At 43.1% G+C, this 144,179-nt stretch overlaps 5 protein-coding genes across 6 annotated transcripts in view; 3 read left to right on the top strand and 2 right to left on the bottom strand.

The window, feature by feature from the left end:
* The window catches only part of LOC306706340 (uncharacterized protein), a 6,707-nt gene extending 6,534 nt beyond the window's left edge, over positions 1-173 (top strand). For both annotated transcript variants that reach the window (XM_079173374.1, XM_079173373.1), the window contains exon 12: positions 1-173. This exon is cut by the window's left edge. The gene's annotated coding sequence lies outside the window, so the exon portion shown is untranslated.
* A 322-nt stretch (positions 174-495) lies between these two features.
* LOC306706338 (ankyrin repeat domain-containing protein 13C-like) lies at positions 496-9,248 on the bottom strand. The gene is made up of 13 exons (XM_079173371.1): positions 8,455-9,248; positions 8,302-8,343; positions 7,443-7,547; positions 5,525-5,610; positions 5,251-5,296; positions 5,034-5,100; positions 4,749-4,893; positions 4,534-4,665; positions 4,063-4,224; positions 3,877-3,956; positions 3,667-3,765; positions 1,929-2,029; positions 496-1,849 (listed from the first exon to the last, which is right to left on the bottom strand). The coding sequence occupies exons 1-13, from the start codon at positions 8,822-8,824 to the stop codon at positions 1,719-1,721; spliced, it is 1,566 nt and encodes a 521-aa protein (XP_079029497.1). The 5' UTR covers positions 8,825-9,248; the 3' UTR covers positions 496-1,718.
* Positions 9,249-9,386: 138 nt separating this feature from the next.
* On the top strand, positions 9,387-10,603 carry znf830 (zinc finger protein 830). The gene has a single exon (XM_079173376.1). It carries the CDS (start codon positions 9,429-9,431, stop codon positions 10,473-10,475), a length of 1,047 nt encoding a protein of 348 aa, XP_079029502.1. The 5' UTR covers positions 9,387-9,428; the 3' UTR covers positions 10,476-10,603.
* A 1,283-nt stretch (positions 10,604-11,886) lies between these two features.
* efcab14 (EF-hand calcium binding domain 14) lies at positions 11,887-15,864 on the bottom strand. The gene is made up of 9 exons (XM_079173375.1): positions 15,190-15,864; positions 14,647-14,795; positions 14,353-14,498; positions 14,041-14,139; positions 13,845-13,952; positions 12,696-12,848; positions 12,509-12,608; positions 12,284-12,415; positions 11,887-12,134 (listed from the first exon to the last, which is right to left on the bottom strand). Exons 1-9 carry the CDS (start codon positions 15,363-15,365, stop codon positions 11,956-11,958), a joined length of 1,242 nt encoding a protein of 413 aa, XP_079029501.1. The 5' UTR covers positions 15,366-15,864; the 3' UTR covers positions 11,887-11,955.
* Positions 15,865-56,708: 40,844 nt separating this feature from the next.
* adgrl2b.1 (adhesion G protein-coupled receptor L2b, tandem duplicate 1) lies at positions 56,709-138,043 on the top strand. Its single transcript, XM_079173369.1, has 22 exons — positions 56,709-56,775; positions 76,166-76,381; positions 91,810-92,023; positions 95,874-95,983; positions 99,519-100,319; positions 109,408-109,704; positions 111,135-111,235; positions 112,913-113,098; positions 114,431-114,469; positions 117,814-117,997; positions 119,553-119,675; positions 120,675-120,880; positions 121,328-121,501; positions 122,769-122,978; positions 123,729-123,949; positions 124,715-124,781; positions 127,524-127,615; positions 128,990-129,158; positions 129,925-130,053; positions 131,269-131,365; positions 132,435-132,560; positions 136,008-138,043. Exons 2-22 carry the CDS (start codon positions 76,306-76,308, stop codon positions 136,901-136,903), a joined length of 4,518 nt encoding a protein of 1,505 aa, XP_079029495.1. The 5' UTR covers positions 56,709-56,775; positions 76,166-76,305; the 3' UTR covers positions 136,904-138,043.
* Positions 138,044-144,179: the final 6,136 nt, after the last annotated feature.

Below are 144,179 nucleotides of genomic sequence, written 5' to 3'. Positions count from 1 at the left end.
ATATTGTATCTTTTACATTTTTGTTTAGTGTCGTGGTGTGTTGTTCAGGCCTCTTCCCCCCTCCCCCCCAACCCTCCTCCTCCTCGAAACAGTTAAATACATTTGTTTCTTGTTATTTGAAAGTGTTGATTGTTTTATCAAGGATTTCTTTTATAATAAAGCCTATTTGGAAGAAACAAGATGTCGAGAAATTGTTAATAAGCACACTAAACAGACCACGAATCTGCAACTATCGTAACGATTCATCATTAAATGTCTTATCATTTCCTCGTCAACAATTAGTTTACTGAATATCTGAGTGTTCACTATTTTTTCTTATAGATTAAACAATCAAATTATTGGCATCTACTTGAGTGGAAAAGTACCTCATCTCATTGATTCAAAAACCATTTTAAAATATTGCCATAAAGCAGAAACGCAGCCCTGTGTAGTAAAATGCGGACGGTTGACAAATTCATATCTCCCAGTACAATAAGGAATACTGTCTTTATTATACTTTCACAAAGTCAGTTGAAACATGATGCTGGTGCTTTATTTAAAGGGAAGTGAAGTAGGTATGGTTGCAGTACATGTAAACTGAAGCTAGAGTCAACTCGATGCATCAGATTATTTCCAGCAATTTTCAACTTCACAGTTTAGTTTACTCGCCTCGGATTGAAAAAGAAACTGGAGAAATATGCGCAGACTACCATCAAGGAGAGACTTTATAAGCACAAGGTGTTCCAAAGTGTTAGTGTTACAGTTTATCCCTTAATCTTAATAAGTCTGCAGGTAAAATGACAAACGCTCAGAGAATACAGCTGACAGATGCATGTGAACCAGTAGGCCGACGCAGCCATAGCATGCCTTAAATATACTTAATATCAGTGCAGTATGAAACTAAGAACAGTTTACCTGATATCCCATCTGGGTTCTCCCCCCCCCCACACACACACGACGATCCACTCACACAGAGCACAGACTTCATACGATCACGACAGACACGGTGACAGCCGAGAGGTAACGTGAGCAGACCTGAAAACGCAGCAGGTCGCGTCCCGCACGGGGAAAAAAGGCGGAGATATCGAACTGTAGATGTGTTTCTATGCTGAACCTTCTCCCACATGGTTTAAAACATTCTTGGAAATGTATTGCTACACAGTGTTTCACTCCTTCACTCCATATAATACATCATTTATGAATGAATATTAAGCTCAGTTTGAGGATTATAGCTATATTTTCTTCTTACGAATTACAGATGAGACGTACATTTACAGATGACGGTGTCAGTGTAGTTTAGGATGAGAATTGAGTAATCAGTCCTTGGAGAAGATAATAATAGATATTAAAATAGAGATGATGAAGAAGAGTCCAGGCCATGTCTTCTGACAGCGTTCACAGGAAACAGCAGCAGCACGGAGCAGCATGTGGTACGGCTCAGGTGAACAGTGAGTACAATGAAAGCTTATCACTCATTTCACTAAGAACTGCCGATATGCATCTATATGTCAGATAGCGCTCTGTAACATCTGTTTGCATCGATTCGCTTTGGATCCATCAGCAAAAGTGAACAATAACTGATCAATAAAACCAGTTCCCCTTTTTAAAAACAGATAATATATATATATATGTAGCAATAAAACAATACAGGATTCCTCTTTTTTTTTTTTGTTTCCCCACCTCTGAAATACAGATAAGCTCGCCGGTCACTTCCTGTTTGTGTCAGATGTGTTTACAGGTCAGAGGTCGGGGAAGCGACTGGGATCTTCTTTGTATTCGGCCGGGATGACGAAAGTAGACTCTTCAAATACGTCGTAGCGGAATTCCTGAAAAGTGACGGTAGCTGTGATCGTGGGGAAGACGGGGATGTCTGCGAGAGAGAGAGATGAAAACGTGTTACTCTGAGATCGCCCACTCACAGGAACGCAGCGGGAGGACGACGCACGTACCCAGTTTGACGGGAAACCCCGGTGGAAGCTTCATCTGAACGAACTCCCGGAGTTTGTTGAAGTGCTTGAACGGGGCTATGACCTCCAGCACGTTTAGTAACCTGCAGGCAGAAGAACAGTGAGTCAGCAGTTTTATTTCACCGTCTTTTCTTTGCCAACGTTTCCCAAAAATCGGAACAAAAAAAATGGGATTAAGTCACAACTGCAATTTGATGTCTTGAGGAGAGATGCAACAACAGCTTCTTAAATGTGAAAAAAAGACATTTGATGATGTCATCTCAGGTTTTGGGAAAAACTGACATTTTATGACACGTTATAGACTAAACTACTAATATATTAATGGAGAAAATAATCGACAAGATAATTGTTAGTTGCAGTCTGAATCATGAATAAATAAAGAATCTTTATGTAAAAAGTGTGGAATAAAACACCAACATCCAATCCCTCGTCACAGGTCGCGTATGTCCAGTTATGTCTACAGCCCTGCTAGCAGCTCTGTGTGCCTGTTATGAGCTAAATGCTAACGTCGGCATGCTAACATGCTCACAATGAAAACGCCAACATGCTGACGTTACGATGGTGTAACCTGAATAATCCTGCCAACTTTCAAATGTATCTATTGGTCCCCCACCCCCCAGGCTGGAAACCACTGGATTAAATGAACCATTTGTTTCCTGGTTCTCATTCCTCGCCCTCAGAGTCCAGACAAACACTTGTCTGCTATCACACTACATCCCAGTTTAAAAATTCTACATAAATGGTTAGAATGAGAACTAGTGGGGCTGAGACTCAAAGCTCGTCTCTCTGTCTCGCTTTGGTGATTAATTACATTAAAGTGAACATTTGAACAGAAGTACGTACAACATATTTCTAACATTACAAAGCACAGAAGGGGAGAAAATGACATTAAAGAAACATTAGCCATCATAAAGGCTGGGGTTTTATTCCAGCTCCATTAAGGTTCATTCAGTAGAGGAGATAACGCAATTTACTACATAATGTCCCGGTAACCCATTACAGTCAAAACCCAACCCACATCCTGTGTGCATCCTACATCCTGCATCCTGCATCCTCGTCTACTCAGTGCAACACGCCTTATCCTTTAAAATCCCCTTGTTTCCCCTCTATGAACCCATCTTTTACATAAATATGGGTTCTTGCAGAAACAACTTTTTCCTCTCAAGGCAATCATTGGTCATTAAAAGTAGTGTTGTGATTGACACTTCCATCACCAGACTAAGAGAAAGCTTGTGCAGATGGATAACCAGCAGCAGGGAGAGATTACAGTTTAAAAGTAAAAGAATTAGGTCATTTAGAAACGGCATTACAGAGTTTGTCCACCAGAGAGCGGCGACCGGTTTTTATCTGTGAAATGTCCTGCACAGTCCTTATCTTGGTCATCTTTAATAACGTTGTTGTTCAAAAATGTCAGGCGATATATTGTTATTGGCTTTTTAAACTAGATGTGTTTATCAGCCTTATAACCCTGTAAAGGCTCCCATATCTACATTTACCATCAGCTTGCACATTCAAAACACTGACATGTTGTCACATGGTGAGGCGGTTTATTCTGCAATCATCTCATCAGTGTCTCCCCCCCCCAAACAATCTGCATCTACCCAATCTGCATTATTCCATCTCTACATTACCCGTTTCCTAAAATCCAAGCGTATTCGTCGGGGATCAGACTGTGCAGCGAGCTTTGTACCGACGTCTGAGGAGGGAGGGATGTACTTACGACTCGATGCCTAGAGGGAAGTCCTGGCTCATGGCTACAGAAGCTTTGAAGTTCTTCTTGCTTTCTTTACACACAAGCTCTCTACCAAGATGAGGTGGCCTGAAGACAAAACGCACAAAAGACATTGACTTCTATTCTTGGTGTTTGACGTGGATTTAATAATCAGCATCTCTACTGAATTCTATTTGTGCTGGAGACAAAGATACTCACTTCCCCTGCTCTGCAGCGATGTACTCCTCCCAAGAAATAGTATTGGGGTCTGGAGCTGTGAGGGACGTCCGTCTCACCGGCTGGGGACACGAGAGTATCGGTGAGTGGGCGTATTCAGTCATCAGGCTACCATTACTATCAACCATTGGTGGATAGAGTCAGAACTGTGATTTGTTCCTCTCTTACCTCAAAGTTCTGTTCACTGATGCTGCCTCCTTTACTCAAGCTCTCCATGATGGCTTTGTTCCTCAGGATGTCCTCCTCGCTCAGGTGCTCCCGCCGCTTCCGTGACTCCAGCACCAGACCGTTCACCGTGTAGAAGTCAGCCAGGAAGTTTCCGATCTTCTCCTGCACAGAAAACCAGAAGGTGTTGGTGTTTCATCACGAGTTATCCTGTGAATTAACCCAACACTACGGAGGGGCAGCCTGAGGGTAGGACTGTTCTAATTTCTCAGAAGATATTTTATTTGCCTTCCATACCCGATCAGGCTATCTGAGTCAGTATCGGACCGATATCGGTGCAGCTAACGTAGCTTCATTTCATCGATATATTTCAGCTAGGCCTCATTTCATATTTTCGCAAAATGACTTTGTAAAAGACCTACTGTGAATATTTAGTCGTTCTCTGCTGTTGAATGTGTTTTTAGTACTGGTTACCGTTTTATCCTCTCTGAACAGCCAGCCGATCTGACTGCGTGAGAAGCTGATGGACTTGGTGGACAGAGTCGCCGAGTAGACGTCGCTGCTCATCAGAATATCCACCTCCTCTTCGGTCTCCATCTCGGACTCCTTGAGGGCGAGACAAAGACGGTGAGGCGGTTCGTACTAAACAGCGGACGTGAAGCAGAGGTGAGGTCGTACCGCTCGCTCACCTCGTGGTGTATTCTTTGGTACACTTTTGCTTCATTGTCCAGAACCACGAAAGTCTGGGAGGACGCGGCCTCGCCGTTGAAAATGAAGCTCAGATCTCCGCGCTGACACTTCATATCAGTGAAGTCTATGAGAGTGGTGTCGAGCCTAAATCGAGAGAGAGGAGAGGGGGGGTGAGACGATTGTTTCGTCCTACTTTTTAGATCTAAAAGAAGTCCTCGACCTGGATGTCGACTATTTGCTGCTTCAGAAACGCAGTTAGATTCTCTCCTGTGGGACACGGTTACCTGATGTTAAGCCCCTGCTTGTAGATTTTACAGGCATCAGACGGCAGCATCCGGGACAGCAAAGGCACTGAAATACAGAAGAGAGAGTGAATAACTCATTTATCTTTAATACAATCGTTTAGCTGGTCTCATTAATTATCAACGTTGTAATAATTGTTGAGAGTTTGGTATGTAAACAACTTCTTGTGTGTGTGAAATATTTAAAAAAAAAACTCACCCCAGCTCTGAAAGTCCCAATGCAGCTCCAGATAAAAGTCACCAAGCTACAAATAAAACACAAACACGTGTGACTGAGTGATTCAACCGATGTACAGAGAAGATTTCACATTATGCAGTTAATATGCACACTCTAGGACGGACAGAAGTCATTCATGCAAATCGAATCCTGCAGAGATTTTTCAAAATACAAATGAGTGAAACTTCAGCGATGCAAAAAGAACGCGGCCGCAAACTTGGGTTTGTTGTGGCAGCGAGATAATGTGGCTCCTCACCTCCTTGAGAGCGTTCAGTAACTTTGGCCTCTTGTCCTCCACGCTCTCTCTGGATTGCTGCTTTAACTTCCGCAGAATTGCTGTGACTGAGGAAACGAGGAGGAGAAAGAAAAAAACACTTTCAATGTCTTTACATCACCTTTGAATGACGCTAAACAAGGTGCACAACTTGTACCTCCCACTGCTCTGACTGGAATATTGAAATAATGAGTCGACCGCTCTTATCACAGACATATTGATATCATGAAGTGCAGCTCCTTCTCTCACAGACTGACACGACAACTCGACATATGATGCATCCTGGTCATCTTCACGCAGAGGAAACATCGGACGTGACTGAGCGGAGAAGTGCCGACGAGGCGCTCGCTGCAGCTCGGCAGCAACGTGCACATGTGTAATCGCGGGGGGAAAAAGTGATGACCGATGACAGGACTGCAGTGTTTCGTGAAAAAGCTGTGTTTGATATCGAGCATGACTTGTCCTCGGCACTAAGCGATAGCCAGCTGTGAGATGCGTTTTATTTACCCAGAGATCTAAACACCTCGTCTTTCTTTACATGTCTTTGCTTGGCGTTGTGAGTGTACCCATCCCCCCCTCTCTGCCTCCCCCCCCTTCACCCTTGTGAGTGGGGGTGACCTTCTCAGAGCAGAGCTCCTGGTCCCAGTCCCAAGCCAGGCGGCCACAGCAGGAGCGGAGACTCACGACGCATACTAACCAGGCTGAGGGTCATTCCTCAAAGTGCTGGGGCCTCACAACCTCCAGCACAGGAGGCTGATAACTCACAGTTAGCTTATCTCTACAGCCAAACAGTAATAACAGAAGTATGTCAGCGCAGCTTTGTCACAAAAACAGATTTAGTCCTTCTTTCTTAGACACTCGCCTGGCCTTTATATTTTCTTTTATCTTTAGTTAAGTATACAAAATGAACATCACATGTAAAAAAGGAGGGAGCAGTGGATTCATCCCAGAGGCATTAGCTGGTGCCTTTCACATGTCATTTGACTCTCCGATCTAAAAGCAGTGGCATCATTAAGCAGAGGAGCGACCGGGCTGTAAGCTCAGCGCTTCCCAACACTAAGCCGTCATCCCGGCGGCGTTCCAGCACATCTGGATGACGAGTACTCAGAGAAAATCCACACTTTTAGCTTTTTAGCCGGACCGACCGACCGACCGTCTTTAAACATTTCTAAATGACTCGTAAAAAGGTCCTTTAAATGTTCAGACCTCCAACAGTCTTCGGACCCCTTTGCCTTTTCACACCATTAACGTGTCAAAAAACGAAGAGGAATGAATGAAATTACACTTTGTCAATGATGTACACATTGTTAAGCATAATATGGAAGTAGTACTGTTTATGGTTTATCAGTTAAAACTGAAAATGTTGTCATTCTTTCTTATGCCATCTTCAGATGCTCTCTGCATCCTGACTGGATTTCAACTGTGGGCAACAACACTGATTCCATCCCCCACATGAGTGCACAGAGGTAACCGAACAGACTCTAAACTACACCGCCGCAAAATCTCTCTGCAAAATTAAAATTAGTATTTGATCAACTATGAGAAATAATAAAATCACTGTTTCCTTCTTTATTAGGACAATATATTCTATCATTCAGTTGGCAACACACAAGAAAGAGCAGAACAATTCAGCCAAATCCAATTCTTCCTGAACACACCACCTCTGCTACAATATTATCATTCATACAGAGAGCTGTACCAGAAGTCACAATGACTATATGACAAATAGAGACTAAAGCTGACAGCAGCATGAAGCAGTCATAATCCCATCAGACCGGCCTGAAGCTAACCGTTAGAACAGTGAATGTTTGACGCTGAGATTACCACAAACTCATCCAAATATGACCCCCCCCCCCCGGAACAGCAGACGGCTATTCAGAGCAGTGTTGACTGAACTTACTCATTTGCCTGTCGCCGTAGCTGATGGCCTCTGCTAGAGGGCTCCATCCCTGGGCATTCTTTATCTTTACGGGAGCGTTGTGGGCCAGTAGGAGGAGGGCACACTCTGAAAGAAAAAACTGTTATCAGAGACAAATGGGATTTCGTCTGTTTGTTGTCACCAATTTTCTTTCCATGTTGTTTTGAGCAGCCATGCCAAATGTTAAGATTTGAATATTAAAGGTCAGCATCAACAGTAGTACCACCACCTTCCACTACTTCTGTACTGGAGGTGAGACACTTCCTCTGTTCCACTATTATTGCTCACGTTTTTTGCTTTGTCAGTATCCAAATTGCTTATTGTCTTATTAGGATAGAGGGTGTCGTATATTGTACAGATTGTAAAACCCTGATTTGTGATTATGGCCTATATAATTAACTGCATGCATTCTGCACTGGAAAAAAAAAAAGTATCCATTTCCTTATATATTGGCTGCATTGCATGTAATCAGTCATCTATGTAGATTTCTCTAAATTAAATCCTTTGTTATACGAACAGTATTGTAGAATATTAACCAATCAGGACGGCGAGTGGTCAGTTAAGACGTGATGAGTGCAGCATGAGTATGAAGGCTACTCCAAAAAAAGGGAGGAGGAGCTGAAGTGATTTTAAAAAGGGCCTTTAATGAGGGTGTCAAGTGCTCTCTCAGTAAAGCCTCATTATCACAGATCAAAGGCCATGCACAGCAGATTTAGTGTCATTTTCTGGGTAGACGGGTAGATTACCATACAAGAAGCTTTTTTTGGTTTATTTTGGTAAATCCTCTGTATGACAATAGGGTGTTTAGATTAATACAAAATAAATGTCTCATCAGTTTTACCTTTGTGGCCCATCATCACAGCCAGGTGAAGAGGTGTGTTACCTGAAAGAGAAACATGTTGAGATGATCTCCTCCATTACATATAAATATTAACACAAATAATAGTCCACGTGTGATAAGAGAGGCCTGCTATGTAATGCATAAACAGCTCACCATGTACATCTTTCTGAGAGATGCTGTGGGTCCTGATGAGAGAGGAGAGCCGACGCACATCTCCTTTAAACACGCACTCGTGAACAGGGAACTCCAGGTCCTCACTCGTCAGGATTATTGGGTTCTTGTTGTCGTCGGTGTTGTTGACAATGGTGTCAATGGGTGAGGGATTGCCGTTGATGTTGTTTTCATTGTGCTGCTGTGCTGAGGTTTTGACAGCTTTCTGATAAACCTTGTTGGATTTGAAGTGGTTCCCGGTCCCGTTAGGGATGGTCCCGTTAGAGGTCTCCTCGCACGTGTCCCTTATCTCCTCATTCTTGTTTGGTTTGTTGTGGTCCTTTCGAAGGGTGCGTATCTTCTCACCCGTCATGGTGGCGACCGTAACGTTATCTAAATAACGTTATTGCGTAAACTTACACTCTGGTGCAAGATGTTGCATTAATCGGAACCAAATTAGATTTTTAAAATAAGCTTCTTAAGCAATTTTAAGACAGCAGTGATGCGTTTACAGTAGCTAGCTGGTTGCTCTCCGTTATTCAAATAACGTTACACCTGCTGCTCCACAGTTAGCTTAGCTCAAAGCTAGCTAGCCCACAATAAAAATAATGAATATGGAGGGTGCGGCGATGAAATCAGAAAATAATGCTAAACATCACAGAACATACACACGCTAAATCAACACACAGATAAGAATGAAAACGAATGACAGACTACATCGTTGTCGCTCCTTTGATTTACGTTGTTATGGGATCGATTCCGTTTGCTTTGCGGCAAAATTCAGGCGGACGACTGGACGGTACAATAAACCCTCTGAGCTAACGGCTCTGCTAGCGGAAAATCTCGCGATAGTTCTTCCTCGACGCAACAGTTTGAACGCGAGTTCGTAGCCCGTCTACGTCATCTTCTTGAGACGCGTTTTGTACTTCATCGCAATAAAGTAGCTAAGCTAGCGAGCTGCGTTGTTGTTGTCAAGAATGGCATCCTCAAAGAAGGGGAAGAAAATAGTGAATCAAGAGGAACTCCGACGCTTGATGAGGGCAAAACAAAGACAAACAACGGACAAGAAGCGCGTGGAGTCTCCTTTTGCTAAATACAACAGTCTCGAGCACCTCAGCTGTGTGCTGTGCAATGTGCACGTTAAGTCCGAGCTACTGTGGCCGGCGCATGTTCTCGGAAAACAGCATAAAGAGAAAGTTGCCGAGCTGAAGGGAGGAAAGATTCAACCAGTGACACCACAGATCCAACCTGTGAAGAGGAAAGCAAAGGACAACGAGGACGCCAACGGGAAAAGAGTGAAGCCCTCGTCGGGTGCGGGTCAGTCTGCGTCGTCTTCGGGGCTTCCGGGAGATTTCTTTGAGAAACCCAACAAAAAGGGAACCGTTTCTACTGAAACGTCCGCCGGTCTGAGTCTATTGGCTGGAGTTTATGATGATGGCGACGATGAGGAGAAAGATGCGGAGATGGAAGGTCCTGCAGGAGCCGCAGACCCCGCTCCTCAAGAGACTGAAGCTGGAGGACTACCCGATGACTTCTTTGACAGCTCCATCCCGTCCACGCCCGCGATCTCCCACTCGGGATCCATCCTGAAAGCGGCTGAAAACGTGCAGGAGAAGAGCGCGGAGAAGAAGGACAACACCGCCGAGGCGCTGCCGGAGGGCTTCTTCGACGACCCCGTGAGAGACGCCAAAGTGCGCAACGTCGACGCGCCCAAAGATCACATGGACAAGGAGTGGGACGAGTTTCAGAAGGAGATACGACAGGTGAACACCAAGTCAGACGCCATCGTGGCGGAAGACGACGAGGAGGGCCGCCTCGAGCGACAGATTGACGAGATAGATGAACAAATCGAGTGTTACAGGCGCGTCGAGGTGCTGAGAGACAAGCGGGACGTGGTGAAGAGCAAGGTGCTGCCCAGCGAGGAGGAACAAATGGAGGTAGATGGCAGCGATGAGGAAGAGGATGAAGACCAGCTGCTGGGGCTTCTGGCCCACGACTGGAGGGCTAAAGGGGCTCTGGCCTGAGTCTCTCTGAAGCTCACATAGAAGCCACGTGTGCGTGTGTTTTCTTTGGGTCTGTCAGCTGTTGTAAATATGTTTGTTAACGCCTCTTCACATATTTTGTTATATGGATTAAATGTGATGCCACTGTTTGGACAAAGGTTTCTCACTTCATGACTTAAAGGAACCACAAATCAAACCTTTTTAACTTTGTTTATTCATTGGTGCTCAAACAAAAAAAAACCCACATTCATAGAATTCCCCCCAAAGTACAGCAGCAGCAGCATGGACCCTATTCCATCTACATCATGATGGCCAAAGCTGTTACATTGTCCTGCAAAAACTGTTGACTTTATATAAATAATGTGTTCATGTTACGTTATAAGCAACATGCAAATTACAACGCAATTATTTAAAAAATGTACAATGTTAAGATTAAGACCGTAAAGAAACTTTTTACCGGCCCCCTTTCACTAGATAGTTTCTGAGAATACATTTAAACCATTTTTACAGAGTACAACAATGTTTGAGTATGACAAATGTGTGTAAATACACCATTATTAAGCCCATAAAAATGGAATAAAATGAATCAAGTCGAGATTGATGGTCAGTGCTTCTTGTACTACCTGTTACACATCGTGAGCTCCGTCTACGGCCATTCTAAACCAGCAATATCTACGTCATTTTGTTATTGCTACATATGCCTCATTTGTTATATCTTCAAAACCCTCAAAATGATTCAAAGTGTTCATAGCCCTTCAAAACGTGTAGAACGGAAAGCTGCAGAAAACAAATGTACAGAAACCAAACAATCAGAATGTAGCAACTAACTGAAAATAAAAGAGAGAAACACTGAGCAGATAGAAATCCTCACTCTTTAGCTCAAATATGTATTTCAGTTAAGTTAGGAGTCTGACTAAAAACAAAACAAACCACTCACAAAAAACTGTTTCTAGTAATAATTTGTAAACATTCCTAAAATTCTATCTCAGGTTCTATAAATACGGTTCGTGGAGTTGTTCCAGATGTTGATGTTGATGTTGATGGCTGAGGAAGTAGAACGACACGTTTAGCCTCCAGAGAAGCTAAATACACAAACACGTGACGTCAAGATGTGATGGACTGGAAACGAAATAGAACAAAAGGTGCAGAAACTGAGTGGGAGCTGAGGGCGGAAAACGGGATTCATGTAAACCACGGAATGAGCTAAAATGAGAGCGGACTATTCTGCACACAGGTTGATTTGGATGAATTTAAAAATTTGAAGCGCATGTTTTGTGGATGATGTGTTGAAATAGACCGAGGAGGAGGAGGAGGAGGGGGGGGGGGGGGGGGGGGGGGGGGGGTGAGTATGGGGCATGCCAGCGCCACTGTTCCACAATCGGTATGATAAATACTCGGTTCACAAAAGTGCAGCAATTACAGAAAACAGGTCAGGTACTTCAAACTCCCAGAACCCCGCTGGCTGTTCGAAGACTGTTCACTGCCGTCAGTGACGATGTGCTCACAAACCCACAGCAGCGCTCAGCTCCATCAGGGAGAACCGCTGGTCTCCGTCTTTGTCGAAGCACTCCATGGTACGAGCGTTGGGATGCGGCTTTTTAAACACTCTCCTCAGGCCGCGGTAGTCCAATCCAAGGGAGTCGCGTCCAACGCCTTCCTGCTGGAAGATGTCCTCCAAGTCTGAAAAAGAAAGTTTTATGCCTTACATTTACTGGAAGACGACAGCTGTTGGCGATGTCGCCAAGGAAGCAAATAAATGTATTTTCCCCAAACGTTACACTATTCCTTTAATGAATGCTGACACATAAAACGGGATCGGTAATGTGCACCTTTCAGAGAACTGACTCCAGGCAGGAACACCCTCTTCGGGCACGCCGTCTCAGCGTCTCTCTTAGAGCGGTTTGGAGTTACGAAGCGTGGGCGTCTGCTTGTCTGAGGCTCTGTCAGTGGTGTGGATACCTCTGTGAGAATAAAGCAGAGAAAAAAATTCATATTTAAATGGAACACGGGGCAAAGAAACACGCCGTCATAAAGTGCTTTGTCGTAAACTCTACCTTGCACATCCCCCGGTGTTGCTTTGGTTGTAGTCGCTTCTTTCGCCGCATCGATTGCTGGACGTTCACTGGTGATTTCTGCTGCCTCATCGTTCTTTGACTGTGAAGCCGATGAAGAGATGAAACGTAAAATGCGTTAAGTGATTCCCAGCCGTGGCTACCTGTAATACAGATTCACATTACTCACGCTTCTCTTTGAGCCGTTCTCTAATGACGACACTCTCTGCTGGAGTTCTGCCACCGTAGCGAGCAGGACGTGGACGTGCTCGTCGGTCTGTGTGTGACGCAGCTCCTCTGTCTTGTTCGCCTCACTCACTGCTTTCCTCAGCTCTGTGATGTCCTGCGACAACAAAACAAACAATCCATGTAAAGCAACCTGCAGTTTACTGTTCAATGGGATTTGACTTGTAGGCATCCGATCAGTCCAAAGTTAGAAGACTACGGAGATCTCAGCCAACGAGTAATTCATCACTGACCCCATGACAAAGTCACGGTGTGAAGATGATATGAGTGTAGGATTATTTGCCGGTCCTCTCTTTGACATCCTATTTTGCTTATGAAAAACATTCTGCAGATGTCTCAGATATTTGACCTAGTTTCACGCAGCGAACTAAAGCATTCAAGCTCCCAAAATAGATTGGCACTTGTTTCATGAATTATGAATGAAAAGCCGACGCATGGATCCAAGAAGTGACGGGACCTTCTTAACCCGACGGCTCCGTCAACGTGAGCCTGACGAGAAGTGCAGAAACATTCAGCAACGTGAGGGTAAACAATAAACTAAGGAATCAGGTTTACGTTCGTGGTGCAGTTGAGCGGCTCAGCCAACATTTATTTCACCAACACAATTATTTTGGCCATATTTAAGTAAATCTGTCTTAATTCTGAGTGTAACAAATATGCAGAAGCGACACTACAGCTGGGAACTGAGGAGTGGGACGTTAGCACGCCATGTTATTCAACCTTTTCACTTCAGCAAAATGTACTGTTAGCTCATGTTATAAACACCGCTCAGCATACATTCACGCATTAATAATAAATGAGAAAAGCAGCCTCCAGCCATATGTGCAGGGAGCGTAGAGATGTAAATAAATAAAGACAAGCCGTCAAACTAAATAAGTGAAATCTAATTTTGACTCGTGAAACATCTTTGAAGAAAACCGCTTGCAGCCCTGTACTCTATTTACAAAGAACACAGCTTCAGGTTCCTGTGATGATCGCTATCTGCCCAAAACACTGCACTGACATCTTAATTCTTTAACATAGTTTGAAAAGTGAAGTGATTCTCTTCGACTATTCTGCTTCTCAATGCTGTAAAAACAAGTGTTGAGTTTACCATTGTCTTCTTCAACTCTTCCTCTTTCTTCTGGTTTTCAAGCGCAGCCTGCATAGTCTTCACATCGTGCTGCACACTTGTTAGCGTGCTGCCAATAGTAGCAACACTCTGGAAGAGAAAAACACGTTTTGAATGCACAACAACAAAAGATTCTCCACCACACTTCTCCCTTTATTCCATTCGGCTGCGTCTCTACCTTTTGAAGCTCTTCCACAGTCGTGGGGAGGCTGACTAAGTCAGCAGCCGACTTCAAGTTGGCCTTTAAATGGTTCACTGCAGAGTCCAGCAAACTGATCTGCAGGAGGGAAACGACACGGAATATTCAGTTACACCTCTTACAACAGAATCAGCATTCTACATAGCTACTTCCAAAGACAGCTTGTGCAGCATGAACGTTAATTAAAGTACGGCCAACTGCCGCGAGTGTAGATGTTCTCCACCACTTTGTCATGAGCTCTGGTGTGTGTGTGACAATATGAATGTTATGGTAGCTTCAAAACCAACTGACCTTCCTGTTCATTTCTGTGAGGTTCGACCAGAGCTTGCTCAACCCCTTGTCCCCGTTTTCGATGTCCTCGAGCTTCCTGTCCTTGTTTTTCAGGTCCTCGCTTAGTTTTGGTATTTCACTCGATGACACCTTCTGGCTGGATTCCACTGTTACGAAAAGCATTACAGTAAGTTAGAAAGCAGCGATAAAGACCAAGGAATGCACGAGCAACGGGGATATAAAATGTTTAAGTGTTGGTGCAGTCAGCTTTTTATGACCCGTCACAAGGTAACTGTGTGTGACGGCGAGTCTTACTGCTGTGCAGCTTTTCTTTCAGTGAGTCCAGATCTTCTTTCAGCGCAATCTGCATCCATATGAGTCCAGCACAGGCCATGACGCAGGCGGCCAGTACAATGAACAGAAACAAGGGGTAGCACACGGTGCAGCACTGCGTGTAGCTTCTTCTGTGAAGAGAAGCAACGTGGTAATGTCAGATTACATCTGCAGCCGCCTTCATTATTAATGAAGGAAGGTATTTTAAGAAGACTGCGTTCTGTGACGTGGGAATTATGAGGATTACTAGTAAATAAATTGTGTCTTATTATGTATATACTGGTGGAATATATCATATCAACAATCATGCTGAACATAGTGTTGATTATTTCTGGATTTGGCTGATATCAGCTTCAGAAATAAAAAGGCTGAACAAGTTCTTAGTTTGTTATTCGACTAAAAACTAAATTCAAGATGAAAGACTTTATTGTAATTTTTCAGCACATTAATGACGCCAATGAGTAAAAACACACCCCGTGTATCTCTTAGAGCACAACAAACGTCTTTAAACTGATCACCACTCACTTCCCAGCGCTCGCGCCGCTGCTCATGTTGTTGAACTCGTCGTCGTCCGAGCTGGACTCGGACTCGGAGTCCGGCGGCTCGGTGCGGAGGAGCCGGTGACCTGTCCCCTTCTTGGTCTTCTTCCTCTTGCTGTCTCCGAGTCCGATCAAGGCGTTCAGCTCCTTCCGCTTCTTCATCTTCTTCTGAGGGGTCAGCGAACCCGTCGAGCCCGATTTAAACCCCACAAATTCCAAAGTTTTGTCCAGTTTGGTGGATGTTGTCGTTTATTGTAGCAGCTAAGCTAACTCAGTGTTCTCTGGCTAGCTTGAATTTTAAACCACGCAACGTTGCTAACAAACACATCGGACTTTGTCAGTTGGTTGTTCAACAGCTGATTGGCATTACGGTACCCTCCCAAAAAGCTTATGAAAAACAACTTTTTCTACCAGTTGACGGGATGTCACACAGGTTAGGTAACTCGGTTAGCATCTGATTGCTAACGGTAGCTAACACGGACTGACTATCGTTACTGTGCTGTCCGGAAGTATCATATCGTCTCAGTGAGGTTTGAAAATACCTTGACGTCACTCGATTTGAAAAACACTACTTAAAGTATTAAAGTAGATAAATAAAATCCGTCTATCGTAAAATCATAATATGCGGCAGTGTGTTTTCAGAAATCTGTCCTGCTGCCTGTATTGTTTGGGCGGAGCGTCCGAGTAACCTCTCAGCTGATTGGTGCAACGGGAAGCTACAAATTCCGGTTTATGTGCTGTTAAGGTAGCGACTCAGAGCGCGACACCACCAGCTACAACTTCCTGTTCTCTGGGCTGTCAGGTAGCGACACAGAGCGCGTCAACACCAGCCCCCGACAGACCGTGCACATCGATGCTGAAAGTCAAGAACAATTTAAGTAAGTCAAATGAGCAAAAAGCTGAAAATTAGAGAATTGGGTGAAGTTTTCTTAACTAGCTAAAGACAATGAGAAGGGCTCCTGGTGTGCAACTTGATAAAATAATTACTAACGTTATGTAAAACAATGCGATAAAAGCAGGATATATTACTGGTAGCCTAGTTAAATTTGCCCATGCTTGTTAGAAACAAAGTCTGGTGCCCAATAGCTAGTTCCAAGCTATAGTCGGTACCCATGTCAATTTATCGTATGTCCCCTTTCAAAGGTAATTTAATTTACTTTAATTTCCCCTTTTTTTGGGGGGTCTCACACTTCTTTATAGTGTGTATTATATTTTTGCACTAAGCTTTTATTCTGCTTATTAGAATAGCAAGGTGAATCACGAGGCTAATTTCAAAAGTCGAGTTAAATGGTCTCAGAGAAAAGTAGGATAAGTCATCTTTACCTTTAAATCAGCAAGTGATACTTTTTGAAAATGTTTGGCATTCTTCCCTGATAAACAAAACAAACGACGAATCAAAAATCAAAATCGCTGTAATGTTTTGTGCATTGACAAAGTGATGATTTGACAGATTGTTGCAGCCATAGTTTGCACATTTGTAGCTTGCCTTTTGTTCTGTCTACATGTTATCCCTTCAGGTCATTTTTGTGTCAGTGTGTTTACATAATATTTTCATGAAAGCAGCACATTCTACGAAACAGGATTTAATTGTTTGTTTCAATTCTGCTCCTCCAGCGGGGGCCCGGCTGACCCGGAGCGCTATTGGGCCGACCCAGCAAGACAGACGGACGGAGTGGAGGCAAGGCTCTCTGCAGACTGGCCTTTAGCTCTTTCTCTTTGAAAACGGACTCCCACTGGCCCGCTGTTGGCTTTGAAAATATGTTCCTTTATGTACCCGGCCGCCCCATACTACTGCAGCACAATACTATTAATAATCACACTGAATGGGAATCTCCACACTGGACCAGTCTACTAGCTCACAAAGGAACCGGGATGCTCCTCAGCATCTCAGTATGAATTTGGTTATTGAGTTGCAAGAGACGAAGACCTACTGCTGATGCTTTATTATCTTCAGAAAAGACTTTCCCAAGGCAATGCTTGTCATTTCACAATAATAGCATGATGCCACCCACATAACTACAAAGCTGATATTGTAATAGTCAGGCGGAGGGGCCTTCAGTGCATTAAACTGGGAGGCAGCTGCACCGTATTGTTTTGAATGCATTTACGACGTGTAGGTAGCAGAGCGAAATCCAATGAGAGGCTGGTCTTCACTGAGAACACCTGGTGAGGTGGACAAGCATCACGCTGAGGGCCCGTGAAGACCCCCGCCAGCACGAGAGCACGAATCAAAGCATCAGATGTGTTTCATCTCTCCGCTGGAGCCTCCGCTCTTCATCCCGGGTTAAGACTGAAAGGACGACACTTCAACTCCTGGCTCCTCACATCTTCAGCCACGAGGTAGGGAGCGTTAGAAGCCAGCCGCTGATTCCCACAAAACACTTGTTTTCACACTTTGTTCACAGCGGGGCTCCTCACATCCTCCCCAGGAGTGATTTCTGTAACTGTCGGACGGGGAGCCGTCTTGGGTGCTTTTAGAGAATGTAAATAGTGGCGGCACGACAGGAAGTGCTGAATAGAATTGACTGCTAATTGAAGGCTTTCATCTGACACGGCAGGCTGTGTGAATACAGATCATCATTAGTTGGAGGTGGGGACGCTGTTAGAATACCAATTTCTCTCACCGGGCGTTTTTTTTTTTTACCGTTTATTTAAAATATTTAAACCATTATGTTGGATGACTCTGCTAGTACAAGAACGTTTCATCATGAAATGCTAGCTGGCAGATGACATGGAACGGTATGGTTTTTTTAGAACGGTGACACGTGCTTGAACTTATGAACTTCATCTCTTCATCGCTTTTTTTTATTTGCTTAGCTTTCAATGCTTATTGTCATCACTTTCTGGCTCTGAGGAATGGGGTCGCACACCAACACACAGATTCATCCCAAAGTTAGAACCGTTATAAAGAGCCGAGGTCATGACGTCACATGTGGGCAAACCCGCGTTCCTCCAGCTTCTGTGACTCAATGCAAGGTCTAATTGTCCACATTCTACGACAAAATGCCATCAACTAAAGCAGTTGCTGTAATAAATTGAAACCTTTTGTGATTTTAAGTTAAACATTTACTTTGTGATCACAGAAGGAACTACAGCTCCCATGACAAAAAACTACAAGCGCGGCAGTGCAGGTATTCTTGCTTCATCGGTTTCGTCTGTGTCCATAAAAGTCATCCTCTTCTACGCTCATCTTTCTCGTTTACCCAGTCTGAGCAGCTACGGCCCGTGAACTGTTTACTGTCGAGCCGTGACAAACCTCTCGGGCTTTTGGGTAATGGTGTTTGTTAAATGACGCTGAAAAGCATATCTACACCGTTAAAGACATTCAGGTATCTATCAAATAAAACAAGATTCAGCAAGGTAACATTTGGCATTTTTGTTTCACGTTCTTGACAAACTCAAAAAACAGTTGACCAATTTTCCAGGTATTGAAAACACATTAAAATGAGAGGAAAAGTAAAATGTCTTGTGTTGTCCTGGAAGAATTATTTCGACATTCTCTTATTCTGGCTTTAGCTGAGAATGAACTATAGTCTGTCAGCAGATACTTTCTTTTGAGGAAAATCAACTTCCTAGTACAAACACTTAAACAGCACTTATTTAAATCATTGAGTCCTAAAAGTAGTAAAATGCACTTATAGCCGAATCCAGAGTTATTTTCCTTCCTTCATGTGAATGAGCTCGAGAACGAGGGCTGCTGGGAGTTTAGTGATGCCAAAGACTGCCGGGAGTTCTGGGTATTTTCATATTTCTCAAGATAATGAGATGATTGATCACGAAGAGATGACTCGTTTTCTTGTGATAATTAAGGAGAACTCTAAAATGAGTGTCTGGTTCATCAACGCTGTATCCGGTTCTCTTTACACGTTGATACATTTCCCCAAAAATGTAGTCATGAATATTAAAAGAATCATTGTGTAGCATTGAAATCGATATGATAATAATAAGCGTGTTTTCATGACCGTAGAGTGAGTTGTTTGTATCCACATGCGGAGCCGGTTGTCTTCATGGAGCCGGTTGTCTTCATGGAGCCGGTTGTCTTCATGGAGCCGGCCGCCATGTTTCTAAAGAATCCCAGAACGGACAAACCGAACACTGACTCAATCGTGTCCCATTTGCGTCTGTAGTTGTCCTCCACGCTCGACACACGGGACACATTTCAATTTGTTGCAATCTGCACCCTCACTGCTAGATATTGCCAAATAGCACACACTGCACCTTTAACGCTACAGAGACATATCTCAGATGTCCGGAGCCTTTAATGCTGCAGTGAGAATAAGGATGCACTAAATCAATTAGTACGTTTTTTTTTCTTCTTTTTTTTTATTTTTTTATTATGTCATGAATATTTATTTAGGATATGAGTGAATATTTCCTCTCAGACTTCATATTCTGTTTGATTTCTTTGGTGTTCAGAGCCCAGTCCCATGTCAGCAGCATATCCACAACACGATGAAACCCACATGACAAACGACTACAGACTGTGACACGAGAGTAGAGTGAACCGGAAAAAAAAAAAAAAGAAGAAGCAAGTTGTCAGCGACTGAAGAATGATCGCTCTGCAGCATCTCAGTGACCCCATCCCACATGTGTCCTGTCAGTCACTGGCTGGTGGAGGCCTCTGATCGAGTACAAAAGGGAATCAGCAGGGGGCAATGTTCTCTCATCAAACAATCCAACACTTGAGTCGAGTGCAGATGAGCTCAGAGTCACCGGCTCGGCTCAGGCTAATGGCTGCAATGCAAGCGTCTTTCACATGCAGCACGGCGGTCATCATTGATAATTCCTGTGGTATCGACTGCAGCATCCTGTGCAGAGCTCTTGAGATTGTAAAGGGCTTGTACACCTAAATATTTTACACACTGCCCGACTCAACATCAGCCACACACACACACACACACACACACACACACACACACACACACACACACACACACACACACACACACACACACGGTCAGCTGTGTTTCTAGAGCAAAAAATGCATTTGAGATCATGTAACCATTAATAATTAACCAAATTGTTACATCCTGGTTGCCTGTGGAAACATTTTCAGTGTAAAAAGCAAAGAGGGAGCAGGGAGACGACGGTTTGACTCTCTGTGTCTGGAAGTGTCGCTCAAATGCCTTAAAAAAGCTAAAGAACAGCAGACGGGGACATCATGATGTAGCGATTCATCCTCTGTCTTCTGCCAGAAATCACACTTAACTGTAGAGGCCGCCACCGCAGTGATACAGCAAAGGTCTGATATCGTCTAAAATAGATAAAAGGGAATAGATTAATATATTAAGCAAGTTAAAGGGAGAGAGGGAGAGAGAGAGCTCTTTGATTGAATTCTGTTGAAAGTTCAAACCGTATGCGCAATAAATTAGTTTGTTGTTTATCGTGAATCCTTTTTTTTTCTCCCCCAAAATCACTCTGAGCTGTTCCTGCAGCTCCACATGGAGACTTGTATGACCCATCTCTGTGCTGTTAATAAAGCCCTCGTGCTGATCGCTCTCCCATATTGTGTTAGGCAGTACAAGACAGAAATATCAGACATTTTAAATTCAATGAGATTTAAGGATTGGTTTCACAGACTGACAGTCAAAGTTCTCTTTTTCAGTGTATTAGACCAGGATTAGTTTAATCCTTGTCTGTGAAATAGGCCCTTCATTTTCCTGGTAATGTCTTCAGTGCACCAGGTATCTTCTTCTTCTTCTTCTTCTTCTTTGGTTTCTCACTTATTTGCAGAGGAGAAGAGGGGAAAAAAAGAGACAATTCAAATCCATATAATCACATTCTTTTCAGTTTTTGAAATGGTTTCAAGCAAGTTCACTGATTTGCAGCGTAGTCAAGAGAGGGCAGTGGAAGAGTGAAACGCAACAGGAGGAGGAGGAGAAGGAGAAGGAGGAGAAGGAGGAGGAGGAGGAGGAGGACATGTTGACATGTAAAGGGAAACAGACAACAGGCGAGAGGAGGCGTGGAGCGTCTGAAGGGGGGAAATTCATTAGAGTTTTACAGATTTGATTAAAAACTGTTTATGTGAGTGATTTAAAGCATGACAGAGAGGGAATGGATTTTATCGACATCTGCAGATCGAATCTCATAGACGACGATACCGATGCTTATTTTTCCACGAGTGTTTCAATAAGGTGCAGCGGGATTTTTGCTGATATTGCACCTGTTTTTCCAAGAAGACCCCCAGAGTGCACGGCGGGGGGTAAATTGTGGCAAACAGACATACGGCTCTGGCCTAGATTCCTCTCACACGGCGGCTATTTCATTAAGTACATCCAGCTCGCAGCAGAGCAGGCTACTGACGCTCCTCTGAGGAGAGCTGATGGGTTCTGTGCTTCACAACAGTTTCTGTTATCAGAGATGGAGTCTGTTCTTCCTGTAGCGTTTCACTCCTCATATCTTCTTGCTTATTTAAATCCTATTTCTAGAGTTTTCCTCAAAATCTACTATTAACGGCTTACATCTTTCCGTTACACACCGAGTGCTTTAAAAATACAAAAAAAACTACATCTCCGAGGCAAATACAGAGTTGTTTTTTCCCTCAAAGTCAGGGAGTGAAAAGTGACATCCTATCCCACACACTGTAATTTGTAAGCTGTATTGGCAGTTGCATGCACTGGAGTGTGTGTGTTTGTGTGTGTGTGTGTGTGTGTGTTTGTGTGTGTTTGTGTGTGTGTGTGTGTGTGGCAGCGGTCTTTCTGAGTTGTTTAAGCGAGTTTAACATTTCAGTGGTGGCAGACGTACTGCGATCTTTTATTTAGGTAAAAATAACTCAACCATGTAGAAATACTCTGTTAAGTAAAAGTCCTGCATTCAAACTGCTACTTAAGTAAAAGTACAGAAGTATTAACGTAGAAAAAGAAGTCGTTACGCAGAATGACTCCTGTCTGAATCATATAATCATATATATTATATAATTGCAATACAATTATTGGTTCTTTTAAAGTGTAAGCATCACAGGTGGGCTTTTTTTAACTTTACATAGTGCTGCATAACTTATTCTATAATAATATATCATAATTCATTGGATTATATTTTGCATTAGTAATCTGAATCTAAAAATAAATGTAATGCAGTAAAAGTTCAATATCTCTCTCTGAAATGTAGTGGAGTAGAAGTATAAAGTTGCATTAAATAGAAATACTCAAATGAAGTACCAGTACCTCACACGACTAGAGTACATGTACGTCGTTCCACCACTGCATTTTCAAACGTTAACTTTAAAGAATACAGAAGAGTAATATATAATAAATACATTACCTCTGTTCCTCCCACATGTTAACAGAACTGTGAGTGTTAAACTCTCACGAGCAAATGAAAACACGACCTGTGTATTTATTCACTGCATTGTGGCGTCAGCATCACCAAGTCCCATTATTTTCCCCTTTTAAAGTCTAAATATCCAAATCTAAGTAATAATTCCACTAACTCTGCGTGGGAGAAGTTACAAATGTTACACTCATTATTCATAATGTCTGTTTCATTTACAAAGACTCTACACATGTGTGGTTTGAACTAACGGGAACATCTGCTCAGTGTTAAAGCAGCGCGCACCTGATCGCAGGAACTCTGAGTGTTGCGACGACAGCAGGCTGAGTCGTGGAACGGTGCCAGTTTATTACAGCATCTACTTTTCATTTACTCAAGATTAACCTCGAGTTAATCCAGAAAACATCTTAATATCTGCTGTAAACCCAATTATGTTCTCATTTTAATGATATTTATAAAGATAACAGGCTATTTAATAACATTAAAGCTTCGATTGTAGTTCTTTTCCAGGATGTTTTTGAAGAGAGAGAAAGCAGGCCAGTCCCCGTTTCAATCCGAGTAAACAAACATGAAGTGGCAAAAATAGATTTCTTTTTTTATTCTGCTCCTGAACGTCATTTTAGTCGCAGAAACTGACACAGCTGTGTTTGGGGGAGAAAACGGCATCACACAGACATTTTGAGCTTGTCTCCAGCATCCTGCTGAATGGCGTACTGTGCTGTTGTTTGCTTGTTTGTGCTCGACCCCCTTTTTTTCACTTGCTCGATTCCTGCAAAAGCCTCCCTCGATCCCGGTCCATTAATGAGCGGGCTTTTTTTTTTTTTTTTGCCCTCCGAGCTATCGCTGACTGGAGGGTTTGTGGGATGTCCAATGCACGAAAAGCGCAGGAGGGTTGTCTGTTTCTGAGATACTGGAACCATCACGCCTGGCGAGGACAATCACAGCAGCAGCACCCTCAGTGACGCTTAATTGAGCAAAGCCTGCTTTGTTCTGCAAACCACAGCCATGTGCCTCTGATTCACATTCATTTCCATGAATGCATAATAATATTCTCCGAACTGTTCCGGATCAGTGCGAGTAACAAAGATGTGCCCCAGTTATAAAGCAGCAAAGTGTTATTATTCTAGCGATAATGTGATGAAAACAAAAAGGGAAATTTGCAAATGTTGTTGTACACGAGCATAATTTGTCCTCGGCACATTGCGTGCTAAATGAAATGTGCTTCTAACTTATGTTGAGGTGCAGGCAACGCTGTTTAGGCTCTTTGTGCTCGGCTGCATTCATCTACTGTCGAGCCGAAGTTGATCTGCAATTCTCTTTGTAGAGGATCCTCTCCCAGCATCTCCGATCCAGACGCACGAGGGAGAAACCTTGACGAGGCGCACGAGAGGAAAAGCAGCACATTTGGGTATGACTAAAACCTTCAAAGCATTCTCTGTCAGCCTGATCTTTTTTAGTGATGCAGCCCTATAGTGCAGACGAGCGGCACATGGAGAAAAGATACCGTATATATTTCTCGGCAGCATGTGTTATATGTGTTTCTCTGGACCTTGAGGTTCATGGAGCTCCCGCAAAATGAAGTGAGAGCTTGCAGCAGCTGCCAGACTGTATAGAAATACTACCTCCTCTGATGAGGTCGAGAGGAAAGGAAATAAGAGGATTAGGGCCGGTAATGTGTGTGTAACCTCCCACTAAGACAAGTGTGCCTCGTTGCAGAATACCTGTGGCTCTTGTAAGGGCTGTTTACGATGGATTCATAGACCGTCACAAGACAAAGGAGGAGCGTTCTGATTGGCTGGTGGAGGTTGTGTGAGTGGCAGACGTGATTCTTACACAAAGAGCTGAAGGTCATCAACAGCACCTTATTTTAGTGGTAAAATGCACGTTCTGAATCTCATCTGCATGCCTTCTGAAACTCTCTATTACTACCTAATTTGAGGTTATATATTGTAAATTGCAATTAAATGTGGGTTAACACCTTTGCGGCGGATGGGCTCCCAAAGCGCCCTGAACATATTTAAAAGTGAATTTAATGACGTTAATGAATAGCCTTTGAGTTTGTGAAATGATCTAAGAAATGTTGTTAGCAAAGAAGAATCTGCGGCGTTGTAAATCACTGGCCTGTGTGATCACCGTATGCAAAGGATTTATTACAGTCTGGTGTTTGGAGTACTTTAAAGCGACAACAACAACAAAAATGTGTGTTGTGCTCAAGGTCTACTCGGTCTAAACTGGATGGAACACGTTTGTTTGCTCAAAAACACCGGACAGAGTAGCCAAATGTAGCGGAAAAATGCCAAAAAAACTAAACTATTCCCACATTTGCCCCATTATCACATCCCGGTAATAAAAGGTTTGATTGATGAAGGCGTTGGCAGAGCAGCGGAAGTCGCTCTCTTGCCATATTTACATGCGGTAAATCACTGCCTGCAGAGTCATTTAGCATTTGTGCCATCTGCAAACATTAATAAGACATAAATAAATAAAGTGAGGGAAAGGTGATTGCGTACGTCTGTGGGGATTTTGGGGGCAAAAAGAGTTCCAACACTTTGTAGGAGCGTCCTTGCCAAAGCCTCTATCAGCTTCCTAAATCACATCAGATGTTTGGGCTTTATAGGGATTGCAATTGTTATTAGCCTGAGCACCCACTCGGCTGGGTTTTTTTTTTCTCTCCTGCGAAACAAAGACACGCACAATAATGACTTCTGCTCAGTGTGCTGTTCCTTCTACAGTACTTTACAACTACGCCTTGAAGAATTCCAACAGGCAGGTGAATGGTAGTTAATATAAGAGCTAATATATCTCTCGAAAAGACTCGTACACTTGAAATTCACTTGAGATGAAGGAAGAAAGTTCACAGAGCCAGCTTTATTACAACTGGACTGCAAAAAATGTCTTTGATGGATCAGAGAAGAACCCTCCGTGAAACAATGAACAGCACAGCGGCTCTCGGTAGACATGTTGTTGCTGAGCGTGCAGACGTTTTGCTCAGCTTCTGCTGAAAACCTTCAGCAGGAGGGATTACGGGAGAAGGTGGAGTGTTTGTGCCGTCCACTGCATGTTTCCTAAATTACACTGTGCGGGTCATTTCCATGGGAGGGAGGGGAGGGGGGGGGGCGGGGGAGTAGTAGCCCTGCAGCATATCTAATTTGTCTATAATACCAGCAGAAATGGAGAATCTCCTGCCAAGCAGCATCTCAACCTTTGTCCGACATCCTGTTGCCCGGATTGCGAAACTCTGCCAATCTTCTGCCGATATTCCACGAAATCAGACGTAAAACCCCAAAACAAGTCATGCACCGGAAAGATTGTTTTATGGATATTCAATGTGTGCAAAGCATTCAATTAGTAGTTTAGTTTTTATAGGAGATGCAGATCAAAAACACATTAAACGTGAATCTTTTTATTTTGTGCTGCTACTCTGATTGACAATTTACCAAAAACATTTTTATATACTAAATGGGTAAATGTAATTTTTTTTTGTAGGTTTTTAAATTAAATTCTATAATATAAATTATTAATTCTACTAACCCTGATCAGCAGTACAGTGTAGATGGCTGTGGTTGTACAGGTTTGAATGGTCGTAGATTAATTTATTTTATAAGATCACTCCCATATATGAGCCAAAATATGCTCAGTATATCTCTTATTATTTAAGATATTTTTCTTCTTTAATTATGAAGTGCAGTAACGAAAGAGAATTCCTGTTAAAATCATAATCTAGCCGTCTTCACTAAAGGCAGTAGTGCCGTATTAATGTGAAGCGAGATGTATGGTTTCCCTTTGCAGCAGCAGTGTGTTTCTATTGTCGGGCTGTATGTGTGAAAACACCTTCCCTCCTTTGTTGCGTGAACTAAAGGCTCTGACATGTATGCGTTCCTGTTATTTATTCTCCTCCTCCTCTAATACAAGAAACCTTGGACTCCATGGAAATCCCATTCATTGGTAACAATACAGAGAAACTAAGTACAGAGAGAGAACGCGCTTTTTCTTCTCAGGAGGGGAAATAATAAAAAAGAATCATTCATTCCTCTGTACAGAAAAGTACAGTCATGCTGGCTCAATTTAACTCCAAGGAGTGTAATGATGTTACTCGATAAGCAGCGGGTGCAGTGGTAAGCATTAATTTGTGTGTTTAATAAATACGACTACTGCTGCTACTAATGCTGGGGCTGCTTATGTCACGTGGGTGCAAAAAAAAACAACGAAAGTTGTCAAAGGAGATGAAATCTTTTTTTGCCTTAAATTGCATTCGAGGCAAACTGAGCCAAGCAAGCGTTTGACATTCAGGTGTTGGTCAGAGGGTCGGATGTGCTTGACTATTTCAAATTGATTACAGGAGTGAAGGATGGCCGCTAGACCTAAATTTAGGATCGCTTTCACAAGTGAGATCTGCAATTTATCTCCGTATAGGCTCCAGTCAGAGTGCTCCCTGTCGCTCAGGGTTGCCAGCTGCTTCTAAACTTGTGTTCAAAGTTTGGCACAGAGCACAGATCACACCTAACGCAAACTGACAGGGACGACAAAATCATGTCCCTTTTTTGTTTCTCAATGTCACATTTTTTAAGTTTTGTAATTTTCTAGTAAAATCTAATCGTCTCTTCTTCAATAACCAGTGAGCGTATTTCTCCTCTAACCTCCTTGTAGCCACAGATGAAAGTTAACCTCTGCTTAATTATCTTTTACTGCTGTGCCTGCCTCCTTTTGTGTCCTTGTTAACATTTCTATTATAAATAAAACCTTCCAGAAATAGACACAATAACCTTTTGTTCTCTCTCGGGTAAAAGAGTTAAAACACTTGAAGCCCTTTTGACGGCTCAGAGTTCAACATCTGTTGTAGTTGCGCGACGCAATCCATGAAAAATATAGCTGCAGTATTAATAGCAGTTGAACTTAAATTAGATGAAAATTAAGATGGTCATCTGCTCGTCTGCTAATTAGAACTGTGACATACCGTCTATCTACACTCAAACTAAAAATAAGTAAAAAAAGACGTCATAACAGAACATACAAATCAAGTTTTCTGATAATAAAAAATGTAAAACTTCAATATTACTCATTTACAGCTGCAGTGTTACGAATGCAGTCTACTACCATCATGACTGTTAGAGAAATGTTAATTTAATGGCCGTCTTGGGGGCTGTAGTTTGTGGTGCTGTTGAATTGCATTGCATTAATACTGAGAGGAAGAATTTTATTGATATTATGATATGAGAGATGGATGTATTTGTCCTATAAAGCCTGTAATGTAATCAATTGGAGTGCCTTTTAATCCACATCTAAATATGTACTTTACATTACCATTTTTTTTATTTTATTTACTATATTTATTAAAATGTAGCCGTACCCAAATGATGACATTACTATATTGCAATATTTACGCCATCACATTGCATTTAATCTGCAAACATCATATCTGTCTTTTGTCAATCATCTGTCTACAAAAGTGAAGGATTTTGTCAAAACCTTCTTCCCGATAAGCCAGAGAATTAATGTAAACTTGGGAGTTTTTAACGGCAGTAACAAAAAATGCAATAATTGTGATTGAAATATCTTTTGACACAGATGATTTCTGGCGACCCAGGACTCGGCGCCGTCATCCCTCCGCCCTGCCTACGTTCCTCAATGTCTCGCTGCACCGTGCCACACTGCTGCGCTACGTGTCATGTTGATAACGACAAAACGCATTCACGTCAATTCACACCCTCTAGTTTGTCCCTCTCATCGACGGCAACAAGGAGCACACTTGGGCCGCAAAAGAGGAGCTGTAACATGATCACTGCAACACAACAACACCGACCAATTGACTTATATTAGTGTCAGGTCTCCTGCTAACACAACTGTGGTGGTCTATTTAACCGCTGCGGAGTGCAGACCCTATGTAAAAATCCATATCGCTGCATGTTGTCACCGCATGTCTCTTTCACAGTAACATAATTCCTGTAATAGGTGTCTGGTAACTCTCGGTGTTGACTGTATAATCAGTGCAGAAAAAGCCCTCGGTGCTCAGTTTATTGTATACAATGGAATTCATCTTGATAGGTCAGTCTCCAAAAAACAGTGAAACTGGGAAGTGCTGTTGTAAAACTGTAGAGCTGCTGCTGCTGTTCCTACTTACTTTCCACGGATCACTTGCTGTGGCTTTGTAGAGCTGGAGAGTGAATTTTGTCACACTGTATGGTGCTTAAAAACAAGAGGTTAGCAAAACATAACCTGCCTGTCGGAGGCAATATGGTGTGGAAGGGCCTGCTGTTTCCGTTAATTCCCAGAGCAAGAATATCCACACAAGTAGAAATTATCAGCACAAGAAATCTGTGCCAGCAGCACAAAATAACACATGTTGGTGGGTCATAAGAAAACATAATGGCTCATCGGATAATTGGGTCCAGGCTAAATGAACTACCCGACTGTTACTGTTTGTGTCACAGCTTGGGATAACCATCAGCTTTTGATTTTTCAAAAATATTATGATGAGGGTCTGTAAGGCTAACAGATGGGGGCCAGCTAGCCCTCTTTACATAATAATACTTAACATAATAGATAACCCAGGGAGAAGTCGTTCGGTGCAAGCGGACACTCTGCTTCAATTATGCAACGCATGTATTTGTGAATTTAGATTTAATTAATAAAATGTTGTTTTCATTCAAGTCGTAAACATAACTGAATACAGATAATATTGTTGGTATACATAGCACAATGATAATTATGATGGAGAGCAAAAAATAAAGCTTTATATTTTTTCTTTAACTCACACATACAATTGTTCAAATATTTAATCATTTACATATTCTTTATTTTCCCAATTTCCTCACCACATTCCCAATTTTCTAAAGCATTTAATGAGATGGGCGTCCAGAGAAGCGTGTGTGTGTGTGTGTGTGTGTGTGTGTGTGTGTGTGTGTGTGTGTGTGTGTGTGTGTGTGTGTGTGTGTGTGTGTGTGTGTGTGTGTGTGTGTGTGTGTGTGTGTGTGTGTGTGTGTGTGTGTGTCATCCGTGGAGCCATTCAAAGTACTGTGGCTAGCTAGCTTAACTGGAAACACAGCGTCAGCCTTTTCCGCTCTCCAGATAGCTGAAGCTAACTAGCATGAAGTGTTTGTACTGCATTGCTGCTGTGTAAACACTAGCCGGCACCCACATGCTAACACAGTTGGCCAGCTTATGCTACTTGTACGTTTTTGTTTACTTATTTTGACATTGTGAGAGACAAGAGACATTATATCATAGACATACAAAATGTCTCAGATGCCTGGACTAACACTTGGATGAAGATAAAGTGATGAAGTTAGAAGCATGGTGTCTGTGAACTTGTGTTATGTTCTTACATGGGGAATTTTTGACTTTTCTGATGAGCTTTTACTTAATTTTACTGCATTGTGCTGCAGTTTCAGGGCTCCATCGCTTCCAGAACTGAACGCTATGTTTGAAATTGTGTTTAACAGAATATTCTTTTCCATTAAGCTTTTTACTCGTCCACTTTCCCACTTTCAATTGCAAACATACATTCTTTTATCTTAATGTGAAATGACACTTTCATTTCAAATTACTCTCACATAATTTCCGAATCATTTACTTACGCTTCAAAGCCATGTTGAAAATAAAAAGAAAGGTTGCATCCTCTTGTTGTGTTAGTAATGTTTGAATGCTCTGTGGGAATCTAATTTTGGAATGCAACTCTTCACTTGATACAGATTTATCCAATTATAATATATATATATATATATATTTTTTTTTAAGTTCTGCTCCATGTTGAACAGAGAGAATGTAAACCGGGGCTTGATCTGCTCGTGTCATTAGATCTGGCAGTGAGGATTGGGCGCTACCACGGGGCGAGATTAACCCTGTCCTCTGCCGTTTGATGTGGTCGGCTGATGCAAAGCGTCACAGTCCGCTGTGTGCAGACACAAACCGTTCTGGGAAGCTTGAGAGTCGTGTGTGAGGCATGCGAAGACGGTACATGAAGCATGCTTCCCCGCTCGCCCTCTTCCTAACAGCTTCCAGTCAGGGATGATGTCACTCCTTGCCCTGCAGAGGAGTAATCAGTCTCCTGCATGCCTGAAGGGCCCCGTAGGAGTTATCAGTCTTTGATAGTTGTCTCCATTGCACCTGATTCAATCCGAAACACTTTAAGGCTCCCTGCGTGAGCGCGTAACAAACATACTTAATCATTTCTGCCCGTTTAGAAGTTGGAGGAAGTCCTCCGCCAAGCCTTCCCTAGTTATGTTCTAGTTGCGGAGTATTAATATCAGAGCAAACGCGGCGCTACGCCTTGCAAGAGGTATGATTACATACATACACATGACAGTGGGAGACGCAGGGCGACAGATTCACACGCACACACCCTCGGGCTGATGCAAGCACACACGCTCAGCTCAGTGTGCCACTTCCTCATCTCCTGCTGCTCTGTCCTTAAACCTCTTCACCCTCCATGCAGGGAGCAGACACTGTGCTCTTTTCTCTTTGTCATGGTAATAACACTAAGCCTAACTGTCCCCCATTTTGCCTGTCAACTTGCATTTATTTTGTTTTCCTTTTTTCTTTTCTTTCTCCGGCATGTACTGTCAGGTTTCTCGGGGTACGTTTTTAAGTCCCTCCCTGCGTCATTCACCGCTGCTGGAACCAATTATATTATCCGGCCGCCCCTTTTCAATTCCTTTAGAGGGAAGGACAGAAAGAAATGGAGATCTATTCTCTGTGCCGGCAGCATCACACCTTCACTAACCTATTCTTAAGATCCCACTCATGAGATTTCTGCTCCTCGCTCTGCTTTTCTCCGTGCCTCTCTAACTCTTCCCGCCGTAGTTTTCCATTCTTTCCATGAAGCTTCCCCCTGACGGAGTGAATAAGGGTCTTGTTGTTTGCGACACCAACATGCTGCTGTGTGACACATTATCTGGTGTAGTCTGCCATTGCAGCAGGATGCTTGCCTCAGAGCCTAACCGTATTGTCTGAGCTCTCACCTCACCCCTGGCTATCTGCTGTGCTCTGGCTTAAGGCTTATCCTCAGGCCTCTGCAGAGCTGCCGGGCCAATGAACACTAACAACTTTCCCTTTGTATGCTGTGAGAACCTCTCTACACCAGCACTGGCACATTTACTACTACCGTCTACCTCTACTACTGATATTATTCTGTCTGTCATTTAGTGGCACTACAATAAGTTTTTCACCACGCATTTTGTTAAAAATCTCTTGAACAATGCAGAGCGAGTTGTTTAGATGAGATCACTTCTCTATTTCTTGACACAACATCTGGTGTTTTTGTTAAACAGCGAAGCACTGCTTTGTCTTTTCTCTCTCACTCTCTCTCTCTCTCTATATATATATATATATATATATATATATATATATATATATATATATAAAATACTGAGAAACCAGTTGCAATGGGCCAAAAAATTATGTTCTTTTTTTAAAGAAGCAATTTTAATGTTATCTATCTATATTCCAACCAAGGGCATTGATCTGTTGCCATATCAGCCTCCGCTCTTCAGTGAAGGCTTTCCAGCAGTTGTTGTTTTTTTGGATGCTGGCTGCAGGGATTTGTTTTCATTCAGCCACATAGGCATTAGTGAGGTGAGGGCACTGATGCTGGCCTGGCTTGCAGTCGGTGTTTCAGTTCAACACAAAAGGTCTTGAATGGGGTTGAGGTCGGGGCTCAGTCCAACCCGAGTCAAATGTTTCCACACAAGACTCAGAAAGCCTTCTATTTATTTTTTAATGGACCTGACTTTGTGTGCGAAGAAAAAAACAAGAAAACAGCCCCGGACAACAGTATCTAGCTATATATCATCCATCCATCCATATTCCATCCATCTGTCTATTCATCCATCCATTGATCCATCCATCCATATTCCATCCATCTGTCTATTCATCCGTCCATCCATCCATCCATCTATCCGTCCATCCATCCATCCGTCCATCCATCTGTCTATTCATCCGTCCATCCATCCGTCCAGCTATCCATCCATCCATCCACCCAAATAATAGGACGAGTTTAACAGGCCTGTGGCAACAGAAACAAAGTATGATTTAGTCCTTTCAGTCCGTCCAGCTATCCATCCACGTACCTACCTTACTCACTCTCTCCTATGGCTGACGGTTTGCAGCCCAGTGGGAGTTAACACAGATGTGTTGCCACCTGAACGATGCCACAATGTCCATTTGACTCTCATATATTTTTTGACACCACTTAAAGGTTAAAGCAATCCACCCCACATGTGGTGCTGTTTCAAAGGCACCGAGGTAGACATCACATGGTAAACTATTCTTTCATCTCCTCACTAGCTGCTATTGCAATCAGACAAGGCTTTGCCCGCATACTCATTGGCTTTGATATGGATGCAGTTCCATTGAGATTTGTGTATCATCAATTCTTTTTATGTTGCGTTTCTCAGCGGCTTGACGTTGGTTTTCTCTGACTGCAAAGCGATGCTTAACTTCAGATATATTTCATACGATAGTGATTTTTTTTGTTGCATCTCCTATACAGAGAGGAGAGATCCTGTATATGAGCCTGATTAAAATTCCAGTGCCACGGCCAAAGTTGTCCTCAGTTTCAGCAGAAAAGTGGTCCTATGTAATTATCCTAATCGCAGTTTTAAAAGCAATGGAGCTGTCAAATACTCATGCAGGATAATACCCGTATTGGCTAGAAATTAGCTGGTCGGACAAGCGCAATAATGTGTCAGGAATGTCACTAGCTGAAGAAAATGCCCTCCATTGTTGTTCTGTCACACCTGTGGCTACCTTTTTACAGAACAGACAAGCTACAATTAAGTGCTCAAAGAAATATGTAGATGGGGAATATAAATGTAAATTCTTTGTATTTTAAATTTATTTATTGTGCCTTATTATCTATTATTATTATTATTATTATTGTTGCTGCATTGGTGGTTGTCTGTTATTGTTTGCTTGTTCTTATTGTCATTGTTATAAATACAAAATATGAGCACTTACAAAGGAGAAAAACAAATAAAACAAATAAAACACACAACAACCATGTTGGAGACAATGACAACCTGAATGTGAACAATACTTCTGGAGTCTGATCTGAAGCCCTTCTGGGACAATGTCAATGTAATCAGAAAATGATGAGATGTACCACTCCAAACAACTGAGCTGTGATGTATAAGGAATACTGAGGAGAGATACGTATATACGCTGGATCAAATAGTGCTTGTATCAGGCAGCAATTTCCGGTTACAAAAAGTGAAGCCAATGCGGTAGTGTATTCTCTCTAATGGCCATCAGGGGGCGACTCCTCTGGTTGCAAAAGAAGTCTGATTGTGTAGAAGTCTATGAGAAAATGACTCTACTTCACACTTGATTTTTTTAATCAGTAAACATGAGTTTATGGTCTCGGTCGCTAGTTTTAAATCTTGTTCAATACAGCATGATGTTCATTTCGTAAATTATGGTCCATTTAGAGTCAAATAGACCATAAAGCAGGGTTTGATTTAGGGCGGGCTACCTTGTGATTGACGGGTTGCGACCACGACGTTAACTGTAACCGTTTTGGTCGCCTAAAAAATCTTGGAAAAAAACAAGATGGCGACGGCCAAATTGCCGAACTCGAGGCTTCAAAGCAGCATTCGGTGACTACGTCCAATCAATAAAAAAGTTATAAAGCTGGACTCTGGTTCTTCTTCTCTAGCAGAACATGCACTCGGATACGTTGATGTATGTAGTGCAGTTGAACGGAACCATACGGGAACGTGTTTATGTCCTGGTTCGATCCCGCCTCCTGACAGGATTTCAATTAGCAGATCACTTTTTCTTGACACGCAGGTCGGCAAAACACGTAGTTTGACCTACGGTTACCCATTACACCCTTCCCCTGTGTATGACGCTTACGTCTGTCTTCAGAAAAGCACAATTCCAGTTTAACAAGAAAATGGGATAAAGCTGATCTCCCAGGGAAAGAGCAATTATTTTAGATTGTTTGGGAAATGTATACAATGGAAAAATGGACAGAAATTGGAAAAGGTGGACTATTTATACAAAACATGACGCCACGTACAATTAAGTGTTTATATAAGGAATAACTGGAAGAGACTCTCATCCAGGAATGATTGAGATGTTTAATTTTGGGTTGAAATGAATGATGAGAGATGCAGGGGGCCTGGGGGTCGAGCAGTAGGTGTTGACTTGGTTGCTCATGCGGGATGGTGCTCACGTCTCTGCGGCATCCAATAGCTTATTGATCGGGAGGTGGGAAAGCTTGTGATGGTAGTTATTGTCATGACAAGTTCAGAACCAGCTGTCCCGAAAGCACGGAGCGAAACAGGCTCCTGGTGAGGGGTTACGAGCCCCGCGAACACACTCACACATGGAGCAGATTCAGCAGGTGCTGCTCGCCGCTCAGGTCACCGGCAGTTCAGACTCCCAGAGTTCTGGTCCTGCAGTCTGGAGGAGCTGCTGCTGAGAGAGGAGGTGCCGATAGCGACTACAGAGCTCTGCAGGCGCAATCTTATTTATATTCAGTGTATAGATTTACCCTGACTCATCATGGCACAGGAAGAAGTATTAAGAGTGCTGCTGCATATGAAGAAAAGAAATCTCCTTGTACTTTCTGTCAGTGATATCAAATAAACAAAAAGCAAATCAATCATTTACACAGGACACTTGGCTGTGAAACAGAAACCTTCGTGTTTGCATAATGACTTCACATATTGCTTACATTTTTATTAATCCCATTTTTTTTTTTCAAAGGCGCTGGCGCAAAACGCCAATCAGATGTCGGCACAGCCTCATATTTATACAATATGTTTTCTCTCATCAAAGCCACTTCGGAACAATCTGATTGTTCGATTGAGTTTGCATATCGTGCTCTCCGTTCGCTTCCTTGTTCTCAAGTAAGATGAAGTCATACTGATGAGGGATGTTTCTTCATGTCAGAATAACAACTATTATTCCTAATGCCACAAGCCACAGTATAGAAAATTCACAGCTGCCTGTGTTTAAGGGTCTATTAATTCCAGCCATGACTGCTGAAAGATGAAACAGCTGGCTATAAACTATCTTGACAAACTTGTGAGGAGACGGAAAAAAAGGATAGAAGAGGCATACTTAGACAGTCTCTGTGTCAGTGATTCTTTTATTTTTTTATTTATTCTCTCATCGTTTGTGCTACATTTCTCGCAACTCTTCCAGGACCATCACTTCTTAAGAGGAAGGACAGAGAGCATATTTAATTTCCCAACAGTTCACTTAGGCCTGTTTCTTAGGATTCCTCAAGGACTTTGCAGGTAGCCTCTTTTTTTTTCCCGAGGTTTAGTGCTTGCACTGTACTTACACCGACATGAAAAATTAAACACATCCTGCATGAAACAGTTGGGACTTACAGTACCTTGAACCTCTTGTCTACATGCCCCGTTTCTCCAAGAGCAGTAAATCATAATGTTAAACTGCTGAAGTCTGGGACTCAAAATCTAAACTCGAGCTATCATCAGCCAACATGGAGGTTATGTAACACATAAGCTATTAGTGCTGCACATGAAGAGCAGCCTTGAAGATGATTCCCCTTCCTGCCAGTGAAGCCAGCACCTCTGGGGGGCAGTAGAGGCATCAGCACTTCCTTTCATCTCTTCCTGGCTGCAGGGAAAGGGGCAAGGTCAGAGGGGATTTCAGCTTGGCTCACCACCACATGTTTCTTTGCTTTCCCAGTCTTGCTTCAGGCACATTATCACCATATACCGGCTACTGTTACATCTACCTTTGTGGCTTGTGTGCCATCCCAGATCCTGATTTGGCGTGTCAGGATGCTCTTCCTACCTTTCCTTCCATATTTATGCAAACCAAAGCCCTTTCTTCACAAATATGCACAAACATCAGAAAAAGCTAAAGAGCCTCTTAAATGATTTCCTGCCAAAATATACATCAACAAAGCTAGAGCTAGGAGCCGTTTGCAGAGCTTCAGCTGGAGATGCTTCACCTGTGTGGACTGAATGTTTAGCCCCGTCTTCTATTTGTGTGCTACTTCAGCAATTAAAAAAAAAAACATTGTACTTTTCTTTTTTGATACACTATGATATCATTTTCTCTCCATTTATTGTTGTTGTTTCCCATCCAAGCATTCAACCGGACACCCCTCTAAGGGCAAATGATAAAAGATTAATAAAGCGTTGGGTGTGCCTGCGCTCTCTTTTGACGACTCATCCTTTGCATGGCCTATATTTGCTTCGATTGAATAGTTGTATCATAAACACAATGAGGGCTCTCTGGGTTTGCAGCGCTCTGTAAACTGGTAGCGTGTGGCTTGATTGCACTGATGATTTGGCAGAGAAGTGGAGTGTCGGGCAGGTCGTGGTTGAAAGAGAAATGAGTGAAAGGAACGAGAAATTCATTATGTTTTTGGAGAGTGAGGACTGTGAATAGAAGATATGTGCGATAGAATTGAATAACTTTAGGACTCTCGCTTCTTAAAATGTCACCGATCGTGCCATTTGAAGAACACAGTTAAAGTGACAAACGTAAAGGTCTTTAGATTAAAGGAAAATTAAGAAAAGTCAAGCTGTCAAAGAGCTACAAAATGAGATTTTCACACCTCCTACCTCTACCTTTCTCTGCTGAAGCCACCTGAATGTGTCTGGTAGAGTGACAGAATATTCCTCACACATTTACCCCATAAAAGACACCAAACAAAAAAAAATGCATCAAACTGCTGTTGTTTTATGCACTTCTTTAAGTCTCTAGAGGCCTCAGGAGGACTGTGCTCAGAGTCCCAGTATGGCGAGGTCGAAGTCATCCAGCAGTGGCCTCCGTCTGGCATTTTACCCAGAGCACATCCTGTGGGAGCGGGAGCTTTGGAGCCGGCTGCGCGACCACATCAAACAATAGCTTTTTGTTGTAAACAAAGCCAGGGCAGCTTGCCGGGGGCCCCCTCTCTCTCTCTCTCTCTCTCTCTCCTCCCGCTCACGGACAGATCTAGTCTGCCTTCCATAATTCTGGACTGTCAGACAAATGTGCGTCAATGCACCACAACTCTTATTTGCATTTGTACACAAAGACCACGAACCTGGCTGTGCAACAGACAAATTCAAATTTGTTTGAAAATAGTGAAGCAAGATGAAAAGCAAAACTAAAGGTTTGCCTCAAGAGGATAGTTAAAACACAATCACCTGAACAGTTGCTTGAGTGCAAGGCATGAAACAGAATGTCCTTATGTTTGTTTATTGTTCAGTGGAACCACTGCTGCAGCTGCTTTGTCCAGGGGACAGACTAAAAATTGTGCATAAAACATTTTATTTGTGTTTTTGTTTTCCTGAAATGTACTTTCACATATGCTTATTTGCAACTTGATTGATAAAAATCCATATGGTCATATATATTTTTGAACACGCCAAGCATTTAAAGTGTTTATACTGGCTGGTGAACCACATAACATATAGAAAGATTTTAATGCCTTTATTTTAGTCTTCTTAGCTTGATTATTTTAATAATTTAAATTATTGCCATAAAACCTACATATCTCCTAAATAATGCAGATGCTGCCTTTTAGATAATAATCACAGAGCACAGGAGGAAAATACAAGAACTACAAACTGAATGTGTTCTTTCAGAAAATAAACTTTGTTTTCTTTATTTACAGTCAATAGCTTAAAGGTTCTATGTACGGGATTCATAGCATTAATATAGCAGCAAACATCTACTAGCTAATTAAAGATATAGCGGAGTAATGTTGCTCTCCCTCTGTGTCTTGTAATACGAGCTTCTCTGTGCTTTGTTTCTTTAGCTGTCCGTGTGAGTCTTTGTTGTGTCCCATTAGTTGATGGCCGCCGCTCTGCACTTCGCTCATAAACGGCGGTCACGGCCGATGACACCATCTCAACCCACGGCGGCGTCGCAGAAGCTTTGCGCCCTGCCTCTGGTTATCCTTCAGGTGGACACTGTTACCTCTGTCAGCACTGTTTCCGTTGTTTGCGCTGTTAGCAACGTTAGCTGCTAGTCGCTGACAGTCGTGTGGAGGCAATAGATATGCTCTGACTTTCTTATTGAGCACCTCTAATGAATAAAATGTATCTCTGTATGCAAGGTGAGAATTTGTCCAACTACTAATAATGTTTATAATGAGTTCAATATAATAAAGTGTACATTTAAGGATGTGATATAATGCTAGCTTGACTACACCAAATCACATGAATTCCACTAGTCACTGTTACGATTACGTTAGCTTTGGCACAAGTTTTGCCGGGTATTTCAGCTTCTGCCACATTTTGTTACATGGAATAAAAAACTTACATGGAAAAAGTTCATTAGAATTACTTTTTATCAATTACAGATAACAACCAGAGAAAATGAATGAATAAATGTAGCTTTAGTTTAAGCTAAGGCCTGCTGTAGCTATCTCACCAGCTATTTTTAGCTCGGTATAGCGCTCTTGCTTTAGCTCTAATGTTAGTTTCTGCTGTCTTGTAGTTACTGCAATTATAGGAAAGATGTTTTCACATTTATTACATTTCAATGCTATAATGTGTTTTTTATATGATGTAAACAATCTTCAGATTCAGGTCTTAACTACATTTTGAGCCAATATGTTGATACTGCGTTTAGCCTTCGTAGGGCAGATTAGACTTCCAGCACGGTAGCTCAGTTGGCACAGTGACCAGTACAGCTAACAAGCCACACTCACCATGAAATTACAGTTAATAGGTACCCAAAGGTGCTGCAACAGAATGTCACATGAAATAAAAGAAAACCCATTTCAGGATCAGGAATGATTCAAAACAGAAGCAAATGATGCAATGTGCTGCAACCCCTGCTGCTTCATGTTAGTGCCATTACCTCTCATGCATCTGGTGTGTACTTGATCAAAGGTGACATTGCAGAATGTTTTCACAGTAGGGCTCGTGTTGATCCCGGTGATTAGCGCCATGTTATAGGAGTGTTGACTGCACTCGCTCGCTATACCCTGGTGATCTGCCTTTAGCTGTGATAATGAAAGATTTTGAAAACCGTGCTAATTGAAATGTTGGTGCAAGGCAGCAGGTGGGATGCGTGCTTTGCTATTATCACTACTAATAGTTTTGATCGGAAAGGGAAACAGGAAGAGGAAAGGGGAGCCCCATCTATGTGTCCCAGGAGCCCCGGAGACCCTCCGAGGCTGTTTGAGTTTGTGTTTTCCTATTATGGCACCTATGTATATTTTATCCCAACTGATATTCTGTCAGCAACTCATGCAGAGTACAATTTGGAGAGCTGGTTAATTGCAAGGTTTGCCGATAATTGTTTCATTAATTCTAGCTGGCTCCCATTGTTCCTGGCCAGGCACATGGGTCCAAGTCTGAGCAGAGCTTGGCAGTAGGTTTTAAACGAAGGGGAAATGGAACAACCTGCTTCACTGCCCCCGCTGATCCCTCGGGTTTCAGCTATTTTTTTTCTTTTTTTTCTGTCATACCTCCATGTGTCAAGGGCATTCCCTGTTTGCAGGCTTCTGGAAACCTGCGGAGGACAATCATTGTAAGAGCTGGTGGAGGCGCACAGCAGGGGACCAGATTTACGTACTCTTTCCATATTCCCCTCGACAGACTGTGCAGGACGTTTGTTCTTAATAAATCCCACAGCTTTTCACAATCCTGTAAAAATATTCTCTTCAAAGAAAAAGCACACTGTAAGGTTCATACATCATTTGTTTTGCTTTTGACGAAAGGAGGATTAGCATGCTGTTAACATTTATGTTTGGATTCTGCGCCATACGAAGTGGAAATTATAATGGATTGAATTCTTACCAAGTATGTGCATGCTAATCACACCGCTCTGCTATTCGAGATCCGCATGCTGACTGCTGAAGGGGAAAGAGGCGCCTATTGACTCTATTTGAATCCATTGGTGAGCACATGTTCCAATCTCAACACTGTGAGCTGGGGTTATAAAGTGTGGCGATGGGTAGTACACCAGAGGGCAGAGGCCAGTGGCTTCATTGCTATTTGGAATACCACTGTGTGTCTTTGAGGTTTGAGCAGTTTGAATTAGATTTGCCTCAGCACATCTCCAGCTGGGACCTATGTAAATCGACAGTAAGGAAACTTATCTGTGCAAGAAAAGTTAAAGCCTCTACCATCCGCTCCACAGCCACAGGCTCTACCATTTTATATCCTCTACACACTGAGTGACGAGTCTATAAATTATCATGTTCCAATGATTGAATAGAGCCCCTCTTGTTATCTGGTGGCCATCAACAGCGAGAATGTAACCTTATGAGCATATCCTGCTGATAAAATCTATTTCTGGTTTGTTCCTTGGGACTGAACCTTTTTTTTTTCATTTGAGGGAATCAACCCAGCATGAAAATATTTTTCAGAGTCTTTTTGTTCTTAAAGAAAAACAGGATGCCTATTCATGTGCAGTTACTCAAAATAAAGGAAGAATCCAATCCCTTCAGTGCAGGCTTAGAAGAATGCATTTCGGCTCTGAATCGGTGTGTATATTCAGTGTGCTGCAGGCTGCTGTGGCCTGTAGACCCCGGGCAGGGCAATCCTCCGTCATGGCTGGTGGCCGTTTTTTTTCTTCTCTTCAACTGTGAAAACATATGAGGAGCCGAGGCGCCTCTGTGTTGCGGAGAGAGAGAGAGAGAAAAAAGGCAATCATTTATTATTCAAATGAAATGAGGTCCGGCAGATGGTGGGAGAGGGGCCGTGGGCATACGGCAGAAAACCTCCTGTTCTCTACCTCTGTGATTTCAGTCAGCCCATGACAAAATAAAAGTTCAAAGGGAATCAGCGATCGTGACTGATCTCATTAGCATATTTCCAATGAGCAACATTAGAAGCTGGAGCAGTTGGGGGATGTATCCCATGCGGGAACTAATCAATGTATGCTGCGTATATACGATACTGCAGGCATCACTTACTTCATTTACTGTTTACTGAGTATACTAATATTTATTTCTCCTGTGGTACTGAGGCCTTGGTTTCAAAGTAAAGGCACTGTTGCATAAATGAAAATATTCTGATCCACAGTTCAAAGTCGTGGAGTCAAGGATTTTTAATTTTTTGTTTAATCTATTCGCATTTACTGTACAGTAAGTTCCAAAGACTCATGTTCTGTTTTTGAGTTTGGGAAGAGTGAATAGAGCCATTGTTTATTTCTGGAAATGTATAAACATTTATTATACAGTACATGTGTTGTAAAAAACATTTTTCGTAGTTTTATATAATTCCAGTGTCAAGAAAGAAAATGAAAACTGAAAAGTGTACAGTGTAGGAGACTGTAAACAGAGCACACACACTTTGACACAAAAATGGCTCGTTAAAGGAACAGATAAACATTTTGGGAAATGCATATTCGCTTTGCCGAGAGTTAGATGTGAGGATCTACACCACACGTGCTGTGTTTGTTGAATATGAAGCTAGAGGCAGGAGACATTAAGCTGAGCATAACGGTTGGAAACATGGGGAAGCTATCCTGGCCTCCAAAGGTAGAAAAACAAATCCTCCCACCAGCACCTCTAAAGCTCTTTAACACTTTCTATCTTGTTTGTATAATCCGCTCTAAAACGCAAAGTGTAAGTAACTTCACGGAGTCTCTGTTGGTTGCCTGAAGTCACTGCCCCCAGCTAAGAAGTAGTCCAGTAACCCCCTGTAAAGTACGGATTAAACAAACAAGACACGACGTGTTAATTAGTGAGCTTTAGAGGTGCTGCTCTGTAGATTTCTTTTTTTACCTTCAGACAGAGCAAAGCTAGTTTATTCTCCCTGCTTACATTGCAGAACGTTAGCTTAGCTAAGCTAACAGGCCCCCGCTACATATATACCGTACAGACGTGAGAGCTTCTCATCTAACTGTCGGAAAAAATGAGCATATCCTCCCAAATGTTGAACTATTTCTTTAACAAGCCATGGTTGTGTCACAATTGGAGCTCTTTTCACAGTCCTCTTCAGGCTCTACTCAGCTTTTCACAACATACACAGACTCTGGCATAACACAAAAACAAAGTATAAGTACGCAGTATAGTATACTGTATTATGTACTGTAAATAGTTATGTATTTCTAGAAATGCACAAAAGCTCTTTTCAGTCTGTGGACACTGGAGCATTATGCAGTTGTGTCATGCCATTTGCCCGAGCTCTGTGAAACAAACCAAGGCTGGGCTTGTAAAAAAAACACCAAAAAAAGGAGAGAACTCTTAAGCTGCCCTTCAGACACATAAAACTTCAGCACCTGTCAAAGGGGTTACCTAAGTGTCAGCCAGTGACCACGTGCACCCAGAAGCTCTCAGCCAGCCTATCATACATGGAGTTTCATGTCATATACTTTATTCTGTGGGAGGCCGTTCATTCACCCTTCTTTACAGAACAGAGTACCACTCCATCTCTCATTTGAAATATTGGGCTGGGAGATGCTCCTGCCCCCCCCCCCCCCCCCCCCCCTCCCTCCCAGGCACGACTGTATTTCAAAAAACTGAAACTTGAGCGAGTTTTTCTGAAGTTCCCTGTGGTGCTGTTCTGTTGGACCACAACAGGCCACAAATCTGGCAGCAGCAGCTTTTTCTCAGTGAAAAATACAGAGGAACAACCACCCATTAAAGCACAAGAGGAATTTGGTTAGGGAAGGAATGCAATAAAGTGTATTAAAAAAAAAAGCCAAATTTGACTTTACACAAAGGATCTAAGAATGTCGCAGAACCAAACGAGGCATATAAAGGAACATATAGATCACAATCTTTTTATTTATGGCTTATAAAGAAAGGGGCGGTCACTTCCTGCAGAGGGGTTTTGGTTATCACATCACATAGGAATGTTCCGTCTGCAGAGTAGAAAGAAAACTGCTGCACATAAAATCATTCAATTTGTTAATCCTAATTTGGAACTGATCATGGAAACCGTAATAGGTTGGCAGTTTTACTTGTTATTTGCATATTAATTAATAGGTTGTAATTCTCACACAATGCCCTCCTCTTTTGAAAATGTGTTGCTGAGAGAATCATAATGGAGGTCTTTAAACAGAAACATTTGGACATTCGGTTTGGCATCACGTGGCTCCTTTGTTCAGCACAGATGAAAAGATTGGCTAAATACATTGAAGATTAATATAAAAAAAAAAATCCCAATGCTGGGAAAACACCCAAATCTTCCTTTATTGGCTATAATCATGGATATGACTGTCTGTTTTGAAGATTAATGACTCAGGCGTTTTTTCAAAACGGAGACAAAGGCGGAACAATCGTGCGGTAAATTGTAAGTCTTGATTTAGGAGAGAGATCAGTGTTCTTGTTTCCACTTCCTGCTGACAGATCAACAGAGTCCTCACTGATGCTTTTGGCAGCTCACACATGGCATTTTTTTGCAATATCAGTTTGTGAATCTCGACTCCTCCTTGCAGTGACACCTTGTAAATTCTTCCCGCCTGCTTTAAAATGCATTGCAGTGCTTTGAAAATGAAGAGACCACCATGTGCCTTGGAACATACCGTGGCCTGCAACAGGTTCTTCTCTTTTTTTCCCGACTCCCACTCAAACACTCACCCACTTGCTCCTCTCCACGACCAGAATAGAAGCAGCAAAGCGACATTGACGAGTTCGACCGGGCCTGCAGGCTGACGTTAGCCCACCCTGGGCTGAAGGCTGGCGGAGGACCACCCCAGGAGGCTGTTAAGCCCAGGGTGCCTCGGCCAATTTATGACACCTACACGGGGAGATTGCACTGTAAACACTTTAGAAGGCAAGTGTCTGAGTCATAGCTCCATTGCTTCCTGCTTCCATTCAAGGGTTGATTTTTTCATTGCTTGTTATGCCAACAGGTTTCTCTGTTGCCATTATTAGCATGATTGCTATCCCGCAACTGTCGCGCTCACATTGTCTTGCATACTTATTATTTCTATTATTATTATTACTTGCCTTTTTCGGTCACTTCTACCTGTTAAACCATTTATGCATCAAATACCGTTTTTCTATTGAATGACTTTACTCCGTTTTCTGCGTTTACATAAAATGTGCAAAAGACCTCTTTGAATCGTATCTCCTCCTAAAGCTCCCGAGATCATTTTATGAATGATTAGAATTTAAAAACAATCCCACATAGACATACAGTGCGCTGTGCTGATGTCTCAGAATGCTCAATAGCGCACACTGATCAAGTATACAAACCCTCATTATGACAACATGTACAGTTTACGAGTTATATATTTCATTTGAGTCTATAGAGGACAAAGTTACCCCCATAGCATTTATAACGTAACACATGTATACAGCACAATCTCAGTATTGCACACTGATCCACTGTATATACACTCGCTATAATGACCTCGTTGAGTTTATGAGTTACATAATATCTATTATTGTCTATGGAGCTTTTTGACCTCCATTGTATTTACATCTCTTTCACTGGTACAAACTCCATTTAAATAGGAAAATGCTCAGTATTTCATGGTAGTCAAGTGCTGATAAACTCGCTATAATAGACATTTATAGTTCATGAGTAATTTTGAGTTGTATAATGGAGACCCATCTACTCCCATTGTATTTATAGCATATTTTATTATTATTGACTCCTGAAATTTATCAGATTTTAGTGAGCCTTCAAGGCTGTAGACAAATCAGAAGCACTCCCTTGGTCTGACTGCACAAAAGGAGTGAAATTAAGACCAGACTGTGGACGAGGCTTAATCCACAGCAGATTCTCCCCTCAGCTTGAATAAGGCTTTGCAGCGGGGCTCTCCGTTATGTCTGCTTGCTCTGGAAACAAGCCTCCTCTGTGAGCGGGCAGGAAAAATTCATAAGCAAGGCAAAAGGTAGGGATAACCTCCCTCGCTTCCTCTTCAAATAGAGGCATGCTGAGCTTCGCTGGAGAGGGTGGCGGTAGGGGGGCACAGGGGAGCATTCAAGGCCCCCGTCCCCCTCACCGCTCAGTTTTTAACCAGCCTTTTTCCACAGCCCAGTGTGCACGCAAGGCAAGCCAAAATAGATAATGAGGAATGTCAGCCTAGAAACAGAAAATCACCTCTACCAAGACCAAGCTGTTCCAGAGGACTGGATTGCATTCCACGGCAACTCTGAGTGATTTATTACTACCCAAAAAAAAAAAAAAAAAATGTCCCCCAAAAAGACATCTAGCTACGCAGCTGGTTAATACCAACTGGTTGTGACTTGTGATGAGTAATGACATCCCTTTGAGTCCGTCGCTTTGTTCCGCAGCGTCTGAATGATGGATCATTCTTTTAAATCCGTTTTCAAGATGTGCAGATTATCCTTTCCATAATTATTATTGTTTAAAAAAACGCAGCCGAGAACTCTAAGAAGTAATTTTCCTCCTCCTCCGGGTCAGTTGTGTTATCACGTTTCTGCGGAGAGTCGAAGTCGTAGATGTCCACTTTTCACTGGGCTCATCAACAGTAGATCCAGGGTCTATACAAACCCAATTAAGAATCAATTTGAGCCAGTGTCAGACAGTCTGGCGCCTGGAGAGGGGTAAATGCTTTTAATATGAACGTTTTATCGTTGTCTCGCAGTCTTCCATCGTCTAACAGTCTGGCGTGTGTAAAGTATCTGTCATGAAGCCTTATGCCTGAATACTACCACAGTAGTTATGTCCACAGACCTCAACACATGGCACGCATGTGAAAGGACAGGTAGAAAAGACCTGATGTGGGAAACGATCCCGAGGCATAAATCATAAAATCCTCCAGAACAATGGGATTTTGACAGTAGTCGTGGTTGGCATATTTATTTTTCTCTGCTGCTCAGTGCCAAGTCGGACGTCGCGCCATGAAATGTGCTCTTGTATCGTGTCAAACACATTTGATGTGGGCGCAGATTGATGTTGTTGAACGCTTTTGAAAAACGGACACCTTTGCTACTCTTATCTTGCAAATAGCCTAAGTAACTCCCCCACATGCTTCCTCCCACCTCCCAGCCATCACAGTAAGAATAATGAAGTTGAGTATGTATGTGGATCCTAGCAATGGAAGCATTGGGAGACATTACATTGCAAGTGTACAAACACAGATTTCAAGGAAGAAATTGCATGTTTTACGCCAGTTAAATTCATTAATGATATTCTATGTCAGACCAAACAACCGTGTTTACTATTCCGTGTGTTTTTACAGCACACGTGTAATTTATAGTATCATACTATATACCTCTGCCATCTACTCCCAACAGGTTGCACACTCTACCTCTACTTTCCATCAATTTGTACCATTTCAGATAACAAGAGCCTGCACTTAGAGCTGAGAACCTGTGCCACGCCGTCCCCTTTCTGGCGTCTCTCTCCGCGCTGACATACCTGTGGCTGTGAAATGCTGTGATTAACATTTGATGCAACGCTGTGCCGGTGCCGAGAGGAGCTGTGCAGAGATGTAAGCTTCTAAAAGCTGAGTGGCAGTGAAGGAATGAGTCATGTTTTCTGAACATATTCACCTGAGCATGAAAGTAATTTTCACACAAGTCATAGATGCGGCGATGTTTTCATGCTGTTATTGATTTAACAGCTGGGTTATTTTGTATTTTTCTATCCCCTTGTTGCTTTGTCTGCCGTTGTGTTTATTGATGTTTCGGATCAACATTTTGGCCATGTGAGGAAGCTTTGGTGACTCAGTGACTTGGAGAACCGACTTTGAGGCTAGCTCGTGTGCTACAAGCATTTTCTAAACAGAACTTCTTTTTTTTGGGGTCTTTGTTGAAATACTGAGGTTTTCTGTCACATATTTACACACAAACAAGTTTTAACAAAGATAAACGACTGTTGTGTTAACACCCAGGAACTACAGCTTCTGTAAATGTTTGTAAGTGAACTGGAAGAACAGGAAAACCTCTGACTTCATCTTCAGGCATTATTCCAAGATGGTCATTTGCATATTAGCTTAGAACTTGGCTAATGTAAACACGTTACATATTAGCAGCGGTTGGACGTCAAGTGAAATCAGATAGTAACAAATTGCGTAGAGCTTCATTAGTTATATTGACTGATTTAGAGTCAATGTTGGATTTAATTTTAATGTAATCACTATCAGAAATTCCCAATATCTCTGACTGATCTCGGCCTGAACTAAATGTTGGCTGGAAGAAAACGATGGTGATCAGCGATCACATTTCTTGGACGACTGAAGGTAGTTATATAATTGCAGAGGTGGTCATGTGAGGGTTAAATGCTGCGCATTGATTGCGGACATTGGCTGACCTGTAGCTGCCATATTTGTTTACTTTTCCAACATAAATATTTAGCGTGTTTTACTCGAACAGAAATAGTATCGACAGAAACTCCCACGTTGCAGCACATGACTCATAATAAATGTCGTCGTCTAAAGGCCCTGCCAAACACAACCACACCCACGCAGGAGTGGTTGTGCTTGGCAGGGGCCTCTGCTCAGGTTGACGGTGGGTGAAGTAATGCTGGGAATGACTGAACGACGAGACATGTTAAAGGTGTGATTAGTCCCGCCCCTACAGATACCAGACCAACCAACAGGAGAGCGAACACAGTCTGTACACAAACTAATCCCTAAGAAATGTCCTAAGATGTCTTGTCAACCCCCCCCCCAGTGCTTCAGCTCTTCAGAGAGACCAATTAAAGACACTCCTTATGAGAAACTGTTATCATTAGGTAACTAGCTTAAAAAGGGGTTAAGGATTACGTTCAAAGTCTCAAACCGATGTCTTTCACTGCATTTTCCTTGTGAGCTGCTTTGCAAATGAATAACTTACAACCAACCTTTGAGAGGGTAACCTCTTCCCTGTTTGATGGATGTATTATTTACTGCGTGTGTGTTTGTGTCAGGGTTAAACTGTACGGTACGCGTCTGAGCTCCAGGTGCTAAAAATAGAGGCGGTCCCGGAACTCCTACTTGAGTGACAGGATTCCTTTCGCTGGCACGCAAAGATGACCCATTTCCTCTTTTCCTAAAAAGTTAACCACCACCTACTGCATGATGTTATGGTATGCATTTACTTTATGACTTTCTTTCCTTCTGTCTGTGTTCTTTTAAAGAAAGATTTGACTTGGGAACAGTAGGCTATCAGCTACCATTGAATGGAATCATTAGATGCTGTAAATCGTTCTTTTTCCCGTGGGTTTTTTTGTTCCTCCTTGCCTTTTCTCCCTGGAACAATGAGCATCTGTTTCCAATGTTTCAGTGTGTCTGCCTCATATATGGAAGAGGGGAGGCTCGCTGCACAACAACAGAGCAACAACATGACTACACTCTAAAATAAACACTCACCATTGGAAAGTAAATTAAAACAAATGTTCCCAAGTGCTTTACCAAGTGCTTTAAAACTCTCAAGTTTAGATTGAGATGCCTTGTTCCGATAAGACTGTTTTGTGGGCTGAGACACGCTGATATTTTTGGAGCAAATCACACAGCTGGAAAGCAGTCACTCTGGTACATTACTTTTATTTGCTCTGTGTTTTTCCCCATATAAGAGCATTTCTACAGACGTCCCACGGACGGTAGAGGCAAAGTCCTGTGAGCCAAAAAAGATCTAGAGAGGAGACAAGTCTGGATCCATGTTGCTTGTCAGATTGTATCTATTGTAGAGAGGTGGATTCACTTTCTATGCTTGATCTAACTTCTGTCAGCGGAGGCTGCAGTCGACACAAGTCTCATGGGGGGGAAAAAATGGAGGACTACAAACTGGAACTTCCAGAAAGGAGAATATAATGTACAGTTCTGAAAGTCTGAGCCCCCTCCAAAGCAGCTTTAAAGGCCCAAATGAATAATTGAGTACCCGATGCTGTCTATAAATAGGTAGATGTTTTTATGGATAGATTTGTTTGTTTTTTGAGGGACAGTATGCAACTTGGATATTAGCCTATGTGTAATGTTTAAATGCATTTTTGCAAGTGCGAGTTATGTGCTACTTATTTTTCTGTACACAAGACATGTCATTTAAGCAATAAGAATGTTCTAAGTATGTAATTTGTCTTTTAGGTATAGTGCCTTTAGGTTGAGTCACTTTTATCAGTTCTTTGTAAGTTTAAACTTAGCTTAGTTGTAATGTAAGTCTTTACTGGAGATTTATAAATTGCCAAATGTGTAAAGGTTAATTTTTCTCATAAGTTTGCAGAGCTGGAAGCTTGCAAATTGTGTCAAGTGACTGTCCCTTTTGACTTTAGCTTTCTATAACCGGGATTGTCTGTTTCAAACCTCTTACAGTCCGCTGACCCGTGTCGCTAGCTAGCTATCGAACCACTGCTGCGCTGACAAATGACATCACCAGCGCAAGATGGCAGCGCCCTTATCCGTGATATGTTGCCTTCATTTTTGTACAGCGGGAGGAAGTGGAAACACGTCATCCATCTTTAATATACAACCATCCCTCCATTATCCGTAAAGGCTTATCCTGTGCCAAACCATCGCAAGGCACCGAGAGGCAGACAACCGTTCACGCTGACATCTTACTTTTCCACATTCTTAAGTTTCTACGGTTATTGGTGCTAACCTGATTTAGGAAATAAATTAGGAACTAGTAGTTACTAAGAACTTAGGAAAGCCGATGCACACAATCTAAGTAGTGGATTTATGAATGGCTGGTGAAACTAACTCTCCTGGTCCTCATTGAATTCAGTCATTGTCTCACCGTGAGTGTGGTAGAGTTCACTTGTGGTTGAGCCTTATAATCGAGCCCTTTCAATCATGGGAACCGTCATTACAAGACCATCAAGATCATGATAATTCCCACCCTTTTTCATGCTGCCCTGTGATTACAAAACTATAGAAAGCTGCTCCACACAATAAGCTGGGAAATGAATGCCGCAAAGAATTAGCTTCCTCTCAGTGCAGAAAGAACAGACAGTGTTTCTGTCTGCCTGGAACAAGAGCATTTAACAAATCCCATAGAAAATCCTCAGAAAAACTCCTTTGACTTTTGTATTTCCCCTTTGAGCTCCAACTTTGTTTTTGAATTTGTGGCTTTTGATCTTAATGAGTAAAACCACCTAATAATGACTCGAGACATATTTACCGCAGCATGCTCAGATACCCTCTTATTTACCGCATGAATGTTTGTTGAAACGCCCCACATTATTGCATGAGGTTTCTGCCCATAATGTGAACAGCACACATGGAGGGGTGGGGGGTGGGGGGGGAACACACACAATGCTCGAGAGGACCGAAATCAAAAACAACATGTAGAGGTGAAGAATTCTAACACTGTGTCTCTCTGTGGGGTCTACCACAAAATACTCTACCACCCAAAAAAAGTAATTATCACTCCCATAATCCATTGTAACATCTGAAGTTTGGATTCACATGTTTTCTAGTGTTTCCCCAGCTAATCATCAACAGCAGGGCAATTTCAAAGCAATGGGTGCTTTTCTCTTAAACTCCAATAAAAGAGTTTTTAGTCCACAAAGATAAAGAAGACCTAGCTCGTCTTTTATGATAACATAGACAGACAGACAGACAGACAGACAGACAGACAGACAGACAGACAGACAGACAAATACTTTATTAATCCTGCAAGGGGACATTTTTTCCCTACAGCATATGTCTTATCATAAAAGACAACTGTTAACAACTTTAATTCGTGAACCTGACACACACAATCTGTATTAGATACATTTTTCCAATAAAACAAACCAAAAACATTTGAAAAACTCAACAGCAATGTCTCTTTTGAGAAATCATGACCTAGTTACTCGAGATAATCTACAGATCTTGTTGTCACATGGGAGTTCCTACGTGAAACTGCTGTTGAGTTTTTTTAAATGTATTTTTTGGGGCGCTTCGAGCACCACAAGCCGAGCGCCATATAGTCCCATTAACTTCGAGAGAGGGCGGACATCTCTACGGCCGATACCTCCAAAAGGAGGCAACCTGCACCAACACTATGTCGATTGATTGATTACTAGCATTTCAGGAAAGAGGAAAAATATGTATTTTTGATTTTTGGGTGAACTGTCCCTTTTTAAGTTGTAATGCAGAGAAAAGCAGTAGCGACCATGAGCAATCGTAGGTGAATTAATGTGTGTGGACGGCATTTATCCTCCCCTATGTTAATTAACAGAAATGGAGTCAGCTAAAGCTGTAGTCAAATGTGGAAGTTAAGCTACGGCAAACACTGAGGGAAGGATACAGGAGCATGTTGTTTCGGCGCTGCTATAATTTGAATGTGGCTTAAACTGGACTCATAAAGACCTATAATTTACAGCATGGAGTCTGTTCTTACGATGAAGTCTGGTCTCTCGCAGTGACATTTATTTACACTCTTTTTCATGAGTCAGCAGCAAAACTTTTTATTTCTTTGTGTGCTATTACTGGAGGTTTTGATTGCAAACTGAACGCACACAAGAATGACGGGTTGCGGGAAATAAAAAAAAAGCAAAGCTAAGCATTTTCTGACAACTTCATCGGTCCTCAAAAAAAAAAAAACGAGAAGAAGAAAAAACAGAGACGAGAACCGGCTGTGTGTATTTACATATATACTGCATTGACCACAATGAATAAAACACCAGCAAAGCCAGGCTCTCCTGGGTCAGCTAATATGAAATAGAGAGTTTACACTTTCAGTAGTAGGCCATACATAAACATTGTCTCTCTAAATACGAATATGTGCCAGTGGATCAGCATCATTACATCTGTTTTCCTTTTTGCTCTTCTATTCTTTATTATGTAAAACTACACCTCGGAAAACATGCGAGCGCTGCACTAATCCTCTCACTTTCCACCTGGTGAATTTGACCCAAATTCACATTTCCCCCGTGCGGCTAGGGGACTGTTTTTTATTGAAGCCACGTGTAACGGAGACCACTGACTCGGCTATGTACTTTGGCTCACGACAGGAAGCGAAGAGAAGTCATATTTAGGACATTAATAGTTACAAACTTGGGCCACCGACTGTTTGTTCTCAGACAGACGTTTCTCAAGCAAATGTGTCCTTCGCCTGAAATTGCACCGCCGAGGTAGCTCTTTTATTACAATGCTGAAAAGTAAGACTCTAAAAATAGGCGTAGTGTTGGGGTGGGCTGAAAGCTCCTACTCACAGTACAATATCATGTTCAAAAGAAAGCTGCATGGGGCTGAACTTTAGAAACCTGAGGAAAATGTTACCATAAACCCGCATCCAGCTGGGCAGATCATTTTCCTCCCAGTACATCGATTGCTGTGAAATTACAACAGAGGCTTCACATGATATTTGGAGGTAAAATGATAGAGCTCAGACAGCCTGTTAGATAATGCACGTCACATACGCAGAAAGGCCGTCTGTGCAGAGACACAGCTGGGAGTACAGCAAAGGTAGACGTCGCACATTTCATCAACCATTAGTGTGCTGTGTTGCTTTGGCTTATCACGGGCGTAATGGTTTCTAATGATAGCCTTAATGTGCTGACTGAATAAATCAGAACATTATGAAATGCATTTATTTCTTCATGTTCTTTTGAGTCCTGTTTTTTGTAAGACAGAAAGCTATGATGCCTGCAGCTGGCACATCCGAAGCAGTCAACAAATCATGACTGAATAATTGGGAATCTGCCGTTCTCAAACGCGCTGTTGTCCAGTTTGTCGTTGGGATTAGATCATATTTGTTCGCAAATGGCAATTTAATGCTAATGTTTTGCAGCTTACTGTAAAATCCGAATGGGCTTTCGGCTTTGAAGTGTAATTTTATCGACAAACCCGAGTCATTTCCAGTCAACTAAGTTATAGTTTCATGTTTTTTGGGGTGCCAAGTCGGTTACAATTCTGGTTTCCTTTCACGACCGTAATATCAGGATTAAATGTTCCCCTTTTTCATTGTAACCAACAAAGCTGAAAAGGCTGGGTGTGCCTTAAAATGAAGGCTGAGGCAATGCAACTACATTTCTATTCACATCATGGATGATTTCTTCAGTTAAAGACAAGCGTCTGTGGAAATGTGTTGCACATGAATACATCTATGGTATTCTTCCATTTAATAAGAAACACAATGACCAAAAGTGCTGACCCTTAATCTGAAAAACCTGTGCCTGCAGGACAAGATATTGGCCTTGTTGCCCTCTGTTGTGTTTTTATCTCCTATAACAATAATACCTTTATAATATTCCAACGGGACATTACGCAGTTTAGAGAAATGTTTGCTTTCTTTTGTGTTTTTTATCAAGTTGCTGGTGTACAACAACAATAAAAACAATACCTCAATACATTTATATTTATTTGTTAGATTTTGTATAACAAAGTTAAGAAAGCATAATTTAGGTTAAGCCTGGTTACACATACAACAATGATCCCAGTCTCTTCCACACAGTGAGGCATACAGGCCATTACTTAAACACTGGTATCAGTTCTCCGTATCGGCCGACACCTAAAGCCCAAGAATCGGTGTCGGTATCGGGAACGAAAGAGTCGTATCGGTGCGTCCCTCAATACAAACACGCTGTTGTCAGCAAAAGTTTAAGGTAAACATGATCCTTATTTTATGAAATAAAACACCCGGGTAGGTCCTTTCCATGTGAAACAAGTCATAACCACTGCCGTTCAAAAGTGGAATCATCTGTTATATTGTTGTTTTTCTTTCCTTCAGTAAAGGCTTTTTCAACAAGGAAAAAAGCTGCATATTGTTTTACCCCAAATATGTTCAGTACATTTGATGTGCTTTGGCCCCAAAAGAGGAATTATTAAATGACTTAAACTTCCATTTAGTCAACATCAGTGTTGCATGACAAATTGGAATACTGTTTTTACCCCAAATACCTTTTGATTTTGAATTGTTTTCCTGTCCAGCCGATGCTCTGTTATCCAATTTCAGTCGTGCTAACCTTCTATTTCTATTGTGAAGTTTCAAGAATAGCTTTGCTCGAGCAACACACCTGTTAATTCCAGCTATCGGCATTGTTGTGCTCTTGACACTGAAACAGGAACCTGTTCCTATTTAAATCTGCACAGATGCTAAGCCTCTAGCTTCTTTTTACTAATGACTTCTTCTGTTCTTATTTAAAGATGCAATATACAGGGTTCAGAGCAGTGATATGTCAGCAAACAGCTATTTGCTGTGTAAAGTAATGTCAACCTGAGCAGAGAATGAAGCAGCTCCGTTAATGTTGTTATCCGAGTGTCTCCTTGCTTTTTTGACAGCACGTTTGCCAGAGTGCACCGCTGTTAGCGCTGTTAGCTGTGAGCCGCCGCCATGTTGATGAGCCGTTGAGAGGCAAAGAAAAATCCTCCCAATCCTTTGCACCTTCAACCGTTGCTCAGCTGGATCTTTGTCTCTTTCTGCCGTCTGGCTGAACCATTGCACGGTGTTTTTGTGTTCTCCTTCTGCAAAACCTTCATACAAAATAACATGTGTTTGTAAAGAGGACATCCAACAACCTTAAAGATTGAAAGAGCATTCAGAACTATGGAGCAGTCCTCTAAACCTTCAAGCAAGTTTTTGTGGCAGGTGATTCAAAACCTTTGAGCGGCAGTGCACATGCACCGTATAATAGTGAAAATGATATTCCTCAATGCCCTTTGAATTTGGTGCAAAAATACAAATTGTTGAGAATTTCTAACAAAAGCTTTGTATCCAAAAAGCTCATGATGTAGATGCATGTTCGTATGAATATGACTTTATGTTGTGCAAGCTGAAGGTTGAGGGTTAAGCCTTAAAATAGTTTGTTGTCCTTGTCCTTCACAAAGTATATTCATGCATTCCTATTCACGCTGTACATCTTGCATACTTGCTTGCTGGCTGTGTTGTACATAAGACAGCTGGATTCCTTCTTACACGCTATTTATTGATTCTTTCCCCTCTGCACACATCTCACTGACATTCCTGACAAACCGTTAAGTTGTTCTGCACACTTTTGTATGTTGGTTATTGTTCATATTGTGTCCTATAAATAAGTTAAAATCCTTCTTACTCATCGGTCGATTGTTTATGTTGTACATCATAGGCCTGCAACAAAGGAGTATTATTTCCGAGCTGTCATTTGATCAATAGAATCACAGAAAATAATGAAAAGATCTATTAAAATTCCCTAAATCCCAAATTGACATCTCCAATGTTTTTCATCAAGTTAAAACAAAGAAAAGCAGAAACTCCTGTGAAAAGAGAGAAGCTGGAACAACAGAATGTTTGACTTAAAGGGTTAATCGAAATCAGTCTGGTTGCAGATTCATTTGACTTCTCAGTCAGCCGCCTTATTCTTCCATCTCTACTGTATATTAACTCATCTTTATATATCTGTCTTACAATTCCCTGCCGAATGCTTCATCTGATTTGATGCTGAGCTCTTATAGAATCGCTACAAGAGGAGTTTCAAGTGCAGAAAGCAGGATTAACCTCACTGAGAGCATGACCCTGTTTCACAGTTCTTGTTAAACAAAAGCGCCGGATAAAAAGAGATTTTCTTATCACCTTGGTGCATTCTACTTTACCTTTATACACCCCCTCATAAAAACAAGCCCTTCCGCCTCGTTAGTTTGTGTTTTTATCATCAAATACTAATTATCGGTAAGGTGTTTTTTTGGGTAATGAATGGCCTTGCACTTTTTTTGCACTCCTGATTAAACAGTGGGGCATCCTGATTAAAATAATGTGAAAACATTGGTTTGTTTAAGCTTGTGTGGGGAAAAACAGCACCACGTGTTTGCGCTTTAAACACATGCGCTAAATCTGAGCACACGAGATAAGGGTTTTTAACGTTATAGCCTTAATGGGGGCTGTCATGATTAGCATTAGGGATCCGGTCCACGCCCCGGCCGGGACTCCGCTCCGCGTTTTGCGCGCCGCCCTCCACAGCCAGCTGCTGCAGAGCAGGGGACCGGTGCGCCGTTTCTCCTCGCCTTGTTTGCCTCCAGTCCGGCTGTAGCTCCGACTGTCTGCGCGGCGTGCGGAGGAGGCGCAGAGGGAACGAACCGGGGAGAGAGCGCACCGAAAGCCAGACAGAAGAAGTCATATAGTATCGCTCCTCGGGGTGTGTCTGTGGGAAAAAAAAGCAGGCCCCAGCCGGAGAGGGACAGACTTGACGAGCTCGGGGAGTTTTTGCATTTTTGTAGCGAGACGCGGAGCGCATCTCGTCTCCTTGAAGTGATCCTTTTTTTAATGCGGTCTCTGCGTTAGAGCTCCCGTCGGAAGGAGCCAGAGTGCACGCACAAGAGGAGGAGGAGGGAGGGGGGGTAACGATCATTACTTTTGAACAGAGCCCTCGTCATGGAGCTATTCGTCCGGTCCCGGACGTTTTGGCTTGAAGAGGAACAGATACCTGCCACAGGAAACCCCGCCGTCTGTCCACTGTGAGGAAAGTGGAGCACGCAGCCGAGCCCCAGCCGTCTTTGTGAGACCCGCTGCTCATAGTTTCTGGGGGCCTCTTGTGAGAAAAAGGAAATCTGGAGAGGAGGGGGGGGTGCTCCTGGTGTTGATCTGAAATTCACACCCCATGCCGGGATCCATATTTTGGCACGGCGCACCACAGTAAGTAGCCTTTAAAAAGCGGATGTTTGGAGTGTTTCAAGGGAGATGCCGGGTTATGCCTCAGCCGAATCGATACCATTTATTTACGCTCCCGGGATATCGCAAGGCAAATGTCAGAAAACGGGCCCACGGGCTCCTCCAGCAGTTTAAAACTGTTGTGATGAGATCAATACGTAGTCCATAGTATGTGATGTTATTCTGTAGTGTGTGTGGAGCCTCCACACTTTTGATTAATATGAAGTTACTTGGCTATTAGGGTCAACCCAATGTGGATTTCAGTGTGTATATATATATATATATATCTCAATAATTTGAATGAATAGCCCACTGAAAGATGCATATTTAGTATTTAGTGAAAATGTGTGAAAATGCTTCTCTTCAAGATGTTTTCAGGTGTAACGAATGAGATTATTTTGTCTGTAAGATGACTCTCTTACTGGATATGAGTCAAAAGCCAATTAGGAGTTGATTTAATAGATATTCAGCGTGATAACATGGTGAAAAAAAAAAGAAGAGCTCACACAAACATCTCCACACAGTTCCAGGACACCAGGAGCTAAGTAGTTAGATGTCAGCTCCTGTCTCCATTTACTTCTCCATTTTGCGGCTATAAAATAAGATCATTTCACAGGGCATGTATAATTCACAGACCTGAGCCAGCCATGTGTGATGATGGGACACACACACACACACACATTTATACACACACACACACACACACACACACGTAGAGTTTTTGCAGGCGAAGGGAACCATATCTCATTCTCACGTGAAGCTTTTAGAGATAGGGCCGCATAGACTTCAGCAAGAAACCCCAGGAGAGCGCGACTGTGGCGGACTGAAACATCAAGGTTAAATAACATCTACACATAATCCATACTGTCAATGCCAAATCAGGATAGTGGTGCAGCCTTATATAACGGACAAGTTCAGAAACTGAGAGCTTCCCTGCTGTGCTGCATATATTTATATAACAGCTGTCATGCAGGGAAGTATATATGATGACTCTTTCCAAATCCAGTTGTTTTCGTCCATGAAAGCGAACCAAAAAGCATTCTGCGATTCGGTTTTTGATCTTCTGAGAGCTGCACCGTTATATAAGACATATGCACAGCGTGAGGAATCGACTCGCCACCAGACAAATCCGAGCATTATTTTTGAACCATGGCGGAGAAGTTTCTCCGTCATGCCAGCCATTTTGGGGGGGGACGAGATAAAGAAAGAGTCTCCCTGGCTGGGATGACGTTGAATGTGGCTGCTTGATGCTGACGTTCCCACCAGTGATTCCTGACGAGGAAAAGGTCATTTGAACCCCCCCCCCCCCCCCCGCCAATGGGCCGCTTTACTGCTGAATGTAGATGTTGCACTTTGAAAAATCCTCCTCTGCTTTTCGGCTCAGACTAATAAAACTAAGGCTATTTCTTGAAACAAATGCTGGGACAGGGTGTCGTAGGAATTCCAAAAGAGGGAGGAGGGGGAGAAGGCAAATGTTCTCCCTTCCTTCCTCCTCCTCCTCCTCCTCCTCCCCTCTACCTCCACTCCATCTCTCACCCGCCCCAGACGTGCTGGTTTGGTCCATTTGTCTGTGTTGTCTTGGGAGGAAGTGCCATCTCATCTCACATTGCGCAAATGGTTTCAATGCATGCAAGTGTGAATTCTAGCAGCTTTTTGTAACTGCCAATTTCCATATCAAAGTGTCTGCATTTCAATGGGGGAGAACTTGAGCTACCAGCCCCCTTCCTCTGAGCAGTTTTGTTCTTATAGAGTGCTGCTGCTGCTGCTGCTGGTGGTGCTGGTGGTGGTGGTGGTGGTGGAGGCTTCTGACAGGCTTGCTGGACACTGCTGGTGTGTGTGTGTGTGTGTGTGTGTGTGTGTGTGTGTGTGTGTGTGTGTGTGTGTGTGTGTGTGTGTGTGTGTGTGTGTGTGTGTGTGTGTGTGAGAGAAGCAAGTGTTTGTGTTGGAAGCAGATTTAGTGTGGATTGGGAGAATTCGTTGGCCATAATCTAACACCAGAAGCCATGTATTTAGCGGAAACGTTGGACGCCGTTCAGACGTGGTTATGTTAAAAAGATTTTTTCTTCCTGTTATAACATTTCGCCCAGTATTCCTCCACATAGAGCATACAACACCAACAAAGAAAGATCTGTATTTTATTTGCAAGGAGGAGAACCCACTGCATCCAAGGCGCGCACAAAAATAAATAATTATAAATAACTTGACAAAGATCTGTTTGCATATTTCGTCTGGTATTTCTCCCCCCAAAATGAATTTGTTTTCAGGTGCGAAATAAATGGCTTAATTCCACATTCAGTGAGTGTGGATGTTAAGATGCAGAGCATTCAGGACTCTGAGTACCGAGCGGTGTCTGATTGTTTTTCTGTCGTAGAGATAATATTTATTTCCCATTCTGTGCAGCTGTTGTTTGTCAGAGAAAGAATGCGGCAAGACTCAGTTTGTTTCTGATGGATTCCTTCTCTGTCTTATGATACATGGGCCTAATGTTCCTCTGCAATTTTTAGGCCGGTTCAATGGAGGAACATTTTTTTTTTCACCATCGAGACACAAAGAAGTGCCTTTTGTGCACGCCTTTGCTTTGGCAGTAGGTTCAGCATAGGTTAATAGTGAAAGAAAGTGCAGCGTGTGAGATGTTATTGCACAGAGACGGGGAATGTAAATGCCTCTGAGAGCGAGGTAGGGGTCGGTGGCCCCCCCCTTTCATGGTCATCCCGCTCCCGGGTAATAACATGAGCCAACTGCTGCCCAACCTGCTGGAGGAGAAAGCTCGCTCCTTCTTTTGTTCGGACGGAATAACATCACACAACTCCAAGAAGAGCCAACAGTGGGAGCTTTACATCCAGAGAGCAAGGCAGGAAAGGGAGGGTGGGGGGGGGGGTAAAAGAGAGGACTTCACCTGCCATCTTCACTCACGGCGGGCGGGTTTGACAGCTGTCTTGTTCGGTTCCTCTGACACGCTCGCTGTGCAAAGTTGGACAAACAAATGGACAGCGAGCGGGAGCGGTGAATCACCATAGATGAGGCGGTTTTGTTTGTGTTCGGGGAGGAACCCTCTTTACATCTGCTTGTGATGTTCAGTGCATTTTCTGATGAATTGTGTAATTATTTTTCATGTCTTGTTGTGCTGACTTTACACCGGTCTTCTCCCGTTAGTGACGACTTTGTGACAAATCCCAGAGAATAGGACTCTTTTTTTGTTGAGTGCAGAAAAAGTGAGAGTGGAGTGGAAATCCTGCTGTGGTGTCTGGTTTGTTGAAATTATTAAAAAAACTGCTGAAGGGGAGAAGTACACGCATTGTGCTCTGTGTGGAGGCTGCTATCGGTGGAGAAATTGGCATCAGGGCTGCTCCTAAGATGGATTTCTTCCTGGGTGAGTGCTGCTGCAAAATGGTCTTAGAGTTTAGAAAGTAGTCTCTGATTCTGAGGGGCTGACACCAAACCTGACATTTACTGGTGATGCTGTGAAGAGGAGCGCACACACCCCCTCCAAAATAAAAGACCTTTTTGAAACGACATCGAAGCTGTTCACATTTGGCCAGTTAGCCAGAGAAAGAACAAAACCACACAGCAGAGGAGCGAGAGGGAAAATGAGAAAAAAAAGCAAAGGGCATTGTGTTTATTTAACTAAGTGCTTTGGGCTAAATTTCTCATTTAACTGCAAAAAAACCCATCGTAGCCATTTTGCGGCTCGCCTCAAAAATAAGGAGACAGATGACTGGAACGAATGATTATGCGTTCGGGTAGTTAACCCGATGGATGGATTTATGGTCTTGCTCCTTTTCACCAGAGAAAATACATCTGAGGGAGATACAAAAAAAAAAAAAAGAAGTCTACCACCTCCTGTGTTTAAAATGACAGTTAACTTTCCCCCACTGGTTCAAAATGGATGTTTAATGATCAACTGAGGCTGGGAGCTTAGGTCTAGCAGTCACGCTGGCTCTCATCGCAGAGCCTAAGAAAGCTGCTGCCCCCTCTCTGTTGTTAAAGGACACTCGCGCTCTAAAGAGAGGTTGATTCTTGAGTGATGGATCATCACAGGTCTCTTTGGGATGTGTGTTAACTCTTTGGTGTGCGCAGATCTCTCTCGGCTGGGAGCCGTTGGCGGCGTGTGATGGATGTGTCCCGGGTCTTTAGGCTCCATATATCAGAAGATTAGCACTGACCTGTGAGTTGTCCGGGCCGCCCTCGGAGCGTCTTCTCCAACACTGGCACCGGCATTAGCATACGAGGACACTGCTCTGTCTCCGGGGGATCCCAAGATAGTGTGCTTTATTTGGTTCTGTCGTAGCGCGGGTCACAGGAAGTGTGCAGATTAGAGGCTGAAGGCCTTTGTGTTGGTATTAGGTGCGTCTGACAGGTCATCTGTCTTCAACTGAGGAAATGCTCCTCTCTTCCTCAAATTCCTAAATAGTATCATATCATTATCCTAGAAATTGAGGTTCAGGCCATGCTTCACTGCAGAGAAATCTCTCCGCTGTATTCACGAATCACATAAAAATGCAAATTACTCCGCTGATGTGGTGTAACATTGTTACTTCTCAGTCTGCATTGAAAAGAGAGAAATTGTAACAGGTATACACTCAAACTCATGTTTTTATTTTCCAAATGAGTAATCTTTAGGGCCTCTGCATGTGGAAGGCAGCTCCAGTTCTTCTATTAAATGCTTTCACATCATCAGCAGACGTGCATTCGCTTCCAGAGGAACCCTTGTTTGTTCCGTGGGCTGAATTGAATCATTTTTAAGTTGTAAAGCAGATTCTCTAAAAGGATGACAACATCCTTCCACGTTAAGTGCTGTAATGCATCTAACCTAACTCTTAAAGTGTCAAACCCGACCGCGGCGCTGCATGTTTTTGTTTGTCTTTAAGAGTAGAGAGAATGCTTTTAATGCCAATTTTCCCCGAGCTGTATGTCACGTTGAAGCGGAGGCGCGGGTTCACCTGCAGTTCCTCGTCCGCCGGTGTCTAATGGCTATTTGAGGCCCACTTGGTGTCACCTGGTGTCTTGTGATGAGAAGCCAATGTGTTTTCAAGGTGAGGATATATTGTCAGAGCCCCCTCAACGCTCCCCGGGCCCTGATTGGCAGGCGTCGTCACAGAAGATGAGAAGTGGTGGGAGTCGCACAGCAAAGAGAATCTATTACCCAGGATGGCGAGGCGTGCTTTCACAACGTGTCAGTGCAGTCAGCCATCTTGCTCTCTCTCTGTCTGTGGAACGGTCCCTCCTCGGCGCAGCCAGGGAACAGCTTTCAGGTTTCATTTTGGTGGCTGCCATAAGTAATTTTATTGATGATACGTGGGTTTCATACTATGATGAATTATCATGTTAAACCACCCAAAAAACATTTAAGTGTTCATCAGCAGCGGTGTGTAATCTGCTCATGATTGCTGGCAGTCGACATTTAGAAGAAGCTAAATATTCCACGTAAATGGAGTCCTGGGTAAAGGAGAAGGAGAAGAAGAAGAAGAAGCCCTTTCTGGTATAGTTTTGCTGATTTCCTCCATTTCAAAAGCCTCTTAGAGAGAGAGAGAGAGAGAGAGAGAGAGAGAGAGAGAGAGAGAGAGAGAGAGAGAGAGAGAGAGAGAGAGAGAGAGAGAGAGAGAGAGAGAGAGAGAGAGAGAGAGAGAGAGAGAGAGAGAGAGAGAGAGAGAGAGAGAGAGAGAGGCGCAGTAAGAGAAGGACGCTTGTTGTTGATCAGCCAAGCAAATGAGATCTTGATATTTGAAGAGTTGAGTTGTGATTGCTAATCACTCCACTGCTGAGTTTTAATTAGGAGACTCATGAGCATCGTGTTATTTCTCAGCAGAGCATAGTCGACCATCAGATGTACTTAAGAGAACAAACAATTAGTTTTCCTCCTAGTGAGGGCTACAACAACAAGCACTGGTTGTTGTTTGTCTGTGCTATACATCTACTGGATGTGCTTATGGAATTGATTGGAACATTGCAGCATAATTGTGTTTCATTTGAAGTTGTGTACTTACACTGTCTCTCAAACCATATCTTGACCCTATTAAGGGATAAGAACAGACTTATTTTGAGCACAGCTGCCACTTCTTTCACCTCCAGTGAAAGCCTGGATCTAATCTTAAGACTGCTTTCTCTGAGATGGTGCTATAGATTGGACTGAGCTTATTGTCGATGGCTGGGTTTTCTGTCCTGTGCTCCTAAGACCTTTGTTAGGACATTTTAATTACAGCAGAGCTGGCTGTAATTGATCTAGGCTTAGAGGGATTTCACTGTCAATGAGAATGAGCCTGGGCGTTAATACAGCCGAGCAAATGCTTCCACCTCTGTGCTGCTCTGACACACACACACACACACACACACACACACACACACACACACACACACACACACACACACACACACACACACACACACACACACACACACACACTGTGTCTTCTTGTTGACTCTCCCTTAATTCATCGAGGCGTCTGTCTTTTATGTGTAATGGTTGAAATCAGCCTCACGGGGCCGGCTGACACGCCGTCGTCCCTCCTGCCTCCACTTTAGCATATCTGTTGCCAACACTGTCGCCACCTGGAGCGTCCTCTTACGGAGCACTTCTCTTCACGGTTCCGTGTTGTCACCAGAAATCTTTAAATTTTTATAAGGCTGTTAGATAATGCTTCCCGATGAGGGTGAATTATTGATGGTCTTGTTCGTATGAGTGGGACAGGGCAGGCTTTTAACTCTCCGAGCTGCTGGGTCTCTTATCCGGTAACTAAGGGACACCGCACAAACACCCGAAGGAATGATGTACTGGAGGAGGGAGAGAAACCCGGAGGCGTGGGGGGGGCTGAAAATACAATAAAAGAAGCATGCATCCTTTACACTGCTGTTGGGCTAAGCCTCACAGCACAAGGGAGGCTTGGCAGCAGAAAAAAGCATTGCATCTACAGAAGCGTTGTCTGTTTTTGAAGCATTGAGTATGGTATGGTGGCTGTGTTTGCTGCTTATGTTTGTTGGTTTATATCGGAGTACAAACGGCACTCTGGCCCTGCTTCTTTTTTTTTTTTCTTTTTTTTGCAGAAAACTGTTTCAAGTTTGGTACTTTTGTGAACACAGGATGCTCAGGCAGGAATGTGATGAGAAGCTGATTTTTAGAGTTTGAGTGGACACTTAATTAAACTATGTAGCCACTAGAGATGAACTCATTAGTTGATTAGTTGATTTTCTGCTTTTCCCTTATTTTGTATCACTGTAAAAAAATAATATCTTTGAGGTTTGGACTGACGGTCGGACCAATCAGGCTATAAAAGTGTGTCACATTAGGCTCTGGGAAGTTGTGGCAGTCTTTATTTCTTAGTTTTCTGAACTTTCGTACAACTAAAGATTCATTGATTAGTCGTAACAACTATCAACGGTTTAATTCATAATGAAAATATTGGTAAGTTACAGCCCGAGCAGCAACAGCTAGCTGGCCGAGTGTTGGTTGTGTATTCACAGTTCAAGGAGTTTTCTTGAACTGCTTAACCAAGAGTGATTTCTTATAGAATGTCAAAACAGATATGGTGTCCTTGTATTGTCACATCGTTGGTCCAATGCAGCATAAACAGTATTTATGAGCATTTCTTGGAGGAAAAAGCCACAAAGCCAAGAGTCCTATCTGTTCTTAAACAGTGAAATGGAGGTTTGACCCTGAGTGACTAACGGTGAAACATGCTGTAGAGTCTTTGTAACTCCAACACAGAGGCTGCGTTTCAGTCAAATCCGTCCTTCACCACTAAAGGTACGGCCGTACACCCTGACAGCTGTCCTGATTCTTATAACGCGCACTTTCATCATTGTTCCAATTCAGTCTCTCTGCACTCGTGTCGCCCTCCAGTTTGCATTACAATGGAGCGAGCAGAGAAATTTTGTGGAAATGCTGGTAAAGCGCATAATTTGGCATGCTCTATTTCAGCGGTATTGTCCTTTTAAGATACATTCTCGGCTCCATTTTAACGTTCGTTCAGACGTTTTTTCCAGCATGAAAGCTCTACATTTGGCCTCGTAAACAGTCTGTCCTCTGACAATCTCTCACCGATTTTGTGCATTAAAGACATGAAGTCTGGCCAAAGTTGCATTCCAAGATTGGACCCAAATTTCTGGACACTTATCTCGTTGTGTAGAGGCCATGTTGTGTAATGATGTATTTTTGTCCATTCTGACTTCTTAAAGCTCGGGTTGAGTCACATTTGTCAGTAAAAGGTTTTCAGCTTCTTCTTTAACAGTAGGATGAGTCTAACCGCTATGAAGATGGAAGAAGAGACATTTCAAGCCCACAGGAAAACCAGCACTGGTCCATCTTTCAAAAATGAAAATCAAATGCTTTACAGCTGATCCAGGAGTAGAGAGCCTTAAATAATATCCACGAGTCTGTCGGGGCAAAGAAAGGGAGAGAACAGGAAACTAATTATGTAGAAAAAAAGGAGAAAAACAAGTCCATCCAGTTCCCATTTCCCTCTGGAAAGGCTGCAGATTGATGCCCGTGTCTTGGTTTCCAAAGGAACAGACAGAGTGGGTGGACAAATTAATAGAAACCAACACTGTTAAAAAACGACTTTGAATTGAAAACCGTCATGAAACCCATCCAGGCCTACAGCGCACGTGTGCATATTAAGTCCATGGCTCATTTCCAACTCAATACAGCCAAACTGTAGAGCTGGTAAAGCGATATTTGCTTGATACTTCCGTGAGATACCGTGTCTCTACAAAAGGATCTTTCTAGTTAGAGGAGTGATTCAGAATAATCTGCCTCTAATAGATGCTATTAGAGAAGAACAGGACAGTACAAACTTGCTTTTATTCAAGATTTTAAAGCCTTTTTAATATTGTTTTTCGACAAATAATATAAAAATTAGAAGTTTGAAACAAGTCCTGTGTCGAGGCCAGTCGCTGCAGGATCTCTGTGAGTTTGATTATTACAGCCCAGAATACATGAACCAGGACACGGAGCACAGCTATGAACATAATGTCTCTCAAACATTCATGATATTTTAATGTTCCCCATTCCCAAATCAGAGCACACACACACTGACATTAGCTGCCTCCTTAACTCCGTTCTTCATTGAAATGTAACATTTCACTCGCTTCTGTGATGACTGTTATTTAAGTTGAATTATCAGATATGTGTCCGCCTCAAAAGAGGCTAATCATCATTTTTTTTAAAACTGATATGACCCAACTACCAGCCATTCCAATGGTTAGCACACAGCTAACAGAACTACCAGTTCACACACAGTGCTGAGTACATCGCCGCTGCTAGGCGGGCACAGCTAGGTTTGGCAAGGATTGTATGAAATGTCTAATACAACGACTTGGAGTCGATATCCTGCATACATCGGCATGATTTTCAGTTTGAATGAAATGTGTTTTACAACGCCTTCCAGCCCAATGGTGTCTAGACCGGCAGGGCGGGGGGGGAGGTTATCTGATTGAGGGTTGTATTCACTCAATCACACAATACAGCAGCAGTCTACCGACTGCACCTTTCTACTTTTTATTTTCACACTGTGTTTTAAGCCGGATGTTCTGTTCTTAGCCTACATTTAACTAATGCCTGATAATATTAATTCATTTAGGTGTTAAAATACTGCACACATACATTTCCGACTTCTTCAGAATAGAACCACATACATGAGCAAAGAAATGAGCAACAGAAAAGACGTCTGCTGTCGACTGTTAAACACGGCGCAGGGGTCCATAATAGCATTGACAGCCGTCTCGTGGGACTCATTAGGACCGACGATTACTCCACACGGTTGTGTAATGGCAGAGGTGTATGAGACTGTTTTACAGGACTACTGTAGCAGCACCGTGTTCTACAGCGGTTTCATGAATGAAATCAAATGCCTGGTCTGGTTTACCCTCGTCCAGCAGATCTAAACAGCATTTAACATGAAGGGAAATCCTGCAGAGCAGAGTGTGAAGTTAATTTCCACCTCCTCTGCCTCTCACACAAGCAGAGACTTCACTTCTCCAAGAAAATGACCTACTTCAGGGCTTATGGGTACTGTAGTCACGCCTACCTCTGATAGGGATCTTAATATCGGATTCACTGACTGGCTCTTCCACGTTGATCTTTAGGCTTCTGTTCCTTTTAAAGGCATGATTAACCCTTCTTATTTACCATCTTAATGTAGTTAGTATGTATTGTGTGAGGGCAAAGTGGTGCAGCTATTTTCTCGTTTAACAGTTTCATTGTTTGGTCAGTTAAATGTTCCAAAATGGTAAAAAGGACCAGCACAATTTCCCGATTTAGCTTGTTTTACAGCTAAACGGGAACAGTCCAAACAGTCCAAAATCCAAATTTTCAGTTCAGTTTACAATGATGTGACAACAATAGTTGATGATTAATGCTCTTTCGAATTGACTAATTCATTCTAATTGATTGTTTTATTGTCATGAATGCTCTGAGTTGCCAGTTTATTTGGTGCACTGAGCTAAATAATACATTTTAATATTACGTTATCCGTTATATTCTAACTTTAGGACAGTTGTAATGTTATTTCTTTTGTAAAAAATTAAGCTAATCCCAACTGTAGTCATTTCAGAGGCTGTTGTGAGAATGTTGAATTGTGAATGTGTATTAATATTGCAATAGTGAGTTCAGCACTGTGCCTCTGTGTGTTTTATAACTTCACACTTACTTACTTTATGTAACACATTTTCCGTTGATGATCTTTTTGTACAAGTGTAACACCGAGGCAGCAGTGCAGTGCTGTCACTGGGCTTTTTGAGTGCACATTATCGCCTTGAATTAAGGCGAATTAATGCACGTCAGTCACTGAGGACACTGAATGAATAGAGACCACACAGACCGTCCACGGTTAGAATGCAGCCCATGTGCTGACCATGCATAGGTAATGCGAAGCAGACTGGATTTGGGACAGAAATGGGCTCTTAAGTTGGACTAAACTTTACACTTGAACAATGAATTGATGAACAATGAACTGCAGAAGGTGATGAAACCAGTGTAGGTGAAGCCAGCCAGGAGGTTTTCATCGTCACTGCATTGAATTGTTTCCAGCTGAAAGAAAACATAAAACTTTGAATAGCACCGAAATCAATAAGATGCACCGAGCGTGACGTGTTAATGGGGATGTGAGGAGATATAAAATGCCTGATTACCAGGTGATGATTAAAAACAGAGTCCCACTATACAACACATGACACTAACGGAACAGCTGTGTGGCTGAAGGAGGGAATTGAGACGCTTGTACAACTGGTAGATCTTAACTGTGTTAACTGTGTTAACTGCAGTCGGTGCTACATGAGTTTTATACAAAGATAACGTAACGAGTGTTACATTTTGAGATATTTGTGTTCAGTAACAATTGAGTGAAACCAGCCAGCGAGGCTCTTTAATTAAAGGAAGTTGTATCTGCAGCTTAAGAGGAGGAATAGACCTCAAGGCTGTGCTGCATATTTATTTTTTTCCCATGAGGTTGTGTAAATAATATTTACTGTATATTTCCATTTAGCCCAGAGTCAGTATTCTTTTAAAACATGCCAGGAATGAACTTAACTCTAATATGAGACATCTGCATCAGGTAGTGAGACTGCAACTAATGATTAGTTTCATCACCGATGCAGATTATTTCCTCGATTAATTGATTAATTACTTGACCAATTAAACCTCAGAAAAGAGACGTAGAGAAATTAAATGTACTAAAATGTAAGACAAGAAATAAAATAGCAAATCCTCAATTTTGAAAACTGTAATCTGGCTCAGCAATTGTTAGAAACGACTAATCGATTAATCGATTTATCGTTTCGGCTCAGCAAAAACTAAATGTGATTTTCAGTGACGTTGTTTTATTAATAATGCAGGAATTTACACAACATTTTAATTTGTACAAAAATAATGTTTAACGTGTTATTTGGTAGATTGATATGAATATTCAGACGCAGGACGAAGCAGCTCTCACTTCATGTGCCCCTCACCCACCTCTGGAACCAAAGCTACTGATTTGTGTTTCGGTTACACCACCAGCTAATTGCTGCCCTGAAGGATTAATGGTGTTTGCGCAATTTGCATTTATTTTTCTATCAAAAATAAAACTAACTGCTGTTTACTTTTGGCACCCCCCCCCCCCCCCCCCATTATGATGGGGTTCGGGTGAGGTGGGATGCAATCGAAAAATGGGAGCATGTCTGTCATTTTAGTCCCATCGGAGTCTTGCCTCGTCAGTAACTTGTGCGGATTTTACCGGCCGGCCAAATCTTGGACCTCCCAAAAACCCTCTGATAAAACCTCAGCCTGTCCAATCCAATGTGACAACCCTGAGATAGTTTGCTAATATTTTCTCATTTCCTTTCGGAGGGAGGGGGGGGGGGGCTCTGGCTTTTACCCCAAACTGACATCACTCTGGTCCAGACGCCACATTTCTTCTCCCTTTTTTCCTGTTTTGTCATCGTTTAAACAAGTTTGCTGTCAGTTGAGGGAATTGTGTTTGATTACGACGATAGATTTCTTTTTGTTGTTGCGATGGCAGCGCATGAAAAGCGCCGGAGACTGATTACACACTTTCCTCCTCGCCTGCCTGTTGTTCATTAACATCACACATGTTGTGCATTAGCAGCTACTTTATGTGCATTTCTGCTGAAATCTAATCAAGTCTGAATGAGGCTACAGTGTGTAAAAACCTAACATGGTGTCGGCGCCTTTTTCCCCCCAGAAGGTGAGAACATCAACACATCACCTGCTGGAAACGCGTTGAAAGAATGAATGAATTTGTTGTGAGTGTGTTGTTAGTTTATCAGGGGGGGATGCTGGTCTTTTTAACATTGGAGAGAGCTGGATGTGAGCAGTGTGTGTGTGTTTGTGTGCGTGGGGGGGTGCTAGAATTGGTGTGTGGTGGAGGCGAGAAGTGCGGCTCTCGGTGCATTTATGAGGAGACTTATGGAAGAAGAGAAAGCTCTCTTTACCACGTCGGTGTGGAGCTGATCTCCGCTCCTCCCCGGTGACCCCGCTGCTTAACCAACTGCTCCGGGGTCAGCGCATACAGGATGGGCTACTGAGCTCAGTGTGACCTGTGGCCAATTATGAGAGAATGAAACCGACATTTTAGTCTTTTTTTTTTTTACCCCATACATTTTTAAATTCTTAGTTCAGTTTTTTTTTTTTTTGCAGAATACATATGGTTTTAATAAGCCAGAGTAACCGTTGCAAAATGTTGAGGTGGAGAATGTAAAATGAGTGTATTACCATAAAACAGTTCTCGAGCGAGCAGGTGGTTAAAGTATGTTAAGAATACCAGAAACAATGTTGTAGTTCTACACGTCAGTCAGAGCTGAAACAAGTCGATTTATCAAACGGAAAAGAAAAAAAGAAAATCTGTGAAAATATCAAAAAATCAGCTTGAATATAACTAAAATCAATATTTTAGTGTGTTGGGTGATTTGAAGACATCCTGTTGGTCTCTGAAAATTTGCATTTGACTCAATTTCTGACATTTGATAGACAAAGCAATTACTTTATGAATTGTGGCTGGGCGATGTGGCCTAAATATTTTGTCACGATAAGGATAATTTCATATCTATATGACGACACAGCATGTTTTCTGATGTGAAATAACCACATGGTTTTGTATTTTGTGTGAATTAAATACCAGACATATAAAATGCAGAATATTTTTTCTCATTTCATTAAGAATGCAAAATACTCAGGTGTTCTGAGAAATCTGAGTTGGTATGTGCTTCTTATTATCAATTTAGTATTTAAAATGTGAATCACGCTTCATGATGTCATCACGATGTGATTCCATGATCTTATTGAGTCATCGCCCAGCTCAACGATGTGGGTTTTTTTTTATTGATGGATGAAGTAAACCGAGTTGCTTAATTTCGTCGGCAGGGGGATTCCAACTACAAACCTTGACAGAAACGTCCACTTTCACCGTTTCTTGCTCCTCCGCACGGCTCCTTTTTGAAGACCAACCACCTCCCTCTCTTCATTTAGCCCGACACTAACCTGGTTGTTCAGTCTGGGTCTTCTTTGTTCTCTTCACTTTACCAAGCTTCTCTGCTCGCCCGTCTCGGTTTCACTACGTCCATCTGCCCGCTGGCACTCTGTCTTATCTACTGCCTCAATCATTTGGCCGAGAGCTGCTGAACGCACCAACTGTTGTGCTCTCTCTCTCTCTCTCTCTCTCTCTCTCTCTCTCTCTCTCTCTCTCTCTCTCTCTCTCTCTCTCTCTCTCGCTCTCTCTCAATGAAATTGTAAAGCTGAAAATGCCTTGAAGTTAGAGTTTTGTTACAGTGAAATCTTTGTGACCCTCACCTCGACAGAAGACGAAATCCGTGATCCATTAACCGCCTTAGAAACATCTGTTGACACATCAATTATTTATATGGCTGTAATTATGATGGAAGAAATAGCAAACACTGGCTCATAAGAAGTAATCCAAAAATAAATGTTCCTATAAATGAATGGAAGCAAAACTAGAGCTGAACCCATAAGCAGATTAATTTACAGCTCAGGGCTGCGTGGTATATGGAGAACATCAAATATCAGAGTTTTTCACCAAATACCTCAACATCATAATGATGTTGGAGGGATGACTTTCACAAAATGTTTACACAATGAGATTTTGGATATTAATCATTAATAATGTGGACATAATGACAAAGTGGGTAAAAACGGAACAATCCGTTAAGTTTAGAAAATGACATCACTTCACTGTTAAGCAGCTTTTAAACACACATATTACAATATCTAGTCTTGTATCAGGATATCGATATAATATAAATATATGTCCCAGCGCTACAGCAAATATTTTAACAAACCATTCTCACTGCCATGTCTTTAAGCAAAAGTGCCAAACATTCAGTGACTAATGCTAAAGCCTTGATAATAATACACTGAATACATTTGGGTTTTGGACTGTTTGTTAGATAAAACAATACACTTGAAGATGTCCTTTGTACATTTTTCAGTTTTTTTGTACATTTTATAGTCCAAACAATTAATTGAGAAAATAATTGGCCAATAATGACAACCATTTTTGTTGTTGCATCCCCAAAGCAAACCATGCTACAAACATGTAACAAAGCAACATTATTTCTTATGAAATCTAAGACATAATGTTGTGAATGTTGCAATAACAAAATAAATTCATCAAGAAAATACAAAAGCATAGAAAGTTTGTTTAGGATGTTCTATTGATCTCAAGTTAAACTGCTCATAAAGAGACTTTCCTCATTTAATCAATTAGTCCAAATACAATATGTTCAACGTGCCTGTTTTGTACATTTTGTACATTCAATCCAGTGAATTTCTTCTTGAAAAATGACTCAAAATGCTAAATCATTGCTTAATAAAAAACAAACATAAAACGGTTTGTTGAGGATATAATGTTGTAAAAGTTAAAACTGAGGGAAGACCCGGTCTATAAAATGTAATTTTGCTTCACAAAATGACTTAATTTTCTGTGGATCGTCAATTGAGAAATCCTAATTGTTTGAGCGCGTGCAGCTGTAAAGCAAAGTTTACAAGCTGTTTATCCTCGCAGAGAAAACACCCTCTGCAGACTGAGCTCGGAGTCAGCCCATCGCTGTTCCTGCCAGTTGATGGCAAGTTCTCCACGTCTCCGTTGGAGCCAAGGAAATGACATCATGTCCCTGTAGGGGTTGAAAGCGCAGCCCTGACAGGACTGTCGTGACAAAAGAGTTCCTTGGGAACATCACGGTGCACCGAGGACAGGAAGAGAAACGTGTCTGGAGGCTGTGTTTTCTTAGTTCCTGTAGCTCCCGTCTCCCACTTCTCGCCCATCAACCATTTTCTGGTGTTTTGAAATTCCCCTCTCACATGTGTGTCTTTTTTTTTTCTCCGCCCTGAATGTAGGCCAGGGGGGCGGGGCAAAAAGTTCTCCAAATTAGCAGTTTATTCAAAGAGTGGAAGAGGAATCATTGTGTTGGCGAGATCCAGCTCAACATCTCTATTTCCCTTGTAGGTTTTCAGGCTTACACTTGGACTTGCGCATTCATTTTGTTCCCGTCTTACTTGATATGTATGTATGTATGCGCTCTTTATCTCTCTTCTCGGCGTAGACAATTGAAAATAAATTAACATTCCTGGGCTTTATTTTTGTCTTCTCTAAGCCGGTGGAGAAAACTTTGAGGCGAACCCGGGAGGTCAGGCCAAACTCACAGGCTGTCAATCCTCCGCGGTGACCCTGCCGCCCCTTTCTTTCTCCCCCTTCCATTCTTCTCCTCCTCCGCTCTCCCTCTCCCATCCATTTAGTCCCTCTCGGCTTAGAAAGTCCCAAACTCCCCCCGTCTCCCACTCGCTCTTTCACTGGACGCCTCTCCAGCTTGAGTGAGGCAGACACAAGCTTTGTCAAAGAGAGACTCGCATTCATTCGGCCGGCTGTTGCACACGGCCGTGTATTTCATGTGAAGACATGTGTGCTGTCTCCTTCTATCCATTTATTTTAATTATCTTTTAATTGCCCGCCGTCCTCTTTTAAATGCTTGCTTATTATTTCTATCGGGGCTGATGTGAAAAATTGGCTGTGGACTGTGATTCCCTCCATTATCTTAACTGATGATAGATTTCTCTCCTTGGGTTTCCATCGTGTATGTATGGCAGACAAAAGAAAAACAGATGTCGTGAATGTTTGCGTATCATTTTTCATTTCATTGGTATTCTTTTTTTTTTTTTTTTTGGGCCCCGTTTCCAGGAAGACATACTGTTAATAGAGCGAAAACCTGAGGGAATATGTGTGCTTGTATTTTTTTAGGGCGAGGAGCTGAAGGTCCAGATGAAAATGAATAACTTCTATTTAGCCAGTGGTCTTCTGGTGCATATATATCTTTATTTCTATTTCTTTTCCCACTCTACTTTATTTTAGATCAGATAAGAATAAACATACGAGGCTCATGATGATATGGTCTCAGAAACGATCAACTGTAAATGTGATTTTTCGTGGCTTCTTGTGAATTTGGCATTACAAGTACTTAAAGGGACAGTTCACCCTAAAATCAAGAGTACATATTTTCCCTCCTACCTGAGGAGCCATTCATCAATCCAGACAGGCTCACGTTGGAGACGTCGCAGTAGAGACATCTTGTGGTTTATATCAACTGTTTGTGTTTGTTAGATTTAGTGTAGGTGGCGACAGTTAGTCATAACTGTGTACCCTTTTTTTTTTTGCCTCAGTGGAACATGAGGATCATTAGGCGAAAATAAAAAGTTGGCCTCAATTTCCAGATTTTCAGGGAAGGGGGGGGGGGGGGGGGTTTATGGGTGGTTGGTGTAGATAATTCCTCAGCAGCGTCTCTGAGGGGTTAACGATGCCTCACTTACCTCTTAAAATCGTTTTCTGCTTGAGAACATCTTAGCCCCCCACAATCATCATCTCCCTGTCCCCTGATGTGAAATTACGATAAGTCTGTCAGCGCTTGTGTAAAGCATCTTAATGTTAATCGCCTAATCCTTTTATCTCAAGTCCGGACCGATTCAGAGCAGCAATCCCACCAAACAAAACAGTGGTTGTTTTTTTTTTTTCCCGGAAGATGAGCAAGGCTGTGTCCTCCAGCAGCTTAAGGGAGAAAGAAGACGTGTTACCCAGCAGGGTGACGCCTGATCAGGAGAAAGAACCCCGGGGCGATGGGGGTAAGTCTGCATCCGCGCGGCCTGGCGGGCTCTCGCCCCCTGGTGTCTGGAGGGGCTGAGTGGCTCAGCGGGCCCAGCAGGCCAGAAGGGCAAGTGTATGTCCCCCCAACGGTTTCCAATCTCCTCCTGTCAACCACCATTATGGTTAGCCCCGTAGCCCCATAGCCTCATATTTGCAGAAGATAAATGACCGAGGAAGAAGTCACGTGTGTCTCTGGAGATTTGGTTTTCAGCCCAATATTGAACTGGTGGCGGTGTTGTCAGAAGAGGCTGGAGAGTGCGAGCAGCCTCAGCAGATGTGGAGCGAGACTTTTACCGCATAGGGGAGCTCGTATCTACCAATTTTGGTCTTATCTGATCTGGTCCGGCGCCACTGGCAGATAAACAACTGGAAGACAAATAAAACAAACAATCCCTATAAAAAACCACCCAGGTTTAACTGATAAATCATAGGTTAGCTGTATGTGTGTTTTCTTGGCACACAGTGTGCTGCACAACTGCTCGGCCAGGCTGACCTCAAATGAAAATAAACACTCTCAGGCTGCTAGGTATAGATCCAGTGGGCCTTTTCTTTTTTCTTTTTCTTCAGCTATTATCCTTCAGAACCAGGTGTCGGGGTCCTGTATAGCACCAATCTCATAGTGTCTTGAATTATTACTCGCTAGGCTAATGTGAAAGCTTCCCATGTTTTGTGGGTTCTCGTGTTGCCAAAAATATCCAAGCGCATTAGTGAGACCCGGGGAGCGATCAGAGCCGACTGCTGGGCTGCTCAAATTTAGGTTCATTATAAAATAATCAGGCGAGATGACGAGCGGCTCGGCAGCGGCGGCAGCATTCAGAGACGGGGAAACATTCTGCAAGTCTGCATAGCGACGGCTACCAAGTGGCCGGTCCTGTTTACAGTGTGGATACCGCCGTGTGTGTGTGTGTGTGTGTGTGTGTGTGTGTGTGTGTGTGTGTGTGTGTGTGTGTGTGTGTGTGTGTGCGTGCATTGGAAAGACGCTGGATGGCAACCACATGGGAATAAACAAGATACAATATATTGGCGTGCGTGGATGTGTGGATCCTGTCTCTGCATGTGTGTCAGCAATGTCATCGGCTATATGTTTGTGCAGGCATGCGTTTGTCAGTCCGTGTGTGTGTGTGTGTGTGTGTGTGTGGCATTTCACGAATGACACAACACATCCCTCCTTGGTGTTTGACTTTGGTAAGCAGCTTATCTTTCTGGTGTGTTAGTCCGTCTCTGGCTCTAACCTTTTGCTGCTTTTGCAGACAAAGGGCTGTTTTTGCCACCCCTTGATAAGGACGGAGACAAAAGTAGTCCTCAAAGCGGCCGTGTCTCTAATGGCGTCCCCTGTGTGAACGTGTTGCCGGAGCGACGAGCTCTTCACCCGCGGGGATCCGGGAGTAAATGGGGAAGGTGGAACAGGGAAGAGTGGGAGACTGAGGCCGTGTAAACATTGGGTTGTGACACGCCGCAGAGAGCTGAATTAGTGCCGAGAACCAGGCGCCCCGTCTGCTTTGTTTTGATGTCGGTGCCGTCATAAACATTTGAGAATAAAGTTTTAATATTTCTGTGAAGGTTCAGACCAAAAAAATGCTTTTGTTTAGTCAGTCGAACCGCAGGAGTTCTTGCTTTGTGACTACATTTCATTTAAGCACACATGCAGATAAAACCCAAAGGCTGTGGTGACACTAAAGATAACCGTCCATTTCCTCCATTTCCTCCATTTTTATGCTCTTTCTTCTCATTTTTTCTTCCAGATGAGATGATGACTGGTGATGCTTCTCCGAGTACTACTGATCGTTGACATCGCTCCAGCTCTCAGCTCTGCCACTGCAGCACACTGAACCACTGTTATTATCCGAAAGGCTCCCTGGATTGCCTGCACACGGCTCACAACATGGCCTCTGCACTGTGGAGGTGTCCGATGTTTCGCTGCCTCTCGCTCCTTCTCCTCTGCTTCCACTGTTCACAAGGTGAGTTACCGTGGAGTTGGGGTGGCAGAAGGTGTTAATGGGATTCTGGTCAACCTTTCAGGAAGCCACTTATTATTCAGCTTTATGAATGTGTGGAATTTATTAGCACACATTCTTCGGTGTGTGATAATAGTTCTTCTTCAGTGGTTTTACCCTTGGACTGTAAAAAAAACCCCACATTGTACTGAACTTATTGAATATTCCTGCCAATCCACGGACACTTACGCTGACATGTTTCATTCACGTTTAGAGCAAACACTCGAGCAGTGTGTCGGAGACCTTCCCTTTAAAGGTTCATAACTGCGCAGCGAGCTTCATAACAGATTGTCTGCGTGTGCTCAAGGTACTGGAGCCGCAGAGAATAGATGCATTTTCCGTTTTTATTTCTGCCGAAACCAGATCATTCTGAGCAGCCAGTGTACCTGAAAGCATCAAAAGCGTGATTTAGCGCCAGACTCGGGAACCGGGAAAGTATGTGTCAATGTTTTTAATTGTCTGCAATGACGTCCCCCAGGCTCTTTTTGGGTTCCTTCCCTCACTTTTTTGATTAGTACATTTGGCTGTAATTACAAGTATTGTCACATAACACTCCCGTCTGGTACATGCTCATCAAAACCACTGATGTTGGTATGTCGGCTTAATGATGATCATTACATTTTTTCCCCCCTTTCATTCCCATTGTACCGGGAAACAAAGTAACCCAAAATCACATGCTTGTCTGCCAAGCATTGATTACAGATAGATAGTTGAAGCCCATTATTTTCGGGGCTTCCTTTTCAATTTGGATTTTGCCTCTTTGTTTTTTCTCCCTCTTGCTGTTTTGTTCTGTGATAGATTTCTCTTCCAGTTTTATTTTAGGATGGCTGTGGTTTACAATTTGTTAACAAAGACATATTGCTTTGGAGCAGGATATCCCAGCAGCCCTTCAAGCAGAGATGCAATTTTTTTTTTTTTTGTGTATTAGCAATTTTAGATAATATAAAACAGTCTTACTCAGGCATTTGAAGAATTGCCCTCTGATTTAGCCTGACTTAGAAACTGAGTTGAATAGTCCTGTTGGATTTCTTAGGGAGGAATACTGCTTTGGTATGCAGAAAGCCCAGGTTTTGGGTTTCAGTTGATGTGAGGGCTCTCAGGCCTTAGAATGCATATTTGCCCATCCATCAATAAAGGAATGTGTGTGTGTGTGTGTGTGTGTGTGTGGGTCCCTTCTGAAAACAATATCTGATTCTATCCACATGCAACTCACCTTCAGCCTGTCCAGCCCCGAGGGCCTGCATCCCGCCGCTTATGATCTACGCTTCCATCATAGTGCCAGCAACAAAAACTCCACTTGATAATTACCTCCTGTCCCTCACCAGGAGAGAGAGTATAATCAGGTTATCGCTTTCACCCAAAACATTCCTCGCGCTTTGAAATGCTCATTGACATAGCTGAATAGAAAGACGTGTTTTTCTCCCTCCTGGTATTGACTTCCCCAGCCGGACTGAATGAAGACCAGTCGGGCCTCTGTTTGGACAAACTTTACCAATTTGTGCAAGATCAGATGAAATGAACGGCTATCAGGCTTTCAGTTAATGTTATAATCCTTGAAGTGGCTGTATTCAATAGTTTTATATTCCAGTTACTACGTTGAGCGTGGAGCTTGTCCACAGACCAGCAGGTAGTGTTTCCCAGCACCAGAATCCCTTTAGAGAACCTCTACAGCAGTCTGCCATGTGCAGTCTTGGTTCTGGTTCTCCTTTTCTTCCCCTCCCTCCAGTGGGCTCTAGGCGGCTACCTCCGGGTCTGAAAAGTGGAACCAGCGAGAAAATGTCTTAAATTGGCATTCTTTCTAAGGGCCATCAAGGGGCTCTGGTTGCAAAAAGAAGTCAGATTGTATTAGAAGTCTATGAAAAAATGACTCTACTTCTCTCTTGATTTATTACCTCAGTAAACTTTGTAAAGTTTATGGTCTCAATCTCTAGTTTCAAGTCTTCTTCAATACAGCATGGTGTTCATTCAGTAAATGATGGTCCATTTAGAGTCAAACAGACCATAAAGCAGGGTATGCTTTAGGGCGGGGCTACCTTGTGATTGACAGGTTGCTACCACTGTGTTGTTAAGTCTGAACACTTTCACAGTGTGTTTTTTTACTTCATGAAAGATAATTGTAACATTTTTGTTTGCCTGAAAATGTCTTATTCAGATTTTGGTTGTACTTGCAACCAAACTAGTTGCCAAACTCGAGGCTTCAAAACCGTAATCCTCAAACCATTGGGCAACGACACGGTCACTACGTCCACTTCTTGTGTATACAGTCTCTGCTCTGCTCCTGACCGGAGGAGGAGCAGCAGCTCCTGCAGGGCTCAGAGCTCTCCAACTCCGACAGCAGGTCGGAGGTGGCAGCGAAGCCGGATCTCGGTCCGTCCACGGTGGGCGGGTCACTGCAGGAGGCCCTGGAGTCTGAGCCGAAGGAGTTTCTGGTGAACCTGCATAATTTAATCTGATTTCACCGGAATCCAACATGGTGGTACCGATGACGAGCATTAAGAATAACTAAATAGAAAGAGCCAGTCTTCTCCCTGATGGTGTGGTGTACTTATGAAGGTCATGTAGAGGCATTGGTATTAAACTGAGAGTGTTTTACAAACAGTTCAAAGTTCCTTGTAGTAACTTGAATAATGTATCAAATAACAATGTGAAAGAGTCATTGTGATGAACCTACAGATGATGAATTATCTGAATCTCCCTCGGTTTTATGGAGCTTTATAGCAAGTTTCAGCTCATTGTTTAGCTGTTGCAACTTCATTGTTTTGGTTCACTCTTACTGGTCTCACAGTGTTGCGTTAGAACCGACTCTAGACTACCTGCTCAGCAGACAGACGCAGTAAAGCGACTAGCTGGTGAACAGAGTGGAGCATTTAGCAGCACAGAGACAGGTATGTCCCTCAGGCCAAAAAGAGAGCAAAAAAAAAAAAGAGTGATTATTGGACTAACATACACCTGGCTGCCAGAAATACGACTCCAAACAAATGCTAATGTTGCTCTGTAACTGCTGGAAGTCTAAATGAGTGTTTGCTAACACGGTCGTCATTTCAGCTTAAAAGGTGATGACACTGTTGTCGTAAAAGCCGGCCTGTGTTTCGCCAGTTAGATGCTTTATTACTACTTTATTACTACTATTGCAAAAAATCTTTAAATTCAACACAAATCTTTGTCTTTTTAATATTTTGAATCGAATATACGGACACTTAAATTCTCCATATATACCATTTCTTCTTCTCAATGTTTGTACTCCATTTCTATGTTCTTCCACATCTACTTTATATAACAGATCTGTGAAATGACGCGGCTGCTAGAGCAAACTAGGTCATGCAGGTATCGGATTCGTCTGAGATGTTTCAGACCGCCCAGTCTGCAGATATGAAGGAAGACGACCGGTTTCAAAGGGAACAGCCACAAAGGTGTGGCGAGTGCACAGCCACATATCTGCCGTGACTGAATGAGAGCTGTTATCCGAGTCTTCAAAGTAAAGAAAGACAGATGTAGAGGGGTGGGGGGGGGATTATGTCGTAAAGTCTAGTGTCAACGCTTTTAGTTAGCTGTTGTGTTTAAATGCCAAAAGGAGAGCAGGCCTTCATAGCTAAATATTGCACAAAAAGAGAAATGTAAAAAGATTAAAGTGGTTTGTGTCATATCTGCAGAGACGGGGATCAGAGTGAAGAGGCAGTGTTTGTTCAGGTCCTAGCAAGTGTTCCAGCATGGGCACAGTGAGCCAGTGACAGACTTTATATGCAGTTTTTTGGAATTATCAAGGCAATAGAAGCAAGAATAATGTGTAATAAAAATGCAAAAAAGGAGCAAAAGATTCCAGACAAAGACTTGTTTGTTAGTTTGAGCCCCCGCTGCTCTGGAGAAACACACGGCACATTTCTCTCTAAGGAGGACTGTGAAATATTCCTTGGTTAAACATACCAGCATGTTTGTGTTTCTCCCCAAAAGGTTGTAAAGGTTACCAATACGTCTCAGCACAACGTTTGTCTCAAGCGTTGCCATACATTGTGCTGATGGAGGACCCTCCCTCGTGCCACACTGGCATTTCCAGAAGCAGTGACTGAATGGGGAAGCCATTGTGCTCTAACTCCTCTCTGGCCCCGGGCCATACACATCCAGTCTGTCATCCATTGATATGCTTGGCTTGCCATTTTATAATTCATATTGAATGCTGTGGGTCCGTGGCAGGGCGATCATGAATTATCAGCTAAACCATGGGAGATTCACAGATGACTGGTCAATCTGTGTGGTGAGAACAAGCAGGAGAAAGAAAAAAAAGGGATATATCAGTCTTGCATGGAAATTCTGCCCAACTGGAAGTGTTTCAAGAAATAAGGCCGGGGTTCATAATATGGATTGAATGGATTTTCCTACCACATGGAGACAGATAAAGCATCACATTTCTTTGTTTTTCATTATTTCTAATACAGTTTGGTCAGCGTTTGCCTCAATCCCCGCAATATGCAGCTCTTCGGTTTCTGCACCAGACATATTTCCGTGTAGCATTGCGCAACAAGATGCCGCTTTAATACAATGGTGGACCTGGAAAGTTTTGGATCATGCGAGAACATGAAATTGAAATGAGCCAGAGTCACATGAATCTCCAGGATCAGTATTTCAGTCAGAGGAAATGAAATACAATATCACCCTCGACAGGGTCATCCTGGATTTATTGGAACAGCGATTTCCTGAGTGCGTTTTTTTTTCTTTTTTTTTTTGGTAAAGCAAAGGGAGCAAAGAAATATTCCCATCCAATATGCGAATGTGAGAGCAAAGCTCCCTTTTCCCTTTAGGAGAGAAGCTTGTGCTTTATTGTGTGTTTTAGATGGCTTGTAAAAGTTGTTGTACAGCCAGCTGATGAACAAACACTTAATTAAATGGGCTAGGGGCAACAGTCTTCTGACAGTTTGATTTCGTTTGTTAAGCATGTCTTAAATCTCTCCCGCTCGCAGCGCCTCAGAGCCGCTCAATTCACACCCCTTATGGTAACACGTTGTATAAACATTGGAGCAGATGCCTACCTCGCTCTTTCCTTTCTTAAACGCTGTCCGCACTTGTTTTTTTTTTTTTTTTTTTTTCTCCAGGCAGCCTAATTCAAATAATAGACGAGTCCCGCTTACAACCACAAAGTAGTTTGCCTCAGAATCTAAACTTTTGGATTTGCTCGGTGTAAGTCTGCTTCACAGGAGGCTTCAGCTGTCATAACAACGTAATGCATTTAATCTTGAGTGGAAGCAGAAGGATTTCAAATAAAGTCAAGTCTACACTATAGAAAGCTGTAGGTATTTTTTTTCTCCCTTTCTTTGTTTGGGGAGGTGTTTGCCAACAATATAAATCAGGGTTGGAACAGAGACAAAAGTATTTACGGCGGCAACAAGAACCTGTCGGATTTCAGTGCGGTTCAACATTCACCCAATACTTGTGAATAGCTTGGAGGCATGTCAGAACTAATTTCATTTGAACAAAAAGCACAAGAGCTAAACAAACATTCAAAAACAAAAGGAAGCGTATAACATTTAACACCAAAGGGACGTTGTGCTAAGGCAATCAAAGCAGATTGTTGCTCTCGCTAAATACCTGCGGCAGCGAATTCTCTTTTTCAGCACAAACACTCCAGCTGTTTTTGTTTTTTTTTTGCTCTTAATCGTGACATACATTTTAAGCGTTCAGTTGTTAGAGAGAGCTTGATTTTGGAGACGGATCGTGTGCAAAAGAACACGATGGCCATTTGAACAAAAAGCCCCTCTCGTTGTTACAAAAAGGAAAAGAGAGCGGCGCCTCCATTATATTTACTTTGTGTGAAAATGGTTCAAAAACGATGCATTTGTCTCTACCTGTCCTCCTCGTTCCATATCAGAAATGTCATAACAGCTCAGGTCCCACATTTGAGTTTTTGCTGGTTGTGATTTACACAGCAACGGCTTGTGGTAAAACTAATGTCGACAGCGGGGAAAGGATGGCGATCAATAAAATAAATGACGGATTCAGTAATTGTGCTTTTGTGTGCTTTTTGTGACACAAGTGTGTGGTTTAGTGCACGCTAATATTTTCTTACATGTCCGCTCTTGAAACCGAGAAGGAGGACAAACTCGCAGAGAGGGACTGGTGTGTAAATATAAGATGAAACTGTTTCCACTTGGTTTCTCTTTCATTTCACTTTTGCATGGCTCATGGTCGTGTATGATTCAAACCGGTGTAATAATGTGTGTTGGGCCTCTCTCTCTCTCTCTCTCTCTCTCTCTCTCTCTCTCTCTCTCTCTCTCTCTCTCTCTCTCTCTCTCTCTCTTACTCTCTCTCTCTCTCTCTGTGTCTGCCGGCTAGCTCTCACTACAGGCCATGAATGCAGCTCTGTTGCCTTCACTGTATTAGTAATCTCCTCAGGCTGAGAGGCGCTGCCATAGAGCATGACCACATCGTTTTTGTCCAGGAATTAAATGTCACCTAAAGGTGGGTCACCTGCAAACAAAAGGCCACCAGCCGATTTGCAGGTATAAACAGTCAAAGATAAGGAAGCCCTCTCCTGCCGTGCAGGAAATTGAATAAGTACGCGGCAAGAAAAAAAAAAAAAAGTCAGAGCAACAGCGAAGCACAAAGAACGTTTTTGTTTGCCTTGCGCTATCGGTATTGACCCCCTCTTGTAGCGCAGAGCCCCGTTGAGTGCGCGGGGCACAATGGCCTCGCAGAAGATGAGGGGCAGGAAGCTGTCCGTCATCAAGATCTCCCCATCTGTGCGTCTCTTATCAGCTCCCCTGTTTTCTGCTGGCATCGACCGGAATGCTGGTGGAAGGGAATGGGGCAAGGTCATCACGCTCAAGCCAATCAAAGTGGTCAGTGTTCCAGAGATAGCAGCGGGTTATTGCCAAGGAATGTGCCTGGATGTTTTTTTGGGGGGTTTTTCCTCCTGGTAAATCTGCGAGAGACTCCAAACAGAGCTGTGTAAAAGCCCACAAAGACTTCCCCTGTTGCACCGTACATACAGTCACATGGGTAGTGGGTCTCTGCATACACACAGTGTGCTAGCAATGCCTTTGTATGCACGGGAGACTCTCGAATTACCGCTACGTCCGGCAAAGCAAGAGTCACATGATGGATTGAGACAACCAAAAGTGTCCATAGGCAAATATTTAGGAGCCTTGCAAGCTTGGCTAATGGCAAGCTACTACGTCCCTGTGTCTCTTGTTTCTCTGTATAAGGAGAGGAACGGTGAGGAAGTGCATTCTAAGCGTGCTTGTAAAAAATCTGTACAGCAAAGGAACAAATGTAGCAAAGTTTGTTAAGCAACATTTAGCATTTCTTAATTCTTTCACCTCCGTTTAGTTTTGACAAATTACGATAAATTCAGATACATGATGATTACAATAGAAACAAATAGTTTTCTTTTTAGCAAGGCAACCTCCTCCAAAATCAGTCATAAAAACATTATGTCCTTACGTCTTAGATTCAAATTAGTATTATTTACATGAGCACTGCTGGAAGAAGTTTACTTTAACCTCTATTCATAAAATCTATATAATCCATAAATCTAAATCAACAAACCCACAGCCTGCTAGCGGTAATGCAACTCTGCTACCATTCTTTCTCGCGTGACCCTTGCTCTGCAGATTGTAGCTGTCCGGTTCTGTGAGACTCTCTCCTCTACGCATATATCTACTTTATTTTCCCGAAACTTGAGACAAAGTTTTAAAAAATGTAGTTGACCAGTAGTTCAGTCCTGGTGCAGCGTACGCAGTCTGGAAAAGTCTCCAAAGCAAGATAGACATTGTTAGCAGGTGCTCAGGATGTGTCCTGTAGTCATGCCTGAGAAGAAGCATCCATTTATCAAAGCCAGCACAGACTCTGCCTTAATTTCATGAAAAAGTTTAATTTTAGCGTTAAAACGTATGTCAAGATAAAAGAGGCAAAACACATGTTATTATTTGTTTTTACTTTTTGAGTGCACCAACTAAAGCCACCGAAGATTCTTGTGTCGGAATGAAACGCGGACAAAATGAATACCAAAATTGCACTGCCCCACTTTATCTGCATAAACACAACCTCAACTAAGCCACTCCAACCCACTTTGTGTGTTCATTTGGAGACGCGAAAGCACCAAAATGGACTCCCGCCCAGTGGAAGCTATAGCACCACTGCGTTAACGGCCACTTCAGGCTCTGCGTGAAGATAATGACCGCGTCCCTCATCAGAACCGTCTCGTGTCGAGGCCCTGATCTCTGTTTCTAGTCATCCTTGTACTCCGCGCTTCATTATTCATGTAATCCGTGTTCCAGCTGCAGCTTCTCCTGACACCCCGTCCATGTGACGTCCTGAGTAAGCCTCCTGGGCTCGGCTCTGCACAGGCAGGAGGAGGGTTGATTGTTGATTAGGAGGGTGAAATGGGGAGACTCTGCCCGAGCAAACAAGAACAGAGACACAAGCATGTGATGGCAGACAAACCCACATCCTCCCCCTCCTCCTCTTTCCCCACTTCATCCTCCTTTTTTCCCTTCTCCATCCGCACCCTGAGGGAGGGCACCTGACTTATTCTGAGACAATTTCTTGAGCGGAAAATCCAGTGGGGGACGTTCAAGTGCAGAGGTAAAATGTGGGCTTTAAGGGGAGTTAAGCATCACTCAGGGTGGATCAAACCTGTGAAAGTCTACCCCTGCTGCACATGGGAGGGTTTCTTTAACTCACCTCTTTCTACATATTTCATCAACTTCATTGCAAAAAGGAGATGCAATAATATGTTGGGTATTGAACAAGCAATGGACTAATTCTGTCAAAATGGATCTCCCCCAGGAGCATATAGGTGTTTTCATCTTCCAAGTCGAACACTTTTTTTTCCTCTCAAATGTTTAGCCTCTGTGACAGTTATTTGTGACAGGGTTGTTTTCTCAGAAGACTATACAAGGTGTCGAATTATACTTTGCTTCAATCCGAGTGATGTGTCCATGGACCCGAACAAAAGCAGACTTTACATCTGGTAATGTCTCTGAAATATTCTTCACACTGTGACTTACGTATATTGAGCACTGACCCTCTTTACAATTAGAGGATTATACAGTATGTATTAGTGATATAATGATGCGCGCATGCTTCCTCGCTGTTTTTCTTTGATGTGCGCCCACGGGGTCAGGGATCATGCAACCAATCGACAGAGGAGAAAACCTTGATTCTTGCAACCAAATTAAGACACAGTCATTATAGCCGGGCTTTTTTTCCCTTTAGCTCTCACTCCCTTGGGAGGAATTCTTCATCTGCAGTCTTCTTTGCAGCTGAGCCGGCTGAACCAAAGTAATCCACCGTGTCGACTGTGCATCAGTTCTGGCAAAACTTAAACATTTTCTGTGAGTTGTGTAATTCCAGATATCAAAATAGAGCAGTCTGTGCATTTCAAATAGTCTGTGTACACTGTGGGGTTTGTTCGATGCTTCATAAAGGGGTCTGCGTGTTTAAAGGAAAATTCTGGTATCAACCTAGATCTTATTCTTATGATTGTGGCTATTTTGACGAATGAGTCATGGTAACTTTACACTCCTAACCTCCGCTGTAGAAATTCAGGAAATGTGACTCCGGCAAAACAATGTACGTACACTGAGGAACAGGGCAGCACGGCCCTCCTCAAATAAAATAGTTACCACATGAATCATTTCAAACTCTTATCTTTCAGTCCAGCTAAAGCACAGACGGTAGCCTTTTGGATTAGCTAGTTTAGTCATGCTAACTGTTTAGTTAGCCAGCTAGCAACTTAACCTTTTCTGTCTGCATTTCTTACTTATCCTATCACGTATATCTAGATTCTACTTTAAAAAAGGGAAACAGATGTGGGTTCCTTCAGCGTCTGTCTCTTCTTCCAGTTGATTTTGGGGAGGTGTGACAGTCTCCTGCTCGGTAATGTAAATAAACTAGTGTGCTGATAGACTGGCAGCTGTATGTAGTTACCTACCAAAGCTAATCCATACTTTTAGAAAGAGACAAAAGGATAATTCAATATTTTTGGAAATACGCCGGTTCGCATTTGTGCCGAGAGTTACATGTTTTATGAAGCTGGAGCCAGCAGCTGGTTAGCTTAACCTAGCATAAAGATGTTCGATGACATGTTGTGGTTTAAAGGGGGGTTATGTGCTTGAAAAATGTCTCTGCCACACGTGGACACTGTTGAGTCATAAAGTCCTCTCATTTGTAACACTTAATCACACTTTTTTTAACAAACGAGATATACTGTTTTAGTTGGTCAACTTTAAAGTGCTGGCAACCAGATTTTGTTACCTCTGGACAGACTAAGTTAGCCGTTTCCCCCTGTTTTCAGTCTGCGGTGCGCTAACTAAGCTAACTACCTGCTTGTCTTACCGCACAAGCGTATCTCCTAAAATGTTGTAATTATTCATTTCATATGATTTATATAAAATGTACATTTACTTGGAAAGCCGCGGGAGGCTCATGCAGCTTGAAACAGTTCTCTACCATAAAGGTGCGACGTTAGCATAACCAGTCATCAAAATGGGCACAATTATGACAATTAGACCGAGGCTGAATAGACTCTAAATGCATGCTTGTGATCAAGCTTTTTCTAAATACGTCCCACCTGAGGAGTTAAGAGGAAGCAGCAGGGTCTGTCACCCTCAGCCTCAGCAATATGAGAAACACTTAAATCCCTTCAACGAGACGTGCGTCAACATGGAACTTGTGATTCTCTCCTCCCACCTGCTGGCTTTTTTTTCTTCTTTATTTTTTTCTGTAAGTTGAGAAACATTCAGGAAATGAATTAGAAGAAAAGGCCATGGCGATGAATAGAAATGGTCACTTTGGAATGGGAAGTGGCTTCACTGGATTCATGTTGGCTATCACCAGAAGCAGAAAACAGATATGATTCAGAGCGCTTCATCTAACCACAAATGGACTCCTATATTGCCAGTTTCTATTTTAGAATACTCATATCGGAATCTAGAGTGTCTGATAGCAGTTGTCTGGGAAAGGCGGGAGTAGCCCCGGGGTTTGTGGTCTTGTCTGACACCGTCTTTAGAAACAATTCCCAGCAAGGTGGACTAGAGCGGGGACTAAAGTGTCGTGGGAAATGGTGCCATATGTCCAACTAGATTTTCAGTGTTTCACCGCATTTCGGCGGTTTGAAATGAAATTTGAGCCGAGTTCTCGGGTTGTTGTCTGCATTTGAAAGGTAGGTGTTGTTTTGTGAATCCCAAATCTCCCTTCTCATCTCCCACCTCGGCCCCGTGTGCCTCTCACTTCTGATGGGCGGTCATGTACTGCATTTGTGAATGTGTGTCACACATTTTTACGCAGTAACACCGGATGCCTTACAAAGTTAGGGATGTGGGAATGGAAATGTTGAGTGTTGTCAAGCTGAACTAGCCCACGTATTTAGTTTGTCAGTTTAGAGGCATGTGCATGGACAGTGAAGTGCACTTACATTTTTATTTAATACATAAAAGGTTCACCGTGACGGTCTCTTGGAATTTGTTTATTTTTTTAAAGCTAATTTTATTCCTTGGCCAGCAATCAAAAAGTTCCACTGAAGAGATTAGAAATACTGCAGTAAAGAACAAAGGAGTTGGAAAGAAGAGGGCAAACAGTGATGACGGTTTGTTCCCTAATATTAGGAATTCAATTTATTTTCTTATCCTACTTTATGAATTACCATTGAAAATCTCCACCGGAGCAAAACATGCTGTAAAACCACTCTGTCACTCCGGATATTGGATTACGGAGGCATCCCCCGCTGTTGGAGGAAAAGCTTGACTCTAGGATCTGCGCTTTCTTCCAAAGATGTTGGCTACCAGTAATATGGGGTATAAAACAACATAAAAAGACAAACAATCTTGAAGTACTCCTGCTGTGACCACGGTGGGGGCACTCTTATTTGACTAAAGGCTACACCCTCCTTTATGCTGCAGAGAAAGCGTCCCTGTCAAACCCAAGCCCAGAACAATGGGGGCCAGCCATGGGGAAACAGGGCTATTTGCATGCAGCTGTTTGCCGTTTCCAGGACCACAAAGGCCAATCAAAGGAACCTTAATGGAGGATGACAAGCGTCAACCGACGCCTTTGCTCTCTGTCTGTGCCAGCCCTCGCCACTCTGTCTACCCTCCAAAAAATGGCCCACATTTCATTCTTTTGGCCTGATCAAACAGTCCCACCGTCTGATGTCCTGAGGCAGTGGAGTTTGAAGGGTTAAAGGTTGGTCATGACTGCGAACACACGGAGCAGCAAAGACAGACCTCAACATGTGTGTTACGGTCTGGCGCTCGCAGTCGCCAAATGGCAATACCTCAACACCAAAACCGCTATTATCTTTTCGCTTCATCTCCAGGGTTTTAAAAGCCACCGAGTGTAACTCTGTGGATGGTTTCAGATGCACCCATCTGAGCCACAGTACCACTTCCAATTTCAAGGGTGTTGATAGAAAACAAAATATGTATTATGAGAGGAGAGAAGGGGGAGAAGGGGGGGGATTCGCCAGTGAATTATAGGCTTTCAACTGGAGAAGAAGAGAAACTCCCAGAATGCAACATATTGTGAAGCAGTCCTTGGCTCCTGCTTGGCTCTCCTGAGCTCAATAGACGGCTTAGCAGGCAGGTCAGGGGGAGGAATCTGAAAAGCTACTTTCCTCGCAGTCACTCACTGACCAGAATGCATGATAAGGCTCCGTGTCAACAAGGCCAGGAATAGGGATCACAGCCAATTATGGCTATGTCAAAGTAGCTACATGGCAATTTGACTAAGTGGTCATACAAAGCATTATTCAATTCCCTCAATGATTGTGCAATTCAACGGAGACACGGAGAGCAAAGGCCGCTCTCTTTCTTATTTTTTTTACACACGAGCGTGGATCGTGTTGTGGATTTCTTCCTGCAGTTTTCTTGACACCGTTTTACCCGCAGCTGGTGCCCTTCTGTCGCAGTCTTCAACTGCTGCAAAGTTGAGCAGTCAAACAAAGCAGCGAATGAGCGATGAAAAGCTTTTCATACCTCCCGAAGACATTGACATTTGTGCGCGCAAACAAATCCGCCTCTCTTTCCAAAAGAATCTCGCAAAACTTGTTTAAGCCGAGAAGAATCAACACAGAAGAATACCTTCATCCAGAAACCTTTGTTGTCACAAGGATTTTGTCTTTCTTAGCTCTGCTTAAATCCTAAGATCTTAAGCAACGTTCAGTTAAGTCGACCAAAAATATATTCGCTTGAATTCAGAAAAAGAAGAAAAAAAAATGTCCTTTTATATATATTTGAACTTTTTACAGGGATTTGTCATCACTTGCTCAATTGCATGTTGAAAAGACATTCATTAATGAGGCCGAGACTATCCGCAGTTTGGAGAGGAGGCAATTTATTCTTCAGGTCGCCAGTACAGTCCAGATACTCCCCTTATTTGATGCAGTGTTAGCCTATGACCAGAGAGATCCATACGGGCGAGGGGGGGGGGGGGAGGAGGAGGCCGGCAAGGCACAAGCCCAATCAATCGCTCGGCCTCTGTTGACAGCAGCATGCCATTATGCCATAGCAGCCTGATAGATGGGCAGAGCCAGTGGACAGCCAGAGAAAGGAGGTTACGCAGGCAGATGGCGTGTGTCCGTGAGGGTGTTTTGGCCGAACGACGCTCTCTCAGCTCCCAATTTTAAAACCCCATGAAATGCATTCTTTCTGTCTGCTGTCTGTAGCTGCCGTGATAAACCCGTCACTCCTTCCGTGAGGGATGGCAGGCGGGGGCGATCATTAGTCTTTCGCCAGGAAAGCCGGCAACTTCTCTCTGTGTTTTATCATCCACTATTCTGGACAGGTTTTCTGAAAGGTTTGGGTAATTGTAGTGGTTATTGGAATAGATGGAGTGACCCCACAGCCCTCCACTTATGGTTCGGCTACACTGACGTCTCCTAATGAGGTGATAAACAGTCCAGCTAAGCAGAATCTACTGGCCATTAGACAGATCATGGCACTATAATGAAATGTCTAGTGGCCGAAAGCCAGTGTATTTGTACCATTAGTTTCATATTTTGTTATACTGCTACCACCAGTGCACGCAGAAGTCTCTCCTAATATGGGACGACTCCAACATTATATCCTCAACAATGTTTCGCAGATGTGTTTTTTGCTAGTGTTACAGACTGACATAGAATACCATTATAAGTGAGCCAGGAACAGCGGGCTGGAATGACTAGCAGAAATGTGGGTCGGGGGGTTTTCGGGGTAGGAATTTCAAGCCGGAACCACTTCAACTTTGGGCAGTTCAAACAATGCTAATTGCGTCAGGCCCTGACTGTCAGGAGCGTGAGGATAATTAGAGTGAGGGGGCAAAGTGAACCCGAGGTGGTAAGTGTTAGTACATGACAATGCTCGGGAGCCAATGGGAGCATGGCAAAGGCAACCGGCTGAAAGGAGGGCTAATTAGGAGAGCGCAGTGCAGAAAATACAAATGGTAGCTGCCCCCTCTGGGACCCGCTATTGCTGCAAACAACGGCGATTATTGACAGTTCATGCAGTGCTCTGCTTGCACTTTTTAAATGGAACACATTAGCATGTTCTACTTAGATTTTACCTAATTGTTTTCTCACAATTGCAGACACTTAACATTCTTTTCTTTTTTTACTTTGGATAATTTTAGCAGATAATGGATTTCTTTCTTCCTTTGTTTTTTCTTCCCCTTGCTTTTGTCTCTCTTTGCTAATCTCCATATCTTTAGTTTCACCCTATTTGTGACATGACATTTTATTACTTAGGAAAAAAAGGAAATACAGAGGAATCACCTATTCCATTATAACTTGCTGAAAAAAAGGGGGGGGGGGGGGGACAGATTTGAGTGAAACAGTTACATTTCCCCCAAAGTAGAGCTATTTGGCTGCGCCTCCATCTGTGTTCCATGTATAGATTTTTCCTCCTGTGTGGACTCCAGACTCTTCGATTATATTACGCTCCGTTCTGCCGGGATTCTGCCTTTTTCCTCTATCTGCCTTTGCAGAGCAAGTAAAGCAAAAGAAGCAAATGAGGGGGGGCCTGCACGACTGTAAAGCAAACTATTCTCGGCCCAGATAGGATTGGCTGCGTGGTGGATGTTCTCTAGGTGGAGGCCTCGCTGATGCTCTGTAGCCTTTGTGTTAGCTCAGGAATTTATGAGGTTACCATCGGTCTCCAATGACTTAGATTTGATGTCTTAGCCAACATCCAAGACCACAGAGAGATGGAGAGATGAATTGTTTTGTCTCTCTCCATTCCTGTATCGCGTGTAATGGCCCAACTGTTTAAAACTGCGGTAAACATTGGACCGCTGTTGGCTATTTATTTTGTGCCAGTGAATTTTCACCGCACGATGTGTGGTCTTATTGTATCGCAGCAGTGATCCTTTCAACTCATTAATCGTACTATTTGCCTAAAGTTTCGTCTCTGTCTTTGTGCCTCCGTCAGGGTTCAGCCGCGCGGCCTTGCCTTTCGGGCTGGTCAGGAGGGAGCTCTCCTGTGAAGGATATGCTATTGATCTCCGCTGCCCGGGGAGTGATGTCATCATGATCGAGACGGCCAACTACGGCCGAACCGATGACAAGATCTGTGACGCTGACCCGTTCCAGATGGAGAACGTCAACTGCTATCTCCCCGACGCCTACAAGATCATATCACAAAGGTAAAATGCTGGGGAGAGGAGGGATCTTATTTCACAAACATAACCAAGAGCTGGAAAAGTACGGACCTCTTTTTTTTCTCTCTCTGTCTCTCTCTCTCTCTCTCTCTCTCTCTCTCTCTTTCTCCTTCTGCGCCTAACATTTGTGCACACAAAAGAAACGTTTAAATTATCACCCTGCTCGTGCAGCCACCTACATACAGGACAATTAATCAACATCTCACACCTTTTTAAATTGTTCTTTATTCCCTCATTGACTGGATGTATGTAGGTGGCATTTTGAAATCAGAAAACTGGGGCGCAGATTAATTCTTGACAGGCAGGAATCGACATCCGTGCGGTGCGGCAAAGCTCTTCACACCAGCTGCGCGTTGTTGCTGCTGTTTGAGTCATAATCAGTGTAGCTCAGTGAGACTGAGAGTCACATGAACACCCTCTTAATTCCCTATCTGGAACATTGGGCTTGCTTTGTTCAAACACTTGTACTGCAATTGAAGTGGCTGTGCCTCAGGTAGTGAGCAGTGCCCATCATCATGCCTTTTATCCCGGTTTCCCTCTCACAGGATGCTGCTTTGCTGTCAAACGACAGCACAGAAACACTTCAACCCGACTGCTGCTTACCCCTAGAGGTGTGTGTATTTTTAAAGGGCACTGGATGAACTATTCAAAGATAGCAACCGGCGCAGTTCATCTTCTAATGCACTGCTCTGCCCTAACCTGGCCCCCCTTAGGCTAACTCCTGAGCATCATCGCCCACCATCTGACTCCTCTGGGGTTTTCCCCTCATTCACTTCTGTATTTACCCTCATGATGCAGAACTACAGAATAGCTCGGGAATAGATCAAGTCCGACTGTCTTACTCTGTCTTCATATATTTACAGCCGGGTCTCAGCGCTCTCGTACAGTAACACACACCCGACGGTGTCCATGCCCCTCGGTTTGCACCCCATCTGTTGACAAGCCAGCCACTCACTCGCTGGAGTCCATCTTCAAACTGATCTCCATGGAAGATTCCCTGGAGGCAGTGTGCGAGCCAAAGCTTTGAGAAGACTCTGCACCACAAGCCCTCAGCCAGAATTATTCTAATGATTCAGATCAGAGAAAACGGGCTCCTGACCGTAATTAAGGTTGATGTGATAACCAGAGATGTTAAAGCAGTCACAAGGCTCAGTCCTCCTTCAGTCCTGAGCAAACTAAAAACCAGGGGGATGTTTAAACGACGAAACGTTAAGACAATTCTCTGCCAATGTCGGGGAAGATTAACAAAAGGCAATAGCGCCGCAGACTAGATAAACAAACGTGTTAAACAAGATTGTGGGGATAGAAACAGTGGGAGGTCTGCTGCACAGAGTGGCAGTTTCATTGGTTTGGAAATTGCCACAAAAAGGATCCACCAGCAACCCGTTTTTTCACAACAGCGAAACAACAATAACGGCTTGATTTTCAACATCTACATCGATGTGTTTTGTCAAGTAAAATGTTTGGTTGATGTGGCTGGATAATAAAATGTACCAAAGAAGCGATGGAAACTGGTTACTGGTGATCGTTCCCTCGGAGATGTACTGTAAATGGATGATGTATCCGACCTTGATACCTCCTCCTCCTCTCTGTTTCCTGCTTGTGTAGGTTCAGATACGCACAAGAAGATAATCTAAATAAAGCTTACCTTTCCTCATTTCAATAGCCACCCACAACAGAATAAATGTTTCCTCTGGTCAGAGGTGCAGCTCTTCGATAGAAAGCAAACAGGATTCTAACACTTTGCTACCGTGAGATTGTGCTCAGCGCAGTAGAGATTACGTGCAGCAATTTCAGCGGCAGTTTAAAACAGAGGAAGCGTGTCTAAATGCCGAGCAACGACGCCTCCCTTTGCTCCGAAGCATCTAAAAGTTACAGTACAGTAAATGCCAGAGTGAAATCTCACTATGTGAAAGAAATTAGCAGCGGTGGTCTTTCAGCTCATTGTTTGGGTTTTTCCGGCTCGCAACTTTGATGTTTGGCAGGAAGCAGTTTCAGTGAAAAAGCACCAGCAACATCAGACAAAGTGCAGCATCTAGCAACTAAAGAGCCAGATATTTCCCCCCGGAGTTGGTGGAGACCAAAACGAAGCTTAAAAGAGAGTGAATATTGGACTTACATTCATCAGTAGGCCAGAAAATAAACGTTTATGTTGCTCCGTATCTTCTTAGATGGGTCATTGTTTGCAAACACATTTGCCATATCGACTTAAAAGGTGATTGTTTGTCCGTGTCATGTTCACAGTTTACCCCCGTGTGGCAAAAAAAAAATAAGTACTCTATTACATGTAAAAAACTTTGCAATACATGTTTTACTAAAGTATTAACACTTAAGTATTAACAATGTACTGAAGTATTAAAAAAAGCTGTCAAGGCTCCTTTCAAGGTGTATGTTATGATATGCATTTTGTTTTTAATTACAATAATACACAAGAATGCATTGTATTAAATGAGCTATTCTTATCTTTTGTACTTTGAATACTTGAGTAGATATAGATCCTACACTTCGGCGCTAGTGTCAGTCAGACTTATAAACCTCTGAATTAAATCGATTATCTCTGGATGTATTTGAAGTGACGGTTGCTTTCATCCGGCGTCAGTCAGTTCACATTTTGATGCGGTGACCCTTGTCCCTCTCAGCAGCTCTCACCGCCACGAAGCCATAAAAGTGAATCTCTTAAGTGCAGCTGGTACCGTACTGTCACTGATGTTTGAGCTGATGCTATTTGTTAACTTCATAATGGACTTTGTGCCTTTTTTTATTCATACGTATAATATTTAATAATCCATTAGCTTCAAAGGGAAGGTTTTTTTTTTTCTTATGAAAATGCATAGCTGGATTTCTGGAGTGCAGCTTGAGAAGCTAGGTCTCCGTGTGGTTAATGTAAATAAATTTACCTTTTCATTCACGACTTTAACGTCGTGCATAGTTGAAAGTGCAGAGTCGAGGCTTTGTGTGGCTGTTGTGCGGGCGGCACAATCCCATCTTGCAGCGACAGGACAGAAAGCCTCTCGAGTTTCCAATGATTCTTTGAAAGTCGTGTCCAATGTTGAAATGTATGTCCAACTTGCATGACTGCTACTGACCCTCTGAAATAATTCATCTCAGGCTTGCAAATTGTTGAATGTCCTATTTTGCATCTTTTACTGTTCACATTATTCTCAATCCCTCGGCCTCAAAAGAACTTGATTGAAGTGGAGCCAATTTCACCCTATACAGTATTTACACAAACTCCGTCCTCTGCTGGTCCCCCCCCCCCTTCTCCCTCCCTACTTTAACTTTTTTAGCACCCAGAAACATCTGCAAACACACATGCTAACTTTGCAATCAACTCATCAAACTGTCAATTCACCATTTCCATTATTTCATACTTGAGGGCAAATAACCTCTCGTAAAAAGAAAGACATTCACGTCTTGTTTGTTACATACATACAGAGGAGCAACCATTCCAGTCCACTTGCATGTCACCGCCACCTGTCCTGTGTGTTTTAATGAATGTCTTCCCCTTTCAATAGCGGTATGAAGACGCTGTTAAAGGAAATGCCATTGCAAATTCCTAACATGCCTTTAGCTTCTCTCTCTCGCTCTCTTATTCATTATCACATATTCATTTACATTCACCTACACTTCCTTAATGCCTTCATTCCTCTCTCTGTTTGCCAAGGTGTAAGCTAGAATGCATATGTGACAGTCCTGGCGGGGAATTCTTCAATTTCTCTGTGGCCGTGACAATGAACTTTCCCCCCCCGCTCTCTGCTGTTAATGTTGTCTTTGCCGAGTGCTCTTGCTGTGGGTAGTCATGATGAAATCTCTGGTCAATCTTTTTTTTTTCTAGGTGCAACAACCGTACGCAGTGTGTGGTTGTCACTGGCTCTGATGTCTTTCCTGATCCATGCCCTGGCACCTACAAGTACTTAGAGGTCCAATATGAGTGTGTTCCCTATAGTAAGTATCGCCATCCAAATCTCACACTGAACTCTTATTGTGTGCTTTTTAAAAGTGTCTGTAGACTAGATGTGCTGTTTGTTTTACAGATGATACTTCACCTGGAGGACTAGCTTTGATAATCATCAGTTAAGATGACGGATGAAGTGTTGAAGTAGTTTTAAGGGTCAGGTCACCAACATTACGAATATGTATTTTCTCATTTACCTCCAGTGGAATCCAGCCATGCAGATAGTTAGATTTGGGTTTTGATAGCTGCTTCCTGTTTGGATCTGTTCCCGGTTGGCAAAATACCCAGATTCATTCAGCTTAAAGGCTAAAGACTCCCTTATTGGACCTTATTGTTATTTATGTAAATTAATGTTAATTCCGTAATGGCTTCAATGAAACTGCTGGTTGTTGTCTGGTTAACGTGCTCGCTGCAGGCCAGAGTCTGCACTCAGCCAAAGTTGTTTGTGAGGGAGAAGAATCATGTCCTTATGGCCGCCAGCAGACTGGTTGTTTTTGTAGTTCAACATGACCAACTAATATACATATCAATCAATATGTTAAGCCCCGTCTCCAGTTTTTAGAGCAAGTAGCTCTTGATAAATATGCTACAGGATGTGAACATTAATCATCTACAGTATTGTTTTTAGTGTGAGTGAATACAGATAGAAATGTCATATAGTAGTTCTAGCGATACAAAAGTTTGGTTACTTACGAATGTTGGAAACTAAACCTTATTAAATTCGAAATGAGATGCCAAAGCGTCTCAGTTTGTGTTAGATTTCTGCTCGCAGTGCAACAGAAGTAAATGGAATTTGTGGTTTTGTGTTGACGAGCTCACAACAATGAAACATGACATTTAAAAAAAAAAAAAAAAATTCAAAAGCAAAACCTTCTACACAAACAATGTTCCTGTTTCTCTGGATAATCCACAGATAACTTTTGATTGGAACACCTTTCTACTTAATAATAGCCCTTCTGTTGCTGTGAACGGCACAAACAAAATTCCATTCACCGCCATTTATTTTGGATGGTGATGGAAAATCTCAGAGGCAGATATTTCCAAACCTTGGCAAATACAACCCAAACTATCTGCCTGACTGGATACCAGTAGGTGGAAACTGGGTGAACTGACGACGCTTTAAATGGCTTTAATAACAGTGTTTAGATTTGATGTCTTTGGTGTGGTAATGAAGGAGAGATTACAAAGAAATGGGTAGATTATAGGTCTTACATTACCACATTACATTCACCGATGTCCTGTGGAAACAGACTGCACAGACTTCTTGAGAAAAAAGTATAAATGATAAAAAAAATCCTAAAAGTTTAACCAAATTCCTGCAGACGGTCATGGATCAGCTTTAGTGTTTCAGAGGGAACATGATTTAATTAAATGTACTGTGGAGTTGGTGGAATCCGGCACTATTTTAAACTCTTGTCTATAGTATCTGATTTGAGTTAATCTACCTTAAAAGGGTGTTTTAGAGTAGTTTATAAGAGCAGCTTGAGGCTTCATCCCTGCCTGTGAAAGTACTTAGTATTTAAATTGATGAATTGTAAACACCTTCAGAGATATTCACCTCTTTTTCTCTTCTTTCAAACAGACCTCCCTTTCACCTCCTGTCCCGTTCTACCCCCTCCGACTAACCTCTGTGCTCTCATTTTTTTTAAACTTCTAATCTTTCACATATTGTGTCCAGCCTCCTCCCACCCCCCCTCCTCCCCCCTCCTCCCCCCTCTCCACCCAGACCGTATGCAGCGTCAACAGTCCACTAAAGAAACTCCATATTAGGCCGACTGCTCATCAGTCATCTCATGTGCTGCTGCTCTCTTTGGCTCATTTAGGAGTGTAACATTAGCATTGTGTCATGTTTTACGTGTGTGGGCGAGCGAGTTTTGATTTGTGTTCATAAAGTTTGAAAAAAAAAATTCCACCCCCGTGTCAATACATGCCAAAAATAACTCCTGTGGTGTTTCTCTAACAATATTATCCATCTAAATATCACCAGGAGATATTTTATCTTTTCTCCTGCCACTTAGGAGACGCACTTTTAGAGGGATTTATTCGGCCGATGCATTTTTTTTTTTGTTGGCAGTTAAAGACGGTAGGAATGAGAAGTTTAATGCGCTGGAAAGCATTGGCACATAGCTTGTCTCCAGCCATAACTTGTCTGTTTTTATATCCTAGGATGAGAAGACGGTGCACTGACAAAACTACTGTTTTTCTTCTCCCCCCTCCCCCCCTCTAGCTCTTCTTCCCAAAGCAGCCCTGCAGTTCATCTCATGGTCATATCCTCCAGCTAATTCTTCTCTTTGTACCTGGTAGTTGACTCATGATAACCTTTCTCTCCCTCTTGCACTCTTTTTTTTTGCTTTCTTTTCCAATGCCTGAAATAGAAGTGGAGCAAAAAGGTAAATGAGTGGTCTGGTCCCACCTCCCCCCCACCCCTCCCCTCTGGCTCCTTGTTCTGTGGTGTTGAGTACAGCTCCCCCTCACGTCTCTCCTCCCCCCCCTCCTGATTGCCTCTCCTGTCAAATGCTAAACCCATAGGAGGATTGTTTGCACCCACGGAGTCTAAATGAATTTCTAAACTGAATTTCAAATGACATCCACGGTCCAATGTGAAAGAAAACACCAACTGTTGGGTGTTGATTTGTTCCAGGGACTCTTGCCTAGCTCTGTGTTAACCCTTGAAGAATGAGTAGTTGTGTGTATAGTCTTATTGGCGTAGTCTTAGTTTGCTTGGCCCAACTTCTGCTGCACGTGATGTGAAATAGCAGTGATGGCTGAGTGAGATTGGCACGGACCAAAAAAAAAGAAAAAAAAAAGACAGCAAAAAGAAAGTGTCCCTTTTTTATCCAGAACCAATTAATTTATAACCGTCTAAATGGGAACCTTGCCATGGCCTCTCTCACCCATCAGTGGTTCCTCCTGTCTTCTGCCACAGAAGTAGTGAAAATCCTTTACCACTGTTGTTCGATCTATTCCCCGACCTCCACTTTCATTTGACCTCTGCTTTGCTGCCACCACCACCGCCATCTACAACCTGTTGTTCACTCTTATCACGAGATGTGAAGTCTGTTCCCTCCTCATTTTGGTTTACGACCTCAGTCATGTCAGTATGCATGTGCAGTGTGTCCATGTACCCAGCTGTTCGTGTGCCATTTGACGACAGAGACAGGCTGGTATTTAAAAAAACTCTACTCCTCTCATTTTCCATGTCTTTCATTTGCAGGATTTTTACCCTTTTCGTTCAGGTTTTATTTTGTTTTGTCCCTGTTAGGATGTAGCAGCAGACCCTTGAGATGCAAGCTCACGTCACATTTCTCATCCTACGACACCTTCATTTGTTCCTTTTTTCCCTATTCATTAGCGCTAGAACAAAAGCATTAGTTAAAACATTCCTCCAAATTCACAATCCCTGATCTTTTTATCCTGCACTTCAGTTGTACAGCAGCAAGATTGATGCGTGTCAAAATGTTTTAACGTATGTTTGAAATGAGTTGCCTCACTGTGTTTTTTTTCCACTCTCTTCTCTGTCACTAGTTTTCATTTGTCCCGGGACTCTGAAGGGTGTAGGAGACGCCACCTTCCTGTACGAGGCAGAGCAGCAAGCGGGGTCGTGGTGCAAAGACCCGCTGCAGGCCGGAGACAAAGTCTTCTTCATGCCCTGGACGCCGTACCGCACCGACACCCTCCTCGAGTACGCCTCTCTGGAGGACTTCAAAAATGGTCGCCAGACGACCACCTACAAACTGCCGCACCGAGTCGACGGGACAGGCTTCGTGGCCTACGACGGCGCCATCTTCTTCAACAAGGAGCGCACTCGCAACATTGTCAAGTTTGACCTGCGCACTCGCATCAAGAGCGGCGAGGCTATCGTCAACAACGCCAACTATCACGACACCTCGCCTTACCGCTGGGGCGGCAAGACTGACATTGACCTGGCGGTAGACGAGAGGGGCTTGTGGGTAATATACGCCACGGAGCAGAACAATGGGCGCATTGTGGTGAGCCAGCTCAACCCCTACACCCTGCGCTTCGAGGCCACGTGGGAGACGGCGTACGACAAGCGCTCTGCCTCGAACGCCTTCATGGTGTGCGGCGTGCTCCACGTGGTGCGCTCGACCTACGAAGAGAACGAGAGCGAGACCAGCAGGAGCCAAATCGATTACACCTACAACACCAAGCTGAGCCAGGGCGAGTACACCGACATCCTCTTCCCCAACCAGTACCAGTACATCACTGCTGTGGATTACAACCCCAGAGACAACCAGCTGTACGTGTGGAATAACTTTTACATCCTGCGCTACGACCTGGACTTCGGCCCACCGGATCCTGCTGAAGGTGAGAACCTCATCCATTGTTTTTTTGTTTTTTTAACTCACTGTCCTTTGTTGTAAGCCTTCTATTGTGTGGTTGCAGCGTGGCTTGTCACAGATGGCTGCCTTTTAATTTTGGATGCAACTCGGGTGTGATGTAGAGAAGAGGGTTGGGTTAGTCTTGGGGAAAGGGCTCATTTGCAGACAGAAATTACAGATTCACCTCGGAATGAGGGATAGCCCCCAGTGGGATTGAGCCTCTTCAGAAACCCGTTTCTTTATTACCATGAGGCAAGCTGAGGCACTCACTCCAGCAGGAGCCTGGTACCCTATCAAATTCTCTAATCTCAGCGAGTTCAAAATGCTGGGAATACATTTTAGAATTATTGTGCACAGTACGACAGAGGTTACTCTCTTCTTCCCCTTACCATACGTTTCAAGTTGTGTTGCCATGGCTACCCTTTTTTTTTTTTTTTCTACAATAGATCAGGAGATAATAGCCATCCTATTGTAGCGTGATATTCCAAAAAGCACTAGGCTGAAGTGTGTGTGAGTTGTGTACCACATGGTGAATCAGTGCAGCAGAGTAGCTGGAAAGAGATCAATTACAGTGAAGAATCTTGTCGGGCTCAGATTAATCTGTGAAGTGCTCAGAGGTGACATACGTGTCATCAGACGGGGACCTTGCATTAAGACGATAATGGGCTTAATTACCTGACTGCAGCCACCTTATCCTGCAGAGCCGGGGTGAAGTGTGTGTGTGGGGGGGGGGGGGGGGGTGTAAGGGATCTTGACCCGACTTCTAGTTATGTTAGAAGCTCAGTTTTCCCCCCCGAGCGCTGGTCTGGATTCAGTTATGATTTTTAACTTCTGGATATTCAGGAGGGTTTTCCAGGGGGATATCTGATTCTTGACCTGAGCTGTTGAGAGGGGGCGGGTGGGGGTGTGTAGCGTTGATGTCTCAATGGCGGCTGTGTGCTCCTGAACTCTGGCCTCTTGTCAACAAGTCTGTTTGTTTTCCTGCCATCCCCTGGAATCTCCCCGGCAGGATAACTCGACACTCTGCGGTGCTGCGTGTCTGCGTCCGGTTCCACTGAAGCCTCAATTATTGGAGGACATATGCAAAAATATACTCTAACTTTAATGAGTTCTCCATGCATGCAAACTGCCTGCTCAACTGTTCACGTCCTGATGTATGTAAATGTAATTAACAACTGAATTATCATAATTACCCTCCTTGTCTCAAAAGAGGCTCGGAGAGGAGGAAAGTGGCCATCACAGAGCATTTTCAATGAAGGGTTTAATGTGCTCTCTCAGCTACTGTAATGCCTCGGTAAACATAAATGCCACATAGGCTTATTGTTGCCACTTGCTTCGGGAACAGTGCGTTTAATCAAGGAACCCAACAGAACATTGTTGATTTCACTCATTATTCTAAATAACCGTTTCTGTCCGCGGTTCCCTTATTGGGATCCAATCAAAAGTGCGTCCCTGCAGCAGAACTTGTCACTGTGGGTCATTAAGTGTGTTTTATGGGAGCATTTTGAAATGTTGCGAGCTCAAGAAGGAGAGAGGAGGCATCTCAAGATGCCGCGGCCAGCAGCACACCGGGCTTTGTGAATGGCACTTGAAAATAATTGGTTCTTGTTTATTAGTTTTTTTTCAGATCTGCACCTTTAACTTCTTTACTGTGAAGCTATTAGGATTTATTGCTGCCCATGATATGGCGTTGAATTAAACAACCTATTCTGCAGGGTAATCTAATGGTGCTGAAATAATGTCTCTCTCTCTCTCTGAAACTGAGGGGCACTCGAGGCGTAAAGGAAATTAATTGTGCCCATTAAGATTCATCGACCACGGACTGAAGTTACACCAAACCCAGTGTATTTCTCTTCGTCGTAGAACTCGTGTAACACAATGAGCGACCGTGTCCTTTTCTGTCAGAGGCGTCAACCTTGACTGTAATGCTCATCCTAGAGAGGTGCTGAAGAGTCTGCAGGATTAGGGGTTTATACTGAGGGAGTTTGAGCAAAGTGATCAAAGCAGAACATAATTGACCTTAGCAACTTGTCTGCATTTTCCTTTACCGTATGCAGAGTTTTTGTAACACTGCAGGTTCCTTATTGCTGGCCCTGGTTGAAGTGATTAGCTAACATCTATCCCCATATTGATCTTTCCGCTTATTCTTCCCAACAATTCGCACACATTTAAAGAAAATGCCTACCCTCTGCTAATGCATTGTGAACACAAACCAGCGATGATCAATACTTGGAGAGTCCTCCTCCTCAGGGGTCTCTCGAGAAGAGATGCATGCCAATACAAAGCACACCAAACCGCCCGCCGTTCCTAAATTTGGAGGGACACCGGTAATGTATTCTCTGTGATGGGCAAAGGAATTAACTGATTTCAGTCCAAAGAATAAAAAAAAAACAATCAAGAGGAGCCAGCAATTGCCGAGAGCCTTTCAAACTAACAAGGAGAGAAAGGAGAAAATTAATTTGTATTTGAGGTAGCATTGATCTGAGGCCTTAAAGACGAGACGAGAGCCATAAAATGAATGGCTTTGTCCAAAAGGCTTAGCCGCTCGGAGTAATCTGGCAGCAGTGAGCACAAGTGGGCTCTGCTCTGAATTGAAATGTCAAGCAAAACCACTATTTCATATCCTGCATGCCACATGACAGAGATCTATCTTCACAAAGCTAGTGTGTTTGCTTTTTTTTTTTTTTGCTCAGCCATTTTGTGGCTAAACCCAGCTGTGCACCTCGCTGCACTTTGCGCCGCTTTTATATCCCTGAACGACGCCTCCAGGTGAGCAGTCAAGACAGAGGACATTTATAGATGTATCATGCACTAAGCCTGTGTTCCGCCCTCTGAAGCGGGATGTTCGGCAACAGGAATAGAGGCTGGAGTAGAAGAGTCAGGAGATTTGCAGGAGCTCTAATTGTTCTGCTTCTCGCCGAGCGTGGATCAACACATTTGAGATTATGGCAGGGAATTGTTTAAGTATACATTCTGGGCGTAGACGACGGAGAGTTTTGGAGTGGTTTTCGCTCTTGAGTGTATTTCTGTCTGCACATATATCTTCCTGTCTGCATGCATGTGTCTTTATTGTGAGCCACCGTCCTCTGACTCAGACCGTCTAGTTGTGACTGTGCTATGTCTGCTGCTCCTCAGAGCTCAGTTTCAGGCCTCATAAATTACCCCGCGCAGACACAGGATATGTCCGGCAGAGCTTTTTCTGTATGCTGCTCTTTAAAGGTCGAAGCCATCTGCGTTCTTTTTCCTGGTTCATCAAACCGAAACGCCCACTCAGCCGTTAGTGAAATGGAGTGGCGACGGTTACCAAAGTAAGCTGATCGATAAGCTTGTGGATAATGTTAACGGTAGCTGTGCTACCTGTGGAAATAACTGGAAGGGTTGGGTAGGATTTTTGAAGTGAGTCTGGTGGCGTTGAAGAGAACGTTATAACGGCTTCAGTACCACATCGGAGAGGGCTGTGGAAAAGCTGCAGATCGTATTTAAGTCAACAAGAAAAAATAAAGATTTCTCACTTTAAGTGTACGCTATATTTAGAATATTTTCACCGCTTTATATTGCCATCAGTCTGTCTTTTCTGATGGGTAGAAGCCACAAGACTCCATTGACAGTAATCAGACTTTGCAGAACACGGGAGTTGCTGGTCTACCGCTGCATCGATTGGTTACTTTATTTGTTATTGGGAGGCTTGAATATGTACATGGTTATATATATATATATATATATATATATATATATATATATATATAGAGAGATATATGGGAAATGTTTCTAGAAGGGCTTCGGGAAATAGCATTGTGACGCTAAAAATGTGATTGGTTTAACGCCAACCATAAGGAACGCCACTTAAGGAAGCTACAGAAATACAAAACCTAAAACAATAAATAAATAATGGTCCCGCCCTTTAAAGAACAAGTGTCCATAAAACAATTTCTCATCGACTTGCGTTTTAATATATAGCAGAAGTAAAGACAAGATAAAGAGATGTTTAACAGCGTAAACTGCAGATGATTTGTCTTGTGGCCCTGTACCTTCCATGCAAAGATGTGCGCTCCCGTCAAGTAGGCTTGGATGAAGCAGAACAGCATGAGCGCATATAAACGGCCTAATGTAAAATTCATGTCTTCTGGGACTTGTTTCTCTGTCATTAATTACCAGCGCTGGCTCTATGTAAAGAGGCAAAAAGACCAACTGTAGCTCTCACACAGTTCCTATCCTCTGAGACAGTCTTGTTATTGAGTCAAGCTCCGATGCACAATGAATAAAGATACATATGAAGACCCACACACGCTGAGTCACACCACGTCTTACTTATTGTGCTGTATGGAGCGCCGTCAGCGCCTCAACAGGCCTGTTGGTTTGGTTTACGCAAATTTGGGACGATTCGGGAAATACATTTATTCGCTTTCTCGGAGGTGAATACAACTCTAGAGTCTGTTCGGTAAATATGAAGCCAGCCGTCGGTTAGCTTAGCTTAGCATAAAGCCTGGAAAGAGGGGAGAACAGCTAGCCTGTCTCTCTGGAAAGATAACAAAATCCACCAACCAGAAGCTGAGTGTTGCATAATTTCGTAATATGTTAACAATAATGTGTGATTATTTGTATTAGTACAGTTGCACTTTGTTATCCCTAGTAACCCTCTTTGATCGCCACTCTTAATAACTTCAAACGTTTTATCATTTGCACGCTGTGCGCTTTAGCGGACATGCTAAATCTCACCACTGCGCAGGTAATGTGCTGCATTCAAGAACCAGCTAGTTTTGAGTGGTATGTAATGAGTAATTGATTGACAAGTTATACCCAATGCTGTAAATTAACATTTTATATCTTGTATCTGACCCAAAAGAACATCAATACACATTTTAATGGTGGCTCATTAATATAAATAAAACATATTTAGTTGTTTATCTGAAGGACGTTGAGAAATAAATGAAACTACTTTCTAATCCGACAGAAACGTCCATCGATACGTTGGTTTTCCTCTTCTCCAGCCCTATTACTTCAGTCACCAGCCGCCACTGTGTTCAGGTTAGATAAAAAGAAAAAGAGAAGGGATTTTTTTTCTCATTTGGATCAACAATAGAGACTTTGCTCACCTTTTCACATGGGGTAGAATTGTGTGCAGCTGAAACAGGTGCCTTTCAGTTCGAGGACAGCTAACTTCCAAGGGAGAGAAAGGAGACCGGAGCACACATTGATTGGTTTCAGCCTTCAACAGAACCCGCTAAAGTAGAGATGATTTCTAAACTGAGCTCTGGCTGTTCGATAATTCCCTTTGTCTGTTTGTCATTGTGCCGGGAGGATTAGCCTTGTAAGTGATTCATCTTCAGAATTTAAACCAATTGAAAACAGCTTGATTTGGCTGCGAGTTGCCATTGCTCTTCCCTAATAGCAGGTATTAAGGCGGCTTATGATCCATTCATCCTGCCGTTTGTATGGACATGTAGATCACTTTTACTGCTCTCACTGTATGTGTGTAATTTGAGATAAAAATGCTGGTTTAGTGGAGCGGTGTAAGCTGCAAAAGCAAGGACAAAAACAATCTCTGATCATCTGATCATGGCGTCATATTTTTTTTGTCATCTTCCCCACAGATTCCTGAATGTCTCTGGGGGGCTATAAAGTGATGAAACTAATTCTGCTTCTTCTCTAATGTCTTGATTGATGATCTTACATAATGGTCCCCCCCCACCCTTCTTTTTTAGCTCTGTTTTAATTTACACACTCTGGTTTAGACTCCGCTGACAGACATTTTTCAAGTGTTCAATCTCAAACTCTTCCATTATTTACAAGAGGTATTATTCAGCATATGGCAACAGTATGCCTTTGGTGTCAGATTGCCCATAAAGAGTGACTTCACCGCCTCTTGAGAGAAATGGCAGCTAATTGGTTCAGCCCTCTCTTGGCTGAGTGCTACCAGAGGACACGCGGCTCTTACTGGAGGGGAATGTGTTATTCGCAATCAAAAGAAAATTGTCGCGCGCGCGGTGCAGAGAGATCATAACAAGCCCGCAAAATGCTTCGACATCTGACAAGCATGTTTCTTGATGTAGTATTAAATAAATACGCTGTTTATTCAATGTTCTCGATGTCCTTCAACGTCACACTGCGATAGCCCGAGACATGCCGACGGTAAATAGCCACAAAGATCATATCCTGTCTTTGATTTAAAAAAATAATAAAATCACTCAGTCGGATTAATGAAAGCGACGTGTTTCATGATTCTGCCTGAGAGAGTGAACATGAGAGAGACAATGACAAAAAAACGATACGATATGTAATAGAACATGTAATGTATAATTCATTAGCTTTTATCTCCTCTGGATTTTGTGGGTGATTAAAGGGGACTAGGACAGCCACTTACTGTTATTTTTTATTTTTGGTTTAATCTGCCAAGTATTTTCTCTATCAGCAGATTAATCGTTTGATCTCTAAAATGTCAAAAAAATGGGGAAAGATATCCATTACGATGTCCCAAAAACTATCTTCAAATGGGTTGTTGTGTTGATTAGAACAATGGCCTGAAAACCCAAAGATTACATTTACAATTAAATTAACAGAAGAACAGCAGAAAGGCTCACCCTCTCGTTAAAGTGATACACAGAGAACAGAGTATTTAGGCTTGAAAGACGACTCGTAGTCCTCATGAGCATCCCTGACTGTTAACTTGTTAATAAGTCATATTTTTTATTTATTATATTCAGCGTTACAGAGCGACACCTAAGATTTGAAGCCGAAGTTAGCAGGAACTATGAACTCACTTTTAAGACACAAATACCCCAAAATCACCGGCACAGTCTGGTTCAAAATATGAATATTAACTGTGGGTTTTTGCCTTCAATAATGTTAAATTTATTATTATTTTTGGTTTTGGACTGTTGGTTAAACAACACTGTCATTTTGAAGACGTCCCCTTGAGCTCTAGGAAACTATGGTGCACATCTTACACCACTTGTGACATGTTGTAGACTAAAAGACTAAACAAGAGAATAAGATTAATGAAAATATGAATTAGTTGCAGCCCCAACATGTAGATGTGGACAAATATAATTTTTTCTTTCCCTTGCACTCAACGTTCCCAGCTGTATGCATCTTCTCTGAATTGATTGAATCCCTAAGGATAATATATGCTAAAAGCATTTTGCCGAGATGACAAAGATGCATGAACAACCCACCACCTCTCTGTCCTGTGTACTCCTTTGTGATGAAGCGATGCAGTGTGGGTGGTAGAGGGCTTTGGACCCGTGACTGTGATCCCGGGCGCAGGTTAATCAGGTGATGACAGCAAGTTGTTTCAGGAAATGCATATAAGGGCGGATATCAGCCTGTGGAAAAGTTTGCTCAGGTATGGGGAAGTTTAATATTTTCAAACTCAATTATACTTGCCCTCGTATTGCATTATATGCCCGTATTGAATCATCAGAGTCAGCCTATGAATCATCTCACTTTGCCTGAGACAATAAAAAATCTTCACTGGCAGTACATCAATTTGAAAAACTTCTTGTTTAACCCCTTTTCTATAAACAAAGTGAGTTTTTTGTCTGCACTAGGGGAAAAAAAATAGGTTATTTTTTTCTTTCAATAAGTTTAGTTCAGTGTACTTTATATAGAAGTACGATAAGACTATGGCGATCCCGTTTCTTTTCACATTTCCCATCATCTTGGGGTCCTTTTCCTGCTTTCGTTGTCGTAGTTCTGAACACCTTCATAGCCGTGGGTGCTAACCGAACACTTCATCATCGTTCGCTCATTTAATGCGAACATGTCAGCTGTTACTTTAGCTGCCATGCTGGCCTGGCCAACCTGTGAGTGTGCAGCTGACAGACGCACAGTGAGTGAAAGCGTAAAAAGGTAATTAGCGGGTGCTCCTGCCAGGAGAAAAGGTCACGGAGTAAAATGTCACAACTCGGCCAACACTGTCAGATGGTCTGGGCTTTATTGTTCTTATAGCGAGCGTCTTGGGAACACAGTCTTCAACCTCCCCGTGGCCTCCTGACCACGCCGCCCGATATCAGCTTTCTAATAAATATTTCACCGGAATGAAAAAAGCAAAGATTCCCCTGACTGGCTGATTAGTGTGAAACGTGAAATGTGGGCTTTGTCGCCCTTCTCTCTCTCAGGAAATGGAGATATGTGTCTGATGATGGAGTGTCAGATAGCATGATATTGCGTTTTCCCAGAAGCACCCGGGGAACGTGAAGACGGCACTATAGTGCAGACCTCATTGTGGGAAGCTGCTTTTATCTCTAAATATGATCCGGTGGTTGTGGGTAAAGGATGTATGATCATTCATACATGAGAGCAGTATATCCGTGTAGATGCACATGCACATGCACATTGACATTCACTGTGTTTTCTTCCTATTCATATTGGCTATTCATACTTCATACGATATATATAGATTTCCTATTTCTGCTCTCATTTCCTAGTTATCTCCCAGCTCTCTGCAGCAGCTATCCGTCCGTGTGCACGCAGTCGTTCTAAGCAGCAACACACCTGAGCAATGGAGCAAAGACACGTGCGCGTGCACATTCACACATAGATTCGTTTCGCAGCGGAAAGCGTGGCTTGAATACATTGGAATCGCATTATTGCTGATGTATGTTTTTCGCCCAGAGCAGTGCGGTTCTCCTTCCGCACATCAGCTTTATCAAAGTGAGAGAGACGGACCAGGCAGAACAAAAGTGAAATGCAGACAGGCTTTGTCTTCATTGTTGACATTTAATCAGCCCAAGGTACTGACTCTGTTGGGAGGAAATCACTGCTTTGTCAAAAGATGCCCCACCGCCACTGCTTGTCTTATTTATGGGCTTAAGTACACTAAAAATAGCAAGAGATAGATGTGTGGTGTTGACAGGTTTGCCTTGATTTTGTTTAGTGAAGGTGCAGAGTTGCGATTGAAAGCGGCACGAAGCATTTTATTTCCAAGAATTATGGGCAGCAGTAACTCTAGCAATACCAACAAGCCACGGGACTCCAAACAGTTGCAGTTCCCCCACTGCTAGAAACGATGGGAGTTCAAGGCAAGGACATTCATGACTCGCGCCCTAACAGCTTCACTCTTCTCCCACTCTTAGTGCCAACCAGCGAGGGTTTCTCGGTGTCGCCGCCCGTGCCCAGGACCACGGTCCTCATCACCACGGCCGTGTCCACCGTGAAGGGGCAGGGCGACACCACTGCGGCGGGCGCAGATCCGAGAGACGGGAGGGACCCGAATGAGGACAATCGGGGCTCGGGTACAGCCGAGCCCACCGTCCCTGAGCTGCCACCGACACCCAGACGCATCTGCGAGGCGACCAGGAGGAGAGCCATCGACTGGCCCCAGGCCCACACTGGGAGCACTGTGGAGAGGCCCTGCCCCAAAGGGACCAGAGGTAGGCCCACCATCTGTTTGATCGATACATACTGATGACGTCTAATGACTTAATGTAGACGATAATCTATTAATATTCTTAGATTCTTAATAAACCTTTATCCACCCATCATTCTGCCTGCAGGATGCGAGTGCTATATAGAACTGCTAACACTACTACTAATTACTTATGACAGAGCTGGGTCATGAAAATACATCCAGTTACGTGCACATGTTTCCAAGTAACTCAGTATTAGATCGTATGCTATTTTTTCATTTTGTGTAAGTCCAGCTATTTGTAATTATCTTTATTATTCGCTACTACTACAGCTCTGCAGAGGGTAAACGGGGTTAATGGGGTTTTCTTTTTTTTCTCCCTTTTCCCATTAATATTTAAGCATTTCATAAAGAGTCACAGAATCACACTTTCAGCATACAAATGATCAGGAACAAAACTTCAAAGATCCCTGACAAGAAATCTGTTAAAATGGCCCCGTCACTTTATTTGTGCTCATTTAGTTAGTTTATGTGCCGTTTCCATCTTTGCTTCCGTGTACCGAGTCTGTGACATTTCAGCTAGGGGGCATGTGAAATTTCAAACCATAATATAGCATGATTAGAGGCTGTCAGTTCCCCCGAAAATTGGTAACATTGCTCCTGTTTGTGTGTCATTTTGAAACTCATTTCTTTTTGAGAGTGCAGGGAGAGAGAAAAATGCTGTTGCACATTTCCGTGCTCGCGGAGCACAGACAGCAAATGAAGCTGACGCACAATATCTGAGAAGTTTATAAAGTAGGAAGCGCTGTCAATGTCCAATCTCTACTTATTGTCTTAATTACATTCAGACCGTTTCTTCAGTTATTTCTCGCATTTGAAAAAAAATCCCTTTTGGAAGTGTATGTTGTCACCAGTTAGGGACACATGATGCTGTTACACCAGTTCAGTTGACAATGATACTCGCACAGGAAGTCTCTCACTAGTTACCTTAACACCTCATCACACATACTGACAGACCTGTCACAATACAAAGCACAGCTATCGGAGGATGAAAGCGGAAAAGAGACGATGTTTTGACTGTGGGGGTGAAACGGGAACGCGCATTGGATTACATACAGTATGTTGTCGCTGTTGTCAGTGAAGTGGCATTCATTAGGAGGAATTTTCATCCAGACATGCATGCATGCATACAGTGTTTACACTTCTGTTATTTTGTCCAAGCGATGTAGGAACCTGATGTTTCAGTATGCCTTCTACATTTCTTTTTGTTCTTTTTGTGTAGACTGTACAAAGCTTGCAGCCTTTCAAATTGCTTGCAAGTGGTTTGTTCCTGCCGAGCAGTTTGAGTTTCCTGCACCGGAGAGTGTGTGTGAATGAGGGATCAGCGGGAGCAACTGAATCTGAGCAAGGCTTTGGCTTCCCACCAACTGTTGTGTTTATTGTGTGGTACTACAGGCATCGCCTCCTTCCTCTGCAGCGTGGCAGGGACCTGGTGCTCCAAAGGCCCAGACCTCAGCAACTGCACCTCCCACTGGGTGACTCAAGTGGCACAAAAGGTAAAACAGAAATGTGTCAATTACAACATTTTGCAGCAAACAAACACTGTACGTGCCTCAAATCAAACATCAAGTGAACCTTTTGCTTGCTTGGTTTATTTTTCTTATACCGGCAGAGATGTGGTCAAGGGTAAATATCATGAAAATGTGTTTTCTTTTTCAAGTGTAGCTAAAATACAGCGTGGGAGCAGAAAGAAATGCGCTATCAGGATTAAATGCCAAGTCCTGCAGTCGGTTACTGAGAATCAAAGAGCCAGAGCTTCTTTCTTCACTGCCTCTTCTGCTTTGATGTTCTGCAGTCATGCAGGTAGAGATCTAATGGAGACGCACAAGATACCAGTTTCAGTAGCCTGAACGCACCGTAATGCAGCACAAACACGCAACATATTGCATTCTAAGGAAGAGATTTCTCTTGACCTGAAAAAACAACTCGCACGTGCAGCAGGTTCAGAAAAGGTTTTTGGGAAATGTAGACGAGACCGACTGAATAACTGTGCCCCATTTCCAAACTTCACTACAATACCAATGACACGCAGGTTTTTGGAAAGTTTACTAAAGAAACAGGCAGTATCCACAGTAAATCAGCCTGATGTTTGAGTGTGTGGTTGACACTATTGTTATACATAAGCTCCTCATATATGCAAAATATTAAAATAAATTAAAATAAATTGATGATAAAGCTTCAGAATGAAAAAAAGTATATTTTTTGGACGAAGAATAAGAAAACCTCACCTTATTCCAATTCAGGAATGCTCAGTTATTATTCCAAGATGGTTCCACCCGTATCTAACCTAATAATAACCTCAGTTAGATGCATTTCTTTTTTGTGAATCCAGATACAGAAAGTGTACAGTTGGCTGAGTTGATTGCATCGATATTGAATTTTAATTAGATGTAATTGCCAACGACGGCGGTTTCTGCAGCCGCTTCGCCAACAAATTTGTTGACACTTCCGTAGCTCTTTCTGCCATATCGTAGAAAACACAGCTGTCAGAAATGTCTGATATATCTGACTCAGAATTGCACCTTTGAATCTGAATGCTATGCATGTTGTTCCCACTCAGTCACTCGTAATTATGCCCTGTGTGATATGACATGAACGCTGCATTGGCTTTCTCTTTGTGAAGTTTAATTGGCAGTGCAATTCCAAAGTCACATTTGGATTGAAGCGTGTGCATGTGTTGCCTCATTTCCTCTTAGTACAAAATGGAAAAGTAAATCGATTTTTGTGAGTAAAATTGCACAATTGTCATACCGTGAAGATAAGTATATAGTATATACTTTATAACGGGAGTATGTAGTAATAAATCGGGTCACAGCTCAGTTAAGACGGAGGAGGCTGGGTGTAAAAACACTTTATCACAAAAATAACTGTTGGAATTCACTGATCACAGATGAGAAGACAAATACTGACAGCTTTTGATTGTTCACGGTACAGCCGTGTTTTTATTTTCTTCAGCTTGTTAGTTACTGTTGTGCTATTATGTTCCCTGCTACACATGCAATCCCTTTGTTTGTATTCTCTCTGCAGACTTTAATAACTTTCTTTCTTTCTGAACAAGCAATGTTGCGAGGGACGAGGACTCTGAGGTGTATGTGGGACACATTATTTCAGCTTCAGCTTGCAGAACGCTTCACTGACATCCCCCCCCCCGTTTTCCTCGTTGCTGTTTTTAGATCCGAAGTGGCGAAAATGCTGCTAATTTAGCCAACGAGCTGGCGCGCCACACGCAGGGCCCGGTGTTCGCCGGTGACGTGAGCTCCTCGGTGCGCCTGATGGAGCAGCTCGTGGATATCCTGGACGCTCAGCTGCAGGAGCTCAGGCCCAGCGAGAAGGACTCAGCTGGACGCAGCTTCAACAAGGTGCTGTGAAACTCTAACTTTGTCCCCTTTTTTGCCCCAACTCTGTTTTAGCATGACTCAGGACATTCATTAGCGGGGCGCCCACCAATACACACGAACCCGACGCACTCAGCCACATTAATGGGTACGCACGGTCTCAGGTGAGGGGGTTAGGGAGGCAGGTCCAGCCCCGAGGGGAAGCTCATTCCTCCACAGCCCCCTTGGTAATTACCGGCTTTGGAAGAAAAAAAAAAGCGGCTCACCTGGCAGTTCTTAAAGGAGCTAATGGCCGTGAGCCCCCCCACCAGCACAAAGGAAAAACTTCGTTGCTGACAAGTGTGGAACTGCTTCTGCAGGCACTCCTCAAAAAAAAAAAGAGTAGGCCCAAGAGACATACCTACATCTCTCAGCTAGAGGCAGTCCCATGCAGAGATGAGTGACAGTTTGAAAAATGACAGTTATTCAGATTTCCTCGAAGGCAGTTGCTGTGTAAACAAAGGTAAAAGGTTATTTGCACCAAAATAACGCCCCTTGTTTGTGCCTTTATGCCCACGACAGCCACTTCGCTATTAAGCAATTGAAGATAAGAACTTGTGATTGGCTGACGACAAGCAACATCGACGGAAGCTAAAGGACCAAACCGATGGTTTTATTGTCTTTACTAGAAATCACACCCACGTGATTTTTATTCAAGGAGCTAAAATGCTGGTATGGTTCTTTAAAGTTTCATCCAGCCCTCTTCCATCAACAAGTGGCACACGGAGGTGTCCGTGGCAGAAACCTTTTCCTGCATGTGTTTGCAGGAGGTGTTTATGATGTGGAGTTTGCAATCTGGATACAAAAAAACACTTTATCTCTTTGTTTCCTGTTCAGTGTGAAAGCTACGGTATGTGACTTTCTCCGGTTTGCTCAATTAGGTAGGAGAAGGCGACGTAGTTAATGCCAAGACACCAATAACGGCTTTTTTTGTTGTTGTTGTTAAACTAGATTTTTCTCGTCATGCCATGAAATACAAATGACCTCATCCCGCATTGTTTTTCTCCTCCATGTATTTTAAAGCATCACTAATGGGCAGCATCAGAATCTAGTCTCAGCATATTTTCCCTTAACACTACTGTGCATTTCTCATCTCCTCTCCTCACTACTACGTGATCCATACTCACATTTAGAATTCCCCCAAATAGCATTTAGAGGCTGTCGGAGCATTTCAAGGTTGTAGTTTATAGGCTGGCGCCGTTTCTTCTTTTCATTAATTCTGTAATGGTAAGTGGCATGATTTAATGCGTCCTGTGTTCTTACCACCTCTTTCTACAATCTGTCTTTTGTGCTTGATCCTCTTATTGTGTGGAAAAGCTTCAAAAAAGAGAGAAGACATGCAGGGCGTACATGAAGGTATAACTCCTACTGTAGGCTTTCTGTGTTGCTTTTGTACCCCGTTTTCTAACGCCTGACCAGCAGCATGCAGCACTGTCCGTCTCTATGTCCTTGGTTGTCCTGTTACAGTTTGTGCCTGGTGACCTGCTGCTTGTACAAGATGTGGCTGCTCCCCTCATCTGACTCGGCTGTCTGTTCTCCCGTCATTCTGTCCATCTGAGGATGCCACTGTCAATATCACTCCGTCTTTGTCCTCTGTGCGCTATCGCTTGTACATCTTTCTTTCGTTTTTTCTCTCCTCCTCCTTTTCTTCCTCCCCCGCTCTTTTTCTCTCTCCCTCCGTCTCTCCTGTCGTCTCTTCATACATTGTGTGAATAATTGCCTTCCCACGGTCGTAATTGCACCTCCCTGTCAGCCAGAAGTGTGATCAAAGTGGCAGTGTGCTCAATTTTCACTTGCTTACATTGTACAATTTCTCGTGTCCCTTGTCCCCTTAGCAAAAAAAGAAACCCTCCTCTCCCATCGCAGTTGTGTTTTATCTGTGAGATTAATTTCTGAGCCCATTAATATGTTTGTGTTCCATTCTGATTTTTCAGTCTTCCCCCCCCAGACATTTTGCTTTTCCTTTGCTGTGTTGAGTATATTTCCTCGGGTAGGTTCTGCTGAAAGACAAGGGCATGGTGTAAACACTGGGGAGGACATGCGTTGCATGGCATAATACAAATGAACAGATTCTGTATTTTCCAGTGGCTCATGGGGCCTCTCTACAAGTTTGAGTTGTTTTTCTTTGAGGTCTCATTTTACTGAGAGAAAAAGGACGATACATTTCCCACAGCTGACTTAGAGGTGACTTTTTAGCCGTGCTAGCAGCACGGCTTTATGGATACATTGGAAATAATTACGCTTTCATGTGCTGACCTCTGGGTTGACTAAACCATCCAAGGATGTTTTTATGTCTTTTGTTTCTTTATAACCATCAGTACAACACTTTGTACAAAATACAGAATTACATGGCAGTCCATGCTACGGTTGTTGAGGTATTTCAGTCTGCATCCCCTGACTTTTCCTCTAACTCCACTATGAGGTTGACATTTGGTTTTAAAACAGTGCTCCACCATGTTTCCATGCTGGGCAGTTTTAAAGAGGTATCAAAACAGCTGAAACAGAAACATCCTTTTTTTTTTTATTCCTCGTATTCTTCTTCCTTGTCAAAACCCAGTAACTACATTACCCAAAATGCAACTCAACTGCAACAGTTCAGGCGGAGATTTGGGGGTCTTGTCTAGATGATTACCCTAGATTTGAGAAAATGTGCGAAAACTCTGCTCGCTGCTCTACGACTTACCCTAACCTCAACCATTCCAGGTCAATGCCTAACCTCAACCATCTCGTGAGAGTTTTGCAATTCGAGGGAGACCATGTAGACTAGATTTGGGTGTGTTATGCTAGTAGGGGTTGCTGTCACCTCATGCTGCTAGCCTGAAGCAGAGATGAGGAACAAGCCACAGCGGTAACTTCCCTTCCTAAATCCACACCCCCAGATTTTTATCATCTTTATTAACTGAGTCTGAGTCAAGTGACAACACTCAAATCTTTTGGTTGATTCTTGCAGACAAACGTTTATTTTGTTCGTCTGCTGAAGCGCCGTCCATGGAAAGCGTTCGCTCTGTAATTTAAGTGTGCTAGTGCTGAAGTAACTGTCCCCCATCCTTATGAAAATGCCTATGGTGCATGAACAACTTCACCCGAGGACCCCGATTGGGGGGGGGGGGGTTAGAAAATATGGTCACCCTAACCGTTAATCATCCGCTGTTGCTCTTGAAGTCAGCGCCGTTTAATTTCTCAGGCTATATAGCGCGAGCTGTGGAGGCTCCTCTGGTAGCACCCCAGTGATTTGTAAAGTGACCTCCAACCAGGCGAGAATTAACCAGGATTCAGTCTGAACACGGAATCTTTCTGTGCGACACAAATTAGAGACAGGCGACTTTTTATTCTCCTTTTGGATTTCATGGGTCCTTTGAGGATGGCTCACCGCGGGGGTGGGGAGGGGGGGGGGGCACCATTTAGTGTCTGTCTGGTTGTAATGTCTCCGTCTCTGTAATGGCCACTGCTCTCTCTCGTGCTCACACACACGCACACACACACAATCACACACACACACACACACACACACACACACACACACACACAGAGAGCGACTTAACTCCTATCATAGTCACAGCTCACAAGCTTCCAGTTGCCTGCAAGGTCAGGGCAACGGAGATTGATTTCTGTGCTCAGGCCCAGATATAAAGACACGCTGAGAGCGCTGCGTCTGGATACAGTCATCACCGCTGCGTTTAATATGAGCTCAGTGGTTAAATGTTGCGGTTAATCATATATTGGTGCAGACTTTGGTTGATCCCCTTTCTTGTTTTTCCAGGCAAACGGATAATCCTGTCTGTGGTCAATTAGTGTTTTGGATAATCACAGCTGTGACTAATTGGTACAGTGAGCAAGGGCTTGTTGTCGTTAATTACCGTTCTCGTAGTGGGCCTTGCTGTGGTTAATGGCACCTATGGTTAAATTGTCACTCTGATTTACCACACCAAGGGTTGAGCTGGATTCTGAATCTCCGTAGTGTCAAAGTTGTGGTTTGTTGTGTCGGGCAGGAGTCGTGAACTCTTCCGAGGTCAGAGGAAACTTGTTTTGTCAACATATGATACTTGTGGAATGTTTTGCTTACTTACTGCTTATCAGAAAGCAGGAAATGAAAGGATTTCCATTGAAAACAAGCAGAAATGTTCCCCCGTCTTGACTCAAACTGCCACTGTGGATATGGATTTCCGGGATAATGCCCACTTTCCTCCAGGAGAGTAGTGTTTAAGGCTGTAATGGGCAGATCCCGTCAGGGAAATAATAGTTTTGTTCATGGTGGTAATTGTTCTTTTGGAAAATAGCAGCTTAAAACCAGGAATTGAGAAAGCTTCTTTGTAGACAGCAGTGAAGGGAAGGGGAAAAGACATGTGTTTTTTATTTCCTCTTCCCCTAAAGCACTTCTACATTATTCAAAAAAGAATTTGGTCCAATAGAGGCTTCTTAGGTTTTTGGTAAACAGACTATTGAATAATACATACTGCATCTTTTATGATCATCATTATTTCAGCCGCCCTTGACTTTCCTGAACCCTCGTGTCTTCAGTCGGAGTGATTTTGATATTTCAGTGTCAGTCGTGTCACTGTTGGCCATGCATGCAACCTTTTTCTATTTTTTATTTTGTATTTTTACCATTTGCTGCCCGGTCCCCGCTCTTTGTTATTACACTGAAGTTATGACGGGAGGGAAACCGCAAGCTGACATTTCACTTGTCTCCATGGATACAGGCAATTGTGGACACTGTTGACAACCTCCTGAGGCCGGAAGCTCTGAAATCCTGGAAAGACATGAATTCCACGGAACAAACGCACGCCGCCACAATGCTCCTGGACACCCTGGAGGAAGGGGCGTTCGTCCTTGCCGAAAACCTGATTGAGCCGGCGATCGTAAAAGTGCCCGCAGAGAATATCAGTAAGTTCCTCTCCAACAACCTATAAAACAGTCGGTACATGCACACATCTGTCACTCACAAGTTACGATGCCGGTGGTTATTCTTACTCTTTTGGCCGTGCACCACCTATTGTCGTCTTTTTTTTTTAAATGAGAATATGATTTAGAAAACAGCCACATCTTGCTTATGTCTTAAAAAATGATTTGTCTCAACAAAAAAAAAAAAGCAAATGTGTCCGCCAGTCAGTTTATAGCAACATGATCTCATTCATTTCAGTCAGATTTGTGCAGTGAACTGTCATATTTCTGCTCTTCCAGCTCTTTGTTGCTATGGTAATGGTCTCCTACTCACCCTCTTTGTCTTATACCTCATTGGGTTTTAATCGCTTTCTTGCATATAAAGTCACCTCCATTGAGTGTGTACTACAAGATGAACTGTACAGACCTTTGGGGGGAAACAAAGAAACTGGTTGAATGGCCTTGTTACATTCACACGGCACTCTGTCGGCTCTCTTTAAGCCTTTCCCATTAAGTGGTAGTTAGCTAAGCTGATAAGGACTAGTTGCTGTGTATCTACCAAAGGCACTGATTAATACATTGTGTAATATACTGTATATTTGGCCACTTAATCACGGCATTCAGGCAGTTTGTATGAGCTCGTCAAGCTCCCGCTTAGCTGCCAGCAGAGATAATATTCCAGTGGAGAAACATTAAAACAAAAACAGCAATATGATGAAACCCACAACCTCAGAGAACAGCTTAGCTGACCTCACTTAAACAGTTGGGGGAAAAAAAATGATTGTTGCTCCTAATTAGCAGTTTGTCGACGCCAAACCGGCGCCTCCAGGTGCGCAACAAGGGCGAGACGAGGGAAAAGGGATGGAGAGCAAAGAGAGAGAGCGAGTAACTTGGCGGAGGGGGGGGAGGGGAGTGCAACCAGAGAACAATTCCTCATCTCCGACTGTCAGAAGCCATCTATCTGAGGAAGTGAGGCCGTTCCTGATGGGAGGGAGTGTGCTGATACGTGTGTCCTCCTGACCCTTCAGTAATTTCACACATCAAAGGGAGCACCACCCGGCAGCTGGCATACCGGAGAAAGAGGGGCTGCTGGAATTTGGAGGATTTTCAGAGATTTGCTCGGCGAGCCCAGAGTTATCTGAACCCACAGGGGATAGAAAAAGTAAAAAGTAAAAGCTCAATGATATTTTTGATCCTATGAATATTTGACATTCACGCTGCAGTAGGCTCATCCTCTATCACCGCCCTTGGTGTTGTTTTTTCTTTCGCTCCTGCCTCGGAGGCTTTCACAATGCCAACCAACAGCTTAGTGACATGTTTTTTTTTTTTTTTTTTTAAGTAAATGACACTCTACAGGGTTTTGCCAATAAGATTAGATTCTGTTACTGGTACAATGAACCTCGAGTCTTTACACATACCCTGCCGGGCCTTAGCGGCAGAGCCCTATTAAACACCATGTACTGCTTTTGAGATGTTGCCACGGTTTAATGCACCCCCCCCCCTCTCTCTCTCTCTCTCTCTCTCTCTCACGTTCCCCTCACCTCCTACCATCTCTCAGTGTTGGATGTGTACGTGTTGAGCACCGACGGTCAGGTGCAAGACTTCAGGTTTCCTCAGACAAGCAAGGGTGGTGCGTCTCTTCAGCTTTCCTCCAACACGGTCAAGGTCAACAGCAAAAATGGTGAGAAGAATGCAGTTGCTGCAGAGACATTTAATCATGGTTCATTTTCTGCTTTTCTTTTCTTTTTTGGGGGGTTGTTTAGTAAATAATCTTTCCACCAAGCTTAGCGCAAATATGCAGCTTTTCTCAACACTGATAGACTGTTTTCCCATTGCCGGTAGACCAGTGTGCCTTTCTGTGTGTTTTTTCTGGTGTGTCACATTCAATGTTGTTGAGTTATTGAAATTGTTACGGTGGTTACTTCTTATTCTGTCTTTCTTTCAAACTCTCAAACCAGAGTTTGTGGGTGGGTGTAGCGTGTCCACACGGCTGTGATGTTTCCATCACTGCCGATCGGAGCTGGAGTCGATAAAGACCCATGACAGAGATCTGCAGGAATGAAACGCGGCAATGAGTCAGCATTTTGGCACTTCCAGCACCCCTCGTCTCTGTCTATCTCAAAAGAGAGCGATGGGATCCCGAGTTAATTGAGAACAGCTTATGTGGTTTAAATTTAAAATCACAATTTTCACTCAAGAATATGGTACATGTCATTACAATGTGTTTTAAAAATCAAGTTTTAACACTAAAATGAAACAACACATTGAAAGCCAAGCTAGCAGAGATGTCTTTTATAATTTATGTGTAGCAGTACCTCAGTTGGTCACGGAGAGAAAAATGTCAGCAGGGCTCCCATATCCAGCTCTAACGGTGCAAATTCAAAATGGACTCAATGCTGCCCCCAATGCCCCAACGTGTCTGTCATCTTATGGACACAGGCGGCAGCAACGAGGCCCTTAAAGGAATAGTTTGACATTACAAAGATGAGAAGGGGTATTCAACCTTTGCATGTCAAGAAAGTGAATCAGCGTTGTTCCTAAAATGTGGAACTATTCCTTTTAAGGTTTGGTGCATTCATACAATGAATGACTACATCTCGTTTCACTAAAGAGATCATTTGTAACTCACTTGTTTATGCTCCCTCTGCATGTCTCATGATTGTATTATTGCCGGTTGCAGGTGTTGCCAAGCTGGTTTTTGTGCTCTACAAACACCTGGGTCAGTTCCTCAGCACCGAGAACGCCACTCTGAAGGGAATGGGGGACCCGAACAAACGCAACCTCTCCCTCACCGTCAACTCCCACATCCTGTCAGCTTCTATCACCAAGGAGTCCAGCCGTGTGTTCGTTGCCGACCCCGTCATCTTCACACTGGAGCACCTGGATGTAAGCTTCCTCCTGAGACTCACCGGGACCACACCGCAGAGCCGGGCTGCCAAAATACTGAAACAGCTGCACAAGCTTTTGTCGTGCGGGAGAAAATGTAGAAAAAGGGTTGGAGTAAAGTGAAGGCATCTATATTATGAGCGGTGGGACTAGTAGAGCTAGAGAAGCGAGGCAGACTTGTGAACTGCCATAGTAACCTTTTTATTTCTTCATTCTTTCATCCCTTTTCTTTCAACAACCAATGGTAATTAAAAAACTTAAATTGTGCAGACAGTAATTGGTAGAACACACATAAGCAGTCTACACACCAGGTACACTGACATCCTGTTTCTTACAGCTAGACATATGAAATATACACGGTGTGCTTATGTACAGTCATGCATATTGCAGCGTATATTCATGTATGTTTCATCATTCTTTCTCTCTCTGTGTGTTTGTCTTTTTCAGAAGGAGCACTACTACAATCCAAACTGTTCCTTCTGGAATTACTCGGAGCGGAGCATGATGGGATACTGGTCCACTCAAGGCTGCAAACTGCTGGAAACCAACAAGAGCCACACAACGTGCTCCTGCAGTCACTTGACCAACTTCGCCATCCTCATGGCTCACCGGGGAAACGTGGTAAGTGGCTCGATCCTGGTGGTTTGCACGCGCTATTTCCCTGTCTCGGTTAGTTGTTCTTCCGTCTCGCTGACAGATTTGCGCACACGGCAAGAACAAGAATGGCATTTCAGTGGAGATAATTAGATTATTGCTGGAGGAGAAGGTAAATGTGGGGGGGAGGAAGAGGGGATGAGGAAGCGGGCTGTCACTTTAAAAGAACGAGATTGTGGATCAGGATAGGAAGTGTGTTACCATTATCAGAGGTAATTATATTTTACCTGTGGTCCGTGTCTAATATTCCTTCATGCGTATGTCCCTGAGAATCATGGGAAACAGCATATCCTCAGCGTTAACTTATGTTTCCACCCCTCTTGAAGTGGTGTAGAATCCATTTGGTCGCAAAATGCAATTACAATCCAATTACATGATAAATGGCATGTGTAGCGAGGACCTATAGCCAGCAATAAATGTGGAGGATAAGTTTGTGGTTTGTTTAATAATACGTCCCATTTCATGAACTCTGTCCCTGTCATCTGTCTTAACCTCAACCTTCACCACAGCTCGAAACCAGAGCCCCGAGGCTAGGCTGAGCCTCACACCAATTCCCTGCACATCACCTCAACTGCAACTCCTGCCCTCAATAAAATTACAAATATCACAGGAGGAATTGCCTCACTTTCGGGCCACCATGTTCCTTGAGTGATATTTTGCATGGTCAAGTCTGCTATTTTCACATTTGCCTGGTTCCCATCTTGAAACGAGCTCAGTTTTAGATTTTCTGAAACGCGGCGTGATTTGACCTCAAAGAGGAGAACCCACATGTGGACGACACATCACGTGGTCGCGGTTCTTTGTGGCAGTTTTATTCAAACTGACGTCGCTTTCTGCAACATGGGCGCCATAGTGTGATCAAAAGCATGTTCAGTTTGAGCGCCACGTGTCGATCAGGTTGAGGGACAGGTTCTCTGAAGCTGATCAGAGGCGTCAGCAGTCTGAGTCACAAAAGTCAAGTGGCTATCTTCCAAAGGTAGTGACTCTTTTGCAAAACGTGTACTATTTGTATTACCATCCCTCCGCTGCAGCTCAACAGGGAAACACAGAGGGATTTTATGCTAAGATATCTACGTCATCTGTCTGACTCAGACAGTAAAAACTCTGTCTCTTCCATTGAAAAAGCATTAATAAGGGACATTTTTAACAGTCACACGATGACGGCATGCATATCATATCCATATAGGCACATGACCATTGTTTTAAGACAACGTGTGTGTGTGTTTCTCTGTAGGGGGATGGGAGCGTCCACGAGCTTCTTCTCACCGTCATCACGCGGATGGGCATCGCCGTGTCGCTCGTCTGCCTCGCCATCAGCCTCTTCACCTTCTGCTTCTTCAGAGGTCTGCAAAGCGACCGCAACACCATCCACAAAAACCTCTGCCTCAACCTCTTCATCGGCGAGCTCGTCTACCTCGTGGGCATCAACATGACAGAACCAAAGGTACCGTGGGAATGATGATTCAGAGGGTTTTAAGCGTTCACACTGCTGATGAATAAGCTCAGAATGAGGACAACTTATTGACGTCTTTGTATGTATAATGTATGCCGTTTTGGGCTATTAGCTTAGCTCATTTATTGAACAGTTATGAATCAGTGCCATTTAGGATACATTCTCAAATATACTATTATTTAGATTTTAAAACATTGCCATTTTATCACCACATAAAAGTGTTGGCCTTCTTTACACATTCAGCAGACACGGAGCAACATTAGCATTCATTTGGAGCAGTATTTCTGTCCACCTGATAAATGTAGGGCTAATGTTCGCACTCATTTCAGCTCTGATTGTGTCTCTAAGGACTCCTGAGGGAGATATTTGGTTCTAAATTTGGCAGCTAAATGCTCCACTGTGTTGTCCGTCTAGTAACTAAGTTTGTCTGTGTTCCAGGCAGGTAGTGCACAGTAGGTTTATGAAAGCAACAGCTGCACTGCTGCTGCAGCCAAATATTGAGCTAGGGAAAAAAAGCGTTTACATTACAAATTTGATCAAAAACATTGATTTGAGCAGCTTTAAGCAATTCTTGATCCCATAGACATTGTGATCTAACTTAACTGGTCACCTACACTTTGAATCCATAAACAACAGCATCAAACATAAGTAGCTAGGAAAGTCATATTTAACTAACCCCAAACTGTCCCTCTGAAGCCTCCTTACCTTTGTGTGAAATGTCCGCATGTGTCTTCCTGTCAGCTGGTGTGCTCAATCATCGCCGGAGTTCTGCACTTCTGCTTCCTGGCTGCGTTCGCCTGGATGTGTCTGGAGGGCGTGCAGCTGTACCTCATGCTGGTTGAGGTGTTCGAGAGCGAGTTCTCCCGCAGAAAGTACTACTACGTCTCTGGGTACCTCATCCCGGCTGTGGTGGTGGGCATCTCGGCCGCCATCGACTACAGAAGCTACGGCACACAGCGGGCGTAAGTGGGACATCTTTGTGGAGATTCTTCTTTTGCGGGATAAAAAATGAGGAGCATTAGTTGTCCCCTCTACCCAATCAGCATGCATGTATGTGCTAATGATGGCAATATCACAAAAAGTAGTCCACCTCTGCCCCCTTGGTACATTTACACCCTGACACAGCTGTGACAGGGTGTAAATTTCAGGAGGCTGTGAGCAAAGCTGCAGCTTTAATGAATGCGCTGGCGAGCTGCTCTGGCCTGCTGGGTTTTTATTCTTTGCATGTGGATAATTGCCGCCCTTGTCAGTTAAAAGTGTATGCACTTCTTCACTGGTCTTCATCCAAGCAGCAAGCTTCATGATTTCTAATCCTCTAATTTATGGAATTTTAAGCAAATGCTTTTTTTTCCCCACCCTCACATTTTATTGCTGTAGACTTCACTTCTGTTTCCTGGTGATAAACACGGATCGAGGTGTAATTCATTCTCGGACTGTCTGCAATACAATGTTTACTCTTCAGAGGCTTGGGTATACACAGTCAGACAGCCCACATTTATAGGCCGTGAAGTCACGAGTGCAATAGCCGCTGCCTTTTAGACTGCAGCTTCTCGTGGCACGGGGCCAGTGCTCCCTCAAGGTCGGGTTTTCTTCTCTGTGGTCGGTGGAGTCTCTATTCTGTTGTCGTATCATCCAGCAGCTCTGCCGGGCCTTGATCGATGAGACACAACTCTGTTTTGGCAATGAGATGATTTAATGAACTGAATATCACCTTTTGCCCACTGTAGATGCTGGCTGAGGGTAGATAACCATTTCATCTGGAGCTTCATCGGACCTGTAACCTTCATAATTGTGGTAAGGCGTAATGTTGTGCACGCGTGTGATAACTTTTCTTTTTCTTCTTCTTTTCTTTCAAAGAAAATCTTTGAAAACAGTTTATAGATTTTCTCTCTCTCTCTCTCTGTACTGGCACACTCTTAGCTCTGCTTTCTCAGATCAATTTGCATGAAAGTAAAGTGGTCCCATTATAGCTGACACGAGGACATCAGTGTCCATTCAGCTATGAAATCCTCTGAAATCAGAATCGGTGTGCAGCAACAACTCAAAGCTGTTTGGTCTTTGCTGTACATCTAGAGAATACTCTCCTCCCGCAATCAAGAGGCGAAATCGTCTCAGGCATGAAGGTCATTTGCTCAGTGGGAAAACAAGGGTGATGATGGTGGTGTTGGGGGGGCGTTGAACATGGAAGTAATGAGTGGGTGGCCCAGACATCCATTATCACAGCTCATAGCCCTGCTGAGGATCATGACACGTCCCCAGCCAATCCCAGCGCACGGACATCTCCATCTTCACGCTTTAATATTTTATGTGGTGCACCGGGTGTTCTCGATGCACACGCACATGCATGCAGCCGGGAATGCATGCACGCAGCCCTGAACAAACACACGCTGCGTATCCATACAGGCGCCTCTGGTAACACACATGTAAATCTTTCCATAGGCTGTAAATACACAGCAAAAAAACAACAACTGGGAGAAGTGCTGCGTCGGCAGCGCTGGTTTCTTTTGGCAGAGAAGTGAGAGACCTGAATATTGTAGAGGACGGCCCCTTGGAGACTAGGCATGTGGGGGAGGGGGGGGGGGGGGGTCCATATGTAGTTTGCCTCAGCTTTCTGCAGAGTGCCTCCCCGTCCGTCCGTCCGTCCGTCTCATCGGATCTGTGTCATCACTTGCGGCTGTGTTAAATGCATCTCCAGCCATGGAGACGTAAATCGGCCCCAGCGGCTGGGAGACAAAACTCGGCATTACTCTAAGCTGTGATCTAAAAGCCTCTTTCTGTCTTCTTGGCCACTCCTTTATTTTTTTTGTCCATCTTTTCTCCTGATGTTGTTGGTTTCCATCTGCTTCCCACTCGCACTCGTTTCTATTTGAAGACCCTTTTTTTCCTGTTGCCCCGTTTCAGAATGCGTCCATATGTTGCAATAATGCGGCTCCTTTTTGCTTATTTATGTCTGAAAAATTGAAAGCATTTGATAGAGTGAGCGAACGTTGGGATCACTCCGCTTTGTTTTTCTTGCCAACTCGTACTTTTTTTGTTGTTTGTTATCCCTTCGTGTGCGGTCGATTGGTTGTGCTTTCAAAACGCACACGGATAGAAGTTTTTAATAACGTAAAAACACAGACGTAAAGTTGCTTCTCATTTATATTTACAATATTTACAGAAGTACATTTCAAAGGTTTAACATGGAATCGGGCCAAACTGAAGCACACCACCTCCCTCTTCCTTGCGGTGGCGACGGGCCCTCCGGTGCTGAAAGAGTCGTTCTGAAAGCCTGGAAACCTCTCTGGATGTATTGCTCGATTCACTTCAATGTTTTTTGTTTCCTGGCTTCAGTAAATATTCTTTCTAAAATATGGCACTTCTTTCTTTTCTTCGCGGTACATCAGGTCATCATATATACATTCTTGTATTTGATGAGGATTTTTTTCTTTGGTATTGACTATAATGTCAAACCAGACGAGGAACTTTCTACGCAGCTTATGTTAAAGGCCAGAGCTGTGTGAAGTAGACCAAAGAAGTTCACCTCTCACTGCTGTTTTTCTCTTTGGGAGTCTGATGTGCTTTATGATCTGCACTGAGGCGTTCAATTTTGATATTCCTCCCAGTAAAAGGTATGCTGGTGTTGATGCTAACTATAGAGCCAAAACCACTACACTGTCGATTAAACGATACTTTAAGTCAGTGGGACGCATAACTACCCGGGGTAGAAACCGTCGGAGGAATACAAACAAACACATTTACACATGAGCTGTACTTTAGTGCAGATTTGAGGTTGGTTTATTTTCATAGCACTTTATACTTCTACTCCACGACATGTCAGAGGGAAATATTGTACATTTTGTACTCCACTACGGTTATTTAAAAGTTTACACATTAAGAACTGATTAAGAGCTTATAGATGATCGTTTGTTTCTGATTGAAGAAACATGATATACCAGTGGAGCCGAAACGATTAGTTGATTAATCAATGCTTGACAGAAAATCAATTGACATCTATTACGATAATAGTCGTTTTTCATGGTTTACTGATTCAGATAATGTAATTATTTGCTGCTTCTCCTTTCAATTATGTTAATAATCAATTAAGAAAATTATATTACATTTTTTTAAATGTATTTATTTTTGTTTGTTGGACAAGAGAAACATTGTGCTTCTGAATTTTTAGAAAACAAACGATCAATCGTTTGATTGAGAAATGAATCCATAATGAAGCTGGAGCCTTATAAATAAAACGAACCAACGTAAACAGTAAAATACTCATTAATAATCTAATTATATAATATGTAATATTATGACACTTTTCTACATTGAGTATTTTTATTTTATTTCTGTCAATGCTTTTCTGATGACATACTTTTACTACTCAAGCATTTAAATGCAGGACTTTTACTTGTAATGGGGTATTTACTCAGTGTGATACGAGTACTTTTACTTCGGTGAAGGATCGGAGTACTTCGTCCATCCGCTGTCAGCAACAGGAATTGGATGCCTTTCTAAGTGCAGTCTGTTAACCCCGATACGCGTCTGTTTTGACAGGTCAATGTCATCTTCCTGGTGGTGACGATGTTCAAGATGGTGAAGCACTCCACCTCCATGAAACCCGACTCGTCCAGGCTGGGGGGAATCAGGTGAGGAGTGTAACTCTGGCAGATTAGGTGGCCGCTCTGGTTTGCTTGCTCGGAGACCGTGTGTGCGTGTGTGTGTGTGTGTGTGTGTGTGTGTGTGTGTGTGTGTGTGTGTGTGTGTGTGCGCGTGTGTGCGTGTGTGCGTGGATGTAATATGCACCATTACTGCTTTTGCTTCCCCTCTGGAATTTCAAAAGCCACATTTGACCAACACATTTATTTGATTTCCTCTTCTCTTAAACCCGACTGAACCAATATTTTTTCCCCTTCCACATTTTTATTTCGTCCCTTATGGACGGTGCCTTTTTAGTTCATTTTATGATTTCACTATTTGCACTACGCAGGCTTATATTGCCTTTTTTATTTCTTCATAACTGCATTTCTGACCTCTCGGTATCTATTTGCTCCTCTATGCTGGCATAGTTTACAGGCTTCCTCTGGAAGACGTATTCCACCACATGCCTTAAAGATTTAAAATGGGGGGGGGAAAGTCCCCTCCCCTCCCCCATCTTTCCGCTTCGAGTGGCCTGCAGTTGCTCGATAAAAAGACAGGTCCCCGTCCATTTCTGTGCCTGGGTTCTTATTCGACAATGCGTTTGAGGGCAGGCCAACATATGGTATGTGGGCGCCTGATTTTAAGACAGCCGCTCTGAACAACCCCCCCCCCCCCCAAAAAAGGCATTGAATCTGCTTTTTCAGGTTTGTTTATAGAACACAGAAAGCCCACATTTCTGGATGCTGGATTGCACACCATCATCTTAAGAATTCAAAACTCATTAACTGTCATTAATTACGATCTACCTCAAATCAGCTATGTAATTAGATTCTGTGTCAAAGGTGGTAACTCGTATAAAAAAAAAAGAGAGAGTGAAATAATTGGTTGCACTTTGTGTGATTATTCAGACCACAGCAAACGTATTGTTGTTGTTTAAAAAGCACCAAAAACTTGGCAGCGAGTCTAATCAGCCATCGCTCTCATTTCTCTGCGGCCTGTCTCTCAGTGACATGCTGACATCTCTTCCCTCCTCTCAGCGTGGCTCTCTCAGCGTGGCTCCTCTCTTGTGTATCAATATAGGGATAGCTGTCGTCATTGACTGTGAACTTTATCTTATTTCCTCTCTGATTTCCTGGAAGCCGCCGAGGAAAAACCTGCTGCGTTTGCATGCTTTTAAGCCAACAACTCCAAGGAAGACCAGGGAAATATTTTTGGACTCGGTGTCAAATACCGAACGCACATTCATTCCAAATGTTTGTATCAGCGTTTATACACCAAAAGAAAAATAGCTTTACTTATTTTTAACAAGCTGCTGTCCAAGAGCAGAGAAACGTCAAACTGTGGTTTCACGCATTAATATCACTCTTCTTTTTCTTCTGCAGGTCGTGGGTGTTGGGAGCGTTTGCCCTACTTTGTCTGTTGGGGCTCACGTGGACCTTTGGCTTGTTCTTCCTCAACGAATCGTCCATTGTGATGGCTTACCTCTTCACCATCTTCAACACTCTGCAAGGGATGTTCATCTTCATCTTCCACTGCCTCCTCCAGAAAAAGGTATGACTTCTTCCTCCGGCGCTCAACTCCGGAGTTCTTTAATTGATCATTTTAAATTTTAAAAGGTAGAATTAATCAGCAAGTTGTTTTTGAAGCATGAATGCAAACAGAAAAAAGATTCTTCCAGCTTCTAAAATGTGAGGATTTTCTGCAAATTCAATATTCTTTGGTTTTTGGATGAAAAATACGTCACTTAAGGAATTCTCACATTTTAACGACGAATCAAATGAGTTAATCAAAAAGAATTGACTTGTTAAACTACAGTATACTGGAGTAAATTAATGAAATATTCAATCGTCAGAAATGTAAAGGCTACTCTTTTGCTTTTCTTTGTCGTTTAGTAAATTGAGGTTTTGGGGTTTTCAGACATTCTGTTCTGACAAAACAAGACATTTGAAGAAATCACATCACCTTTAATTCAGGAAACTTTCAAGCAATTACTTTCAGAAAATAATCGGTAGTTAATTATCTGTTAATGGAAATCATCATACTGTCATAACATTCAAACATAGCACTTCCTATTTCTTTCCAAATCTATCTAATCACTGCACTGCAGCTCTGCATACATTCTTACTCTGCAACACTTGCATCGCAGTGCATATCAACATGTTATCGGAGTCTGTTATTATCCCTGTCCTTACAGATTCGGCATTTAAACAGCTGTCAGCCGGATGGCATTTGACAAAGATTAGGGATTTGCATCTCCCATGGGGGTTGTGTCTCTCTCCGAGTGCTCGGTCCGTCCTGATCTTTTGTTCCTCTGCAGGTCCGCAAAGAGTACAGCAAATGTTTCCGTCAGTCCCAGTGCTGCGGCGCGCTGCCGTCTGAGGGACCCCACAGTGCAGCCAAGACAGCCACGTCTCGGTCCACGGCCCGCTACTCATCTGCTACTCAGGTACGCGTACACCAGCGGGAATCCCACGTGTGGTGGGGTTTAGGAACGTGTGAAAAGGTTGTATCCAAATTGATTCCAGTTGATTTATGTTGGTGGAATCAGTTTTAATTAAACGGCAAGTCTGGTGATGTTGTTTAGTTTTTAATTGTAAACAAATCCTATTAAAAAAAAAAAATGAACTGATCCTACAAACAAGTCTTTGTAGCCAAAACCTGATAAACTGCAGCTTCTTCCTCTGTGTGAAACGGCTCCATTAGTGCCTTCATTATGACGAACATTGGCACTGGTGGTGTAAATACTCACAAGAGCACCGATCAATTTGCAGCTGAAGAAAGTCGCCAATAAATGCACCACTTACTACTGTTTATGCGGTTTGTTAAAAACTACAGTGCCCAGGTGTTAAGGGGAAATTACTGAGCCTTTTTTAAGAATGAAAGTGTATATTGGTAACCCGTCTTTTAAAGATTTATGTGCTCAGGAACAAATGGCCTTCTGGCTGAGAGCCACAGAGAGGCTGGGGAAGTTGGAACGTATTGATGATTCTGCTGAAATGTGAAGGATATCATCCTTGAGTAAAGACTCTAAAGCAGAGATTCTTGTTGCTTTCATACAAATATTCAGTAGAAATATCACTACAGTACTCTATGTCACATTTCAGGCTTCACTTTGTAATGTTCGGCTTTGTTAGACTGTCAAGATTATATATGAAGAGATGGGAGTGAAGTGCTTTACAATACCGTACAGTGTAGCTGTCAGACGGACCGCATTAATGTGTCATTTTCTCTTTTTAAACGGCCTTTTTATACCTGTTACCATGACCTTATTTAAAAAGAAAGAAACCGAGAGGATTGTGAAAAAGAATACTGTTGAATTGGACACACTTGTCTCTGATCTCTTCTCTTGAGACCTTATGAGATCTTAAGAGCACTTTTGGGAATTTGTTCGAGGCTTCTGCTCTTAACTAGCTTAAATTACCTTCCAATTACAAGCTGTAAGATTCTTGGAGCATCCATTTTTGGTTGGATCAATAGCGCCTGCAAAGGCTTTGTTTCGCCGTAGCATGACCGTGTCATCAGCAGGGGGTAGCTTAAGTCTTGTATACAAGTGTAGAGTCACGGAAACCCACGTAGCTCCTCGATCCGCAGGGCCAGAAGCCTTGAATAACAGCGGCACCATGTTGAGTTCTGATCAATGGCTGCTTTTCTCTCCACGCAGAGCCGCATAAGGCGGATGTGGAACGACACCGTGAGGAAGCAGTCGGAGTCCTCCTTCATCTCGGGAGACATAAACAGCACCTCCACACTCAACCAGGGTAAGCAACCGTTTCTTGTTCCGCCATTTTCTTTGTGATGTAGCTCCGAATTCATATTAAACACTTCAATGGATGCAGCTTACATGGCTCTGTGGTGGCTCGGAAAAGAGCAGCATAAGACCCGATTTAATGTTGCGTCTCTCTTTATGCTAAGCAATAAATAAAAAAAATATATAAAACTGTGTTAAATGCTGCCTGTGTACCAAAGTTCACAGCATTTCTCCTGCACTTTCATGCTCAGGTGAATCACTTTAAAAGGCGAGGAACAGCAGACAGATAGAGGTGTGATATTTAGTGTGGCACAAAATGTCACTGATGAGGTCTTGAGTTCAGATCGCAGCGACTGTGCCTGTGCAGCAGCCTCCCTAACTCATCTGTGTGATTGTCAGGATGAAGGTGGAGGAGATGAGCAAAGTCAGGCTGAGGTCAGAGCATGCTTTTTGGGAGCGATCCCGGCATCTCAGGCTGCAGACTGTGCCAGAGCAGATTTGGCTGTAGTTGTGAATTAGATTGCTTCTTGTTTTGTTTTTAAACACACATGCCAGCGCGAAGGTTCTCAGCGATCCATCCAAATGACTGAAGGTTGTTATTACATTCTTGAGGATTGACACAAGCATGCTCAGGATGATAGGGATACTGTATTATTCATGGCAGGCCACTTAGGCATGTTATGTCTACTGTCCCGACTGGATGACTTTGTTTAGATGGATTTGTTTCACGTAAACACTGGAGTTGATTGTGTTGCTATGCTTTGGTCAACACTTGTCGCGATGACTTTGTTTGTCAGCCACATCAGCTGACTGTTTGGATAAAGTCTTGCTTTGACCAACGAGTCTATGGCTGCTCTGTGTCCATAATAGAAGGCAGACGGATCGGAGGTCATAAATCTTTTGCGGTGTCAGATTTTGGACAGCGAAATGTCAGTGTTTGTTTATGTGGACACCACCACAGACCATAAAGTACAGTACCTCGAGCTCTGTTTTCCTCAACAGTTTTTTCCCCTCTCTCTCTCTCTCTCTCTCCCTCTCTCTCTCTCTCTCTCTCTCTCTCTCTCTTCCTGTTATCTCAGGGATGACTGGCAACTACCTCCTAACTAACCCTCTCCTCCGAACCCACGACACTAACCCTTATAACAACCTGCTGGCAGAAACGGTGGTGGGCAACACCCCCTCTCCACCAGCCTTTCACTCCCCAGGTGCACATCCACCCTCCACTTTTATTCTTACATTGATTTGTGTGTGTGCGTGTGTGCGTGTGTGTGCGTGTGTGTTATGTGTTGTGTGTTTGTTTTAAGGCAAAAGTTTGACAGCTTGGAAAATACACACGTTTTCTGGGCTTGAGTAAGATGAGACGATCGATACTACTCTCATGTCTGTCTGTTAAATTTCAAGGCTACAGCCAGTTAGCTTAGCTTAGCATTAAGACTGGAAACAAGGGGAAACAGCTAGCCTTGCTGTGTCCAAATGTCACAAAATCTGCCTACCTGCATCTAAAAATACAAGCCAACGGAGACTCAAAGAAATGCAGGCCTAGCACATGTAGCCATGTGAAATAGCGAATTATCGTTTGTACACTTCGTTATTTTGTAGGGGTTGAACAAACACGGTTTAATGAGTATCGTAGTGGCCAGGCTAGCTGTTTCTACCTTCCAGTCTTTGTGCTAAGCTAACCGGCGTCTGGCTGTCACTTCGCAGTAAACAAACAGAACTGGGAGCAGTATTAATCATCTCGTTTCACTCTCTCCTTTTAAGTGTGTTAGATTTATTTACAACATGAAAAATCTTGAGGTCGTGACTCTGACACAACACGCCTCAAAAACGTTGCGAATAATTCGATTTAGCGTTTGTTCTTCTTCATTCCCACCTTCTCTGTGTTTCCGGTAGTTCTTATCTCAGCCGGTTTGTCCTTTGTAAGCACAGGAGATAAACTCACGTCGCCGCTATCTTATCTCTTCTACCGAGCAGTCATATGGGAATTCCTGTTGAATATGAAATTCACTCGTTGCTCTGGATCATTTAAGCATTCACTTTATTCACGGGTGAAATCTCGACAACATGTTTAGATTGTTCTTTAGTTTACTTCCAATTAGATCGATTTAAATCATGTCAGTGTTTATGGTGACCTAGTTCCTCGCTGGCAGAGCAAAAGAAACCCAATCAAAGAAGAAGAAAAAAAAAAAACAGAAGCTCATGACGCAATGCGGGCAGAATCATAGCCCTCAGATATTCCCCGGCATTTGATGATAAAAGAGAATATAGAAAAACAGGCAGTATGGCAAAAGTGTGTAAGGAGATGTGCAGGAATGTATAGCTTTAACCCGCTGCAGTCGTCGCGGTCTTGTTTTGTGCTGCGAGCTCGCTTACAGCACAATGAGAGCACTTCACACCCCCCTGATAATGAAGTAGGGTTGGGACCAAACAATGTCTGCAAAGAAAATCAAAGACTATTTCTTTCTGTCTGTGAGCTCAGCAGCAGGCGAGCAGCTCGGATGCAGAAGTCAGTGTGTGTGTGTTCAGACAGCTTGAGCTTTATTGCCCTCAAATGTTTACCTGCTTAATCATTGTGGTAATTACATGTTAACATTGGAGCAGCAGAGACCGATAAAGAATGGAGATATTTAATTAGCACGTCATTTTGAATGTCGGCGTAAATAAACACCTCTTTTACCTGTAAAGACACTCCCCTCACCTCCCCTGAGGCAAACCGCTGCACTTAGCTCAGACACGGGAGCTACAAGGAAGCAGTGACAAACGGGGGGGGGTGCGGGGTTTACAACATATGGAAAGTAGTTTGAGGATACTAGGCTGCAGCATGACACACAAATGTCAAAACCTGGTGTGAAGATCACCAACCAAGTATGAAATACGCGCAGAGAGACTGTCAAGTTTAACATAAGCTTTTTCAAAACCTCGCCTGCTATAGTCATTACATTTAGCTCCTGGAAAAGGATGAGCGTGTCCTCTATTATGAGTGTATTAATACTAAGTAACACTCTGCAGATGTTCAACCGATGCAGTAAAATGGGTAAGGAGAACATCTTGGATGAATCTCTGCTGGAACGGTTCCCAGAGTGCAGCTGTCGCCGTGTCCACTTGAATTCTGTTCACATGGTTTCCCCTCTCTCCCGGCAGACAGTACCTGGCTGCAAGAAAATCACTGCCTGCGCGTAAACAAATGCAAATTTGGAAGTATGGTCTATTTAGAGAGGTGTCTAATAATCCTTCCAACCTCATTTATTTTTTTTGCCCATCTGCGCTCTATTCACTCTTTTATAAATGTCTTTGATGTTGTTTTAGAGCTTTCTTCTTCAGTTGCTATCATGCTTCTTTTTTTTTTTCCCGAGACATCTATTTGAAAACTAAGAATACAGATTCCCCTCGTGTTTTTGTCTTTTCTTTCTGCCTTTGACGGCTTCCCCCTCACTCTGTAAAATGTCAGCCTTTCACTTACAGGCTCACAGTGGACCCAATAAATAGAATCCTCACATCAAAAATCAAGCCGCACTTCACCGCCATCCTGCTACACGCACTTAGTCATCGGGCTGCACAAAATTAGAGTGTGTGTGTGTGTGTGTGTGTGTGTGTGTGTGTGTGTGTGTGTGTGTGTGTGTGTGTGTGTGTGTGTGTGTGTGTGTGTGTGTGTTGTGTGTGTGTATTGTTCACACAAAGATTTACTGTAGACTTTTAAAAAATACAGACTGTGCTTGCTGCTGAACCCTTTCACCTGCTGAGTCCAGGATTCAGTTGTCCTTGATTTGTCCTTTTGCTCTCTCAAACGGTTAAACACGTCATTTCGCTGTCATTCTCCACCCACAGCAATTTGAGCAACGCATCACATGCGCTAAATTATAGTTAATTGCAAGGACACAAAGACTCGGATTTACTGAATCCAGGCTGGATGTTGAAGCTTTTTCCACTTTGGTCTTATTTCAGTGATTTTGTTGTTTCTGCTGCAATTGAAAAAAAGCATCTGTTTTACTTTTTTTGCACATCAGCTGTTCTTAGGCCAGATAGCCTGAGCAGACGCACTTGATGTGAGTGTTGGCAAAGTGAGTCATTGCACCGTGCCTGTGTGTCGTGGTGTGTGGGGGTTGTTGCTGTGCTTGTGGGGCCCCGGTGCAGAGAGGTGGCTGGCCATCTGTGTTCAACATTACTCTTTTTTTTGTTTTGCCTTCTTCTTAAACAGGTGGAATGTTTTATTCATTGTTTGTGTCACAACACTTCCTCATCAGCTTGTATTCATTTATTATTTCACCCCCCCCCCCATCCTATCCTGTTGCTTTTTGTATGCTGCTGTGTTGTTAGCTGGTCGTAGCGTGTTGCCGTGCTATATTTTTTAAGTTTTTAAAGTCATCTTTTGTTCTCATTTCTCCAATATTGTTCAGGATAATCTCTTAGATTGGCTTTAATGATATTCAGCCATAATGAGGATGGACATGTTGGAGAGCGGATTGGGTTCTCCTTTGAATTTTAAAACGTATATTTGCATATAATTGAAATTAACCCAGAGATCAAAGAGCACAAGAGTGCAGTGTCCTGAGCAGTATCAAGTTGTATGTGGATGGTGTAGTGGACACTGTTTTGTTCTACAAAGGCAAAAAAAAAAATCCTCTCTCACGCACTCTTTTGGCCTTTTGTTGCAGGACAGCACTCTCTGAGCAACAGCAGGGACATCAGTGCCATGGACACCCTCCCCCTCAATGGCAATTTCAACAACAGCTACTCCCTGCGAGACGACGACTATGAGACCGTGAGCGTTAGAGCCCCGGGTGACCTGGGGGGCCTCCACCTGGACGATGTCGCCTTTGAGAAGATGATCATATCTGAGATTGTCCACAACAACCTACGGCCCCGCGGGGCCCCCAAAGGCCGCGACCACCCGAGGGAGCAGGACCGGGCCTTGCCCCCGCAGACCAGAGTGACGGCGGACCGAGGTGGTGGTGGTGGTGGTATTGGTGGGGGGGGCGGGAGCGGCAGCGGCAGCGAGGATGACGCCATCGTGGCGGATCACGCCGAGGCGGCATCCCCCCAGAGAGGAAGTGGAAGAGGAGGCCATGCCACCCTGGAGCTGCTCCTGCACCCCCACCACAAGGAGGTACTGGAGGCCCCCCTCCTGCCCCAGAGGACTCACTCCCTGCTCTACAGCGCCCAGAAGGCCCCCAGGCGCCTGGAGGGTCAGGGCGGCCACGGCTCTGAGACTGTCACTGCAGTGGAGGACGTGGGCGCCCAGTCACCCAACAACAATAGAGACTCCCTTTACACGAGCATGCCCAACTTGAGAGACTCGCCCTCGCCCTCAGCTTCGCCGTACCCCCCGGAGGAGGAGGAGGAGGAGCTCTCCTACTCGCCTCGAAGCGAGAGCGAGGACGCGTATCACAAAAGCATGCCTGAGCTCGGCGACGCGCCGCAGCCCCTGTCCTACTACCACATAAACCGAGGCACCAGCGACGGCTGCATCATCCCACCCAACAACGAAGACTGCACACAGGAAGGAGAGGCGCCCAGCGACGGACAAATGCAGCTCATTACCAGCCTCTGAGCCGGCCCTCTTTGTTTGCACAGGTTTCAACAGATGGCTGCTTTCGGTCGATGTCAAGAGAGCCGGCGAGTCTGGCTCCGCACTCCACATGCCCTTCCTGTTAGGACAGGAAGTGAAATGTTGTCGGGTGGGAAAAGGAATGTAGAAATGACTCTTTTTTTTTTTTTTTTTTTTTTTGCACACAGATCCCATTAACACACAAAACACGTCCATCCGCGGCCGGACAAATGTGGACTGTGAAAGCTCTGCTGTTGGCCGAAAGAGGTGCAGAGAATAACACACAGGCCGTTGCGTCAGAGACAAGTCTGGCTTTTCTGTTGTACTGTACTGTCGAAGAATAAGGGATAAAAAAAAAAAAAATACTTCAAGCAAAGAACTTTGAAACTCCGGACATATTCTTTGGGGGACTTTGCAGAACCAGGGTCTTTTTAGTCATGAAGTCCAGAACTAGAACTAGTGTGGCTCCACTGCACAGTCGGGACTGTAAAGTTAAGAAACCACTAATTCAGACTCAGGCCTTATATTTTCTCTATTGCACATTTAACTGTTGTCAAAGTAACAGCTAAAGAAAATATATTTTGCTGTACCACTAGTGTAAAAATGAAAAAAAATTAAGAAAGAAGAAAAAAAAGAGCAGCGAAACGGCAACCATTCAGTAGTTAAGCCCTGTCAATGTTAATACGATTCTTCAGACAAGGTTAATCAAAATGGTGGGAATGTGCTTTTTCCTCTCACACTTGACTCGATGTATTATGTTTGAATATGAAGAAGAAAAAAAAAAAGAGAAGTTTCGAGAGATCCATATGAAATCATGCTCACGTCTCTGCTTGTGAAGTGCTTTTGCTTTCATGAATGATGAGTTTTTGCCAGTAGTATATTTGTTAACACCGGGCCATGCACAGATTTGGAAACTTGTGTAATTTATTTTACTTTGAAAGAAATTGTCAAGTTTAAAGACTTGTGTTCACGCCAATGCGATATTGCGATTTTTGCGGACATATTTCATCCTTTGACACTAATTAATTTATTAACTGAACTATTCAGAAGAAGAAAAAAGGAAAAAAAGAACATGGTTGGAAGGTGTGAAAAGTTGTTGCAGCACTGATTAGGTTCAATTTATTTCTTTTGTAAGAGTCCATCATCATCAGCTGATATTTAATTCAACTCCTGTTTGATATCAAATAAATGTGAAATTTTTTTCTTGTTCTCAGAGGTCTGTCTGCTTTTCCATGTTTTGCATAAGAAATATTGCTGTGAAGGGTATTTTCCATATTTTCGTTACTGTCAACAAATCCAATGGAAAGACGAGAAATATATCTGGGACAGGAATGAGTCCTAAAACACAGAAACGATTAACACGAGTAGGAGATTTTAAGGTTTTGTTCTACGATATAAAATACATCAGTGAATACACATCTCGTGAATTTTGAAACTTTTACGCGTCTTAAAAAAGTTGTTTGCTAAGTTTACTCGGTTTGCCGAGTCGTCCGCCTTCACAGCCTCGTTGTGTATTCTCACGTTCATGCGTGGTGTCATTCGTTTATAGCTTATCGTTAGCTTTATATACTTCTGCCGATTGCATTCATGCTTCAAAAATCATGAAAAGTCGTTTTTATTTGTGAAGAATATTTTTCTTAGCAAAATTAGCAATTACCATTAACTCTGTTTGACACAGATCTTCTAAAATAATCCAAAATCCAAAGGTGAAAATTGGCCATTTGACTTTTTGTGGAGGGAACCAGATTGATGCTAGTTTCCAGGGTTGGCCAACAAAAACTACATTGTGCAAACGCACCTATGAAGATGTTCATCTTTAAAAACTGGTCCCCAATATACAGCTTCCCGATACTTTAAATGCAAACATTACTCAAATAGGAATAATTGGTTGTTTTATTGGGGATTATTTTCAGCTGCGGATTAATACACATTTAGTGTGCTAGTGAAGATTTACAGCAACAGGACGCCATTTTAAATGAACCATCTTGATTTTAATGAAGGAACACACCAATGCATTTAAAGTCTGAAGCAGATTTTAACTTTTTAAATGTCGCAAAAAAAGTGATTTACTCGCGTTTCCATCAACTGGGAAATGTAAGCGAATGAACTCGACTATACAGTAGTGTGGTTTGGTCAGACTCAGCATGGCTGTAAATCCGCCACTAATCAGAGAAGAAGAAGAAGAAACAGGAGGTACGAACCGGAAACAAAACAAGTCGGCATCTCCACGTGTCTAACTCACGAGAGAAGAATGAAGGAGGTCTTCAAAAATTAGTTTTAATTGAGGAATTGTTTTAACTGTTTCATGTTCAGGTAGTATTGACCATGTTTCATGTCTGGATCCGCACGTTATGCAAAAATATCCCGGAATATCCGAGAAGACGCCGAAAGCGGAAACAGCTGATCAGTCACGTGAGTTAAATGTTCGAGCATCGACAATGAATGTAAACATGGCTGCTTTTGTAGTTCTCAAAACACTCAGAAGAATCACCTCCCCATCTTAACTTCTCCTGTCAAAGTCGGTCACTCACTCAAAACATTTAAATCATCACTGCTGCCAAAATCAAATGTCCCTTTATCCTCGTTTAAACCGAGGCTTTCACATGTCAAAGGAACTGTCGATATGAAGATGAAGATGCTAAAAATAGTGTTTGTTTCTGTCATTTCTTGATGAGATTTTAACCCTTATAAGAAAGTCAAATATTCTCTTCAGCTGACGAATGAACTCACAACATCAAAACGTTTCTACAGACTGTTTGTTAGGTGACATGATGAAAAAAGCAAATGTCAAAATACAAAATATTAATATAAATAAGGAACTCTGCTTCACTCCATGTGGTGTGTGTGTGTATTTTGAGATATAATAGCTGACAGCATGTGATGAGTGGCAGTAAACATGTCATAAATAAATGTAAAGATTCACCTGTTATCAGTTATGACAATACTAAATCAATTAAACACATGAAACGCTTTTGTCTTGAAAAGTTATGACAGTTGGCTCAAATATTTTCTTTCGACAATAAGTAAAAAAAGCCTCGTCCTTTAGCTGCCACGGTAAGAATACACTTTGACAGTAATTATGCAGGTTGAACAAGATGTGCCGTAATCGTTTTTGATCGGTGTCTAAATCGTTCCATGTGCTGAAGTGAAAGCACATCATCCGAAGAGCAGACAGAGTGAATGAGACTCACATCATGGATTTAGCAGATTTAGTGCTCGATATGTCTTTCATCCGTGACTTTCCAGGAGTGTCCCGCTCCAACTGACCACACACACACTCAGCAGACCTACAGCTACATGCAGCCGCTGTAGGATCTGGGTGGTGGTTCACTTTATTAGTTGGAGCAGGGAGCCAGTTTGCTGTCAAGAGTCTTGACGGGGAGGCCAAGGCAAAGCTCCGAATCCACTATGGCTCTCTGCCTTGTTGTTTGAACATCAGCCTCTCGGTTTACACAGAGCCATCCAAAAAGGCCAGAGAGACAGAACGCTGGTCTGTAAATTATACGGAAACTTGGCTTCTGTTCAGATATAAATCAAATTTAATGCAAAGTCGAAGACCCGCTCCCGCTTCACCGGGAACGGGCCAGGCATTGTCTGTGAAAGCTTCTTTATTATAAACACTGGAAAATCGACATGGCGGCTCACAATAGGCTTCACATGAGACTATCCCTTCAGGTATGTATGGGGGGGGCGTGTGTGATGTCACTGCGAGGAGGAGAAGTTCCCCTGTCTGCGTTATCATAACAGTCAAAATTGTGACGAGCGAATGTGCTGAGCTCCCTTTGTGAAGCATAAGGATCGGTTTTGCATGATGCATATATATTGGTTCATTACCACTAAGTCACCTGTGCTCTGCTCCCTTACCCTATTATCTTAAAGAACATTGGATTTTGAAATTGAACAATATATAGATGATCGTGTCCTTTCCCCAATAACGAGATAATCTTCATGGTTTATATTCGGTCGGGAAAGGGAGAGAGGGGATGATGCAGCAAAAGGCAGCGGGACGGATTCAAACCTGCAAAAGCTGCTGCAGTGAGGACTCGACCTTAGCGCATGGTCGCCGCTTCACCAGGCGCGCTACCAGGAGTGGACGTAGTCACTGTGACGTCACTCATTGGTTCGAGTTCAGCAATTTGGCCGGCGCCATCTTGGTTTAGTGAACGGCGCCATCTTGTTTTTTTTGCAACCAGAAGTGACACAAGAGGGTGGAGCTAAGTACAACCGGACGTTGAACGAAACAATTTTAACGCGAACAAAATGTTACGATCAACTGTCATGAACTGAGAACACAGTGGGAAATGTTTAGACGAAAACTACTGCGTGGGAGCGAAATATTCTTATACCCGCTTTGCGTGAGTCCTTTAACATAACACCAAAAACCAAGTATTTATTCTCTGTGCAGAGAAGGTTCAATCATCACAAAAGAATGCGTACAGTCTCAGTGAGGAAGAAGCAAGAAAAAGGTGAACAAGCTTTCTTTATACAGAATGAGCAGAGGTCGGGGCCGGTGGCCAATGTTACAGACATTTCAGTCTCAGACTGATAGGGACAACAATAAAAACAAGCGGCCCAAAGGCCTTGGCGCTGGAACATTCTCATACAACACAGTTAGTTATCTTTGACAGGCAAGGGAGAATTCGTCTTTTGCACAACAGAGACACGGTGAAATTCAACAAAGTTTAGAACAAAATTACTTATGCATTAATACAATAGAATGAGAAGAAATATATACTAAATAAGTAGAAATATATACTACGTAAAATAATTACCATTACAGCGATCACGTGGTGGCCTCGCCCTAAAGCGTACTCTGCTTTATCGTTTACTCCAAATGGGACCATCGTTTACTTAAAGGTACTACAAGGAACTTTCATTTAGTGTTGACTTTGGCAGCCCGTGTGAATGAAAGTGGTAGTGTCTCCGAGCACCAGATTCACTTCAGAAAATGTTACTGCAGCAGACAGTCTGCTACCCGCAGTCCTGGTTCTGGTTCTCCTGTGCCTCCCTTCCCCTCCAGCGGGCCCAGCAACGCGGCCGGGGGCCTCCAGCAGCGTGGTGTCCTTGTTGGCTCCTAGCGGGGCAGCTAGGAGAAGCTCTGCTTGTGGCCAAGGGGGGGGGGGAGATGCTTCTGCTGTGCAATGAGCTCTCCTCCTCCCGCTGGAGCTCTAACTCTAGGTTAGAAGCTGCTGGTCGATGCTGGATCTGGGTCTGACCACGGTGGGCTTCTCGCTGCTGGAGGCCCCGCTGGAGTCTGAGCTGACGGAGTTTCTGGTTCACTTCTATCTAAACCGGTAGCACTGATAACTATCTAGAAATAGACATGTTGTTATGTTGGTGATACAGAGGCATCAGTATTCAATTCAGACAGTAACTTTAATGCTGCATTGAAGAAGACTTGAAACTAGGGATTGAGACCATAAACTCATGTTTACAATGTTTGCTGAGATAATAAATCAAGTGAGTCATTTTCTCATTGACTTCTATACAACTGGAGGAGTCGCCCCCTGCTGGCCATTAGAAAGAATGCAATTTTATGCCGCTCCAGCATTGGCTTCACTTTTCAGACCCGGAGGTTGCCGCCTGTTTGATACAAAACCCAGAACATCCCGGGCTCTCCTCACCCTGCTGTGATGATTTTCGGCTACTCATCCTCTTCAAAAGAAACTCCCTCCACCTTTTGACTTTTCTTTGAGTCCGTCTGTGATTATCTGATTACATTATAATGCAGCATATTAGCCATGCAGTGTTTGCACAGCGAATGGAAAAAAGTTGTCAAAGTTTGGTGGAGATGAAAGTGCCTCATTTATCAACTCATCTTTTATCCGTGCGCAGTCAAAGACCAGCTTCCGTGAGGCAGTGGCAAATGAAGGCGCAATAAGGTTCGGTCCGAGAAGACATTACCGTGTTTTCATTTGAATCCGTTTGATGTTCCAGCCTCTGGTGATTTGGACATTATTTCATGTCCATCATCAAAAAGACATCAAACAAGATGCTGCATTCAAAATCAGATCACAGAGCCTCGGCCAAAATGTGCTCTCTGTGTGTGTGTGTGTGCTGACTAAATGTAGCCTATATACTTGTACGTGTGTGTGTGTGCTGACTAAATGTAGCCTATATACTTGTACGTGTGTGTGCGCACTTGAGGTATAGATATTTTTTCGACTATGAATTATCCTAAACTCTGCTCAAAGCTGGAATCAATATTGTGTTTACTGAGTCAGCTTTTTGACCGCCTACACCTGCTTAAACAAAGACATAGTAGCCGAATAATATCTAAACATAGAGCGAGGACTCTCTGTCTGTGGGTGTGTTGCTGTGGACCCAGGGGAGTGCTTTGTTAATTTTGGTGCAATTTGGAAACAGGACACATTCAATATTAATACATTCTTAATAAACAAGTTCTCAGCGGTGTGTTCAGCAGCGGGGGCGGAGCTTCGGGGGCCTCTGCAGACTGCTCTTCATCGATTGCTGTTCGCTTCACAAACTCTTCTTCACTTCGCTGGAGTCAACTCGGAGCTGATGGCCAACTGGAAGCAGAATCAACCCCAGAGTGTGTTTCACTAACTTATAACACAAATAACGTTAACGCCAGCAAAATACCTCCGCTAATTAACTCCATGCCCGGCTTTCTTACGGCAGTTATTTCAAAGCAAGCGAAGAATTGGCCCATTTGGAAATCACCCCCGCTAAGTGTATTCCACCATTGATTTTGACCGCGAGTAACAGCAACTTGGGCGAGTTTCAGCGGTAGATTTAGTGATTCGAGGGCCCCCGGCAAATGCCATCTTGCTTTACTTTTCACCCTTTCTCCCACTGGGAATGTTGGTATTGGCAGTGGTGGTAGAAGAAGAAGGCTACTCACTTTCTATTTTTTTTTACCATAAATAGTAAAACTAATGCCGCACAGTAAAATCCTGCAATCAAATGTTGACTTCACGTAAGAGCCATTATCGGCACAGTGCACTTAGATTGACTTAACTCTGTTCAAATGGAGCTTTCATTTCTAATATAATGGATAGTTTGATGAAAAATAATGCTTCATAATTTAATTGTTGCATTTTGTGAGTGAAAATCTGAATCTGCAATTTAACCAGTAACATTTCTCTGTCAGGTTAATGTAGTACGACAATGCTTCCCTCTGAAATAGAAGTACACAGTAACTACACAGCTAAGTTGCATATTCGTAAGTGCTTTAGGGGCTTTTTGTAAGTTATTTTGAGGTACAATAAGTATCAAAATTCAATACTTTTCATACCTAAACATCATAATAAATCTG

Source organism: Pholis gunnellus (assembly GCF_910591455.1).
Source record: "Pholis gunnellus genome assembly, chromosome: 14".
Lineage (NCBI taxonomy): Eukaryota > Metazoa > Chordata > Actinopteri > Perciformes > Pholidae > Pholis > Pholis gunnellus.
Note: the sequence above shows the minus strand (reverse complement) of the source record. Positions and strands in the feature narration are given on the sequence as shown.

What these genes read in the sequence shown, in the direction of transcription:
- LOC306706338 (XM_079173371.1), bottom strand. Translation starts at nt 8,824, where the DNA reads ATGACGGGTGAGAAGATACGCACCCTTCGAAAGGACCACAACAAACCA. An exon ending in ACCAAAGAATACACCACGAG is followed by an intron (nt 4,666 to 4,748) that starts GTGAGCGAGCGG and finishes CTCGCCCTCAAG; the next exon opens with GAGTCCGAGATGGAGACCGA. An exon ending in ATCGCTGCAGAGCAGGGGAA is followed by an intron (nt 3,766 to 3,876) that starts GTGAGTATCTTT and finishes TTTTGTCTTCAG; the next exon opens with GCCACCTCATCTTGGTAGAG.
- znf830 (XM_079173376.1), top strand. Translation starts at nt 9,429, where the DNA reads ATGGCATCCTCAAAGAAGGGGAAGAAAATAGTGAATCAAGAGGAACTC.
- efcab14 (XM_079173375.1), bottom strand. Translation starts at nt 15,365, where the DNA reads ATGAAGAAGCGGAAGGAGCTGAACGCCTTGATCGGACTCGGAGACAGC. An exon ending in GAAAGAAAAGCTGCACAGCA is followed by an intron (nt 14,499 to 14,646) that starts GTAAGACTCGCC and finishes TTTTCGTAACAG; the next exon opens with TGGAATCCAGCCAGAAGGTG. An exon ending in CTGTGGAAGAGCTTCAAAAG is followed by an intron (nt 13,953 to 14,040) that starts GTAGAGACGCAG and finishes TTTCTCTTCCAG; the next exon opens with AGTGTTGCTACTATTGGCAG.
- adgrl2b.1 (XM_079173369.1), top strand. Translation starts at nt 76,306, where the DNA reads ATGGCCTCTGCACTGTGGAGGTGTCCGATGTTTCGCTGCCTCTCGCTC. An exon ending in CTGCTTCCACTGTTCACAAG is followed by an intron (nt 76,382 to 91,809) that starts GTGAGTTACCGT and finishes TGCCTCCGTCAG; the next exon opens with GGTTCAGCCGCGCGGCCTTG. An exon ending in CTGGACGCAGCTTCAACAAG is followed by an intron (nt 113,099 to 114,430) that starts GTGCTGTGAAAC and finishes TGTGTGGAAAAG; the next exon opens with CTTCAAAAAAGAGAGAAGAC.